Source organism: Carassius gibelio, chromosome A5, assembly GCF_023724105.1.
Source record: "Carassius gibelio isolate Cgi1373 ecotype wild population from Czech Republic chromosome A5, carGib1.2-hapl.c, whole genome shotgun sequence".
Lineage (NCBI taxonomy): Eukaryota > Metazoa > Chordata > Actinopteri > Cypriniformes > Cyprinidae > Carassius > Carassius gibelio.
The window spans coordinates 27,053,765-27,197,943 of record NC_068375.1 but is presented as its reverse complement, the minus strand read 5'-3'; the positions used below and the strand labels follow the sequence as shown (position 1 = coordinate 27,197,943).

Sequence of the window (144,179 nt, the reverse complement as noted above, 5' to 3'; positions counted from 1 at the left end):
CATGACGCACATAAAACGTGCACACGATTACTATTTCATTTCGTCGATTTGCTAAACTGTGCGCACAATTTACTAATTAGTTCTATTGAATGATAAATTGTGTACACGATGTAGCAAATCGAGGGAACAAATAAGTAAATCGTGCGGACCATTTATAAATCGAGGTAATGAAATAGTAAATCATGCACACAATTTAGCCTATGTTTTTTTTTTTTCTGCAAGCCATATGTGGGGCTCTGTAAAAAAATGCATTGAAAGTGTATTATTTATCAGTCTGTGCTTTCCTAGGGAACTGAACCCATGCCCTTTGCTAGCTGTTGTCTTTTACCATATTCACTATGTCTAACATGGCATAATGTCATTTACATACAATTCTACTGCACAAAGTAGGGATCCTCCTGACATTTCGCTCTATAAAATGTGTTCAACTGAAAAAGTAAATTGATTAGCATATTTAAAAGAGAGGGAGTGAAGATATAATAGGAGGAGGCAGATCAACACAGGGAAATGAAATACAATTGCATTTGTGGCAAGTGTTTGCATTTATCTGAGGTGAAGTGGCTGTGTGGGAAAATAACAACGATTGTGTTTAAGGTTGTTTGTGTGTGTGTGTGTGTGTGTGTGTGTGTACCTGCTTTAAACATTTTTAAGGGACAAATTTGTACCCAAAAGTGAGCTAAACCTGACAAAATCTCCAAAAACATGTATGTCCTTATTTGTAAAACTGGTATAAAAATAAAGTAAACCAAGTTCTTTTTTATTTGTAAAAATGCAGGTTTAGGTTACCTGTACAGTTGGTGTAGGGCAATAAAATATACAGAATGTACAGTAATAAAACCATTACACCTTTGGAATGTCCTCATTTAGGTAGCTGGGTAAACGTGTGTGTGTGTGTGTGCGTGCGCACTAGCGTGTGCGTGCAGACTATGAAAATCTTCCTTCACGACAAATCCCATTTATTGCAAATAACATGGAAACTACTGTATATAAACCTGTTACAAGCTAAATCCATTTGAATTAAATCCGTTTTGTTTACAATGTCTGCAAAGTGAAAGACAAACATTATTTACTTAAAGCTACAAAAAAATATTCTATTCTGTTATGTTTATTTGCAAGTTTAAATACAGCTAATTTCTTTCAAAAAACATTAAATCACGTTCCCAAACCTTTAGACGGTAGTGTATATATATATTTGTATTATAAGTTTGTACCTCAAAAAAAAAAAAGAAAAAGAAAAAGAAAATAGTTATATGTAAGATTCATGTGCACTGGAGCATGTGTTTGTGTCTTTATTATACAGTATGTAATAAAGTAACTATAAGGGAAGTCATTATTATTTTTTTTAATAATTGCATCTGTTAGCAATTATTTACATCTAATGGAATGTCTAACAACTTGATAAGCTTCAAAAGACAATCAGTATTATGAACGCTAACTTACTGTAAACTTTCAAAAAAGATGATTCTAAAAAGGGCAGAGCAATGAGTCCAATATGGACAATTTCAGTTTGGTTACTGTCCGTAAGGTCTCCCTCTCTCTGGCCCCTTTGTGCAAGCTTTTCATTCTCTTCATATTCACTTTTGTTTGACTTTTTTCTTTCTCATATGCCTTAAATCTTTTTTTTTTTTTTTTCACATCTGACTGAACAGCTTTCTAATTTCCCCAAATCATTCATTTTTACATTGTCCTCTACTGTGCTAATGTGCATGAGGCTGCTTCTTCCCTATTGTGTGTCCTTTCCCTCTTTTCTCTTTTTTACTTTCTTTCCCTATTGTTTTCTTTCTTTATTGTATTTCCCATATTTATCATTTCATTCTGTCTTGTAACTGTGTGCGCACATAAATAACCATGTCTAAATTAATTTTGGCGGCACAAATCCTTTTTTTTTTTTCTTTGATAATTGAAATGTGAAATATTTGACTTTGAAGAGCTTTACATTTTAAACAAAACAGAAAATACAAAACTAATAGACGAGTGCACCTGTGCAGTCCAACTCTGCCTTTGGGGCCCTGGCAAAGTCTTGGCGGGTTGCCATAGTAACCCTGACCACCAACAAAATGCCAGGTGTCTGAAGACATACTGCTGGCGCCGCTGGGTCTCCAGCCCCTCCCTGCATGGGCTGTCTCACTCTACACTCTTCCCATGATGCCTCCTTGTCTCTGAGAGGACAGATAAGCAGGGGACTGAGGGAATTTTTAACTTACTGAACTTTAATATAAAGGGAATTATTCCAAGTATATTGCAATGAGAAAAATGCTTTTGATAAATCAACATGAGATGTCAAAGGTTGTTGTGTTCGATTTGTGTTCTAGTATTCACTTTTTGGCATTAGTTCGCACTCTTGCCAGGAGCTTATTAGCAAATTCCCCATGCCATCTTCCTGTGGCTAGCTTGAGGTCATCATTAAGCAGCTGACAAATTAGGCTGACACCTCCCGTCCAGGGCGAGTGTGGGCTGTCTGCAGCATCTTTACTTCATGACTGTCACTTTCACTCTCTCTCTATGATTTGGTCCCTTGCTTTCTCTGTTTCGCTCTCTTCTCTTCCCGCTCTCGCTTTCTGAGATCTCCTACAGTCCGACCTGGCCAAAGGCGTTTAGTTGGCGGCTCTCCACGTGGCACAAAAGCAGCGCTGCATTCCTTCTGTCTGTGGTTAATCTGTAGTGTCAGTTCGCTTTGGCTGGGCCGCACTGAAGCACAGGGAATATTAAAAAGCCCAGCGGCAGAATTCCTATGGAGCAGAGATGAGGAGGGAGAAAGAGCTGGAAGGAGGGAGAGAGTGAGGTCAATTAAGGTTGGGTGGTACGGCCAACAGCAAAGTGTGTAGTTTCAATCGCCAGCTTAAAACGAGGAGCAGAAAGATGACCATAATAGGTGCAATTGAACTTCTTAGGTTTACCCTTTTTTGGAATACTAAATCCATAGTCAGAAGTATTCATTATATTTTTAAAAAACTATTTTTAGTTTGTTAAACTATGTTTAACACCTTTTCCACCAGTTTACTTAAATCTTCCAGTGAGGCTAATTCATTTTCTAAAATTCCACGCATTATTAGCATTAGAAAAATTATTTTAGACTGGTGGGATACTGCAGTGAAATTGCAGGACGTTTGACAATATTAAGCTGTTTTCACCTATTGATAACAGCTAACGTCCACACAAAAAAGTTTACAATTTGGCTTTCGGATGCATACTGTGCTGAAGATGTCTCTTTCCCTTTCTAATATGTGCACTGTTAAAAATATTCCGTAAAATATACGGTAAAAAAACGGCAGCTGTGGTTGCCAGAATTATACCGTAAAAAATACGGTAACACAAATTTTGGTTTAACGGTTTTATACCGTAAAAAATACAGTTACACTGTTGTAGGGGTTGCACTTGGGGTAGGGTTAGGTTTAGGGGTAGGTTCAGGGTTAGTACCTAGTTATTACTTAGTTGTAATTACTATAATAAGTAAATAGTATGTACATGAGAAACAGGACTGTAAAATAAAGTGCTACCATTTTAGGTTTAATGGTTTTACCTTATATTTACAGTTTAATACCATAATTTAACTGAATATACCATCATGGTGAGACTCATTAAACTGAAATATGCAATAAACAGTAATTTAACAACATTTTATGTAACATACAAACCTAATAAACATAACAGATAAGAAAAAATTAAGAAGAAACATGGTTATTTCAAAGAAAAAACATCAAATTCAAACAAAATTTGAAATGAAACGCAGAGAATTCTGGGAACGTAAGTTTATGGTTTTTCCCTGTAAAGTTTACATGAAATTACAGTTAACCAGTAAACAAGTTTGTACTGTAGCATTTTCACAGTTCTTTACCGTTAAAATCACAGTCATTTTTTTACAGTGTGGGAGGTATCATACTGCAGGAATGAATTAATTGAAATGGAATTGATACCACCTAAGTGTATTAATTTGACTCCCAAAATCTGAATTGTCTTCATCCATCCGTTGTGGTCTATGTTAAGCAACATTATCGTCAATCCCCAGAAAAAGCTAGTTTAAAAAGGGCTTTTGTGACTAAGTGGTATTCAGTATTTTTTCATTTTAGGTTGCTGTAAATTAATCTTATTTAGACATTGACAGTATTTAAAAACAAAAAACAATTATTCAATGACCACACCACAAGACAATTTCCACAAGTAACGCATATATTTTTACATGTTATAGAAAAATTGTGTTTTCAAATCAAATAATAAACATGTAAGAAAAAGTAATAATGGAGTTTTTTTTTTAAAGTCAAGAGGCATATGTTAACAGGAAGAAAGACAATTATTTAGTCTCAAATGTAAGAGGCTTATAGTTTTGGCACAATTATCATTTTTGAGAGCAGATTAAATGTCATGTTTTCATTTAGGTTAAGTTGGCCGCTCTTAACCAATGTTCTATAAGAGTCTTCAAGAAGAAAGGTGTATTTCTGTAGAAGGTAGTTGTTACTTCATCAGTTTAAAAATTATAAATGACCCCCAAGAGTGTAATCACTTAACTACTGCATTATACCTTTTGTGATCAGATTCATAGATGTTAAATTACAGAATTGGTATCATCTACTGTAAATGAGCAGATTCTTTTAAAGTTGAAACATATACTTAAAACATTCACCTTAATTGGAAAAAATATATATATCTCAATTGACTGTGAAAGTGACTAACATACTGTCACATGTATGTTCCTGTTTGTCCTTATTTGGTCCTTCCTTTTCCCATTATTAGTAATCACAGTTCCTTGTTATTAGATATCTTCATCACCTGTCTGCCTCTTGTTATCTGCCCTATTTGAGTTCTAGCCCGTTCTGTTCTCTCTTGTTTGGAATTGTTCATGTCAGCCTTGCTATGTGTGTTTTCCTGTTCTCTTTTGATTATTAAAATTAATGAAGTTCTCCTTGCTCCTTTGCTCCATGCTCCTACACAGCAGCAGTACCGTGACACATGTACACAGTATTTGTATTTTTTTAAGTACTTTTTATGTTTGTTTTCTGTTTTCAAATGACATTTTATATTTGTTCACCTTTGAAATTTAAAAGTGAACTCAGTCAGTCATCATTTGTTTCCTGTTTTTTTTCTGATGTTTTAAAATTGATTGCATTGACATTCATACTTTTCCCGTTTCCCACTGCTTATTTGCACTGCTGTAAGTCTGATTTATTTTTTGTGTTCAGTTACAGGCAGTGTGCCGTTTTGTGTAAGGTAAGTGTGTGTGTGAGAGTTTAGCGGGATGTTTGCTCCACAGCGGCTGCCTGTGCGGAACCTCTCCCAGGGTCAGCGAGTGCGTGCTGTTACCCAGAATCCCTCAGCACAGTCCTTCAGTGAAACGAAAAACATGCTGTTCCTTTAAGAGCATGAAACAGGAGCCGCTGTGTGCCCCTACCAGAGACACACAGTCAGCCGAGAGAGAGGGAGAGGTGGGGGCGGGGTGGAGGAAGAGTTGAGGAGAGATACAGCAAGAGTGAGACGAAGGTAATGTAGGAAAAAAACCAGGAGAAGGAGTGTGAGAGAAAGAAGCCAAAGATGAGGAAGGGAAAAACAAGGGGATGATGGAGAATGAGCGGGAATCAGAAAAGAACCAGCGGGGGTTGAAATGCAGAGCGGAATGGCAGAAAAGAAAGAAATTCTCCTTCATAAAGCTGCGCAGTTCCCATTATTCGTATTGTAATATGGGTGTTCGTTTGTCGTGCTGAAAGGAAACAGTCGCTGTTGTTGCTAGGAGAAAAAGGTGCAGTCCTCTCTTATTGGTTACGAGAAGTGGCTCCATTATCCAATCAGAGCACTCTGGTATCAGCCACACTAGAAGACCTGATTAATATGTTAGCCATGTTTTATGGGTTAAAATAAGTCTGAGAGTAAAATGTATTGCTAAAACAATGGTAAGGATAGAGTCAATGTTGCTGTTTGTGTCTTGATATCAGTCTTATTTTATTTTCCTGAGATTTCATTTGTCCTTTCAAGGTGTGTTGGTATCAACCACGCATGCCATTTGCAGTTTCTAGTTTTAGATGGTTTTAGCATGCTTGACTTTGGTGTGTTAAAAGCATGTTTGTTTACAGAACTGTCCTTCATCATATATTAAGTCACACATCTAGGTCTAATGGGTTTTTGAAGTTGTGTCCACAGTAGAGTGCTGTAGTCTTGTTGTCTTCTGTAGTTGTTATGGTAAACATATGATTAAGCGTCAATGTTTCGTTCAAATGACCTGCAGGACTGATGTTGTGTATTGTTTACTAAATGTTGTTTTGTGGGGAATTTTTTTTTAGATTCATTAACCGACTGATACCTCAGGCTTGGTGTGGCATTAGACTTCATATTGCATGTGCTTTGCTTTACACTATATTGGTGGACGAAAGTTAATTTTTGTAGTTTGTATAGTTTGCAAAAACATTTAGGTGGCAAATGCTTAACTATACTGGGAAAATCATTTAATTGTCGTGTTTTTATGAATTGTGTATATATATATATATATATATATATATATATATATATATATATATATATATATTTTTTTTTTTTTTTTTTTTTTTTTTTACGACACAATATCATATACAATTCAAACACAATTAACAGAAATATATCAAATGTGAATGTCTCAAATCATTTTCAATATTTTCTGTATGCACGCTGAACATCAGTTTTCTGCTTTCTGCATTACATTACTGTTTCCTCACTCCAATCCATCCAGTTGCAACCATATTATTATACACAATTAAATGTGTTCATGTTTGCCATTAGTGTAAATATGATAAGTGACCAAGTCGTATTTGTTAACCAAGTGTCCACTGTATCAACTCCAAGTTTGAGCTTGGAACTTGTCAACAAAATGGACAGAACACATACACTTTCTTTGGATACAAAGCAGCAAAAACTCTAGCTGGCTGTCATCATGTTTCATACCATAATATTAGACACAGGACACTGAGCAGAGACATTGTTCTCTCATCTTCAGTCTTCAACATCGGGGACCTTTTTCTAGCCAAGGACCCCTTTGTGGATATGAGAGATGATGCAGAGACCCCCTGCTACACATAGTATAAAACTGGCCTATAAAAACATGTACTAAATTAATAACTAAATCTGGTAACACTTTAGAACAGGAAACACATATTCACTATTAAGAAAGAGTTTTCCCTCAATAAACTGCTAATTTGCTGCTTATGTTTGTAAGGTAGTGGTTTAGTTTAGGTTTGGGGTGGATTAAGGGACCTAAAATATTTTCTTCCAGAATAAGGCATTAATATGTGCTTTAAAAAAGTTCTACTATACAGCCAGTATGCTAGTAATATGCATACTAATAAGCGACTAGTGAGAATTAGCCCTTAAAATAAAGTTTTAAAGTAAAACTTCATAATAACAATAATAAATTTTTCTTGAGAAGCAAATTAGAAATGCATTTTTGAAGGATTGTGTTACACTGAAGACTGGAGTAATGACTGCTTTGACATGTCACAGCAATAAATTACATTTTAAAACATATCAAACTAATTATTTTGCATTTGTTGAAAAATACAGTAAATCCAATCTAAAAGTTGATTGATGAAGCAATATTGACATTTTTATTGGGGAGCATGAAAGCCTTCTTTTAAGAAAAACTTAAATATTATGTATTTAGTACATTTTTTAATTTTCACAAAATGTTTGTTTGAGATTAAACAATTTTCCTATATATAAGAAACTTATATATGTGAATTAGAAGTGTATTTTGTACATACAAACATACAAAAAAAAATATTAGAGATTTCTCTCGATGGTTAATTTTTGGCTCATATTCATACATACAATAAATCATATTATTTTGTATTGCATTCTCTCTGCAGTATTGCATTTCACATTGTATTCTCAAAACAATGAATACACAGTTATTTTACAGTCTTCAGAAACTGTAGCTTCATTCCAGGTATCTACAGAACCACTGATGGGGTCATACACATCTGCTGTTTTGGACTGTGATGTCTAGTCAGATGGAGGTCAAATTCAGCCTTTTAGATTCATTCTCATGCTCCGTAATGATTTGTTGTTTTTATTTCACATTCTGTTAGCCATCAAAGCTATAAGTAAAGACATTTTAGAAATATAGACATAAAAACTTCCTTTTGAAAATCAAAACTGTGTTGTATGATCAGAATAGGTTGTGTTAAGAAAATGATAACAGAAATCCTATTCTCTACTTCCTTTCTGAGTCTTTAGTTCCCTTGTCTGTAGATATTTGTTTCCGCCCGATGTGTCAGTGCTGTTTGAAGTGGAGGTTCGGCAGTGGGAAGCTCTGAGTGCAGGTGTCTGAGTGGGATTTGCAAGGCACACACACACACAGATGTCTTTGTAGTGGACACCACCTGGTTAGTGTATTGGTTTACGTCCCGCCACTGCTTTCCATCAGTCAGTCAGTCAGTCAGTCATTCCCTCAGTTAATCAGTCAGTCAGTTTAGTCATTCACTCCCACTCTAATTTTTTGTTATTTGTGTATTTCGGTTAAATGCATTCATCTAGAAAGAAAGAAAAAATACTGAAGTGTGGATGTGTAGCATCCATGTCCACGCCAAGGGCCACTGTCTGCTTACTAGCAGTCAGAACAATGTTTAAACCCAAAAAGTTAGGGATTGAAGGTTTGTGGGGTCAAAAAACCTATGCTGTGATTCAACCACAAACACACATAGATACAGGGACAATAACTGCACTGTGTAAGCGGAAAGAAGATCCGGCAGGTGGAGATAGCACAGGAGAGCAGTGCCTCTGTTTGATGTGCAGGGATTAGAGGAAATCTGAGAGCTCCCAATTTAGCGAGCCGCAGAGATATTCATATGCAAGAACACATTTACAGTACTCTCACTTTAGAATACTGTTAACTACACAGGAAAGAATGAGTAATGCACTATTAGCCCTCAAGTAACTACTATTAACTAACAAGAAACTCTGATTAAGGGATTTGTAAGTAACTGTGGTTAGTTGAATATGGAAGTTCACTATTTACTAATCAGTAACTCCCTAATGACAGAAGTCTTTTGAGAGAGAAACAGAAAACTTTAGAGGTTTTTGTAAGGTTCTGGATAATAACACCTTCCATTGGATTTGGTAATACTTGAGTCATTTCTAGTGGGTTACCGTGATCTTCTCTTTAGAATACTGATCCAAATAATGAATAATTCCTTTAGAAGGATGTAATAACACTAGAGTCATTTATAAATCCCTCAAAAGCTTGCAATGATTTCAGTCATCATTACTAGAGAGTTATCATGTTATTTACTTTAGAATACTGATCCAAATAATTAGTTAAACTTTCTGAAGGATTTTGTAATACTTGGGTCATTACTAGTGGGTTAGCACAATCTTCACTTTAGAATTAATTGTACATTTTGCATTAATCACAATAATTATGACCCTGTATACAATGGTTCTTAGTAGGAGATATGAAAGCATAGTCGTTATAGATTAGCTAATAGTGAACTACTACATTTAACTTAAATTTAATTCATTAATCAGTTTCTTGTTAGTTAATAGTAGTTAATAGAATGTTAATAGTGCATTAGTAGTTTGTTCCTGTGTAATTAATCATTAATGATGGAACAGTGTTAACACACATTGTGAATCTGACTGAATGCACAGATGGTTAATGAATATATATAAATAGGCCTGTATAGTTTGTCGTTGAGAATGAATGCATTTGTTTGTTTTACTTTGCGTTTACAAACTTATATTTACTATGAGTGTCTGCTGCCCCCTAGTGGACAGGAGAAGTATTACTATCTCTTTCTCTAGTCTACAGGATGCTCATGATGTCAATCAAGATTTCCTAATCAAACTTATATTAGAATGTGAAATGATCTGGAAAATACTGGACACTGGACATATTTTTCTTTTAAACATTGTCTATAAAAGTGGAGCGTATGAATTAAACCATGCAGCAGAGAGCATACAAGTATCGTGTGTACAAATATTTATCACAGTCATTGTGATCATCAAGTTACAATAACAACAATGCATAAGGAAACAAAAGTAGAACTGTTATATAAAGTTGAAAAGTAAAAGGCATAATGCAAAAGAGAAGCAGCTCTCAACAGGTTATTATTTCACTGAGGTAGAAAAATGAATATGATATGACACATATTCTGTAGAGAGATAATTTTTGGTTATTTAACCAAAAAAATCTTCTATCAGTATTTGTTATTGTTATTATTCACTTTTGGGTTTTACCTTTATTTGTTTAAACGTTCAATGCAATGAACTTTTTTTCTCATTTAAGGAAGAAGATCTGAAAACCCTAATGAATCATATAAACCATGTTCACATTCACATCTAGTGGTATGTTCACATGTGTTTTAGAGTAAAAGAAACAAACTTTATACTGTATGAAACAATGCATTGTTTAACGGATACAATACTGAGCAAATAAAATAAATCACAAATGTTTCATATTGTGGTGCAGTATAAGTTCACAGTCCACAATTGAAAATATATAAAACAAAAGAAAAGAAAATATTGGAGACAGACTATTTATAGATAAATATTTTATGCATCAATATGAGGTGTGCTTTCAACACTATTTTAAAGAGATTATAATTTTTTTTTATGATCATAAAAGTGTTTCCCGCCTGTGGTTCACCACAATGTTTAGCACCAAAACCCATAATTCAGTGTTACATTATGATTTCCATCCTCTTTCTGACCCACAGAATTCAAGCTGTTTTTCTTCCCATAAATGAAAGCCTCTTTGCAAAGCCTACATTACATTACATGTGGGAGCCAGAAACAACACGTTTCCAGATCTCACAATCTTACTATTCTTATTGTTAAATACAGACAATAGAATTTTCTGCTGCTGTGAAAATCATAGTATCCATTCTACTTCCTCCTCATTATATCAATTTGACTGGGTGGGTCGAGTTACTGAACACCGAATAAACATAAGTAATGTGCAAATGTGTTGAAAGTTTGAGTACATTAAACATTTCATTTAAAAAATATGTAGAAAAATTGTTAAGCTGTTAATTAATTCTAAATAAAGAACTAGAAATATGACTCTAATGTCTAATTAATTAGTAATTAACTGTAAATATAAAGTATTTATTTTTCTTTTTTTAAAATATGAGGCTGATATGTGGAGGATCTCTTTGGACTGATTTCATAGAAATATTGTTATGTTGGTCTCTTGCTTGTAATGGTAGCAGGTGACTGGTGTGGTAACTTGTCATATTTTGGAGGGATCTGAAAAGCTTCATGCACTGGAGTTGAAGACTCCGTGGAATCCATAAGGAATGTTGACAGGCACTTCGGCTCTTCCCAGCTCTTCAAATGTTTTGGCATCTAGCACTAAAAGAAAAGTACTCTTGTCCTACAGAGAGAAGAGAATGAAGGGGTTAAGACAGAAGATGCATTGATAAATGTCATTCAATGTAACAATATCTCAAATGACTTTTGTCAACATGTTTACATTTCTTATAAAGCAGGTAGATGATAGAGCTTATGTTTCTTTGTAAAGGTTACATATATTCGGGCTGTTTTGTACTGTACCTTAACTGGTGTGATGATCACCGACAGGATGACTCCATCATCCTCTTCTGCAGCATTGGGTGAAAGAATGAAGACAGGCTCTGATGGGTAGAGATCAGGCTGGCGCCATACCTGTAAAACACATTTATTTAGCAAACACGCACTCTTAACTTTCTGTGCCAAGTGGACAGGAAAATGTTGGGATATTTTGTTGGTAGTTATTGTCAATACTTACGTAGGTGTCAGTCATGATCCAGTTAATTTGATCTTACCTTGAACGTTTTGCTCTCCAGATCCATCTTAATTAAAGAGTCACCCACTAGGTGACGGAAGCCACAGCCATAGTAGTATCTATAAGGTCTGGTGTTATATCTGGCGTAGTTAATATGTGGAAACTCCAAACCACCGTAGTCTTTCAGGTCTTCGCCATGGAGATCTTCAAATGTGCAAAACACCTAAAAAAAACCGAAACATTTAGCAGTCCTAAAAGAGATGAAGGCTCTCCAATAAACCAGTACACTTTTGTGTCATGTATGAGTCACTGTTATAAAGAGCAAATAAATAAAAAGATTTTGACTTAATACACAAAGTTCTGTATAATTACATTACTGTTCAAAAGATTTTTTATGTTTTTGAAATATGACCCTTATGCTCATCAAGGCTGCACTTATTTGATCAAAAATACAGTACTACTGTGAAATATTATTCAAATTTAAAATAACTGTTTTCTATTTTAATACATGGTCAAATTCTGTATTCCTGTGATTTTAGAAGCCATTACTCCAGGCTTCAGTGTCACATGATCCTTCAGAATAAAAATATTTGAAAAATAAAATCTTGCTGACCCCAGTAGTGTTGGAAGCAGCATTAAGACAACACCTGATTTTTGTTACGGCAGACAGCAGTAGCGGTGCTCTCAGGCCGTGTGTTGAGATTCTGTCCCAGTGGGGTTTCACTGGTGATGTTGAGAGGCAGCACAAAACGACGGGGAAATGGCCGGCTCATGGTGTTATACATCTGAGAGAAACAGAGAGCCACAGAACAAACGAGAATGTGATTTACAGGATGCAAAATTATATAAATCTGTGCTTTAGAAATGTGTTGCTGTTGCCGAGGTTATCATTATTAAGATTATTAGTAAGACAAAGACAAAGAGAGTTTAAGGAAGAACCTCATCCAATGTTTCTCCTGATTGACGCAGGTTCTGGATGAGGAAGTTGTTTATGGACTGGCCATCGTCAGAGCAGCACATGTCTAGCATGAGGAATCCATCCTGCTCAAAAGCATTGATCTGATGAAAGGTGGACAAGGCTTTGGTGTAGTACTTCACTGGCATCTCCTGCAGAGAGATGCAGATTAGTTGGTTAAAGTGGAAAAGTCGCCTGAAGAATGATTATCTTTATGCTCTCAGCCAACTTTCATTGAACCAGGAGACTCAGCAAACAAATATATTAATACATTCATATGGAGACCACGAGAAGTCCATCTGCTCCTCATTGTTCTCAGTGCCTCTGTGAGACTATTGTCATGGTTGCTGTCTCACCTTTCCGGTTTGTTTGTCAATAAGGTGGAATATGGTTTCCTGGTTGGGGTCCCAGTAAACCCCCTCATTTAGTGATTTCCCCCTTAGTCTGCCAGTCACTATCTTAAACAGATCCATCTTAATGGGCTGCTCGATGAACACTACATAGTTCTCTGACATGCCTGAAAGGTACAGGAAAATAAAACAGGCTTTTCAGTGCTGCATGATTATACCATTCAGAGTGACTAGCAATAAAATTACACATGACTCTATTACAGTAGCTGTGCAATAAAATCACACATGATAGTCATTCTAGATTTTCTTCTTCACTCACCAAAGCTGTGGTAATAGGAGGGTTTGGATTTGTCACGAGGGGCAATAGAGCATAATATTTTGGCTCCCTCTAGAGTATCTTCTGGGCCGTCTCTTTCTGGTGGCACCCTGATGATGTTATAGAAAGCCCCTGTAAAACACATTACAGCCTAACATCAAGCCTCTTATTCCTGAAGATTGGTCAGCACATAAGGATGAGACTGGAATATAACCTTTGTTTCTGTATGAGTTGCCCATGTTGTAAGCTGTGCCGTCTGGATCAAAGTGTGGATGAGCAGTAGCACCGTTCACAGCAATGAACTTGCTCCAGTCCACCTACAAACAATCATCCTTCATAGACATGACAGGCTGGTCAAAGCTGGTGACTATATATAGGCAGGTTATTCTTCATACCTTCTGTTTGGACTCCAGAGTGTCTGGATCCACTCTGTGCATGTAGTTTGTTTCTGTGCTGACGTAGTAGTCACCCTTGTATTTAACGAAGTTGACACTGGCATTATCTGTTGGCTCTGGAATCGGAGCGATGGGAATTAGTGTCAGAAATATATTTTTCTTCTTTTTTTTCAGGCAGAGATTGATTAAAACATTTTATTTGACTACTTTCTTTGATGTTTAACAAATTTCAAAGGTACTTCTGTAAATTTTACACACAGTAGTTTCTTGTTATCAGATTTTTTGGTAGCACTTTATTTTACAGTCCTGTTCCTTATGTACAATGTACTGTAATTACAGTAACTATGTACAGTAATGAAGCACTAACCCTGAACCTACCCCTAAACCTAACCCTACCCCATATAGTTACCTTATATTACCAGAACTTTCTTAGATAAATACACTGTAAGTACACTATAAGTACATATAAGTACATGCACTGTAAAATAAAGTGCAACCGATTTTTTTTATTAACATAAACCAGGATCAACCAGGATGATTTTTCCATCTGACCACTCCTGTTCTGCTCTTGAGCAAGGCCCTCCAGAGACATGCCTTATTACTCTTTCAGAAAACAGAATGAGCTTTTTGTAACATTTTTAAAACCGTCAGCTATTCGTGATGTTTGAATTTTCTAAACCTATAAGATCCATTTCACCATGGCAGTCAGCAAAACAAGTTAATTTTCTTACTGTCACACATGTATTTCACAATTTCTACATACTTGGCATCTCAAATCTGGACAGGAAGCGCTGAAAAAAGTTCTTGCAGGGATCAGGTAAAGCCAAAGTGCCAAACTCTGAAACTATGATGCGGTTCCTCTCGCTGTTCTGCGTATACGAGTCGCTAGACAAAAAACGGCTTCTGTATGTCACCTGACCGTCCTCAATCTGAAAGCGATGCATCAAGGCCATGCCGTCAAACCAGTGGTTATAGCTGAGGAAACATTTACATCTGCAAGTGTCAGCCTGAATGTTCATGTGAGAGTGTGAATTACATATAATAATTTTGATCAAATGGATCACAAATCAAAATTTAGAATAACGGTCTTCTGTAAAAGGTTGTCATGGTTGTGCCTACTTTACCTACTACTTCTACCACTGCAAAAAAATGATTAATTATACCAGTTTACATGGGTCATTAGCTTTATGGTAATTACTTATTGCAAGAAACAGAGATTATAAAATGTGTTTATATTGTATTATTCCTCACATTACAGTGATTATGATAAGAAAAAATATCACCATATGGTCATACTCACTGCTGATTCCCAAACTCAAACTTTCCTGGACCATTCCGCAGCAGACTCCCATGGATCCAGGATGGGATGGTGCCTTTAACTGCAGTTGGGATGGGCTCAGGTGTCTCCTGTACCGAACTTACCAAGGGTGTGATGTCTGGCAGCCCATGCACTTTTGTGAAGTATGTTTTCTGAGCAGCAGCTGTAAAATTCCAGATGACAAATCGTAATTGACATAATATACAAAATCTGATTGCTTTACAAGCTGAAAGATCAGAATCTGTTCATGAAAAAAAAAGATTAAAAGAAAAAAGATGTACTTGTAAATACAAATGTTCTGAAATTTTGATAATGGTAATAAAATACCATTTTGAATGTTGTCACTTTTGGTAACACTTTACAATAATTTTAGTTAACGTCAGCTAACAATGAACAAAACTTTTACAGTATGTTTCAACTTCAAATGTTCTAATATATTGTTAAATTAAAAGTCATATTTGTTAACATTAGTTAATGCACTGTGAACTAAGAAAAAAAAAATGAATTAGACTTTTTTTTATGTAATTCTGCATATGTTTACTGTTAATATAGTAAATCAACAAAAATGATTTTTTTTTTACTGACATCAGTAAAAACAAATAGATTCTTTAAAATATACATTGCTCATTGTTAGTTCAGTTTAGCTAATCCATTTACTTATGTTAAAAAATGGGACTCTATAAGCGTTACTGACACTTATAGAGGTCCTCAACAATCTTAACTGCAAGGTTAGATAACCCAGAGTTATATTAAAGAGGTCATGTGATGTGATTTCAATTTTTTCTTTCTCTTTGGAGTGTAACAACTCTTGGTGCATAAAGAAGATCTGTAAAGTTGCAAAGACTAAAGTCTCAAATCCAAAGAGATGTTCTTTATCAAATTTAAGACTCTGCCACGACTCCCTAAAACATCTCATTCAAATACGCCCCCACATGTCTATGTCACTATGTGGAATAAAAGGCATTTGAGAGATGCGGGGTATAGAGGACCTACAATAATGTACAGTATTTTAAAAATAATGTGTTTTTTTAACATTAAAGCGTCAAAATATTATATTACACCAAATACATCTAACAATTATCTTTTTTTTAAAAAAAGCATCATTTGACCCCTTTAAATGATATAGCCATAGAAAGTCACAGATTTGCAGAAATACTAATCCGCTCCATCATTTATGTCAGGTGAAACAACAAAGTAAAGGATTAAAATCAACAAATGACAGAGCTGAAATGGCGGAGAGTCAGCGATTTTACAATAGAGAAGCATTACCTCTAGACAAACAAGTCCCTTTCTACTCTACACGCTCTCATGTACTCTGATACACTAATGCATAAATAATGAAGCAACGACATAGACATACAGAGACATCTTTTTCAGAAAAGTCAATGTTGTGATGTACAAATCAAAAGTAGTTAAATTCAGTTATTCATAATTAAGCTGCTAAATTTAAACCTAACACTCAAAAGCCATGGGACTTGAAGTACATCCCGTCCTCTCTCATATGAACACAGCAGCTGCTTTGAAACACAGGAATGTGCTTTAATACACTGTGTTGCTTCACACAAACACATTTATGAATAATCTCAAAGCCTGTGCAGTAACATACAACACATGTGCATCAGTGCAGAAAAGCTCTCAGATTCTTACCAATTGTTTGAGGCTTTTTGCTGGACATCCTGTAGAGAGAAATGAGGCTGCACCCTTGATCAGATGAAGAAGATGTACTGTAAACTGTAAAGAGCTATGTGGACGCAGATGGAATGAGACAAGCTCCTTTTATGTAAGTCTGATCGTATGCCAACCCTGTTACATCACACAGGATTATATCACACAGCAGTGGAGGGGAGGGCAGTGTGGTGCGGTGCGGTGCTGGCTGGGATGTGATGTGAAATAACAAGTACTCTTTTTTTTTTAATTTAGGCTATATATATATATATATTTTTTTTTTTTTGTTTTTTATTTTAATTTTTTTTAAATACTGTGTCTTGATGTTTGTTTGTCTGTGTTTCAGTTTGAGGTAATTTGCCAATGCATGGTAAATGTCACAGCTCTTTGTACGGCCGTAAAGTTAGTTTGACATTTGATATTATTAGACTTTTTTTTTTTGCCAATTAAACTCATTTAATTGGCAAAATTGATCAATTTAGGTGTAAGCCTACTCTTTCTCAATAAATTGTACTATACAGACAAAATTATGTGGCCTGAATTTGAACGCAACACGCAAAGTTTCACGTTAAGCATTTTCCTCCCATAAAATGATGACGAATGAATCCCAGTGATTCAGTGAGCCATTCATGAAGACAGTCATTTGCTTAATTCTTGAATGACTGAATGACTCAAGACAGTCGCTGACACCTTAGGCGGTTTAGTTTCATATGCAAAAGTATCATTGTATCAACTAAAAGTATAATTTTTTTACCAACATTTCACATTAATCTCATAAGATTATTTATGCTGTAATTTTGCAATGTAAAGGCATTCATGTTACCTCTGAGCTTCATTAAACAGTTATGCATCTAAATGCCACCTCAGATTATTTTTAATTAAATTTATTTATTTTTAAATTTCATACAGTCTACTTTATTAAATATGACATCTTGTTGCAATTTTGTGACTTTGGCACTTAGAGGGAGATTTTAGTGCTTATCTGCCATTTGTTTGTTAGTCTTTATGGTTCAATATTAAACTCTCAGTTGCTGGTGCCAAGTAAAAAAATGTTGAACAAATATAAACCTGCAATAATTTAAATTTTTTGATCACATCATGTGATTGCATACACTTCCAAATATTTGCTGATTCCCACTAACAGAGTATAAGACAGTTCAATGGTTTTACAGCATAATTAATTTTCATGGTTTTACAGCATGATTTATTTTCAATTGTGGTTAGTAAACTATAAATATTAATTCTATATAAATATAAGCATAAAGCTATTTGAAAATAAAACAAAATATATTAAATCTCAGCAGTTTATACACAGTACAAAAACCAGATTGTGTATTTCCTCTATAGCATCTTAATATCAATAAGAAGATTACATCATCATGCTTAAAATAAAACAAAATGAGCAAGTGTGTTCAAGGAAATGTGCTGGTTTTAAAAATATTGTAAGCACAGATGCGACCTCCACAGACACTGTGAATATGATCATGCATTCCCAATAAAACCGAGAAGCACTGACCTCTGCTGGACATTAACAATAACTGCTGAAATTATAAAAACTAACACAGTCACTAGAATCTTTCATAAAGAGACGTCCTGTTTTCTCACAGAAGAGCTAATTATTAACAACCGTTGTGCTCATCTGAAATGCTCAGTAAATACAGATCATGAACAGAGCATTGTTAGCTTAATGAAGAGCAATGTGAAAAGAAAAGGATATTTCACATTGCTCCTCATTTAGCCAACAATTCCAATGTTTTTTGTGAAATATCACTAAATTGTATACAAACATGTAACATTTTAAGAGACAGAATGTCTCCTGTTAAACTGAAGGTATTTACTATTTACCTTTTCAAAAGACTTGGACAAGTACCTAAAATGGTGATAAATCTTTCAAGTGAGTTTAATTCTGACCATCATATTTGCCAGAGCAAGGCAACTGCCTTGCAGAGACCAACATCATGGTCATTGAAATAGCAGAGACCAAAGAACGTGGCTGTGGACAGCAACAAGACGCCAGCTTTAGCCAGCTTGACCTTATCATCACCATAGACATAGTCTGTTAGGACTTGACCAATCCCCCTGCAGAAGGACAAAAACACAGAAATAAAGGAATGAACTAAATATAGAATACAAACAGTGTTTGTCATTAAGACATTTCCTTAATTCAAAGATTAAAGATACAATTAACATAGCAGTGAAGCATTACTTCAGTGATGACTGAGGTGCCTCAGTAATATCCAACTTCAATAAAAAACCGAAGAAGCATAAAGCAAGGTTCTTCAGATACACAGGAGTGAGAGATACACACACGCTCTTACCAGTGTCCTTGCAGTGTGAGAGCTTCAGCAATAGAGTAATCCACTAGTGGACCAGGACACAGGTATGCGGCTGGAGCCATACCTAACAGAACGATCCTCAACACCCATTCACCGTCCAGTGCTTTGAGGCTGCCCTTGAACTTGAGACAGCTGTAAAAACAAACAGTAATTTGAATTTTGCTAACATCCTTTGTAATAAAAGAGTTTAAGAAACAGTATATTTTTTACTGAAGTAAAATAATTAGTATAATAATTAGCCTCCTAGTATTTTGCACAAAAGGAAATTTGATCTTCATTTTTATAATACAAACATACTGCATTTTTCATTATTCAAATAGTAACACTGAGCATTACATGGCAATGTCTTCATTTCAGTCTTAATTTGACAAAATATTAAAAGAGAATTTGGTCCAATGTAAATGCATTAAAACCATGTAAAATATTTTTTACTGAATGTGCAATGTTCAAACAACAGATCATGGTTTATTGTATTGTTCACCATATTTGTGTTTATTGTAGAATTACTGTTGTAGCATTACATATGGAGAAGAGAATAATCATGGAAAAACATGTAAATACATTTTTAACAATGATTAGATATGGCTCACTGGAGTGTGATGAAGCTGCGTGAATCCTCCCTTCTGTCAGTCAGAATGGATCAACATCTCGATTCTTCTGATATGCAATAAACCAATGAGACAGGTGTGTGTGTGTTGCAGAGAGGCATAAAAAAGTATATAAATCTGTGTTAACATGTCTGTGCCATATTCACTCGGTCATCTTTGGCAGAAAGTGCTTAAACGAATCAAGCTGTTACTGTTAAGGTCAGATCAGATTCATATTTTTGTGATAAGGTTTCTGTAACAGTAAGTCATTCTCTCACGAGTCCGTTGTTTCACAATAACTATTTGATAACTATAATCTATCGCTCTGGGGGAGAGTAGGTGGCTACCAGAGTTAAAGTGCACGTCTTTAATCTTTTAGGGGGGTCCTATTATGCTTTTTCACTTTTTCACTTTAGTTAGTCTGTAATGTTGCTGTTTGAGCACAAAAGAAATCTGCAAAGTTACAAAGCTCAAAGTCCACTTCAAAAGGAGATATTTTGAATTAACAGGAAAACACTTTTCAAAAACTACAATGAACAACTCGTTTGGACTACAACGCATATTTTCTGGGATTTGTGATATCACAATGATTTGACTGGGAGAGAGGTGTTGTAATAATCTAAATTATGTGAACCAATAATGTGTTTTTCGAAAAAACCTGAGAGCATGTTCTAGTACACACCCAAAATAAAATCAAGACTTTTTAAAAGAGCATAATAGGACCCCTTTAACAGAAATAGCTTCATAGCAGTAGTTAATAATAATATTAATAATAATACATAATAATAATAATAATATAAATGATAATAAATAATTTATTTACAAGCATAAAGACAATAAACAAAACATTCTAAGAGGGTTACAATGCATTAAATGCATATTACCTTGAATGTTAGTAAGGAACAGTAATAAAATAATTTTGAATATTACAAAACTTAATATGGTAAAAGACTCTTTTTTTAAAGATTAACCAAAATTGGCTAAAACGGAAGATAAATTTGTCAACTGAACACTTTGAAACACAGAAATCATTGGATAATAACGATTCAAAGTGATGACAAAATGAAAATTTGGGCGACATTTTCATTAAACTTATAATTAATTTCATTAATGTCGAAAAAGCAGAAGTTTTTTTTGTGCATGACAAGATAAAGAAATGGACACAGTAACCCCATTAGATTCCCCGGAGACAAGTGAAGTCAATTAAAAGTAAGCACTTCCTGGGGGTCAGGCGTATTGCGCAGACTCAAACTGAGCTTGATGACGTAGATGTCACGTGAGCAACCTGTAAGTCTTCTAATCGCTGTGCCAAGAGAAATCTGAATCACCCACCGAATCTTGCAGAGACGGCAAGCGTGAACAGGAGAATATTTTGGTAAGTATTCTGAATTATTTTGTCATTTTGCATGGTATTTATTTATTTTAAAGTTTAACGCCAGTACGCCATATTAAGTTGAGCTTCTCCTCCTTTCCATACGGTAATTTCTCTACTGTACGACACAGAGACGCAGGTTATGACGGAATCGTTAGCCTCTTTTTACAAAAACTGCTTCTACGGGGCCATAACGTAAGATACAAGGTAATGGAGCCTTTTATACATATTTGTGTTTCTTTAGAAATAAGTAATGGACAAATGGAGTCTTTAAATGCCTCTCATGTAAAGTTATTTGCTTTCAAAGTGACACCAAAATGAATGGGAGTCAATTGAATGCTAACAGCATGTAGGGGTCCGCTAATCAATGGCGTCACCCGGGGAAGCTTCAATAAAATATGAAACCCTGCCCCCCTGGACAAGAACAAAAATGAGCCTTGTCATGACATCATATTTTTGCGGTGGAAGTAGTAGTGATGTCATCAAGTCTATCAAACATTCAAATATATAAAGTCAGTAATCATAACTTTAGTCAGTTAAAAACCTCACAATCATGAAAAGTTTACAATTAAGTTTTGCAATAACGCACCCAAATATAGTAACAGCAATAATGTGCATACGAGGATTTAAGTCTTGAAGATATAAAGTAAATAAATAAGGTGTCGTCAGCGCAGAATCCATGATCCACTTACAATACATAATTAAAGTGACAAGTGTCATACTTCCTTGTTCTAGTAAGAACTCTTGCTGCTGCATTTTGGTCAAGCTGTAGTTTGTTTACTAAGCGTGCAGAAGAATCACCCAATAAAGCGTTACAATAATCTAACCTTGAGGTCATAAATGCATGGATTAACATTTCTGCATTTGACATTGAGAGGATAGGCCATAATTTAGATATATTTTTGAGATGGAAAAATACAGTTTTACAATGCTAGAAACGTGGCTTTCTAAGGAAAGATTGCTATCAAATAGCACACCTAGGTTCCTAACCGATGACGAAGAATTGACAGAGCAGCCATCAAGTCTTAGAATGTGTTCTATGTTAATACATGCAGAGTTTTTAGGTCCTATAATTAACACCTCTGTTTTTTTTTCAGACTTTAGCAGTAAGAAATTACTCGTCATCCAGTTTTTTATATCGATTTTGCATTCCATTAGTTTTTCAAATCGGTGTGTTTCACCGGGCTGCAAAAAGAAATATAGAGCAACTTGGGCTCTTATAACACCTGAGCAGTGCCACGGACTGATCGAATCCATGCCACGCTGCATTGCTGCAGTAATTCAGGCAAAAGGGAGCCCCAACTAAATATTGAGTGCTGTACACGCTTATACTTTTCATGTTCATACTTTTCAGTTGGCCAAGATTTCTAAAAATCCATTTTATTTTTTTCATTGGTCTTAAGTAATTAACATTTTCTGAGATATTGATTTTGGGATTTTCCTTAGCTGTCAGTTATAATCATCAAAATTAAAAGAAATAAACATTTGAAATATATCAGTATGTGTGTAATGGATGAATATAATTTACAAGTTTCACTTTTTGAATGGAATTTGGGAAATAAATCAATATTTTGATGATATTCTAATTATATGACCAGCACCTGTAGGTAACTGGCAGTTTCCAGTACTGACTGTCCACATCTGTAAACCTGACTGGTTTAATTATGACGTCAAATAAATCAGAAAGAAACGTGAATGATATTCTGTTTTTCAAAAGAACACAACATTTGTGAGCTGTTATTTGTATTAAAAAGGTGTTTTTGTGTGTGTGTGTGTGTGTGTACTGTATTTTGACCTTGTTTATCTTTTATCCTATTTGACATTAATCGTGATATACATCAAGAAGGAACAAAACTGTTTTGTTCAGCAAATTTATCACTTAAGGAAAAAAGTTTGCCAAATACAAATACTGTCTTTATGATTTTCTCCAGTGGTCTATACTATTTACTACTAGACAATAGCATGAGATAGCTCTTCATTAGCTCTTAAACTCTTAAAAACTCTTACAAAGTTAAAATCTATTTGATTTTGAATACTGTAAAAGCCCAAATCTGGTTTGCCTTCTAATCCCAAAAAAAAAAAAACGATATTGTAAGAGGACTCCAAATGACAGGATTAATCTTAAGGCAGCAGAGGTCTGATACTTTGCTTTGAGGCTATGCCCTTCTTTGTTGTTTAGTGTGCTCAGTACAAAGTGTCCTTTGATAAAGCTGTGTGTGTAAATCTTGCAGGCATGGCTGCTTCGAGCCATTCTAATTAAAGTCAGGAAGCAGATAGGTTAGCTTCATGCTCTTACTTGATTATCAGAGCATACAGGAAGCCGACAGGGTCCTCTCAAGCAAAAGCCTTTGATGCGTTGAAGCAAAACGGACTGGACACTACCAAACACTGTCTGTGTACACTCTTAATATTATCAAATATTGAACAGCAAAAATATATCTCAAGTCCTTACATTTTGTGGGATTAGATGTAGCTTTATACTGTTTGTCAAAACATGGTAAGACATTAGAGTTGTTAATGGTGGAGAGAGACCATTGTGATTAAACAATCTACATAACCAGGAAAACAAATAACATGCAAAACAACAAAAAGGGCTTTGCTGAGATTTAATCTTCTTAAAGAAGTACCTGAATGCTCAGAATTTATAGCGTTTTTCGGTAGTATTCAGGTTATTTATTAAAGACATCAATTCAATTATTATTTGTAATGATAAGCCAGAGACGTTCGGATCCATATGCAGAAATTTTATTATGAGAAAGGTCAGACAGGCAATAATCAGTAACGGTGTCAGGGATATCCAGAATCAATAACAGAAACAAGCAGATGTCGGGGCAGGCAGCAGAGAATCAGAGTCTGTATAAACAATCCAAAGGTCAGGTACAGAAGGAACAAACACAAGGAAAAATGCTCAGAAATGTCAGACAGGCTAAGCAAGACTTCGTGCATGTGTGAGAGCAGCTTATATGTGTTTGGAAATGAGGTGTAGGCAGGGCCGGATTAACCATACGGGCAACTGGGCAATTGCCCAGGGGCCCAAGACCTCTAAAGGGCCCAGGGCAGCTAGGGCATGAGCAAAATACTGTATCTGGTAATCTCCCGCTTTATATTAAACAAACTGTCAACACGGGCTTTTGCGCGCTGCACAGAAGAGACGCTGCGCTGCCTATGACTTTGAACGTGAGTTGAGAGCGGTTGAGAGTCACTCTCATGCGGACTGACCAATGAAGAGAGGGCCCCAAGTTAAGACCCTCTCCTCATTGATCAGTCCGCATGAGGTGGGTCAAATGTTACGCCGAGCGGGTTACGTCAGGCGTTGCTACAACAGAAAAAAATCTGACATGGAGAAGCTAAGTGGGAGAGCGAAGCGGAAATTAAAAAAGGAAAGGACATCAGAAACGCAGAAAACTTCAAGTATATACCTAAAATAGGTCATTTCTTCACTCCTGTTAATGTTGCCGACAGTTCTGTTAAGTCAGCTTCCGTCAACGACGAGGACAACTCAGCTAGCCAGGACTTTTCTACACCGCCAGCTTACGTTTACAGCCGGAGAGCGAAGAGCATTTCAAATTCAAACATGCACTTCGTCATTATTTAGGACTAAAATTGTGTGTTTTGCCAGATTATGTAGCATTTATTTCTGTCTTGTCTTCTTCAGAGAAATTGACAGATTTCTAAATGTTTATGTAGCACTAAAATGTTTAACTGGTTAATTGTGCTGTGATAGGTTGTTGTTCTATTTTAAAACAAGTTAAAATGAGTTTAGGATAAAAATGTTTATGAGCAGATAATAGTGATACTGCATTTTATTTATTTATTTTCTGTTTGAGGTGCCAGCTTCATTAAAATGCTGTAAATTGTTGTGGAGGGATAACTGGCAGATTTCAAATTGTTTGTGTTGGACTAATAACTTGTTACAACAGGGTCACCCTGTCAGGGTGATTTCTGCTTAAAATGAGCTGAGGACCTTGATGTTTCTTGATGTGTTGTCTGTGGTCTTCTGTTATAGCTCTATCAATTCAATACATTTCTATTGGGAATAAATGTTGTTAAATAAACAATGGTTTGAAAGTGGTTGCTCATTTATTCATTTTTGTGAAAATGGAGAATATTTCTTTCCCTCTCAATGTAGTGGTCAATTTTACCAGATTATACAGATGCTGATGTGTTTTGTTTTCATTGCATCATATGTGAGTGAATGTCTTTGATAGGGGACATAGTAGTGCATTTGTAGTTCTATGAGCATTTAAATATTTGTAAATCAAAATACACCTGATTACAGTTAGAATTTGAAGTACTGAGTATATTTACTGTATATTACAGTAATATATTCTGTATATGACCATATTATGGTGATCCTGGGGTCGTGATGATGGGGCCCTTGAATCTTGTTGCCCAGGGTACAACAAAGTGTTAATCTGGCCCTGGGTGTAGGTGTGAGTGCAATCAGTCCCAGGTATGAGGCCTTGTGGGAAATGGAGTGAGTGAGTCCTGAGTGGAATAACCTATACTGAAGTTCATGGGCACTCCAGCTGATGATCGTGACATTATTACTAATGTGTATATTTTTTACAATATTTTCCATTATTATGGCACTATCTTTTTAGTAAGTACTGTTTTTTTTTATTATTATTATTAAACTAGTTTGTAATTATTCACAACATACATATCGACTGTGCAAAAGATCAATCTTTTTGTTTACTAATTAATTTGAACCTAAGAATAAAGGCCATCTCTTCGGTGTGAAATCACCACTAGATGAGTTTGTTTGCTTTGATGGCTTAATCTTCAGATGTTCTAGTTAAGTTGTGATGAAAGATTTGATTGTGTACTTGGAACACTAGCTTGTGATGTAGAATTCAGTCTCAGTCTTATCAAGGTTGCATGCGCACTAATATGCCTCAGTTCTCTCTTCAAACACTTTCTTCAAAAGAGAGCCCTTTGAAAGAAAAATACCAGAGACGTTGTAGCAAGATATGCAGAAGAATTATCAAAGGGTATTTTCAGAATGGTTGACTCATAATAAAATAAAATAAAAATATTTATCCACTGTTCCATTTTTCTGACTCTACATATGATAAGTTTCATGTATTATCCTTTTGTGATAATGAATCTGGATTAAAAACACCCGGATATAATAGGGTAAATTCCTCATATCTTTTTTTTTTGTATTATTATTTAATTACGTGCAGAAAATAAATCCCTGTCTTTAACATTCATAAAGACCCAACGTATGTACTTATGCCTGTCTGAAGCTTCATGATCAACAACTTCTTAATTAAAACTTGTGTATAGTAGGATTTAAATCTGGTGTGATCTGAGTCAAAAGATCTGGCCTGTCTGTGCCGTCTCTCTTCCTGTGTCAGTCTGACAGAGTCTGAGAGAGCCCTAGTGTCTGAAGCTTCACTACACACGTTGAGCCCACCTCAGGGACAGTGGGACCTGTGTTTGCTTTGGACAGCAAAGGGGCCGTCTGGGAAATCCATCCTGGTTTGGCCCCTCTCCATTCTCTGTCAGAGCACTGCTGTCAGTGATACGTTCATTATTTCCTCCAAAATCTGTAGTATTTAAGACATTAGGAACCACGTGTCAATGAGGTCAAGTGTTTCACACAGTTAACACAATGGCATGTTAAAATAAAAATAAAAATATTGTTATTAGGGTTTCAACACTTACTGGTGAAAGCTTAATTCTCATTGGTTTAAACAAAAGTTATGTTTTCTTTAATGTAAATTAAATGACTTAAATTGTCTTGTTCATATGTATCGTCATGTAAAAGTAACAGAATTTAAATTACATCCAAGTTATAAGCAACAAAGCACATTAGTGTGAATCATGTGATGTTCACTATTAATCTTAAATGAGCATGATGCTGTTGACTGCATCTGAAATCCCACACTTCCCTACCATAAAACAAAATGTGAAAAAAGTATGTCTGAATTCACATTAAAAAATCAGTAGGATACAGTGGATATATTACTACTTCCGGTGAAATTCTAAAACAGGATGGACACCTTGGGCATGTCCCGATATCCGCACTTGTGGACTTGAACACTTGAGAGTGTGTACACAGCAGGAAGTAAGAGTGCAAAGCTGTTCCAGGTGTGAAAAATGGCAAAGCTCAGTGCCATTACTGTACAGTCTGAGCATATATCCCATCATTCATCACATTCAGTAACTCAAATTAAATTGTGAGATGCCGAGGAAAACTTTGTTAAATATCATAAATAATTTGTTTAATACGTAAAGTATACATATGTTATTGGTACAGAGATGGGTATGTTTTTTTTTTTAAGTTTGTAACTGCTCCTAACTACTGAACAGAAATTTAGAATTAATTTTAAAGTGCAAAGTATAAGTTAAAGTATCTGTATGTGTGTAGGGTAAACTTTTAAATTTGGACAACTTATGGCGAATCTAGGCTGAAACTCCCTTAATAACCCCACTGCTTAAAGGGTTAAATGTACGAAATATGTAAATAAAGCCAAGCAAAAGAAAGAAAAAAAATTCTTGCACTTTTACAACACTATGGCCATTATTCAAAAGTTACACGCACTTTTTGCAGTCTTCACTATAGATATGTACTGTATATGGTTTTCACAGTCTATAGTTTGAACATAACAAACATGCCCGGCACTGACTGAGTTGAGCCTGGTTCAAACCGCTAAAACACCTCACCATTGAGTTTGTATAGTCTCACGTAGCCAGACCTTCAGACTGATGGCTGAAGGTCTGAAATTCATGGAAGCTTTCCACTGATCTATATATGTTCTCTATTATAGATCAGTGCAGCTTTCATTGGCCAAGGCCCGCCCATGAGGCCGTTTGACCGAAATATCAAACAACCAATCACAGTTCGCTTCGTTCAGCTGCACGTTTCAGGGCGTGAAAATGTCGCCACAATAACAGACAGTGTAAAACTCTAAGATGTATTTTAAGGATTCTGTGCCACAAACTTAAAATTTGACATACTGTTGAGAATCCAGTGTTTAGTTGATCCTAATAAGCACTTATTGTCACAGTTTTAAACATGACGGCCTTCTTCTTTCCTGAGTGGGTTTGGCGACACGGTATCTTTGTTTCCAGGTGGAACTAAAGAAAGGGACACACACGTCTCCCGGGAATCCTGTATAATTCAACCAATCCGATGACGACTTCGAAACTCATAAAGTGTTCCCACTTTTGTGTGCAGTGTCCATCAGACATTCAGCCAATGGTCCGTGGGCGTGACGTCTGAAGCTGAGACTATCGAGTTTGTGTCTTTTTTGACTGAATCCTTAAAAAGAACCGGTACATAAGAATCATTTGTTCATGAATCGGACACTGCTGCTCTCGCAGTGTTCTCCACTGCACATTAGCTGGAACTTCAAATAGATGACTTGACGAAAAAATGTACGCACACAAAACTTTCTTGACTAAGTTTTAAACTCTTGTCACATTTCCGAATGTTATAATTGCAGTCTGGAGCTTGTATTATTGTATGTCAAAAACAACAGGAAAGGCAACGATTTCCTTTCTACACAGTCAATAAAGAAGCTGACGTGATCCAAGATTTACGCTGCCGTCAATGCAACATTCATCACCTCATGTGCTTTTTGACAGCAGATGACAGACAGATTCCCATGATATATGGCAACATTTACTGAAAAGACAGCGTGTATCCTGAAGGCATTTTTCATCTCGGCATGATCTTAAATACAGTCGACAAACCAAAGCAATGACGCTCAGACCATGGCTTGTGTTTATCTAGGGCAGATGCTCATATCCTTGACTCCTTTCATTGATCTGTTTTTGCTGTAGGTGTCTTTGTTATGGGTGACCTCACCTGAGTACATGAAGAGGATGAAGTCATTATTAAAGCCATTAGTTGCTGCAGGGCTTCTCCACCCAGCAGGTGAGCAGATTATGTTTGACTTTGTTATGTGTTTCTATGTGTTGTAATGCCTCTCAGCAGTATGAATGTCTTGAAGGTACTGACTCAGGACTTCTGTTCTCCAGGCAGGGAAGTGTATTCATTGTAATACCTCAGAATATGTGCAACGCATATGTAATTGTCAATGTCACCACTAGAAGTCACTGTTCCTGCAACTGTCTGTGTCCTGCTTCGATGTAAAAACCTTCTTCTGACAGTTGTGTCGACAATATAATCCACTTAAGTTATGGATATATGGACTACTGACAATGTTCAAATGGGACAGCCATGTGGACTATAAGGAGCAGCCTGACTATAATCATAACTTAAGCATTAATCCTAAAAGTGTTTGTTTTTTTCTCACTTCTTTCTGCATATGGTTCTGGTTTATTTCATTGGTTGATTTTCATTCAAATAGTTTAGCATAACAGTATAGAAAGGATTGATGGCTTATCCCTGCTGGCTAATATAATGTGTTTTGCTTTTTAAAAACAAGCATTAAAAAATTTATGACATGGTGCTTTATGATGCCGTTATCTTGGCCAACCAAGGACTTACAGTTTAGAGTTTAACAACATTCCTTTCATTCCTCAGAGCAGATATAAACTTATATGACATGTAGAATGCTTGATGATTTTGCTATCTTTACTTGCCAACAAGTTGCAACCTCTAAATGGTCAATTCTAGAGGACAAGGTGCCTGAAAACAGATGTTTATGATTATTTCAAGTCGTTATTTACCATAATATGTAAGAACATACAGTGGGCACACCCTTGGGGAAAAAAGGAAGTGTGGGCAAAGATGTGTACCATACTGCAAAATACAGCAAACTTCGTTCATGGACATGGCGCTAGATTTCAGAAGACAAGGAAAAATTAGAACTTGCTGCCTTGTGTTATAAAGTGACTTAAGCGTTTGTTTAAATCCTCTTTTAACCGTCATCATGTCATTTCTTTCTCATAAAGAGGATTTATGCTTTGCAAGTCATAAACAACAATCCTTTCTTTGCTCTCCTCTCGTTCTTCCTCTCACACTGTTTTTCCCCTCTGTGACTCTGTTTTATTCCTTTTAATCTATTTTATTGTCATAAGCAGAGGCACAGAGGCTCCCATGATGAGAAACAAAGATCCATGGCAGTTTACTTGTGTGTGAGAGAGGGATGACATTTTGGCTGAAGGAGGCCATCTGAACTCACTGTTCTCTTTGTACGGATCGCTCCACTCCGCTGTGTTTGCAGAGCGTGGCCTTGTGGGTGATTGAGGATTGGTGTCCAGATGTGAACAGTGTAATAGAACATTGTCCAGCATGCATAAACCTGTCTGTGCGTATTAAATCCAGTAGCACATTCCTCATCTCTTCAACCTTTATGCAACCTTAAGAAATTTTACCCGTAAGTATCTCTTTTCATCTGTTTATGTGTCTGTGTTCAGGCATTGCAAAAGAACAGCTTGTGAATATCTTTCCCTACCGTTTAATCTTCAGGCAACCAAGCACTGATTTTGATCATGTATTGTTATATTTTTTATAGACGTTTATACAGATTTTGTTTTGGGTCAAGTTCAGTACTGGAAAAATTGCAATGCTGGGCTTTAAAGGTTGCCGATTTTTTTTTTACGAGTGTTATAATTAGCTATTCAGAGTACATAAGCTTCTCAAAAATGTCAAAGCATTTCCAGCAACCATTTTCCTGGAATATTCCTAGACCTTAATGACCTGCCTGTAAAATACCTGAAAATGCATATCTAGGGGTCTGAAGTACAGTTGTGCTGACCTCTATAAAACCCTTTCTGGTATGCTAGAAAGCTGAATCTTTAGTATGTTTTTAAGTAAGCTCAGGGGGAATTTCATCAGACCATACTAAAATCATTTGGAATATTTAGTTACAGTTTGCTAAATGGGCTCCGTTGTATGAATAACGTTAAAAGTTGGTGGTTTAAACAGTCCACTGTTTCATTTCTGCCGTGTTTAAAATACAGTATTATATATTTTTTTATTATTAATTTACACAAAATAGGCAGCAAATGGTTGTCATGAAACATTTCAGAGTATGAGCTGCTGTTGAATGTATTGTATTCCCAGCTCATGTTTAATGTGAAGCACAGGTCGTATTAAATTGCTAAATACAGTATAAAGAAATGTTGCAGTTGTGCCACACTTGGTCTTAGAAAGTTAAAACACTTGTTTTATCAATCAGACCTTCAGAGGACCTTCAAACTCTGTGGAGTTTTCCTTCATCTGGAAGTCACATAATAAGCAATGTGTGTATTTAGGGAAACTTTTTAGGTGGAAATGGGAGATTCCCATTGCTGATGCTGGTCATTGACTCCTTTCTTTCATTTTACACATACAGTTGTATTTAGCATCTATTCTACTCCATTGTTCTGTATCCTGAAACGTTCCCTCTTGTGCTTGTGAGTGTAAAACAGAGGGTTCCTCCCACATCTGAGCTTTTATAAAGGTCAGATGGTTGGTGGACTATGCCTGGGCTCTGCTGTCTGTGAAAACAATCACAATGCCTTTAGGCAACTGGGGAGGAAGTGAACACATGCTAGTGTCATTAGTCATTGCTTCTGATGGCTTTAGTGAGGCCTTTCTTGCTCCTAAAATGTTTTTCTTATTTATGATGGGAAGGACCACACTTGGCTGGACACTGTTTCTGCATCTTGAGGGGCAGGCTGATTCACTTCCTAGCGTGACGTTGTTGGTTTTGATCCAGAAACTTTGGGCCAATAATGGTTATCACAGGACAATAGTGGAAAGCCAGGACTGAGACTGTTTGCAAAGTCAGTAGTTGTTTTTGAGAGGATCATTTGCTAGTGAAAAACAATCATATTTTTTTCCTATAGAACTCGAGGTTTTACCACAAAACTGTCTGAATTGTGACGCCACGTCTTCAGAATATCAACCATATGACTTAGTATACTTAGCATTTTTCTGTCTGGTAGGACTCATTTCTCATTGGTGAAAGATGAAGGTCGAAGAGGTCGATGCGCAGCAGTGGACTGTCAGCTGTCCTGAACTTCTTTATATGCCTCATCCATTCGATTGCGATTGCCAGGGGGCTCCTCCTCAGCTATGGGACCCTATAATCGTCGCCACATTTCACCCCACTAGCGATGGCCCTGACTACACAGAATAGAATAGTGAATTTTTTCACCACCATTTCCCCCCCGTGTGTGCTACTGTCACATGGACGTTGAACTTATCTTTTCTCCCCATCTACTACACTCCCAATTTAATGACATTCTACCATTCTGGAAAATATCACTTATCATGGTAGATTTTGTTGAGTTTTCCATCTGCTTTCCAACATGCAATGGAAAACTGACAAAATACTGAATGCATTCTCGTGAAATAATGGAACACCAACACACAAAAAAAGGGACTTTAAGGTGACGTGTAATTTCTGTGCTATTTGTGGCACCAAATGGAATTGCAGTCTGAGCAACATAATAATATTTAATCAACCAATGGTGTGAGTTTACTTGTTTGTCCAAGCAGTGGAAGACGATTGCTGATCTGGTTGGTGCTACATGTGAAAAGAAATGACACCCATTAATTGTATAACACTTAACTTAATAAATACATTTTGCACTACTATTATATATTGGTACAAAGTAAGAAGGATAACAGTAAAAGTAAGTTATCAAATAGAGAAATTCCAGAAGGAAAATGTTGTTTCTACTAACCTTTCGGCTTGTTCCTAAATGACATCTCTAAAAACTTGAGCTGCAGTGTGTCTAAAAGCAAGGTTTGAACTTGTATATCAGTTTGAGTTTGGCTCGTCTATGTAGGATTAGCTCAGTATATCTGAATGATGACAGAATCAGACCACCATTTGTGACGGTTAGTGCTCTTCATCATTTCATCGGTGAGCTGTTACTTCAGTGACATAAATGAGATGAACTCCTGCTTCCAGACGCTTTCCACTCGCTCCAAAGCAGAGCTGCGTGGACCGTTTCCTAGGCTACAGCTCCAAACATCAGATGACAGTATGTCTGAGTGTATATTACAGTTCAGTAACATGCCAAGAAGCGGTTCTGTTGAGGCAAAAACGTACTTGTGCTCAGAATGAAAAATGAGTCAGAGTGAACGTTATCTCTGTACGCCAGATACTTGGAATGTTGTTTTCATACAAAAAGGGAAAAAAGAAAATCAAACATTTCTCTGTCACTTGATGGGTGCATTATTAGCTGCCATTGTTATTATGGGTCATCCGGTATAGATGTGTTAATCATTAAAAGAAAAGGGATTTATCTTAAAAATCGAGACGTATTTGGAGAGAAATAGCTAAAAAGTGCTCCGTGTGCTCTTTTATGACGTACCTTTCATTACACAATCTGTTGGAATAACACCCCATTCATAATTGCACCTAAGGAGTTATGTCAGCTTCTTGGCTTCTTGAAATGCTGCGGCCTGCCTGGTCTTGATGTTTGATTTGTTGTAAATGGCAATGATCTCAATAACATAGTATTATTTTCCCTGAAAGTGTGGCTTTACCTTTACAGCCACAAACAGATTCTATGGCTTTTTCAATATTTTTAAGTACCATACTTGATTGTGTTCATGCTAGATTTACTTTCCCTCAAGTACATTTCAATAAGTAAAACTAATACAACATGTTTGAACTTGTACACTGATGAACAACGGCATTGTGCAGTGGAATATCCTTTTCCTCCTTGATTTGGGCTGTAACAATGACAGCAGTATCGTCTGAGTGCTGATGTCAAGAGCAACTGCAACCAGGAACGTTTAACACAATAGAACAATATCAAACATGAGCCCCAACTACTGATTAAATCACATAAGTGAGTTTACATATGGGGCAAATTAAAAAATGAAAATGGCAATTGCTATATAAAAGGGAAAATAAATTAAACTAAATTTTAGATGTCAAATCATCAATTGCATTTAACAGGGTTGTTGCATTGTCAGTGCATGTGAAACATAATTTTTTTATATATATTTTGTGAACCCTTCAATAATGAAATGCGTAGTGTGGTGTTTATTTTCGCCATTTAATAAATGTATAAAAAATTGTCTGAATCTACCTTCCATGAGTAACAGAAGTCAGCTATGAAATTAATTCACATCAGTTGTAATTATATAATCTGTTGATGGTGTTGTATTTTGCTTTTTGAACATAATCTATCATTTGCAAAGTCAATTTTCCTCCATTCATTCTTCCATTTATTTTTTTCTTTCTCTCCGACTAGAAGTTGTTTAACAAATACAAAGGTTTTCATTGCATCGGATTCGATGTGTTACAAAAAGTGGCCTAACTTGATCTTAGTTTCTTTCCATTTTCAGTTATGCAAGTAGTAGCAGGCAAATTTCGGTGTGTCTAACTAAAGTCACACACAAAATTATATTTCTGAATATTTGATGAAGTTTCAGGGGGACATCTGTTTTATGACCCTTTGAACCAAAACTCATGATTTGTGGCTTTCTTGTTGTTTTGGACAACAGGTGGACACTGGCAAAATCACCTTCAGATAGAGACATGGTCATAGACTGAATGTGGCAGAGAGAGAAAAATAGGAGCGTACAGTGTTACAATGTTCATCTTGGGTTAAGCTCAGTCAATAATGGCCTACTTGTTCAATAACTGGCTATGTTCCCAAGAGACACATTATATTTGCAGTAAATAAAACAGCCTCCAGAATCTCAAAGGAAATCTTGTCTGGCTGGTGGTGAATCAAAGTTGCTGAGGCATTGCAATTCTAAATATGAAGTGCTGTCCACATCTAAAAGACTAATGGTACTTGCTAGTGGTTTTTGAGAAATCTGCTGCATAAATCAAATCAGTTCAATATCAAAATGGAGTATCTTCAGCAGAAGAGAAATTAGTAATGCTATTTGGACTCATGTTTATACTGTACATTATGTGATAAATGTTATGAAGAGCAAGCACTCTGCATCTCAGATGCTGTTATATCATATTTAAACAAACTCTATATCTGGAGAACATTTTGCTTATATCTTTTTTTTTCTTCTGGTTCTGTCTGATAAATATGATTTCACCACTGCTGGATCTTTTCGACTTGACTAAGAGGCTTTGGCAGACAAGAGAAGTGAACTGATCAAGGTGTTTAAAAAAAAAAAAGGCATTATTTGAAATAGCAGTCACTGGAACAAGAACCATGCTGAAACACTTTACAATTATTCTCTTCGGATTGGTCATTACATAACTGATGACGGTGGAGCTCTCCATTAGAAGACTGATCAGCGTGGAACAAATTCTTTTCAGGCCTCTTTACTCAAAACACATTTGAAATGTCATTAGCAATGAAGACATAAATGTGCTGTAAGCTGTTTTTTTGGAATACCACACGTAAAAAGTCCCTACCTGGCAGGCGATCATCTTGAGAAATTCTAAGACAATCCCAGGCTCAGCAAAAAAATAAAAGTCATCAGAGCAGCCTGCGCTCTTTCAGTGCAGGAACAGTCCCTTGCATATTTAGCATTTTGGAAGTTTTGTTGAAATGACCAAAGTTGCAGAAATGAGTAAATTGTCTTAAAATCACAACTAGAAAACAACTTATAATAATTTAAACTTAAATACTTAAAATAAATCATAATAAACATGACCATGAAAAAGGTTTTTTATTTATTTATATATATCAACCAACAGCGCTTAGGTCCATTAGGTAAACCAATCTGAAAAGTAGCTGCCATGTATAACACAAGAATGGGTTTATACAGAAAGGCCATGTGTAACTCAACAGTAAGAATACAGGAAAAATATTTGAAGTCATTAGAATGTAAGGACAATTTGTAGTGAAAGAAAGTATATGTTATGCTCTTGTTCAGAACTTGAATGATGTTTAGACAGAAGTATGCTATGCTGATGACACTCAACTCTACCTCTCATTCCAACCAGATGACCCGACGGTAGTTGCTCGCATTTCAGCCTGTCTGAGTGACATTTCTAGCTGGATGAATGACCATCACCTTCAGTTTAACCTTGCTAAGACATAACTACTGGTGGTTCCAGCTAACCCATCGTTTCATCACAACTTCTCTATAAAGCTGGGCTCGTCAACCATAAACCCTTCCAGGACAGCCAGAAACCTAGGAGTTGTGATGGATCATCAGTTAAGCTTCACAGACCATACTGCTACAACGACCCGGTCTTGCAGATTTGCCCTATACAATATTAGGAAGATTAGACCCTTCCTGTCGGAGCAAGCCATCCAACTTCTTGTCCAAGCTCTGGTTCTCTCCAGACTGGACTATTGTAATGCTCTCCTGGCGGGCCTTCCTGCATGTACTGTCAAGCCTCTGCAACTGATCCAGAATGCAGCAGCGAGGGTTGTCTTCAATGAGCCAAAAACAGCTCACGTGACACCTCTCCTCATCAGGTTACACTGGCCGCTCGCATCAAATTCAAGGTACTGATGCTTGCCTACAAGACGACCACTGGCACGGCACCAACATACCTAAACTCACTAGTTCAATCTTATGTGCCCTCCAGAAGTTTGCGCTCTACAAGTGAACGACGCCTTGTGGTGCCATCCCAAAGAGTCTTTACTCATTTTCAAGAAACATCTAAAGACTCATCTTTTTTGCAAGCACTTAACCAACTAATATTAGCACTTACTGTTTCTTTTCTTGTCTATCATATTCTTATATAAACAAATAAAAATAAAAAAAGTTTTGGCACAAGACATGCCCTTAGATGTATGCTCGGTAGAACCATCAATGTCTTTCACAGTAAATGAAAGTGATGCTAGTTCATGAGCATGTTGCCTGAAGTACTGATGTGGCCAACAGTAGTTGGAAACGAAAAACTGGTCAATGTCTGTGTCACGGACATCATTATAAAATAGATTCTGGACCAGGTTTTGACATTTTAAAGGCACAATATGTAAGTTGTCACCACTAGGGGATGCATTTTCAAAACAATAACACTATATGATGAAGCTTGATGACTTATGAAATAGAGTGAAATGATGGGCGATGTTGTTTTCACCATCCAGAGATGTATGGAATCCACAAATCATGTTCACAGATGATGTAATGAATTCATTTTTATTATGTGTATGTTTGAGGTTCACACTTTTTAATGTCATCCTAATAAATTAGCTGCAAGGAATTATGTATTTAATGCTACATTAGTCTGATACTGAAATGCGACTATTTGTCCAATAATTTGGTGGGTTAATGCTGCACATTTTTACACTGCCTTGATTTTTGGATATTTTATCACAAAAATGGTACATATTGTCCCTCAGTCATGATGAATAATTACCCTTCATTTTTTGAACGTTATCTGACTTGACCCATTTTTAGGGCTTTCCATAACCACCCCTCCAGGGTTGATGTGGGTCATGCATCCGGAGGACGCCAAATCACAAGCAGGTGCTTGGACTCTGCAAATACTGTGCTATGTCATAACAACTTCATCTAGAATGCCAAGGCAAAATTAAAAGCCTTTCATTGTTTCTTTTAGCATGTGTTTGTGTACGTGGTTGCCAAGAATTTCCTTATTATCGTCCTTACACACACCAGTTTTTTTTTTTTTTGAGATTGAAACCCTTGGTATAATGTCAAGTGGGATGTTAATTACAGTGCAAAAACTTTTTCAGCAGTTAATAAACATGGTCATTCTCATACACATGTATATATAGGAACCTAGGGACTCATTTATAAAATGTTGCAGAGAAATAAAAATAAAATCATTATTGTACATGTGTGCTGGAATATTGTATGGGAAGTGCACAAGCCCGAATGAGTATTTAGCTACAGTATAAGAATGGAAGCAATGAATTTACGCAAACTTGGGAGTGTTAGGCTGTAACCATTTACTGTAAAACTTGATGTACGTAATGTTTTTACAAAACATCATTCAATAAATCTGAATTGGCACAGAAACGGATGATAAAAACCACTGAAGAGATACAAAACGACTAATACATTTGTCTTTAAGAAAATAAACACAAACATACAGTTTAAACCATGTGTTGAATAGCACTTCAAAAATATTTTTAGTTTCAAGCTACATTTGAAGTCTACCAGCATTCTGTCTACAAAACATTATGAATTCATATCAATGCATGTTTCTGCCAATTAAAATACAATACAGATCCAATATCCAAAAGGCACAAGATACGACTAAAACTATAGGATTTAAAAAAAGAATATAGAGTATATATCAATAAGACATGGTCACAAAAGCAAACACCAAGAGGCTCAAGTCAAAAAACTACTAACGCTCACATTGTTATTACAAATGTACAAATTGACACTTTTTAAGGTAACGGTCATCGATACAGAATCTGAAAAAAAAAAAGCATTATGACTACTGAAATATCTTTCTTTCTTTCTGCTCAAACAACTGAACACCAAAGATTGAATACTATACAAAATGGTAGTTTCACATATCTGAAACAACATCCAACAAACGAATCAACCCATGCTATATTCTTTTTTTTTTACCCATATTTCATTTTGCACAGAAAACATGCAGGTGGCACAAAGAGCAATCTGGGACAGACATCCAATATTGTCTTCTGGATAAATGCGTCACTACAAGCTCTCAGACCATGAAGTAATTGAGTTTGAGCTACAGCCGGCGGTCACAAAAATGGAGAGAGTGAGATAAGCGGGAGACTGTCTCGAGGGAAATGACATCAGCGAACGATATTGCAATCTAGTTTATGTAACAAAATGCGATTTCTTTTGCTGTTTGAACATTAACAATTCATATGAACATTTTATCAAAGAGAACATACTTTAGGGTATTCCCTCGACTAGCCCCCTTCCTCTATTTCATTACCTTCAGTCATTCAGCTCATTGTCCACTGCAGTATAAAACGTTTATACTTTGGACCGCGTGAATCATCTAAAACAATATTGCACAACACTAATTAAAACTTTTTGTTCCTTACAAAATCATATTGGAATGGAGCAGCTTGGAGACTGACTGATTGCCAGGTGCAATATCACACGAAGGAAACGAAGATATGTGATCATTACAACCACCAAACGAAACAAATGCTACATATTCCAAAGTTTCAATCAAGGCTCATGCCATAGTCACAAGGCGTTCATAAACTTTGTTTGGGAGACTATTAGGCACATACAACTATGGCATCAAGTAATGGAGAAAATTCCATAGTATAATTCCAACAGCAATAAAATGGGAAAGGTTATGGAAATATTACCTTCCTTCCACTCTATTAAAATGTGACCCATGTGACATTTCTTCCATATGTCACGATCAAAAAAAGAATGTTAAACTTAAAGAATACACATACAGATCTTTAGATCAAATTGACTAGTGGTTCGGAGAGCTGGGCAAGAGGCACAGTTTACAAAAATTTAGCAGCATTACACATACAGCAGAAATGAGGGCTAGGAAAACCGTGCTACTCTTCACATATACACATATTCAAAACAACACGCTAAAGCACATCAGATTAGTCAGTCACAAGGGTTTCATGGTTGTTTTGTGCCACTCGGATTCAGTGTGTTTTGTTTCTGCTCTGAACACACATGGAAGTAGTAACACAGTCTTTCACATTTTAGGAATGGTCCTCAGAGGATTGAAGCTTCCAAGTCTTGTTTGAAATAGGAGAAAAGGAAGTCGCATAATAAATGGAGACCATCATTCATGATTGAACAAAAAAAACATTATACAATTTCATTATTTTCAACAAACTCCCACAAAGTGGCTAAAAAACAACAATTATGTAATAAAAATAATAATAAAAAAACATTAGTCACAGATATTAATGGGTTACTAATAAAAAGAAAAAGTTTTAATTTTCTTTTTTTAAATTTAGAACTATGATCATCTTGTAGAGAGATTTGTATGTAAATCCAAATCAAATGTGACACTACAACAATTTGAAAGTAACCCCCACAAATTAAAAGACATTACATTTTTTCATAATGAAACACCAAGTTTTTAAGCTGTTAAATCATACACTCTCAGAAAAAAGAAAAATCTTGAAGTTGTCACTGGGGTGTTGCCTTTTCAAAAGGTACTAAAATGACTCGTTTGGGTGCCAATTAGAGATGCACCGATTTCAATTTACTTGGCCGATTCCATTTTTTTGTAAGTGTGACCTGCCGATTCTGGTTTTCTTTCAAATAACTATAATTGGCATCGTATAAAAACTAAAATCAATACAAATGTATAATAAAAAATAATTAAACATTAAAGTTTGCCCCAATCTTGACTAAGTTACAGATGTTCTCTCACTTAAACAACTATGAAGATACTGTGATCTCTGACTGGAAAAGAGGTAGAAATTAGTTGCTGTATATCAGTGGTTCCCAACCACATAAAAAAAAAAAAAAAAAAAAAGATATATGTAAATTATGTAGTGGGAACCACTGCTGTATATAACAAAACATATGTAATTTCCCACTGTTTAGAAATGGGTATTTTTTCCCTAACCTTATTAAATGTATGTCTCATATTTCACATCAAATTCTTAAATTGTGTCAATAGGGTATATGTTGAACGTCACTGGACCAAACCCAGAAAACAGTTCTCAATGTTTCCACTTGTCAGAGAACGTGTTAACAACTGTAATAAATAATAACAATAACTATGGACTTTTAAGATATTCCGGTAAAGTAGTCAGCTGTTTTTTATTGTTGACTTATGTCAGACTATATATATATGTATTTTATATAAATGTTAGTGAAAATAATAAAAATAATAAACTTTTAGATATAATTCCGCATATGTGATGGAGATTGGCTATGATAATCTTTGGTATCTACTTTGAAGGCATCTTTAGTAAAACCGCTTCATATTTAACGAAGCATATGCAAAATGCTTGAACCGGAAGCCGCGACACCAGGTTAACAGAATACAGAATTCTGTTGCGCATAACCCCTATTTATTCAGTTAGAATAATAAGGAACTGTAGAACTGTTACCATTCAAATGAAATCAGTGCCAACAAACTCTATCCTTCCACTGCAGAAGAAACAGAAGCTGCATCTGAAGTGGCATTAGATGTTTTATAAGGCTGAGGTGCTATACATGCATTTACACCGCAAAATTACAAATGCATAACTAATGTCATGAGATTAACGTTTAAAAAAATTTTTTTTTGAACATACAAATACGAAATGTTGGGGAAAAAAGCAAGGATACTTTTAAATATGAAGCCAAACCACCAGTAGTTAGCAGCAAAAGCCTGTTTTAATGAGTGGGTCATTTAATCATTCATTCAACCTATTTGTTCAAATGGCTGATTCATTCATAAACGAGGCAACTGACTGCATTTAAAAATGGGTTACTGAATCTTTGACTCACTCTATTCATTAAAAAATGGATTCATTTGGTAATGAAATACTGCTGAGTTGCTTTGGAGACACAACAGCTCTGACGTGGCTTTGATTGGAATTATTTTAAGCAGAGAAATTGAGCAAAACCATTAAGACAATAATGTGACTAAAAAGTCACTTAATTTTAACTTGTTAATTGGACTTCTATGGTATAAAATCAGTGTCACATTGCAATCTTTTTGATATTTGAGGGAACATCTTGGTCGTGTAATGTTGCTTATCTTCTACAGCAGTATGCTTCTCTATTGTTCTTTGAGTTACTGTTGCACTCTCTCTCTCTCTCTCTCTCTCACTCAGACAGGCTGTGCAAGCCTCATCTATCAAGTCATCAATACATTATCAGTCTCCATTTACACTGAATGCAATAAAATCACAATCATTCTTGTGTGAACATTTTTGATGGCCAAGTTTCCCTGGTTATTTTTGTTATTTACGTTTTAATCAGGCTTCTTGTCCATTCAGACAAATTGATCTGGAGCCATCACCCCAAAGATCCAGCTTTTATCGGGTTTAACTCCAGAGCATCGTATTGCGGTGGGACAGGGCAGAGGAGAGCTACATTAAACATGTTTAAAAGCATATTTATTTATACAGCATATTTTATAACTTTATATTTCACATGTGCTTACATTTTTTGTAAGATTAATTCAACTTTATGAAAGAAATGCTGTTTTTAGTAAAGATATTTACTAACTCTTGCATGTGGAGATCCCGCACAGTTTTGGAGTTCAAGCACCATTTTGGAGGTCTATCTACTTGGCTTGTCCCAGACAAGCGTATTAAGACCTGTGGTTACCCCCCAGTTTACTGACCAGCCAGCCACCGGTCCAGACTGAATACGGAAAATGGGCTAATTCCAATCCCGGGCCCGTTAATCAGTGCTTTTTAGGTATCAATACTTTCAAGATATTAATCTTTACAGGTAAATAAAGTACAAAGGTGTACCTTTTTCAAAGGTACTGCCCCAATGGCAGCTTTTGTACCCTTTTTTTTCTGAGAGTATAATAGGCTATCAACAACAGAAGTATTCTGTGTGCAACAGGACATTGACTGTTATTATACATGTTTACAGGTATGGAACGTTTTCACTCAATTGTAATTGACACTAGACTTTTCTTCTTTTTTCCTCCACCTCTTTCCTTCTCTCCCTCGTCTTCCTCTGGGTCTTGCAGAGAGGTCACAGCAGCAGTGGACTTCGGATGATCCACTTGTGAGGCCTCTCCTCCGAGCCCTGACCTGGGGTTCGGGGTTTGGGAAGGAGGTGCAGAAGTGTGGCTGTCATAGTTCATGGTAGAGGAAACTTGAGAGATAACTGGTGTTTGGACTGAGGAAGAGGAGGAAGAAGCTTCAAAGGTCTGCTCACTCATCTCGAAGTGTCCCAGCCCCTCTTCCTCTTGCATGTGACTCAGGTAGTCTGGGAGGAGGAACTCACTAGGGCAACAAAGGGAGAGATGGGCCAATGTTCAGAAAATCATATCTGCCACCAATGCTAACTCAACATAAGGTAAAACTGACCAGTTATAGAAACTTAATTTATTTCTAAGCACCATAATCTCAAACATTTTCATGAAAAATACTTGCTTAATGGGCCTAAAACACAAAAGTAATCGCTTTCAGTCTCCTCTGTGAAGCCACAATCTGAGGATGTCAAACCACTCAGACACAAGTTCAAAAAGTTTTTTTTTTTTTTTTTTTATGATTCATCAAAGACTGTGTTCAAAGTTTGGTATATAAGTCTAAGAATCTTTGGATCAACATTCTTTCTTTCTTTTTTTTTGTTTTTACGGACAGCCAGTCCTAGCATGTTCAAGTCTAACAATAAATTTTGGCAAAATGTCCTCTGGCAAAACAGCCCTACTATCTAAACGAAAGTCAAAATTGAAGCTTCGAAACTAGATTGAGGATTGTGGCTTGGCAGAAAAAGTGATATAGCAAGCAATCATAATTCAAACACTGATAGCTTAATCCATGAATAGGATTTAGATACTAATGACATCATTTCCTATTTTTTCATAGCAAGATGTTGCACTCTTGATGCTGATTTCCAAATAAAAAGTTCTTAGCAGAAATTTTAAAGCAATTTTTTTTATATGTGAGACATCTAAATAACCAAGTCATTTCCTGTCTTAAAATTACACTTAAAAATGAAGTTCCTGAAGGTAAAGACCTTCAAATGGCTGTAATGCTGGCTGTTTCTTGCAATTATAACATATGAAACTTTATCAGCGTACACTACACGACCACTCCCTTTCTTAATAAGCACATACCAGAGCCAAACTATTGCCTCAGCAATGGAACCTGCATAGACGCTTTTTATTTGTGCCTGACAAAGATGAATGGAACATAGATCCTAAGAGAGAGGGCTTAAATCAAATAAACGGTTGGATGAAATAAGGGAGTCTACGTGAAGCAGGAGCTCAATGAATAAAAGCACCTGACTCCCTTCCCTCTGCTTTAATGAAGGGCTACCGTCATGAAGATTACCTCAGAAGAATGTCTCTTAGAGTCTCCTCAGAACCATAGACAAATGATTCCACTGAGCTTTTTTAAGAACTTCACATCAAAAAACCTATTCAGCAGAAATTAGCTGATGTAGGATTGATTTCCCTGCTCACTCCAAATGTTTACATCTCAGGGTTTCTTTTCCTAGTACACCATCCAACTCTCACTACTTCCAGAATGGAATCAAAGCCATGATTATTCCATTTCGAAAATACTTGTTTTCAAACAGGAACGTTGCTTAGTTGGTTTTCTCTGGAGAACACATCTAGGTGGAATACACGTGCCATTTTGAGAATAGAATAAAAGGAAACCTGAAGGGTGTGTGCCCATGTGTTAAAGCTAGTCAGAAACAGATAAACATTGTACTTGTCACAATACTAATCAGGAGAGTCAATAGAGGAGATGCTTTGATTTCCTGAAAGCTCTATTCATCCAATAACGCTCTGCCAAATGCAGCACAATGCAACTGGGTGTTACCCTGGACTGCGGTAAACCTCTTAAAACTAAGCAGGAAAGACATTTCATCTGAGGCATGCATTTTGTCAATCACACCTCAACGAGGAAAACCGGTCATCTTCAGCTGTCTTTGAAAATACACAATGTTTAGCCAGGAACACTTTACAAAAAGGTTCAATCAGTTGACATTAATGCATTAGGTATCAATTGATTAATCCAGGTTAACTACTGGTACACTCCCGTTCAAACGATTGAGGCCAGTAAGATTTTATTAAAGAAAATAATACTTATATGCGGCAAGGGTGCATTAAATTGATCAAAAGTCACAGGAAAGACTTTTTGTGTCGTTAAAAACTATTCATCAAAGAATCCTGAAAAAAATGCACGATTTTCACAAAAATAGTAAGCAGCACTTCTTCATCTTCTTCTTTTTTCAACTTTGACAATAATAAATCTGACCTGAGCAGCAAATCAGAATAACGGAATGATTTCTGAAGGATCATGTGACACTGACAACTAACTCAGCTTAGCCCTGGCAGGAATATATTCATTTAAAAATATAAATAGATCTTTTAAATGATAGTAATATTTCAAGATATTACTGTTTTTACTGTGTTTTTGATCGAATAAATGCAGCCTTTATATGGGATTTAAATCCTGCCATGATTCAAAACTGAAAATACAGTTCTGAAAGGTTGAAACTAAGTGTTCGAAAACTCAAAATCTTACAAAAAAAAGTTTTGCAAGTTCGAAAAATAAGATTTGAAAAACAAAAAAAAGCCTGGAGGGAGGGCCTTCTGCTCTTGGCCAATGCTTTGCTGTCTGCTGACGTACAGTCCAATCACAAGTCGTATTTACCTGAAAGGTGGGATTGACCGACTGCTCCGCCAATGACAAAAGCGCACAGGATACGCAAACAGAGGATGCGATTTCTGGCCACAAGACGGTCCCGGATGGCTTGCGGTCTGGTTCTAAAATAAGGTTACCAACTTGTCGCTGGAATTCACCATACAATTGCCAGCAGCCACTGAGTTTACCACTGATAGTCCGGCGGTGCATCAGTATACACACTTTCCTCACCTGGCGACTCACTTTCCTCACGCATTCCTCATGCATCCAAAATAATATTTAGATATTATATTTAAATATTCAGAAAGGTGTACAGTGTATGTTTTACTTTTATTAAAATATTTCAGTAAAATTATAAATAATTGCCTATTACAAATTTATGAATGCATGGTTAACTTTTCTGTAATCACTATAGGCTATATGTATTGAGACATTTTAAAATCTATATTTTGTAAAAATAATAAAAAAGAAACCTGAATTATAATCTGTATTTTCATATATTATATAAGTAGTATATATATATATATATATATATATATATATATATATATATATATATATATATATTAGTGCTGTCAAAATTAGCGCGTTAACGCATTCGATTAATTTGAAATATTTAACGCGTTAAAAAAAAATAACGCAATTAACGCGGTTGCAGTTTTTTTTATTTCCAGTTGTGGCCTATGTGTGTTCAACGTGCTAAGAAATATGGATAAGACCAAGGAAGGACTTTTAGACGGAAAGTTTCAGTATAAAACTCTGCCGGATTACTCTTCAGTCTGCCACAAGAAACATTACTCTTCATTTAGTCTGCCACAAGAAACAGCAACATTAAAATCATGAACTCAAATGTCATTGTTTAAATAAAAATAAAAAAAAAACAATGACTGTAACAGTGTGTAAATCAGACCTCTCTGTAACGCTAACGTTAATAAGCTTAAACAAAAATAACGAAATGATTGTGTAGCGGAGTATTTTTTGAACACATTGCCGCGAACTGTCAATCACTCCTGTGCGCGTGCATCACTGTCCTCCTCGCAGCTGCAGCAACTTGCGCTCTCTCTCTTCATCAAGCTTTAAAACAAAAAGGGGACAAAAAGATCATATTGTCTTTGTGCCTAGGCTATAGATTAATTAGATAAATGAATATCTAAATTTGTGCCTTGCCGTCTACGGTATTTTTTTAGAACTTAGAAAAAACATGCTGCAGCCAATGAACAGCCGGCGGGGGCTGCAGGACGACTCAACCTCCGCAGACAGTTTTTAATGTTTATCAGACAATAAATACTCAAGATTTTGCTTTAGTATAACTCACAACAAGTTTCACACACCTTCTCCGGCCACGTTGAGTTGTTGACACTTAACAGTGGGAAAAGCGACACATGCGCTATTCACTTGTATAACTTAAGGGTGAATGGATAATGTAGTTTCTGCTCTGGGTGGGATGAATTAGGAAGCTTGCATTGTGAAGGGCGCTCTGAAAATCGGCAGTGCAGGTAAAAGATTAAAACCTCTATTAAAACAGATGTCCAAATGAGCATACCGGTACGCTACAAGCACGTTCTGGGCGCACGGAGAGGTGGCGGTACGCTCAAGAGCTATATTTGGAAGTGGCGGTACTGAGTACCGGTGCGTACTGGCCCACTTAAAGCACTGGCAATGACTATACTTTGGAATTTTTTTGCAGTCCACTTAGAATTCAACATGGAAATCATTTTTGTTTTTTATTGGCATTGATTGTTTTGAAATTCAAATGGTACTTACATGCCTGTGTTTTTATTTCTGTAATAAATATGGCTTTCAAGCCAACAGTTAATTTGGAGGATATTGATGGTTTATTGCAGGTATGTTGTTTACATGAGAAAATCTGTGTTACAAGTTAAACAAAAATTCCAATAAACAATCATATTTTGAATTTAAATAGTTTCTTTGTCTTGAGTTTACATCAATTATTTACATTTTACATTTAAATATCCAAAAAGTTTCAGTCTTTTAATTGCGATTAAAAAATTGTGCGATTAATTAGTTAATTTTTTTTAATCGATTGACAGCACTAATATATATATATATATATATATATATATATATATATATATATATATATATATATTAGGGGTGTAACGATACGCGTATTCGTATTGAACCGTTCGGTACGACGCTTTCGGTTCGGTACGCGGTACGCATTACGTATACCGAACGGTTCGTTGGAGTAATTAATTATATTTGAAAAAAAAAAAAAAAAGAGAGAGAGAGAGAGAGAGAAATATAATGATATGCGTTCAACAAGGTAGCCCAATAACCCAAACAACGTAACAGGCAAAGCCCCTGACACTCCCGAAGAAGAAAAAAACACCATCTTATATGTTTATGTTAGGCTACTCATCAGGCGCTCGCTCACTCAGTACGCGCTGCAGGCTCGTTGCAAAATAGCCAATGCGTTGAACAGACTAGAAATGAGAAGATCCTCCAATAACCAACAGGTCTGGTTCACATATCGTGCCTAAAAACGCATGGAAAACGCTAAGCGCGTCTTTCTCCTTCTTTCCAAAGCGCTCGGGCAGAAGCGCTCATGAGGCGTCTGTCTTTGCTAAGCAACAATGACGTGCTCTCTCCATGAGACACGGAAATTTCAGCGAAGGATAAATGGATTTGCAGCTCTAAAAATCGCTTGCAGTAGCTCTGCTACTAAATTTATTTCAAAATTGCAATCCATATACAACTATGATCAGCTGTTCCTTCATCTTGGCTGAGCTCTCAACGTTGTTACGGGAAAGGATGAAGCTGATTGGTTGGTTCTTGTCACATGACCCGCGGTGCGCTTGCGGCATTCTGAAAAGTTGAGATGTTTTTGCATTTTGCTGTATCTAAAACGTATCGAACCGAACCGAACCGAACCGTGACATCAGTGTATCGTATCGAACCGAACCGTGAAATTTGTGAACCGTTACACCCCTAATATATATATATATATATATATATATATATATATATTGTAGGCGTGTCCCGGGAACCGATCAGCGTCACCCTGGCAACAGAGGAGATCCACCTGCACACAATCACCCAGCTGAAACCGCTCAGAGGACGACTACAAAAGCTGCACCCGAGAAGACACGGGTGAGAAAGCTCTCCAGCAGAAAGCCAGCTAATGGTGTGTCTCTTATCTCTCCAGAAAGCGAGTGACCGACCAGCCCGCCACCTGAGCACCGGACACCGATTCCCCTTGCACTCAGCCGGCCGGCGAACAGGATCACGCAGCAACGAGGACGAGCACCGGACACCCCTGGCACCTTTACAAACACAACCACCAATAAATACACCCTCCGGGGCTTTAAACTTTCACCACAGCCTGCCGTATGATTCTTCAGCCCGCGACTATATATATATACAGCTTAAAACAGATCTTTTCCAAATGTATTTGACCCTCTAACTCTAACACTCACTGTTCTTAAAAAAAGAAAGAATAATATTAAGCTTTCTAATCTTTTGTATTCTATTGGTTTTCTTTTATTATTAACAAAGGCAAAAAAAGACCTCTAACACTAGCTTGCTCTGTAATTTTTATATTATATCTGTTATCTGTATTTCTTTATTATATTATTTAAAAGCTTTTGTTACGTGTAAGCTAACTGAGACTTGTTATAGAACTTGTATATTTGTTGTTTTTTATTGCTTCCATTGTCCTCATACACTGTTTGTGACGGATTGAGAGAGTATGCTTACATTTTGAGTCACCGACAAAAACACGTCCTAAGAGTCCAAAAGCATTCACTTCGCAATGAAGCTTGCAGAATTAATAAATACATTTAGAATGTCCTTATAATTTAAGCCATGAAAAAAAAATGTTTTACATTTTTATATTCATTGAACATTAATCAAGTGAGCCAGTGATTCAACAGTCCATTCAAATGGACTCTTTTGTTTCCTTTCTAATAGAATCAGCCGTTTTGAACGAAAAGTTTGATTTGATCGATTCAATAAATACTTAAACCATGATTTTGCTGTCACCTACTGGCGGTTTTATTGTCATCATTATTTTTCAATGACAGACCTAAACCATACAAGGTGCCAGTACTACCAGCATCCCCCCCCACCACCCCGAAAAAGAAACTGAGTTGAGGAAAGTGTGTAGGCCTATACTGATGCACCGCCGGACTATCAGTGGTAAACTCAGTGGCTGCTGGTAATTGTATGGTGAATTCCAGCGACAAGTCGGTAACCTTTTTTTAAATTTTAGGACCGTTTATTTTGCGTATCCTGCGCGCTTTTGTCATTGGCGGAGCAGTCGGTCAATCCCACCTTTCAGGTAAATACGACTTGTGATTGGACTGTACGTCAGCAGACAGCAAAGCATTGGCCAAGAGCAGAAGGCCCTCCCTCCAGGCTTTTTTTTTTTTAGTTACGAGGTTGCGAAGCTTCAATTTCGCTCAGTCTGAGTTTCAGAGTTTCAGAGCAGAGCTGCGTGACAACACTGCCACAAATCACGTGAGTCGCAAACTCACAACTGTGTGAGCGTATCTCCGCAAAGTTGGTGTTGTGAACTCGGCTCTGAAAAAATAGTCTGCATAGGAGTGCAAATGTAATGTAATGTAATAAGTTTCGCCCTTTCGAACCTCTGTTTTCAGAGTTTCAAAACTTTTTTTCACCTATTTGCACACCAGTTTTCAGATCAGTATTTACAGAGTTTCAAATCTTGAAAACAAACTATACACTGGGAGAACAGTGACAAATTCGAAACCCTGAAAAAATTATTGCACAACACCATTAAAAAGAGTGATGCACTTCTGAAGAAGGAAAACTCAAAAACAAAATTATGTTTGAAGAGATATAATTTTTTTTACCACTTTGCAAGCCTGCAAAGCTCTGTTTTCAGAGTTTCAATTTTTTTTTTCACACATTCGCACACCAGTTTTCAGATCACCATTTACAAGGTTTCAAACCTGGAAAACAATCTAATACAGTGGGAGAACACTGACAAATTTGAAACTCTGAAAAATTCTTTGCGCAACATCGTAAAAAAATGTTGCAGTTCTGAAGAAGGAAATCTCAAAAACAACATAATGTTTGCAGAGATATATATTATTTTTTTTTACATTTTGCAAGCTTGCAAATCTTATTTTTCGAACTTGCGAAACTTTTTTTTGTAAGATTTTGAGTTTTTGAACACTTAGTTTCAACCTTTCAGAACTGTATTTTCAGTTTTGAATCATGGCAGGATTTAAATCCCATACCTTTATGAGCATGAGAGATATAAAATCTTCGACCTTACTTTTGAACGCAAGTTTATTTGTGAAATTAACATTAATCAATATTAATACATGCCACAAAAGTATTGTTTATTGTAAGGTCATGACACCTAATGCATTAACTAATGTTAGTGAATTAAACCTTATTGTAATTTTACTTAATTCACATCTTTTTCAATAGTTAGATCAAATCTACCCCCAAATCAAAAAACGCTTCTGCTACCTCAACATGGGATGAACGGCCGACCGAACAAAACTAAATTTGTACTTCTACATATTTTCTGAGAATGTTCAGCTCCTCCTCACCTGGTCTGGAAGTAGTTTGCTAGTTCTGATGCCTCATGGTTGAGACTCCTCAGGTGTACGATTAAATTGCCGGAGTTGGTAAACATGGCGCCGCACGTTTTGCACTCGTAAATCCGAGGCTTGCGGATGATGTGGCGAGACACCCTCATGTGATGCTTATATTCACCGAAGGAAGTGAAAGTGGCGCTACAGATCTGGCACCGGAAACAGCGTTTACCTTCGTGCTTCAGCCGGTGCATCTTCAGGGAGTAAGCCCGCGTAAACTTTTTCCCGCAGCGGTCACACTGGAATGGCTTAATACCTGTAGAAGAAAGATGCCGAAGATTACAGTCTACTGTTTCGTAAAAATAATGGGTAAATCATAATGAAGTTGAGTGAGACTGAAAGGATGGAACAAAAATGTGTCTTTGTTTTAGTAGGTTGTGCTAACTGAAATACACACACAAAAAGAAATGACAAAATAACTAAACACATCATTCGACGCATACAAATAAGCCAGGATGTTTTATTATGAAGGTTCAATCTAGCAGTATATGTCATGTTATTCACATAAGCCACAACTAAACCAACTGCATGCATTCACTTTCACCAGTCCATAACTAATCGCTGTAAAGAGGAGTTCTGTTTGGACATTCAACAGCAAACAAAACGGCACTTCTGTATAAACTAACAAGTAGATTAGGGTGAATCATGACGCACTCTTCTTCAAACAAAAAGTTTGTGTAATACGGGGCCGGATACTGAGCGTTTTCATGTTCTTGTGTAAAAGCTTAAGTCAGCTGTCCTAAAAGATTTTAATAATAAAGATTCAGTAGTTGAAGTATTAGCTATATGCTCATAGATATAATTAATCCACAGAGGTCTGCAAACACTACATGACCTAACAAGATTATAGTGACTATAATATAGTGCTTTTATTGTTAAGTAGGCAGGGCAGTGTGACCAAAAATATATACGATTTCACTTTGAGAAGTACTTTTTCATAAACTGTACAATAGTAATTTCTTCAAGTTAAATGTAACTTTTATTTTGATGGGTTGTTGTGAAGATTAAGTTTCAGTGTGTAGTTGACAGTGGATTTTCTCAAATTAAATGATGAAAACTAAGCTTGTGAAGTGACTCAGAACAACTCTGATGGAGATGAAGTTCATGTGATCATGTCTTTATATATTAAGACGGCAGATGCTGAAATTAGTGATATTAGTGGCATGCACTGATTTGCTGTTGTGTTTATTTCTGCTGTATGACAGATTAATCTATAGACTAAAAATGTCCAGAGCTTATTATAATCGAGGTCAATTTTATAGTAGGCTAATCTCAATATGATACTGTTTATTGCCCAGCCCTACTTGAATCCCCTTAAAAAAAAAAAAAAAGGTAAAAAAAGTTCTAGATTTATCCACATGCAATGCCTCTGTCAATGTCGAGTCCTGTAAAAGCAGAGATTCTCTCACCAGAGTGGATGAGCATGTGCTGCTTGAGATTCTGTATTCGAGTGAAGCGGACGCCACATGTAGGGCACTGGAAGGGCCGTTCAGGACTGTTGAGTCCTGGGCGAGTGGAGGGGCTAATGTACAGGTGGTATGGGTACTGGATATTCTCCAGTCTGGAGACACAGCGACAGGAAAAGAGGAAAAGTGACTAATTAGATGAGCCAACTGCACACAGAGTCGCAGTACTCATTAATGAGGAGAAATATAGTGCTTTTCAACAAAATTAAATAAAAGTTAACCAAAAAAAAAAAAAAAAAGAAAGTTATATTATCTACACAAAAGGAAAATAGGACAAAAAGAGAATAGGACAAAAAGAGAATAATAGGCAACCAGGGCAAGCGTGCCTCTGGAAAAGTAATCTTAAAGTGTAATACTTTTACACAATAAACGGTTTTACTGTATTTTTGATATGCTGAGAATAATTAAAAGTCTGTACAATGAGAAAAACAAAAGCATTTTTGTTCAATAGCTCAGACACGTCGTTAAATATAAACTCCAGCAATGCATTTCTAATAGTTTGATCTTTTGGAACGGTGTCCACAGTTTTTGAAGATTGGAACCATTATTCTACATCTAGGTCCCATCAGGCAACAGTATTGCTCTGGTGACTGATGAACAGACCTGTTTGTTTAGCATGTTAAGGAGTGTGTAGAGGAAAACTGTGACGTCACGAATGGGATGAAAATTGAAATACATTTTTATTGTAAAGTAACAGTAACATCCTACATAGGTAGCAAAATATATCTAACATACAGTATAGCGCATCTAGGATTTTTTTTTATTTTATATTTCATGACCACTTTAAATTAATATAGGTACATTTGGGTGGGGATATGTCAAATGGTTAAGTAAACTAGTCTTCAAATTGCCTACTGAGTATTTAACTTGTATTCATGCTACGAATACTTTTCCTTTGTCTACAAAGCTTTAAGGCTAACATACAGCAAATTTAGTCAGGCAAATCAAGTTGTCATATAAAAGCAGACTTCACTGCTCAGACGGAAAGCAGTGTCTTTTTTATCCCATTTGTTTTGCATCATACCATTTCCCTTCTCTTCCAGTATTAAAAAAGGCACATTCAGGTCCAAGAAGTTTCCAGAAGGTCTGCCAACTAACTTCTCTGGCCTCTTGGCAAGAAATCCTCATCTTAATAGCCACTGCAATATCCCAGAAGCCTTTACTGCTTATAAACAAGTATGTACTTGAGGACAGACAATGATGAGAAGACTAAAAAATTATGTCCCTCCTCAGAGGGGCCCTTTAGTTCAATCATAAAAGTGAGACGATGCAAAAGGATATGTGTAAAAATAACACAGACACCCAAAGGGCCCTTACCTCTCATCCTCCTCCATGTGACCAGTAGTGTTCGGAGTGCCCTGCATGGATTGGAGACCTTCTGTCACCCCCTCATCCAGGGAGCCTGAAAAAAGAGCAGAACATTTTTTTTAACCCCTTTTCCAATTAAACAGTGTCAGTGTGATACATATGATGTAAATATGTTAAGTCAACATAAGACTGATCCAGTAAAAGGGTAACAGCAATAATGTCTGATAATCTACTGACTCACTTAAGACAAAGACACTTGGGTCAATGACATTTATTTACAATAAAAGAAGTGTAACATGCGTTTTAAACTTGATTTCTAAAACACTTTTCCCAGTTCTTGTAAATGTACGCCTTGTATTCTGGTTGATTTCATATGGTTTGGAAGAACTTTTAGACCATTTTCAGGAAAGTTTCAGTTTAATGACTTAAATGTAATGTGCAAAATTCAAGAGAAAATAAAACTCATATGTATGTGTACACATCATAATTGCAAAAGGGTTTTGAAATAAACACTTCTATGCAAAATTTTAGGGCTAAATTTTAGATTTTTCTTTGTTTTGAAAGAAGATTCTTGCTCACAAAGGCTGCATTCATATGAAAAAAAAAAACAAATAAAAAAACGTAAACCGATTATTGTTAAACAATTTCACACTAATTACAATAACTGTTTCCTGTTTTGTTATTTATTACGGTGATGGCAAAGCTGAATTTTCAGAATCCCTTCATAAAATATTCTAATATGCTGATTTGGAGAAAGAAATCTCTCTTATCAGTTATTTTTATCAAAGTTGAAAACAGCTGCTGATATTTTAGTTTTATTCAATGAACAGAAAGTTCAAAAGATCAACATTTATTTGAAAAAGAAAACTTTTGTAACATAATAAATGTCATTACTGTCACTTTTTTTTATTTAATGAATTTTATTTGCTAAATTACTTGTTTTAATTTTGTAATTACTGACTTTGTATTTTGTTGATTTCATTTTATTTTTTATTTTATTTCTATGAATTATTAATTCATAAATGCCATTCCGTTTTTGGGAGTCACACCTCATGATATTTTACCAAATAACCAAAATATCTAAATACATTTTGGGTCTCACTATTAGGTAAGTGTGCAAGACTAAAGAGTCTTACCAATGGATGAGGACTGAGGGCTGATGAGTAGATCCTCTTGGGTGTGTTCATTGCCAGGAACTGTCTGCTGGTCACTCAGAGAACTGTGTGGAGCACTGACTGGTTGAGAAGCTTCTTCATGCACTTCTTCATCACTCAGCCTCTCCACCTTCACCTGCACATCCTCTTCTTCCTCCTCCTCCACCCCAGTCACGCCCAGGCCGCGTGGGCCCTCGCAGGCCAGATACTCCACCAAAGCCCGTCCACTAGAGTCCTGCACAGACGCTCCGGATGGTTCCAGGAGACTTTCGGGTAGTTTTGACTTATCTGGTGCAAACCGCCGGTCCACACCAAAGGGGTATGTCCAGGAGAAGGTCAGAGATGGTTCCAGAGCCTGCGCTGAACTCTCTGGGAAGGAGGAAGAGGATGGAGAGGGGTTGGGGACTTGTGGAGAGGTTGAGGATGCTGGTTGCGGGCTCGCAAAGCCTTTACGCTTGCGTCTAGACTCACGGCACACAGGGATGGGCCGCTCTGGTACACTGCACTCAGATGAGACCGGAGATGGTGAGAGGGCATCTACAGGAGCGAGGGTGCAGCTCGCATGGCCTTCAGGGGTCTCTTGGGGCCTGTGTAAAACTGGAGGCTGGGTGCTACCAGGACCTCCTGCTCCCCACAGGATACTGGACTTCATGAACTCAGAGCAAGTGTTGGCCACCGCAAACATCTGCATGTAGCTAGCTGCTGCTAGTACGTCAATGATATTCTCCGTACTAATGGACAGGGTGGATGTGTAAGCGTATTCCAGAAGAGGAGCGAAACCAGCGACCGTCACATGTTGGAGATCCAGCACATGTTTGTTATCTTCGCCTACAATTACAGTGTCTTCTTCAGCCAGCTTCCCAGACAGCTTTGCTCGAAGGAAGTCACTACAGCAGGCTAGCACTACCTTGTGGGCCGAGAACATCTGGCCCTGTACTCGGATAGTGACGTCACAGAAGTGGCCCTCACTGCGTAGGGTGTTGAGCTTGTCCAAAAGCTCCTGGCTGTGACTGGGGGAGTTGTGAGTGAAGGTTTTTACACCCATCCTTCACAGTGGGACGAGGAATCTGGTCTGCCTGGAAAGAATAACAAGATACATAAGTCCAACAAAATGGCTAATAAAAAGCAAGATTGCAGAAATATTCATAATCAACTAACACTAAAATGAAAGGGATCGTTCACCCATAAACTTAAAATTCTGTCAACGTTTACTCAACATAATGTCATAAAGTTTCAAACCTGTATGATTTCCTTTCTTCTATGGCACATGAAAGTAGATATGAGAGCGAGTAAACAGTGACAAAAAAAAAAAATCATTTTAACCATCCCTTTAACAATCAATTAATAGGTTAACCCTTAAACATTTGTATTGCACAAACATGAGAGCTCATGTTTCTTGCAAAAAAAAATTCTAATTTCTTGCACAAATTGCCTGCTAGTGTTGTCCAAATTACTAGGACTTGGGCGGCTGCTTTAAAATGCTCCCGTATTTGTGTGAGTGTCTGTGAAGAGCGTCAAAGCTTTCAATTTACAATGTGTTTTTGCAGCGACTACTGAAATGTAGGTACAATGACAACACTACGCTGAACTGTTTCATTTTATTTATTATTTGAAGGCCAAGTGCCACTAATGTTAAAGGGTTAAAATAAAGGTGTTCATGTTAAAGTATTGTTGTTCTTTTATTACTGTAGTATCAATTTGGGTAGAGAGTATCGTGTACTTTTGGTGGTATCTAGGGCTGCCTAGAGGTATCAGTACCGACTAAAAGATATTTGGTACTGTGACATCATAATTGCCTTCTTTAAAACTGTAATTTTGTAACACTCCCAAGCCCAAATAAACTCCCTAAAATAACATAAGGCAAAAATTGGTGTTTTAGTGCTTAGATCCAGCTGATAGCTAACAGAGGTACAGCAGATATGTCTAAATTATACGGAAGTCCAAATGAGTCCAGCTGGATTTAAAGAGAAACAGATCATCTTTGGTCCCTGACTCACTGTTTAACATTTACAACTGCTGTCCCTAATGAAAAAGGAGATTAAGTAATCTAAGAAAAAGCTAAAAAAAAAAAAAAAAGGTAAATAAATAAAAAACATTTACAAAAAATGTTTGAAAGATACATCAGAATCAGTTCTTAGAACAGTAAGCTGCATTCCACAGTCACAGAGACTTTACAACAATTTTGGTAGCAATTAAAGAGCTATAAAATAGCCATTAAAGCCTCTTTGCCACTGCAGATTTGTGATGTATTGCTCCAGCAGCAACCTCTACGACATGGCTGAAATATTGATAAAAGCACTAGCAACAGTTTGTCAATGCTCTAAGTCAAGGCTAGTAATTTTTTTTTTTTTTTTTTTTTTTTTTTGAGGATATGTTTATAAAATGTACCTTTTAAGGATATTAAAGTTAACACACTGACTTATTAACAGTAATTAAATTTAATTTGTTTAATTTTAAGGTATATCCCACATCTGACGTTATTCAAAAAATTTACAAATATATATATATAATTTCAGTCAACAAAGAAAGTTATAGAACCCCATTTCTGCCACATTAATAATAATAACAAAATTATGACATTGGTATATCAACTACAATAAGATAATTTTATTTGTATTTTCTTGAGTTAACTAATATGAAAATGGCAGGTTCAAAATATATAATGATTTAATATTTATCCGTGAATTACGCATCTAAAATATCTTAGAAAGAAAACTTCATAGGAAGCGCATCAAAAATACCATACCATCAAATATAAATAAATAAATAAATAATCCATACATACATAACTACAGGAGGGGATAATGACATTGTATTGATGGCTGTCAAATTCATCCTCAGAGGAAGTTAGAGGGGCGTGGCTTTACACACGAGTTGCTTTTGTTTATGTTTATGTATGAGTAACGATAGTCGTAGCCGTAACATTGTAACGTTAATTCTCAATAGTTTTTATCCAGCTCACATATCAAAAGTTTAGATTCATGCTTTTTTTTAATACACACCTGAATTTCTCATCACCAAAAACTGCGTATTTGTACAGGTTGGATGTGGCCTGCTATTGTAAACTAGACGACGATGTATAAAACAGAGAGTTAATTATTAAATAGAGAGTTAACGATTAATACATGAAAACCCGGTGATATCACAAGGTGATATTACCAGAAACTTGTGCATAAAATATACTCAAGAATATTAACATGCATTACTGTTTTCAGAGTCCAAAAACAAGGTCCAGCTAACATGCAAGCATTCATTCATTGGCTAACACGCTAATCTCTGACGATGACTAAAACAGTGTCAACACAGTGCACCAAACATTACTTTTGTTGGATACATATATATATATATATATATATCTGTGCAGCTCACCGGTAACAAAGAATGAACGAATCCGTCGTAATGTAAGACAACTACAAGCGCATGAATGTGATCCAGCAGCGAGCTAACTGGATGCTAGCATTCTGACACTTGCACAGAAGTACTGTCGCTTCTTGACAGCATAGTCACATCCCGATAAATCACGAAGTCGAGTGCCCCCGTTTGTATTAAAAGGCAAAATCATAAATAAATAAAATCAAGTGTGTTCAAATTCGCATTCTGTATATCGCGTCTTACAGGTTTGAGGTTGATGTTTACATATTGTATCCCAGAATGCTTTTCACGGGGCTTGTGCGACTGACCTTTCATTTTTGCTTAACACTTCAAAAGCGCTCTTATGACGCAATAACACAAAATAAAAGCATGATTTTCATTTTTGTAGACCATTTATAGGGTATCAAAGAGTTTTGTGTCAGACTGCAGGTTACTGGTTCTAGAAAGCTCTTTTGTCAAGTGTCGTCTTTGCCTTTTCTGAGATGATAAAATTACGCAGAATCAGCCCTTACTGTTGTATTTGTTTTACTTGTGAGAGGATAGATACTATTTTATGGTTTAGTTGAGAGTAGGAAACTAACCTTCCTCCTCACAAAATCTGTCAGAAAAAAGCTCTAACAGACTCCTTATTTAACAACATTTGCATCTTCTCTGTGTTTTTATTAGCACTCTGTTTTACCTTAGCATTTTCTTGGTCTGGACGTACAAGATTTCATGACTATGTTCTGTTTGCACAGTTTTTCATTGATAAAATGTTTGAAAAGTTAATTTGTATAATTAAGTAGGTAACACTGTATATACTGTAGGTTAACAAAGTTTTGACATGGAGACCATACAAATTAATCAAGAACAAATTTTATTGTAGACACATATTAAATTGATTTAAATTCATACACCAATGATTTATAAGACAGACATCAGCATCAAGAAAAAAAAAAACAGTTGTTAAAGGTAGAAAAAATAAATAGCTTGTATAAGGAAGCTATAAAAATAGCATTGCGCAGACCTTCATTGAAGGGATAGAATGCTTTAGTTTCAAATATGCACCATTTTAGAACTTGCATGATTTTGACTCAAATGGAATGCAAATCTTTTCTCTCATATTTTCAAATTTTTATACAGGGTCTACTCAATTACATTACAGGCTAAGACAGTTTGCAGGTTTAAAATTAAATTTAATTCTGCAATATGTGAAATAGCTTCTGTGACTAATGTCTTTGCTCTTCTGGCTAAAGGGAAATTTTCAGAAATATCAGCCATGTCTGCTCAGAACTGCTGTGTGTAAACAAACTGTTACCTATAATTGTTTCATTAAATAAAAGAACATTTATTAACACATTCAGATTTTTTTTCCTCTTCATTCATATAATGTGTGTGTGGGTGATAGATTTTTAAATGCATTTATACAGTGTCAACTAAAGCTAATGATAAGTAAAAACAAATGCAATGCAATCTCAATGTGTCTTTCACAGGAAATGTCTTTTCTCTTTTTTGTGCCCTAGTAATCATTGCAATTATCTTGAGGGCACGTGTGTCCAATAATATTCAGCAATTATCCACTTCTAAATGAACATTTAGCAAATAAATTATTTTCTCCTGTAAACTCACATATGGCAGTATCGGTTATATTAAATGATCCCATTTAATTAATGTCAGCCAGTGGATGCCAATAGAAAAAATTATTCATTTAAGGCACACTTTGCAGTCTTTACACTGTTGCTCTCAGACTGGCATAGCTTGTTGCCTACTGGCTGAATATATGTACAGAGAAACCAACAGTGTGAGGGAAATGCAATTACACATTGATTCTTCATTACAAACTAAAATAATTCATCCAAATCAACAGTCATAACCAGGCAACATTTTAAAGGTAAAATCAGCATATTTGTATCTATTCCAACAGCTCTTATCTGTGTACGTTGTTCACATACACCTATTGTATAACCAGTAATGGACTGTACTTCCAAATATTGTTTACTCCAGTGTTGTAATTTGAAAAATCTGAAAGAGATACCAGTATTAAAAGTAATAGATATAATATGAAACAGACTCAATGCTACAAAACTGGCAATTCAAATAAATGTGAGAAATTAATTAGTCTATCATGTATAAAAATACTAAATGCAGTCCGTTGTGGACAATTCTAGAAAGGTGGATTCTCTGACTTGAATAATTTATTTTGAACAGAATTTCAGCAGGTTTGTGCAATTTTTTTCCAACACGACTATGAACAATATGAAGCTTGTATTGACTGAGGTAGATCTCCGTGGGAGGTTACCTTTGTGGTTAGTAGACAGAGAATTAGATTAAACCATATTATAATATTATTTCATATCAAATGTCCTAGTTATGCTTGATAGGTCATCTCCAATCTAATGCTCAATCCCCCGAGAGCTTCTTTGCTTGTTTCTCAGTCACTAGAGACACAACGGATCCCACCACCTTCTCATTCTCTACTACTCCACATAATGTCAGCTTTAGCAGTCCTGGTAAAAACATTCCCCTACAGCTACCTCTGGCCTCTTGTCTGGGTTGCACTTCTCATGCCCTAGAACCTTGCCCGTGTAGTCCACACAGACTACGGTGCGGTGGCGCTGTCCGACACCACAAGTCTGTGAGCATGTTGACCATGGCCCCATTTGCCACATAGGACAGGGCAAATCCCCACAGGGCCTTATGTCTGCCGGTCGCAGGTCGGCATCGCAGAGGTAAGACAAGGATCCCTCCCCATCTCTACACTCCACGCTTCTCCTGGACCATCCAGCACCACAGCTCTTGGAGCACTCAGACCATTCACCCAGGACCCACTCAGCTCCCCCAAAAGGCAAGATGACATGTGGCGAAATTCTACTCTCTGTGCCAGGCTTGCTAAATGGCACATCCCTCGGCAAAAAGAAAGTATACTTGATCCTAGGGGGAGAGGTCTCCCCAGCGGTGGACAGCAGCTGGATGGTGATGGGCTCCAGAAGTCTGTGAAAGCTGAGGAGTCGCTCCAAGGTGGTGGAAGAGCCGCTGTAGCGAAGCACAGCGCCAGGCACTGGGATGTCCTGCTCTGCCATAGACACTGAGAAATTCCCATTCAGGATGTAGGTTCCATCTTCCGTCTTTATCGCCAAGTAGTTACCATCATGAGCGATGCCTCGATGACTGCGTTGTTTTATGTCAATATTAGTCGCCCCAGCCGGGATGGTAACTATATCAATGTAGCCAATGCTGTGGAGATATTATAAGTAAATAGTATATCATAAAATTGGGTGATATGAATATCGACATCAATGGAATATTTGCATTGCACAAAAGGTTCCTTGTAGTGTTAAAAGGTTCTTTAGATTATTAAAATGGTTCTCATTCAGTGGTGTCACATTTGCAAATCTGCAAAATTGTGTGTAGGAAATGCAGTCGTTTTGGATGCAGGTTTTGCTCAAGTTGGTCACATGAATTCTCTGCTTTGAATAATAAAAACCTGCTTGTTTAGAAAGTGAATTGCATGTGAGAGGTGCTTTTTCCATCTCTACACTAGTGACAATAGAGGACATTTCATTGATGTCACTTTAATGATGGGATATTCCCACTCAGACAAACAACATGACAAAATGTCTGGCGCTAGTAGAGGAAACTGTGGAATCAGGAGTAAAACAAATTAACTGCTTAAATTAAAGGCAATTGGACCCAAAGAACCAGCAGTCCATGGATCTGTTTGACAGCAACATAGCTGGATCTACATACAGATGATCATCATTATTGTCATGTCACCCAGCCCTAAAATATGTTAAAGGCAGAAATGAAATGTCTTTCCGTAAAGCTGCTTTGAAACGATGTGTATTGTGAAGTGCTGTATAGCGCATTGAGGTGAAATCAAAGTGGCAAAAACACTGATGGATATTCTGGTTGTTTCAATATATTTTGTAGAAACTTAATTTAGTTTTCACTGCATTCAAGCATTCATTAATGCTGCCACTCATCCGGGCACAACCACACACACCTACTGTGACATCATGTAAATACCCTCTTTAATGGACCTTTTTTGTTAGCAAATTTGTGCTGCAATTTCACTACTGTGACCATACATTTAGTCAAAAACGGTTCTTTTAAGAACTGTTCACTGAAAAATGGTTCTTCTATGGTATCACTGTAAAAGCCTCCTTCTGGAGCTTGGAATTTTGAATTTGACGATATTATATTGGATACTTAATTTGAACATGATAATTTATCCTATTTTTGCAATTATACTGCCTAAGCTGTCTTTTAAAGCTCAATTAAAGTAAATCTATAAAAAACAGAATAATTTAATAACACGGTTTAGTTTTATTAAGTATATCAGTAGCTCATTCCTTTCCCAGTTTTTAATGTTCCATCATTTTAAATGGTATAAGTAATGCTTATATATACAATATTTACTTACGTAGCTTTGTTTAGTGAGCCACTTATCTTCCTACAGGTGGTACCATCACCTCCGCAGATACCGCACTTATCCAGCTTTTCACCGGAGCCTATCACCTGGTCACAACCGGCTTTGATGCACTGGCCCTTAACACAGATAGATGTGGTGTCTGGCCCACAGGTGGTGCCATCCACAACCTGCACAGCACATATGAAGCATCAGCATTAGAATAGACAGAAACAAATGTTTAAGGAAATAGTGTGCAGCCTAAGTGCTCCAGTGTATTCTAACATAATGGCTATTCCATACAAAGCAGAAAAGCAAAAACTCTGGGCTGATGATGTAAAAACTGAAATATCAGTTACAGAGGTGCATTCAGGAGCTTAAGCTAGTAGTTGGACTGTAGGGCTCGGGTGCTCAGGTTTCACATTTTACAACAGGGAAAATATTTCATACATGAGAGTTTAGTGGGAGTTTAAAGATATCAATGGGCCTGTGGCAAGAGGGAAGTCCTAAGAAAGAGACCACTGGCATCTCAGTAAAGCTTGAGAGCAGGCAGATAAATAGAAGAGACTAAAATAAATTACACATATTGTCCTTATTGCTGATCAGATTCGATGAAAAGGAAAACGTTTTCAATGGATGTGTACCTTGGCTTCAAAAACTTTGAATTCATTGCTCCCTTTGGCTCGGCAGACGAGTTTGCAGCGGTCTCGTGGAGAGATGCCGGCATATTTGGGGATCCACTGCTTCATGTTTCCTTGAGTGTCCATGTAACGGTGACTGTTATACTTTTCACACTGCTCCTCTCTGAAGCTTTTTCCTGTGGATTAAAAATATGGTTCCTGGTGCACCACTAATAAAAATGTGATTATAAACAATGCATGGTCTTTAGACCTCATTCACTCCCCTCACTCATTCTCTAGCCCACAACAATGTGACCTATGCCACCCAATGGAGGTTTATTTATAAAATGTTACCATGTTCCTCTGGGCATGTCTGAGTATTGCAGGACTGGTATTTGACCCTCTGTCCCACACAGTACGATCCCCCATTCTGCGGCGCTGGAGCAGTGCACTCACGGTGAGAAAACTCCACACCCCCACCGCATGAACGTGAGCACGGCCCCCAAGGGCCCCACTCTCCCCATCCACCATTGACTGGCACCTGGAACACAAATAGAGACTGTTAGATATACATTTTAATGTAACATTTAGCACTTAGAATACAAAACAATACAGTAAAAATACATATTTATAAATATTATTACAATTTAAGATAACTGTTATCTATTTCAGTATACTTGAAAATGTCATTTATTCCTGTGATGGTAAAGCAGAATTTACTAGCAGCCATTACTCCATATGCTCAACAAGCATTTCTAATATTTAAACAGCTAATATTTTAGTGGAAACGATGATGCTTTTTTTCAAGATTCTTTGATAAATAGAAGGTTCAACAGAACAGCCTTAATTTGAAAGATAAATATTTAGTGACATTATAAATGTCTTTACTGTCACTTTTGCCTTGCAAAGTGCTCCTAAACATCACTTCCAGTAAGCATAGTGCTGACGGAATGTGAGCATACCACACAGCAGTTTTGTCGGTTTTTTATGAGTTGGCTGAGGGATGCCTTCTAACAGCCAGGCCGTCTAGGATCACAGGCTGGAAGTTTTAATACACTACACCAAATATAATCACACTTTTTTTAAGAGGCTAATATATTGCAACTGCATCTTACATGGAAAGCTCAAAAAGAATTGCTCTCTATATAAACTCTCTCTCTCTGTCTCTCTCTCCCTCTGGCATTTAAAAACTGAATTTAAAGTAAATTGATTATTTTAAGCTGCTCAAAGATGAGGCCTGGTTGGGATCAAGAAGAGTAGAAAAGAGTTTTATTTTTTTAAAGGTGAAAAAAAGAGAGAACAGACTGACTCTAAGCACTCTGAGACCTTTTCAAACATGTAAACACTGTGGTGAAAAGAATGTGTCATCTTTAATGTCGAAGGAAGGGAAATACGTAAAAGTTTTAAATAAGCTGAGAAGAGATCCTTTTAGAAGATCCTTTTAGAAGAGATCATTTACGCAGGATGACAACTACAGTGTCAGATATTTGTTAATAGTGGAGCCTGTAAATCTGAACACGGGTGTTTTACATGCATATGTGCTGACAGGTAAAGTTTGATAAAACTAGATGACCCACATACACACATCCTCCTGGCCATGCATACCTTCTTGTATCCTGCCTCCTCCAGTGCACTCGACAGGCACAGACCCTCACGGCATCTCCTGTCCTCTCCACATGAAGTACCGTCAGCCCAGGGGAGGCTTCCATTCCTGGTCGTGCACTGTATCTTTCCTTCTTCTCGACACCACAGCTGTGCACACATCTGATCTTCAGGGGCATTGGGACAGTAAGTGTATTCGTCCCCGAATGTCTGCTGGCATTGCCGGTCCAGACCAAACGTATGGCCGGGGAGGTCAGTGGGTAAAGGGATGTTCCTCTCGGGTGGATCCAGCAAACAGTCACCTGAGGAATGCACAAGCAGGGTCTTATTTAGCTGTGTTTGTAGAGAATGCTTCAAATTCAATTGAAAGATTGTCTTCCTGTAGCTCAAAGAGTAGAACATGGTGCTAGCAACACCATGGTTATGAGTTTGATTCCCAGAAAAAGCAATTACTGAAAAAAAATCTACCTTGAATACAATATAAGTTGCTTTGGATAAAAGCACCTCCCAAATACACAGGTATGAAAGTAAATTATATTATACTTATAAGATGATTTGCAGTGTTTTCTTTAAGCCCGTTGCTATTGACTGAGTGTTTACTTCAGCTAAAACAATCTCTTACATACAGCAAGTTTAAAACAGGTGTGCATGTTAGCTTGAGGGGACTACTTTCATTGCAGAAAGACCTCACTGTGCCTCCTCTCACCCAAATGCACGTAAGACATAATAGTCTCCCATCTGGAGATTTCCATTATGTAACCTATCATTTAGCAGCCTCAGTTAGCTCGCTCAAGAACAAAAAAAATTATTCTGTATAAAAGTTTCTGTAAATTTACTGTAAGGAATGTCTACTCTGAGTTCTTTCAAAACATTGTTTTGTCCATATGGATACAAATATGGAGACAGTATAATGCCTTGAAACAATTACACAGACTTCTTGACTCCCTTTCCGTTTTTCCAAGGTTGACACTGTGAAATCTAATTAGGCTTAAAGAATCGAGGACCCCTTAAGAATTTGGAAAGGTTAAATTAATGTTATGAATGCTTAGTAATGAAAGGCTTTTGTTGAAACGGATACAGGCCTAACAACAATGGAAAATAACAGCCTTGAAGTCGTATCAGTTCATAGTCTACCTGTGGCAACAGTGCAGCCGGTAAAGACGGCATGTGCTTGGCAATGCATACTGGCTCTGTGAGGGAAAACAGTTGTTAAACCTGGAATGTGTGAGTCACTGAAGGTGAGCTAGTGGAAGAGCGGGAACGAGAGTGTGTAGACTGAGATATCGACTGAGATCAATCAACAACTGGGGAAAAAATGTCTACCATATTTCCTGAGCTGTCACTTTTTCTTATTTGAGTTCAACTTTATTGTGAAATCACAGTTAATTTTAGGCTTCATTAATTGACAGTTGACGGATCCACCTTCTGTAGTCTTTTTCATGTCATTTTTAGGATATCTTTCACTTAATGAGTTTATAGCACAACTTCACAGCTTCACAGGGAGGAACATTTTAAACATATCACAATAGAAAACAGTTCTTTTAAACTGTAATAGTATTTTACAATATTACTGTTTTTACTACATTCTTGATGCAGCCTTGGTGAGCATAAGAGACATTAGCAATCAGGGGTCTTTCTCATCCCAAACATTTGAACGGTAGTGTACAGTATTCATACATTACATGAGTAGATAAAGTGACTGAGAGCGAGCTTACTCTGTAAAGACTGAGAGTTTTGACACTCTCAGCAGAATTACTGAGTGTGGTCCCATCAGCCCATTATTAGTGGTTAGAGAGTAAGTTAAGACAGAAGTGGCATTTACTGTAAACAAGAAACTAAATTCAGAAAACACAGGCATATACATTATAGAGATTTTTAGAGACATTAAGATCAAAACTATACAGAAGATTCTTTTGAATGACATATTAGCAAATTAAGCCAAATGTCTTAAATCTTCACTGAAGGCTATTAAGTTTATTTTTCCCCTAGGTCTCTAGATAATATGCACCATTATGTTCTAAGCCCAAAACCAAACTAAAACTGACAACCAATTGTTAACCGAGAGAAAACCAGCTGTTAATAAAAAATACATTTAGAAAGACAGGAGCAAAACAAATCTTACTGCATTTCACTGAGTGCTTTTTCACTGACATATAACTTTTAAAAAAGGGAAATGATTAAAAAAAGCATCCTGACAGTCATCATACCGTGGCCACTGTCGAAGAACTCTGTGATGAAGAGTGCACTACATGGAGACCAGGGAAGTGTTTTGTTGAGGTGGATAAAGAAAGGAGCCATCATATGATGTCCATTGAGATGCCCGAACAACTTCTCACAGGTTTTAGAATCATCATGTGGCATGCTGAGTACATGGCCTGAAAAACAGGAGAGGAGAGCAGAAAGATGTACTGTATCTGTACAGTGTAATACCTTTTCCACATTGCTGTACTCCTGCATGTGACAGAGAGAGCTATATATCTTTCACACTGATTTTTTTCACTGCTGCTCACTGTGCTTTTTGCCTTTCCAGAGGATGTCGCTTACAACCAAACATTCGAATAGGCTTTTTTTTAACTCACTGAAGAGAATGTGATTATTTGAAAATATATGAAATACAAGATATTGTCCTGTATACCTTGCACAGACAGACAGCTCAATGATATTGCATTTTTAATACGTTGACTTCTAAAGCCACTCTACAGAATGTAAGTCTATTTGATCATTTACCGGTTTTTGAATTATCTTCTTTATCAAATTTGACACGTGGTTCAACATTTTACAATCAAATACTGAAGTTATTAAATGTGATTAAAATGACAATTTGAATAGTTGTAATCAATGAACGGCCCTAGTAGTAACACCAATCTCTGTGTATTTTAGCTGCTGCAAACAGCTGGTTTACATTAATTAATAACTCAGTCTGGAACACATGCCCTTGTCCAGACAGTGAGTAAGGCTGAGTATGTTGCTGAGATGTCTGGTTATGTGTGTGAACATACCGAGTTCATGTGACACAGTAAATGCTGCCTGGAGGCCGTTGTCCTCTATAACTGAGCAGCTTCTTTTGGGGTCACACATAGTGCCAATATCAGCTACACCCAGAGTGTCACAATCCTTATATCCACAAATATCCTGAGGTCAAAGAGAGAGAGAGAGAGAGAGAAAGAGAGAGAGAGATAGAGAGACAAATGGGCATATGAAACAGAGATGTGATATGTAAAAAAAAAGAAGCGAGAGGAGAGGGGGACACATCTGAGACACTGATACCCAGACATCGCTCCATTATTTCCAGACAGCCCTTTTTTCCCCTAGCAGGCTCTTGCCAGCAAAACATATTTGTCAGTGTTTCCATCATTAAATGAAGCAAATACATGGCAGACTGCATGCTCGAAAAAAAAGAATAATTCTAATTAACTGTGAGATAGCTGGACCACACAGACATAGGGCCTGTCCACACTTCAGGGATAACCTTGACTATGGAAAACATCTCAATGTTAGCCATGCGAGTCGAAAAGACACCCAAAACACCTCCGCTAAATAAAAACCACCTGCTTCTCCATCCAACCACAGCAAGACTGAGACCTCTGTCCGTTCTATTGTGTTGCTCTCAGCTGGAAGGCCAGCCAATTTTGCATTTTTCCTACATCTATTTTATCCATTGCTAGCCCTTTGGTTTTTGGCAGAGCTACAATCTCATGCTTGCTGTCTCTAAGATTGAACAAGGGGTTTCCGGCTGACCATTGTGATCATGACCCTGTCATTGACTCAATGAAATTATGTCTTGTTTTGGAAAAGTGGTGGCCAAGTGAGTTAATCAAAAGCTGAAGGTAACTGCATCTGTAAAATACGTGTGGACTGGAAATACTGGGGAGAAATATTTGCCATCTTTCCTGATGGAAAAATGAATTAAATTAGCTACATATTTCTAATGCTAAAAGTAAATCTGCTATGAAAAGTCCAGTTGTGCCATCATTTTAAGCCCAAAACATGTTTTAATTGATGGAACACAGGTTACTTACATAGTGCATGAGATGAAATTCTTTCTACAGGATGTCAATTAATGTTGGCGGTTTTTCATTTAAATTGTGTTCTGTTATTGTGCCTGCTTTGTGTTTCTCACCTCTCTAGTGAACAAGATGGCAGTGTCATAGTGTTCAGGATGTCTGTGGCTGCCTGGGTTGAAAATTTGTTGCCACCTGCAGAAGTTGCGCAGGGCAACACCACCATTGCTTGAAAGCTCAGGTCCCACCTCCTCATCCTCCACAAACACCATCTTCACTACCACCAGACTAACGGCATTTTTCAGGCTAGGATGCACATAGATCTGTGCTGCCATGGACATCACTGTCAGAAGGTAGTGCTGTAGAAAGAAAGAAAGAGAGAGAGTAGAAATTTAGTAATCCAACCAAAATGTTCCACAAACAAATTTCAAAAATACTAAATATACAGCCTTAATATACAGTACCAAAAACTTGATGTGTTTTTGTCATCAAAGCTAGATGATTAGAGCAGAGTTTTTCAGTTTCATACATTAGGAGATTATGACTTGACAACATTTTAGAAAAAGGCATTATTTTCCATGTTAAATATATTCATTAGCTTTATCTCAGTCATCTGAAATAATGCAGTTGCAGCAAATATCACAGTAAACTCTTAAAAATAAAGGTGTTTAAAAGGTGTTTCTTCACAGGGATGCCATAGAAGAACCATTTTTGGCTCCAAAAAGAACCATCTCTTTCTTATCCTTTTATATTCTGAAGAACCTTCTTTTGCCACGAAAAAACCTTTGTGAAATTTCATCAGATGTTAAAGTTTCTTTAAGGAACCTTTTAGACAAAAAGGTTCTTCTATATGGCATCATGAAGCACTTTTATTTTTAAGAGTGTAGGACCAGTACAGACAGCTGTTAAGCAAGTATTTTCTTCATTAAACTTGACACTACATTTTTGGAGGGAGAGAATAGAATGGGGGCCCAAATCTGAAGCCCTGTGGCATCGAAACATTTAAACATTTGTTTGTTTTTGTCTATCAATTAAATGAGTCACAAACAACTCCCGGGTGTTCTCCTTTTCCAGATGTTCTCCTTTTTTCCCATCTATATTTCGTTTTCTCCCACACTGATTCGCAGACATGTTTCATATTTTGTTGCTCTGTATAACCAAAACCATAGTCACCCTCAAACCAGAAGTCTTAGTGGTTTGGGGATTTATGTTACTTTTTATATACAATCCATACACCAATCATTAAGAGCTAAATCGTTTTAGCCTTTATTAAAAACCTTTCTATAATACTTCCATTGACTTGTGGATACAGCTGCACTTTTACATGAGAATAAAGACTGACTGGAATGAAAATGTGTCCCTGAATGACAGTTTTGTCCTGAGATCCTTGATAATGTGAAACAGCACAAATGACAGCTGTTTTGAGTGCAATCATATATAGCTTACAGCACATTAGTTAAATGGGTAAACATATACAGTGTACTGTACTTTCAATGTTTACTTCAAAACATATCTTAAGAGTTAACAATTTTAACATGTTTTTTCATACATGATTTCTTGAATATTGCAGTTTTAGACAATCCCCCAAAAGCTGGTTGTCCACAAAAGACAAATGCACAAGAAGACAGCATAATGCAGAGACTCTCATTATGGAATAGGTTCAACACTGCAGCTGGAATTGCTGAACAGGGTAAGGATCTGCTGGCACATTTAAGAAAAGTCAGACTGACAGCACATTCTGCAGTGACCAAGATTCTCATCAGTAGAAATAATCAAAAGGCTAGACTCTCTTGAAGCTAAGAACATTGATATAATGAAATGGTTGGGCCATTGATCTAAACCCAACTGAAGATCTCTGGAATATCCTTGGCAACAAAGTTATAGCTAAGAAACCAATTATACCAAACTATGGAAGAATAAGACCAAGATCAAACTAAAATTATAGTTGTAATCTTCTTTCGTGCTACAGTGGTTACTGTTCTCTAATTTTGATTACTGTGTTTTCCACAAAATAAAGATTTTTGCTGAAATGCCTTGGATATTTAATCAAACATGTTCAAATTTGAGAGATGAAGATTAACAATATTTCAGAAAAAAATATGCAATGGGCGGCTTTGAATGCATTGTCCTAATGCTCAGTTTAAGGGTTAATTTATAAACAAACACACGATTGGTACTGTAAAGAGTACACACATTTTAGATTTTGTTAGAGCAGTAGGCTATATATACTGTCCCATATAAATCTTTAGATGCCAATTAAAAAATAGTACTGTAAAATGTAAAAAAAAAAAAAAAAGATCAAAACATCCTTTATTAAACCACTTGTCGGACTTATTGTATCATTGCAGTTTCTTCATTAAGTTCTAACAGCACTTATTTCAAGCAGCGCTAGCCCATAGGATATATGGACAACACGTCTCGTTATATAAAGGCGCTTCAATAAATGACAAATGAATACAAAGCTGGACTCATACTCCACTGCTCAAACAAAATCAGAAATTAAAGCTCAATCAATCCACTCAGCCATATTGGTTTTCAATCTATTTCATAGCGAGCTTTCCTCTGCCACCACAGAAGATGCGGTAGAGTGGACATAAGGCTGTGATATTATAAGTATACTAGACCATTGAATTTGGCTTTATTGACCCGTATTTTTTATTTACATTTTTTTTTTTGCACAGGTCAATCTAAATCCACCTGAGATTTCCATCTCCATGAGAGAGAGAAAACGTGCCAAAAACTTTCAAAAAGCCAGTTTTGCTCCAGGATCAGTACTCCCTACAACACTGCAGTATATTGACCTAAAATGCACCCTGAAGGCTGTTGGAAAAGTTCAGTTTTATGTGTTAACACAGTGGCTCCCAACCACATTCCTGGAGGCCCCCCAACACTGCATGTTTTCCATGTCACATTTATCAAACACACCTGATTCAGACCATCAGCTCATTGTTAGATACTCCAAGACATAAACTGGGTGTGTCAGACAAAGGAGAGATGCAAAATGTGCAGTGTTGGGACGGGGGCCTCCAGGAAAGTGCTTGGGAACCACTGTGTTAATGCACACTTTCTTTGCCTGTGCTCAGAGTTGTAAGATTGAATGTCACCTTGAAAACTTATTAAGAAGACTTGATGGGTCTCTGAGAAACGAATATTATATAGGTACCTTATTAAATGTGGATGTAGCAAATAAGCTACAGTTAAAACGTTTGTAAAAATGTCTACAAATATTCCATAGGCTACATATTGCAGTCACAGTTAAGGACAGCAACTGGGGCATGACTGAAATATAATAGCTTGTAAAATAAATTAATAAATAAAAAAAGTTATATATACATTTATTGCTATTCATATAAAGTGGTTTCACCAGGTGGTCTGTTTGAAGCCCCTCGCATGAGTGGTGAAACGTCTTTAGTGAATGAATAGCAAGGTCGGTCTAAATTGTACATTATGTTTCAGAGCAAATCTAAAATTAACAATTGCCCACGCCATTCAGAATAAAAAGACTAGAAAATGTGTGACTTCTCTAAAGGCAGCTTGACTCACCTTTATCTCATCTCCATAGAAGCGTGTCAAAGAAGCGTCAGCGACTACCAGGGTCTCAATGTATCTCGCAGCTGACACGAATCTTTTTGCGCGTTTCACTTTGCTTTCTTCGTATTTACTAGAGTTAAGGTTGCTCTTTTTCACAAAACTGTCAACTTTCTGTTGATCAAAGAGCATATTCGACGCTCTTCGATTTTTGGAGAAGGCTCGCCTCTTAACCACGTGCACCTGCAGAAAAGATTCCCCGGCAGTCTTGGCACTTGCTTTAGGCTGAATGAAGTACTCGTCCCCTTGCGTTATGAAGGTACCCTGGATGCCGTGACATAAGCTGACTGCAACTACCGATTCCTTTTCAGAGTTGACCGTTCCTTTGTAGAAACAGTCTCTGAGGTCCGCGCCGCTGTCTCCGTACAGGGTGACATCACTGAAAACAGCTCCGCTCCTGGAGGCGTCCAGAACGGCTGGAAGGTGTTTAGCCTTTACGCGCTGGACGTTTAATGATGGAGACACGAACTTGCTATCCGGCGTCAGGTCAAGCAGGAAAAGTTGACCAAATGCATTGATCTTAAAAAGCCGTCTCTCTTCATTTCTCCAAAAAACACCTTTTCTGAATGCAAGGTTTACTGGCACGATCTCTTCTTCCTCGTGTAGCTCACCCAGTGTTAACTGAGACATTAGATTTGCTAAGAAAAACATATAACAAGCAATTGTGGATACCATTTTAATAGTGAATTCAAAAAAAATATTCAAACCTTTATGTTGAAACATAAGAAAACGGCGCTGGAATCACAGATAATTCTAGTTTAAAACAAAAATACAGACGAAAATAATCCTCTAAAAATTAAAAGGGGAAAAAAAAATAATATTAGTATTGTCTTATAAGAGTTCAAATTGAGTCTCGAGAGTTCACAGAAAAAGTCTTGTAAGAAAATACACATCATCCGGCTCAGTGTATAAGCGAAGAATGTTCTTGCGCTGGTATTTATACAGTCTTGGACTTCTCCAGCGTACGCGGTTTATTTTTGATATTCATTCTCTCTCCTCCCCCTCGTGCGCCAAAGCAAGAAAAAAAAAACGGATTTGATCCAATAGGGCTACCGGCACGGCCCCTTTTCACTGCTGCGGGTCTTGCTTACAGCTATTATTACCGTATAACAACCCGGCTGGAATGCTGTAGGACACTTGAGCTACGTGTTGAGTGTCAACCAGATGCTAGAGAGCGTGTTAGACCCGTGGAAATCTAGGAAGAAACGCAATGTACTCACGAGCAATTGGTGTCTTCCTAGATAGCAGCGGACTGTGAAGGTGACATCTGAATAGATCCTGGCTGGAGGTAAACCATAAATCAAAAAAAAAAAAAAATCAAAAAAAAAGTTTTCTCAAATGGCCTACGTGCAAATCACGTAGTGCACATTAAATTGTGTTAATGTTAATAATGTTATTTATTAAATAATGTTATTTCAAATAATTGACGCACAAGCCTAAGCTCTTCGCTATCTTTATAGCATTGATTTAGATTGAGTTAAAGCTTGAACACTTTAAACTAATAAAACTCCTTTTGAAACTTGCAATTTAAGAATTGACAGAGGAACATATTTACATTTACAATACACACAATAAGATATTCGAAGGAGGTGTTGATTATCTTAGCGCAGTATATGCGTATCAGGTTGATTTGAAAATCACCGCTAAGGGGCAGCATTGTCTCATTTGGAAACCAAACATTTTCCTGCCAATAAAACAATTTAACAAGATCATATTGGATCCTTCTGTATAAAAACGCTGTCCAATACTATATATATATATATATATATATTTTTTTTTTTTTTTTTTTTTTTTTTCTCCTTCTCCTTCTCCGGAAAGAGGTTATTTTGTTATCGGTCGTAGTTTTAATATTTGTATGGCTCTTGATATGTAGCAAGCTGCATTTAAATGTTTTCATCACAAGATGTCGCTCTTATACCTGTGCATAACTGAATGTGGTCAGTTGAGGAAGGATATCAAATTGACCATTTTTTGAGTCAGAAGTCCTTACATAATCATAAAGAAGAAACTGATGGTCAGCGGGATGACACCCCCAAAGGTACACCTTAGCTATAGCCCTAACTGTTAGCTGCAATGTACTGTAAGCATCCTAGGGACAGGTGTATCTATCAGGGCACTGGCAATCGTTTCCCTAAAATAACAATTGTTAGGGGATTTTTTTTTTCCTGGAAACTAATCAAATCAAATCAAGTCATCTCACCTATACCACTATATAGCGCTTTTATACAATAATCAGTGTCAACAAAACTATGTTTGGAAAATGACAAGCAGCATGGATGCTCTTCACTGAATAATTCAATAATTATGTCCCTCACTTGTGTAGAAGTCATTGCGGCTACACATTCACTTCCTACCACTACAAGTGGTAGTACTAGTCTATGCAGGTTTCAGAAAAGAGAAGAAATATAAATAAAATCATACACAGGCCTCAAAACTCAGAGGTAAACATTAAGATCACTTAAATATAATATGTATTGAACTTTGCAAGCTATAATATATGCCTTATTCATGTGCTGTCCTCTCCTAAGTCATTGTTTGGGTGCTGTAAATGTAGTGGGAGCAAAACCCGGCTCTTGGAGCGCTGCGCGCTCATGATGCGAAAGCTCAGAGCCACAAGTAGTTCCTGGTTTAACCTTAAAACTAAAGCCTACCCAATGAGCGCACTCGAGCACCTCCCCAAAATCTTCTGATTACAAGGCTGGATGTTTACAAATGACGCGCGCGCATAAAGGCGATCGATGAGCAGAGCTGCTTCAGTATACAGGTACAAGAAAGGGATGGATCACAGACCGGCGGATTTCACTCTTTGTGGACGCGCAAAGTCAAACTTTTAGTGCAATCGCATCCTGGAATATTGTTGTATTTACATCTCACTGAACTTTCTCATTTCTCAAAATCAAAGTTTTTTAGCGCACAAACATGTTTTTGTTGCTAAGGTCAGTTCTTCTTGTTAACGTGTTTTATGCTCAATTGGACATTGTTTATTCTATGCAGAGTCAGTTGTGCGTGCCCGTCAGACTGGATCATGTCAAGAACAATTTGGTCAGTAATGAAGTCTACACGTTGCCGCAAACGGTTGCGTTCAAAATAAGTGCATTTGAACAAGATTTTATACTGGAATTACAGTCGGACTCCAGCTTCATCTCGCCTGCTTTCTCGACGCACACCGACGCAACTGCTCACAATTCCGCGCATAGTGAAGATATGAGCCGGTGTTTTTATGCCGGTGAAGTGAATTCTGATCCTTATTCATATGCAGCGCTCAGCTTGTGCAAGGGACTGCAGGGCGCATTCGGTTACGGTGGCTGGGAATATTTCATCAAGCCGGCTTTAAACGACACCGACTGGGACAGTATGCATGCGCATGTCATCAGCCGCAGATCTAACGCCAAACTGAGTGGCAACTCCACGTCAAGATGCGGCGTGGACAGCGGTGTGACCCAAACCGTTGCACAGTCCTTGGCGAAGTTCAAGCACCTGAAGGAACAACACATGAATAACGTCACTATGTCAGTTCTGAAAAACCGCTCGAAGAGATTTGTCTCCATTCCGCGTTATGTAGAGACATTAGTGGTGGCCGACGAATCCATGGCCAAATTCCACGGTGACGACCTCAAGCATTACGTGCTGACCTTAATGTCAGTGGCAGCTAAGCTTTACAAACACCCCACTATTTTTAACTCTATCAACATCGTGGTTGTCAAGTTTATGGTGATTAACGAGGAAGAGAAAGGACCCAAGGTTTCCGGGAACGCGGCGATGACCCTGCGTAATTTCTGTACCTGGCAGAAGAAGATGAACAAAAACAGCGACAAGCATGCGGAGTATTGGGATACGGCCATCCTTTTTACAAAGCAGGTAAGGTGTAATGCGTCTTTGGTCAATAGGGTGCAGTATGAGACTCAACGAATCCTGGAATGATCCTGCTCGTGTATCTTGTGGTAATTGATGGCAGGCAACAAGAAACAAAACTGAACACCACACAGTTTGCTGCAATTTACTTACCCAATAATAATCAAACCAATTTTGACATGCTTTATGATGACATTGTAATCACAGCTTTTTAGGTGCACTGCAATAAGCAGGTGTTTTAATTGTTGTTTGTAAAAAAAAAATGCTTTTACTCTAACTTAAATGTTTTTATCTTAGCACTGGTACTTAAAGCTTGGTTAAATTCTGAACTATGTTTTGTATCTCACAGAGTAATGGGCAGGCTGCAACATGAGTGGCCTCTCCAGTTAACCTGCAGTTCCCATCGTGCTTATAAGAGTTGTTAAGGTCATTGGTCACTTCTGCCTTTGAGCTATTGCCCTGTATCGGCACTGCGAGTAGAAATGCATGCTCTAAATCAGCAAAGATACAATTCACGTACGCAGAATACTTAGCAGAGGGCTAAAATTGATCAAGGCTCATTGTCTCCTACAATTTCGCAAATCTTCAATAAAACACCTACATATAATTCAACCCAACCTTTATTCCTTTTTTATACATTATGATTATTGGGACAAATTATCAATTAATAACATGGTTCCTTGCGCAATACTATGTTATAACCTCAAAACACCTTTACCATGGATCATGACTTGCAAACTAATACATTCTGACACATTTGCAGCACATGACCAGGTCCATATGACATATAGGTTAAATTTATGGGCCTTTTGTTTTTGCAAATACAGTGGAGAGATGACAGGAAAGTATTGGGGTGGAGAGAGGAGAGCAGGATCAGCAAAGGACCTCAAGGCAGGATTTGAACTCGGGTCTCTGTGAGTGCAGCTGCACTATATGCCGACGCATTAAGCACGAGGCTATCGTGCTGACCCATATGATTTTTTCTGACATAGTAAATATGTTTATGTTCATCTTTTTTTAGAGTAAAACTGAACACCCTCTTAGCAGCACTCACTGGACTTTGAAACACTTTGAAAGTGTTGCAAAACATGTAAGAAACAATTTAATATTTTGCAGAAATATCACAGGCACTGTTTTCCGGTAAGCCTGGAATCTGAACTATTGTTTAAATTAAACTAAATGCAGTATTTTGAAAAGACTTACTGGCTTTACTGGTTACCAACTTGTATATAATTCAGTAGCATCAGCTTCCTACAACTTCACGTTTTCCTGCCCTTATTTAACCCAACCCATTTCAGTACTGTTATCAGCTGTTTATCAATGACATTGACCAGGGCAAAATTAAGGAATGGCTGGACAAAGCTTAGCATTCAGTCCTCAGTGTTATGCACACATAAACCCCTGCTTTGTAAAGACTCACCCATGAACTAATTTTATGCTGTCAGCTGTTTTTTAGGAATGCTTGTATGTGTGAAAACATTTCCAATTCCAAACACATCAGATGAGCACAACCATTGTATCCTCTGGCGATCTGCTGCATTTACACATGACCCGAGCTGGACATCCAGTCCAGTCATGTCTGCCTAGTCTAGATGACAGCTGTAGTGAATCATTCTGAGGAGAGTAAATATTTTATTGCTTTTTCTCTAAAGGGAACTTATGAAGCATTTTAGCAAGAGAGCAGAGTTACTCCTTACATTCTTCCACTCATTATGTTTATCACTCCCTGTGGCCAGAGAGAGATTTTCAGGTTCCTCCGTGGTCTTGGATGACTCAAGATGAGTTGGAGAGGGGCTTGACTTGTAGCTACATCTGCTAACCTATATTAAAGTTTCCAAACTGAGTATGGTGTGATTATCCAATTCTGCATACATAATACAGAGAGAAAATGAATGACATTACAAATGTAAATTGATGAGCAAATTAATGGATGGATGAGAAGGATAATGGTTGATTAGATGAATTAATGGATGGATAAGTGAACATTACAGAAGGTATATATTGAATGTACAGGCATACTACATATAAAACTACTATAAAACTGTAGCTTGTGCAGATAATTAAATGAAGATGATCTCATTATTTAGTTAATGCATTGCAACCTACATATATCATATTAAATAGCTAAAGTAGGAATATTAGTTGCTGTTTTCCATTCAGTTAATAAATTGGGACTAGTGCTTCAAACAAATCTTAAAAAAAAAGGGCCAGAAAAGAATCATAAAAGCAGCTCATATGATGCATGCATTATTCCAAGTCTTCTAAAGTCACTAGGTTTTTATAATGTGATCCAGATTGATCCAGTTCTTGACTTTGACTTGTTGAAGTTTTAAAGTGCCTTGTACTTGAATGGAAAAGTATTACAAGTAAATCTCTAGATTTTTCTTCTTTTGTGTTCAACTGAAGAAAGTCGAATGGGTTTGGAACAGTGTGAGGGTGAATAATGACAGAACTATTTCTTTAATTTATTTATGTCAGCAAGGCCAATGTATACAAAAGAGGTAAAGGGAGTTTCATACAGGACTATGGGAGATACACTAACAGGAAGTGTCCACTTTTGTGGGGAGCTTCCACTATCCTTAGTCCCAACTGCACACGATCTGACTCTTTACCCCTCTTTCTCCTCCTACCTCCTTTCAGTCTGTTTCCCATTACAAGTATTTAATGAGGGAGAGGCTGAGGGTGGTGAAGAAAGAGAAAAGCAGGAAAGACAGAGAGAGAAAACCCATGTGTCCGCTGTGTCCAGGCCCACCTGCTGCAGAGCTCCAATCCCAGCTGCAGCCTGAGAATAAAACCATATCTTTCCATTCAGGTTGTTCTGTCATGACCTCATTTTCTGTCAAATGATGTAGTGGCATCAAAACCAGCAGTGGATTATTGTAGGTATTTTAATCACCAATTAAATATTATGGCAGCAAATATGATTTTTAATAAGTACATTTGTTGCAAGAAACAAGAAAAGTCCCAGAATGAGTCACTACTGGCCTGTCATGCACAAATGCAACGGTTCCTGATTAATAAAAACCAGAGCAAAAGTTGTAACTAGGCCACTGTTGCAAGAGAGACTGAGAGTCTTGAGAGATATGGCAACATGTAATATAACTATTACAAAACTATAACATTTACAAAGCTCTACATGCCACTGCAGCACAGTAACTAAAGTTTACAGTGTACATGTGTAATAGCATTAAGTTCACAGCATCACATTTATGAACCTGTTTCAAATAATCAAATTAACTATCATCATTAACTGCCCAGTAAATACTACTTTCTTCAACACTGAATAAGCTAAATTAATCTAATTTGTATGGTAAAGTTTGCTTTTTGTGTACATTCGATATGGAGATTGCACATTCTGTTGAGGTCTTATTTTTGGTTGTAAATATATCTGTATACTCATATACTTGAAGTTTAATGTAGAACATTACTGGTATTTTATAATAGTTCCTTGTGTTATGTAATTTAGATAATTGGGAACAGCAAGCCAGCTTAAAAGTTTGACTCAGCTTTTCATCACAGGGACAAAAAGGCCCATCTGAAGTTTATTTGGATTCTCTAAATACAGCCCTTATCAATGGCAAAGTGGAGGAAAAGTGAAGGATTTGCATTGATAGCATTAGTCTTTAAGAGTCAAGCATTTAAGCATTTTTTAACATAAATATAGGACCCACAACCACATCTAACTCAATTTTTTTTATTACTGGTAAAAATTTACCAGTATCAAACTTGTGCAGCATCTGCCTTCTCAATATGTTCCTCAGCTAGCTGGCAAAAGTAACCAACAGCCTTGGGCTATAGGCCAATCTCCTATTTTTATATAACTACATATTTGGTTTGAAAATGATCACTAGCTCAGAGTTTGTTGACTGCCATGTGAGCATGTTTTTTGCAGTTCCTGTGGTTCTTAAGTTTGTCACACGGGATGATTTTAAATAAACCTTTTCATTGCGCTTGTTGGGTAATGGAAATTCAGAACCAAATAAAATAAGACGGCAAAAACGAAATGCCTCAAATATTGTTGCAATCATTATTACAAGAAACATCTCATTTTTGTAATGTTTAAGAACTACAGTGTAAATTGCTATGTGGCCTGTATTTAATTATGTGCTTGTTTGCATAGACACTCTGTTGGAAGTGTACATCTACCCGGGTGGCTAACCATATAACCACTACCGCCCCGCAGGGGTAGTGTAGGATAGTTTATCAGAGAAAGTACAACAGCGATATAGATAAAAAGTGCGAAGGAAGGCAAGAGAGGGAAAAAGTGAGAGAAATGCACATATGGAACAGTTTTGATTTTATAAAGGCATAATGAAAGTCGTATGTGTGCAGTGCTGGATGCCAATTGGGTCAGATCTGCTTGTGGAGAGTATGGGCAAGTTTTCCCCCTGTTTTGCAAAGGATAAAGAGATTTCTTGCCAAACATAGAGGTTGGATAAAAAATAAAAATGGATAAATAAGTTAATTGAAATGACATGGGAGTCTGCTCTCATTGCTTATCTAACATTGTCAGTGCACAGGACCATTAGCTAAACCGGAGCCTAAAATGGTCTGGTTCTGTTTTCTGCACCTGGCACAGGCAGATGGCTAGAATTCAAAAGGCTCATACCATATTTTATTTCCAAAGCATGTCATCATGCACTTGGAGTCTGAACTCTGGAGGAGGCGGATGAAGAAGTGGGGAAGATTGTATGATGAATTCACTGGATACAATGGAATAATAAATTGATCAGATAGCATCTTAAATGGATGCTGATAAATATATCATAGAAAAAATAAAACATTGATCACATCTTATAATTTTCTTCACATTTCATTTAACAGTGCATCATGTTTTAAAACTAGGTCACACAAGTGCAAGTTTGTCAGGACAGGGTTCTGGTCTACAGTGTTTCTCATTTCTAATCAGATGTTTTATATGTGTTATTTCATGATAATATTTTTATTCTAATAATAAATTCAACTATTATTCTCATAGCTGAACTGCAGGTGATATATGAATAAGATGCAAGGTTTGGACCGAAGAAGCGCAACTGTTCATGAAATTGTCCATCAATGTTTCTCCAACCTCGGTCCTGGAGGGTCTGTGTCCTGCAGAGTTTAGCTCCAACTTGCTTCAACACACCTTCCTGGAAGTTTCTAGTTTGCCTAGTAAGACCTTGATTAACTGGCTCAGGTGTGTTTGATTAAGGTTGGAGCTAATCTCTGCAGAACAGCGGCCCTCCAGGACCGAGTTTGGAAACTTCTGTTCTAGAAGTTTCTGAACTACATATGATCAAAGTAACAACCTAAACACCAAACTGTGAACGACCACAATTGTTCACGTTCTTTAGTAATCCAATCAGCAAACCATCTGTATTTAGATTTGTTTGTGTATGTTTGTAACTAGAGCAGAATGACTCATTTAAGCACTAATGTAAAGTCAAAATTCCTTGTGCATAAAGCAACTGGTGTTGAGGCAGTGTTGGCTGGAGTGATTTAGAAAGACAGGTCACACCTTTCCTGTTATATGCATTTGTGGGACGAGGTCATGTTGCCTTCATTTAATAATAGGCTACATTTTTTGAAAAATTGGCAACATTGCCGTATTTTCATCCTGTGAGTGTAGTCAGGTCCCAGAGTGAGTCACATTTTGTCAAACTAAACTAAACTGAATTTTCTGGTGGATGCCTTTTTTTACAGACTAGTGTTTGTTTCATGTACAATTAATTTTGTCTTGAATAAAGATTTATTACTGCATTTGTTATCTGTCTCAGATCAGTTGTCGCACAAAATTATGTTTTAATACACTCCCAACCAATATATTTATGGCAGATGTCTGACTACAGAGAAGCATTTGGACATGGTTAATGTTTGAACAAGATATCCGTCGTCTTAAAAGACCAGGGAGACTTCATGATTAGTCCCATGATGATTCTTGGGAGTTAGCAGCTGGATTCACATACATCAAGAAATTGAGAGATTGTGAGAACCAGGTCAAATTAAAGGGGCCATGAACCACCGCTTTTTATTATTTTGTACAGTTCTCTGAGGTCCACTTATAATGTTATCAAGATTTTTACATAAAAAAATATAATTTAGAAGTAATAGGCTATTTTCTGTTTGGTTTTGACCCCCTCATTCGGAAAGTGAATAGGAGGGGTGGATTGTAGACTTGGAAGTAAATGGCCAGCATTGTCTTTTTGTTTTATGCTTTTTGAGAATACTACGTCAAATTGTGCTCTCTTTGTAAACAAATCTGCTGTAAAATGAAGCGAACAAAGGACAGAGACACTTTCTTTGAAGCCCATATTTATAAGGGTATTCTTAAGGTATTATAATGAATACATAATGCTAATTTATGTTTTAATGTTATGTATTAAAACTTATAAGATGTTGTACCATCTCATAAATAATCATAACAACAAGTATAATACATTGTTATACTTATGTATTTGTGGTTATAACTTTTAAGAGCATGATTATTTATAACACGCAATTAATACCATATTAAATCCACTTAATTTATAATGGATTATCTCAGTATCTAATCTGCACAGTATCTTACTACATCTTGTAAATGCTCAGGAGTGGTTGAGTGTTTATGAGTGTTTCCTGTGAGGTCAATGTTAATTGTGCTGTGAGCTAGTTTAAGATCAGTTATAATACTTTCAAAAAGTTTTTTATTTTTTTTTATTTTTTTTTTTAAAATTACATTTTATTTTGATGGTCCCCTTAGTCTATTTACTATAAGCACCTTTGCAACTACTGTACATGCCAACTAACTTTCATTTAAAGTATTAGTAGACTGGTTAAGGTTAAGGTTGGTAGAATAAGTTGACGTACTTGCAAAGTTGCTTATAGTCAGTATAATGTCTGCTGGGGAACCTTCAAGCAGATATTTAGCAGACGTACACGTACTACCAGTACTACTACAATGACTGCTAGTTGACAGGTAGTTGTGCAAAGTTAATTATCAATATTTGTCTAAATGCATCAAAATAACCATACTGATATTAAAATAAAAAATTGTTTAAAGGAAATTCATCTGATCTGATTTAATTTTGTTTGAGAAATAAATAATAATTATTATTATTTATAAGTGGTCTTTGTTTTCTTTAAGTAAAATAAAGTTACTTTACTTACAGTAAACAAAGAACACATAAATAATAAGACCGCATTATTAAACCTTTTGGGTGTTTTCAAGAAGACTTTGTATTTGTCATTTTTCAGTAAAAACACTGATAAGATGTACTTCCACTATGTAAGTTATTGTGCAGAGCAGATCTTAAATAATGGCAAGATATGAGACTTATAATACATTATAACTATGGGAAATATAATTAATTGCAACAAACACTTTTTGCAATTAAGTTCATATTTTTGTGCTAAAATTTGCCCCTAATTATAGCTATAATTTCAGTGTTTAATTTAGTCCAATTGCATGCAGGACCTCTTTTAATAGTGTGTATATTTTATAAATAATCAATAAATAACATGCTGATTAATAAAATATTTAAATTTGTGTATTTTCAGTGTCATCAAATACACTTAAAATACACGTATGTCATAGTATAATACATCAAAACTGTTCTTATGCTTATTTATGAGATGATACAACATATTATAAGTTATATATTATCCATTATCCATTCATTATAATGCCTTAAGAATACCCAAATTATAAATCTGGGCTTCATAGAAAGTTTTACCCTGAGGTCTTACTGATGCAGTCTGAATCTAAAAAATAAAGTTAATCCACTCTTTTCTAACATATGGACCTCCAATATGTCAATAGATCAAGAGAGAGAGAGAGATGTAAAATCTAAGAAGACCAGAAGAAACGCTTCGTCTTTGTAGACTTCAATGTTTACTAAAAAACTTTTTGATTGTTATGTATAAACGTGAGTAACATGTCACACTGATTTGGAACTTCGTCCTAGACAGTGCAATTTAATATGTGGTCAAAGATGTCAGAGCCTTTTGGGCTTCTTAGAGCAAAATGAGTTTTTGAGGGTTAAATGAGTTATGCTGTTGAATAACAGGAGTTGAACTGTTTCACCAGAGTGTTGTGAAACTTCTGTTCCCTTTAAGTGTGTTGTGGCCAGAGAGAAACTCTACTTTTAATTCTAAGGTTACGACCACAGTCAATGCTAGTCCTTTTTTGGGAGTTGGTATACTGTAGGGTGTTGCACCATGGGATAAGGGTGACCAGCAAACCTGCTATTATGATGTTGAGTCTGTAGGGCTCAGATATTTTGAGCAAATCCATTTTAAACCTTGGAAACACAATATAGGTCAGTCGGAAATTTGGACTGAGATACTGCATTTTTGGCCAATAAAAATTAAAGATATTTTGAGCATGTGAAATATTTCCATGTCAATTAAAAGCACATTCTTCTAGCTACCTATTTCCTATTTTTCACTCACTTTTTTTCACTCAGTGTTAGTGTGATTCTTCAGTTAAATTTACTTGAATATCTGTTACCATTTTTTTTATTACTATTAGTATTAATATATAACTTAACACCAGGATTTATGTGCCAATGATTGAAATTATATGCCATTGGTTGATTTACCCAGCAGCATCACCAATTTATATATTTGCTAAATATTCAGCTTTAAATTTAATCTAAATAATTTGGTTTTAGATATGTATTTAAGACTAAAAGTATATAAAAATAACTTTTTATGTGTTAAATACGCTCAATATAATTTGTACTCACATTGACTTGACAAATCCTCATTTAGAATGTAAAAAATAAGAATGATGACCACAATGTATGTTCTACTGATCTAGGACCTGTGTGGAGCCTCAACATGCGACACACTGGGTATGGCAGATGTCGGCACCATGTGTGATCCCAAGAGAAGTTGTTCTGTGATTGAAGATGATGGGTTGCCATCTGCCTTCACTACTGCCCATGAGCTTGGTAAGTGTAAACAGTTCTGGCAGTAAAAATCCTGTTTCTTTTCTCCATTGAGAACCTTTTAAGAGAGACCTATACTGTACAGTACCATGAGCTACAAGATTGTTAAACAATGATGTATGCTTCTGTAGAAACAATGAGTCAACATGACTGACTTCAATTTAAAACTTAAAAGCAGTTAATAGTAAATATGTCTGTTAAAAAACTGCATTAAACTTTAAATAAACTTTAAATATTGATTTAATACATTGCAGACATAATATCACTGACTATGACTTAAACTAACCACAGTTTCTATACTTGCATTAATTTAATCACTTCTGGCAGAAGCATGATGCTCCAATAACAAGCCTTTTTCATGATCATTTATCATATTTGGAGGTGCCAAAATCTCTGAACTGAATGCTTGCCAATCCTACTCAATATGTGGGTCTAGAACCAGTGATTTAAGCATTCTAAATCGTTTGGATGATCTCCACAACATCGTCCCAGAGATGATGTTCATTCAGTTCAGATGATCTCAGTGGAGCAGCTGAGGAAAGATAAGCTCTATTAAAGTGGCTTATTTCCCTGTAGGAAACCTCATAGGCGGTTTTGCAAAAGTTTCCTCTCAAGGCCAGGAAGGAAATGTGGGGAGATGTTGGAGGTATTGTAGAAGTGACTCAGCATAGTTGTGGTGCGACTGCTGACAGGAAAATTGTATTGGAATGATTGGTGTTTTAAAAGGCAAAAATCTAAATTTATGTTTAGATAATTTCTAGAGATGGTTCATTTACATCTGTGTAAAGTGTTGACACACATCGCATTTGGTTTTTGTCTTTTTTTCCCTCTTGTGTCCTCACTTCTTTCTCCTCTCCTTTTCTCCTGCAATGTTACAGGACATGTCTTCAATATGCCACATGATAATGTTAAGGCATGTGAGGAGGTGTTTGGCAAGCTGCAGGACAATCACATGATGTCTCCCACTCTGATCCGAATCAACCGCACCAGTCCCTGGTCTCCATGCAGTGCTGCTATTATCACTGACTACCTGGACAGTGGACACGGTAAATAAATGAAAGCAATACTGTGAATTTTGGCAATATGTGAAAGCTAAAAATTACCTTTAATGTGAACCAAACCCCCTCAAAGTAAACCCACTGTAGGTGGCCTGAATATGGTTCGCTTAATATCAATTCTAAATGCAACTACATTTCCACTTTTGCATAATGTCAAATATGTTTGGCCTTTATACAGTAGGTTACCATACAAGGGTAATGCCATATGAAAGTGAAGAACAACAACACAGCAGTACTGAGATACTGTATAACACTATTTTTGACACTATTAATCTATCAAAAATGTAATATGCTGAAATTTGTCTTTAAATGTGTATATATCAAATGTTTATATCTAAGTGCATGTGTTCAGTTTAAAAATGATTTTTTCAATTTTAAGCTCTTTTTTTTACACAAAGTTTTACATAAATGTATAAAATTCTAATAAATTTTCTTTTGCACTTTCTATTATTTAAAGAATTCTGAAAAAATTGGATCACAGTTACTGAGGTTTTTTTTTTTTTACTGTATTTTGGTCAAATAAATGCAGCCTTGGTGTGCATAAGAGACTTCTTTCAAAAACACTTTCAAAAACAAAAGCGTTTAAAAAAATCTTACTAAGACCTTTTGAATAGTTGTGTATATGAGCGTGCCCATGGCTAATAGTGATGAGTGAGTCTGGGTTTGACATCTCAGTGTGGGTGATTTCTGAAAAGCTGTCTTCAAAGAAATAAACATCTCAAGGTCAGCTTACTTTACAGCTTGCAGATTTAAATGTTTGTGTTTCAGTGAAGGTTTACAGTGGGGTCATTGGGGGATTCAGAACTCCTCTCAGGGCTGATATTTGGCTTAAAATACTGGAAGAAAAACATAAATATTGGATTTGGGTAGGGGTTAATACGAATGTATTTCATATATATTCTTTGAGAAGTGACTGTCTTCAGAAAAGTTTCAAATTTTTTTTCATTTTACCTCAATAAAAAACACATTATAGGAGTGTTTGTATATGCTATAGTTGTGTTAGGGTGAGCTGAGCAAGTCTTGCATATGTATTTCCTGATTTGATTGACTTTTAATAAAGATTTACAGGTAAAATGACTGTAAACAAAAGTCTCTGAAGTGTTGTAAATACAATTTCATACAACTGTGTGTAACATTCTCTTATTATTTGACATCTTTGCAGGCGATTGTCTGCTGGATCAACCTCAGAAACCGTTAGCTCTTCCAGATGTGCTCCCAGGTGCATCCTATGGTCTAGAGCGGCAGTGTGAGCTTGCCTTCGGTGCCGGTTCAAAGCCTTGCCCATTCATGCAGGCACCATGTCAGCGCTTGTGGTGTACAGGGAAGACCCGCGGGCAACTTGTGTGCCAAACAAGACACTTTCCATGGGCAGACGGAACCAGCTGCGGGGACAGACAGCTCTGCATGAGGGGCACATGCATGGACAAACAGGAGATCGGCAAAACTAAGGTAGCTTCACAAATCTTATACATTATCTCAAATACTTGTATGGATTGATGAACACTAAATATACAAACTGTCACTGCGGTTTTAATCATGCTCATTTGCAGAGTTCAGAATTTTAGAAAAGAGTATTTATTTACACTTTTGTTGTATGGACACATTTAATGCATTTTAAAGGAACTCTCACTGCAGTGTGAAAGATGTCATGTGACCACAACAGCGATTGAACATACCGATGTCAGCCCGTTAAACATACTTCACTTGACCTGTTCTTTGGTATATTTGCCCTGTTGCTTAGCGATCTTGAACATGACCCGTAAAAAGGTTCTTAGTGGCCAATTCATTTGGTGTTTAGAAGTAAAATAGAGTCTGTTGTTCAATGTTAAAGGTAGTGTAGTAAAATAGAGTAGTGACTAACCCCTCCTCCTGTTTCTTCTGTATCAGGTGGATGGCAGATGGGGTAAATGGGGGCCGTTTGGTACCTGCTCCAGAACTTGTGGAGGTGGAGTGCAGCTGTCAAAGAGAGAGTGTGACAACCCTGTCCCAGTCAACGGGGGAAAATACTGCCAGGGAGTAAGGGTCAAATACCGCTCCTGCAGCCTCTTCCCATGCCCTGACACAGGTTTGAAACCCTTTCCTAATGTTTTCTCTCTATACACAAAACCAGCATCAGTGTAAACAAAAGTAAACAAGGATAATTGTATTATTTGGAATCATTTATGCTTTTTCTGCATTGCATATGGAATAAAATAAGCATTTCAAGAACGTGCTCCACTTACATTGCCTCATTGTCATTTTAGGCAAGAGCTATCGTGAGGAGCAGTGTGAAGCTTACAATGGGTTTAGTCTGAATACTAACCGGCTTACCCCCTCTGTGGTGTGGGTGCCCAAATATTCTGGTGTTTCGGCTAAAGACACATGCAAGCTGATCTGCAGGGCAAATGGAACAGGCTACTTCCACATTCTTGCACCAAAGGTGGGCAATTAAAGTGTTAACAACCATCTATCATGTTTAGAAATTATTTAAAAAAAAACAATATTAAAAAGAAGTTTGGGTTTAAGGTATGAAAAATATATATTAGTTTCCTCAAGTCATGCAATGGAAAATATTAGTTAATCTAATAATGGGGCCTATATATTTTAACTAGGATTTTATCATTTAATATATTAGCTAAAATATATATATATAAACTAAGAATCTCATGAATAAGGGCTTCTCTCACTGGAGATTATTGAATTTATGCATTGAATTATGGAGGATGCAGGGAATATAATCTGTCAGTGAGTCTGGAAGACTATAACATGAAGTGAATTTAACACACCTTAACACCACAAAATATATTTGCAATAGTTTGGAAAATTAAAGGCTACACATGCAATCTCAGAACAGTTTTGAGTTATTAAACATTCACCTAATAATTTATTGAAAGGAAAAGAATCATTAAATTAAAACCGTATATTACTATAGGCATGTAAGAGGAGAAAGGTTGTGGTGAGCATACCTGCTGTTTGCTGGCTGCTTTACACTTGCGTCAGATTTCACTACAGACAGACAGACAGAACTGATGAAAGTGAAAAGAAAAGATAAAGATAAAGAAGGTGAAAGGGCCTATCCTTGCAAAATACTGTTGTGCAGAGTGAAACTGTACAGATGCAACAGACATTCTGTTTTAACAGGGATTTGACATCGAAGAAACCATGCAGAGCCTGTATTATGAAAGAGACGGCAATGAACTTTAATCTGCTAAAGACATGTTTTGCCAGAGGCAAAAAATAAAAAGAAAGAAAGAAGCAATACCAAAGGCTAGACTGCATTTTAATTCAGTAAGCCCCGATGCTAATTTGAAGTGTAACTCATCCATAACAAATGGTTAACAGAATAGGGACAGAAATAGCTTAATAGTAGACATGCTAGACTCATTTGTTTCAATGCACCCCCCCACACAGTAAATGCTTATAGTTAGAAATCAGCCTGTTTTACAAAGCTGCTCTAAAACTGAGCAACGGGAACCATTAAAAAGATTTATCTAATGTACATATACTGTATATGTAGCAAACATCTTCCTTTTAATCTACATTTTCAATTACAAAAAAAAACACACATTTATTTTAATCATCAATACAAAATAAATGGTTGTACAAGAATTGCCTTACATTTTTGTCACCATAACATTATATGTATCCACAAGATAGTTGGCATGCAAATAATTTTTTCCCTGCTTTTTATAGGTTGTTGATGGTACACCATGTTCTCCTGACTCCTCATCGGTCTGTGTCCAAGGCAAATGCATCAAGGCAGGATGTGATGGAAAACTGGGATCCAACAAGAAGTTTGACAAGTGTGGTGTCTGTGGAGGAGATAATAAGAACTGCAAGAAGGTCTCAGGCCTTTTCACAAAGCCCATGTGAGTGAAGTTGGGTCACAAATAATCTGAAAATAATTAAGGCATTGATTATAAACCTAATGTTTTTGCTAAGCCTGGGTATCAATACAGATTTCCTTATTTGATTTTGATTAGACTGATTATTTACGGTATTTTTGTTGATGTCCTTTTTACGTACAAATCTAAATTATACTGGACAGTGTTTGAGAATGATTTTGTTTCATTAAAAAGAACTTGTTCATAAGAATCGTTTTTGTAAATCAGACATGTATTGCCATTATTTTTAGATATGCTGTCACAATCCAGTGCAGACTTCAAACGCGCATTCTTAATATTTCTTTTTGAATTGGCCAAGTGATGTACTAAGAAAGAAAATAATATTCCAAAATTATTCTAATCCTTCTTCTGACCTTTCTCTTTTCAGGCATGGTTACAATTTTGTGGTCATGCTTCCTATGGGAGCGTCTAACGTCGACATCAGGCAGCGTGGCTATAAGGGCATTGTGAGCGACGACAACTATCTTGCCGTCAAGAACAGCCAGGGCAAGTACCTACTGAATGGAAACTATGTGGTTTCAGCCATGGAGAAGGATATTCTGGTGAAAGGGAGTCTGCTCCGCTACAGTGGAACAGTTTTCTCCTCAGAAACTCTTCAGGCTGTGAAGCCTCTGGGTGAAGCCCTGGTAATTGAAGTGCTCTGTGTGGGCCAGATGACACCTCCACGTATACGCTATTCTTTCTACTTGCCACGAGAGAGCAAGGATACCAAGGTGCAAAAGAAAGAAGAAAAGGTACGTGCCGAAAACAGTGTTCTTAGAGAAGAGGGGAGAATCAATAAAGGTGGAAAAGAGGCAGATCTTCTTAAGGACAAAATCTCACCTTCATATGTCAACGATATTGCGCCTAAACCAGGGAAGTGGGTGGTGGCGGGGTGGGGTGTGTGCTCGGTTACTTGCGGTAATGGACTCCAGAGGAGGATGGTGCAGTGTCTTGGGGGAGATGGTGGGCCTGGAATAGACTGCGAGCCTGCACAAAAGCCCAGTGCTATTCGGGCATGTGGAGACCCTTGCCCCATGTGGGACGTGGGCGACTGGTCCCCCTGCTCCAAGACCTGTGGGAAGGGCTTCAAACGGCGCCTGATTCACTGCGTTACAAATGTGGGAAAGTTTCTTCCCAGGGAGAAATGTGCAGACAAAAAGAAGCCACAGGAGCTGGACTTCTGTTCATTAGCCACGTGTAAATAATCCCTCCCTTCCTTTATATTTCTACATGGACCTTCTATTTTGTCAAAATGCATATTCAACAGAGAAAGGAACAAAGAAAAAAGACTATATGTTCTGGTTTAAAGTTTAGAATTTGTCATCTGCCTGACAATGGGGGAAAAATTAACAGCTGTGGAAAAGAAAAAAAAAACTGTCACAAAATAGACAACTGAGATTGTGAGATAAACAGGCTTGAACACAAATGCAAATAGTACTCTACCTCTAATTCTAACCAAATTCTATATTACAACATCTCTAAATCATCAAGATGAGACTAAATTCATTATCATGCCTGTTGTCATTAATATTCAAAGGTATTTATAAGTAATGTTTACACATAATTTTTTTGTGTGTGTTTGAATATGTGCGATAAAGACATATTGACAGCATCTCAGTATTTAAGTTTGTTCTGCATCTAAAAAAAAAACAATCAAAAAAATGTTAATTAATTCTTCATATTATTTTTTTTTTAATTTTAGGAATACATTTGTATAGTTACATTTCACTATTATAACCTAATCCCACGTCTACACTAAAGCTAACCACTTCTCATCGATACAAAGCACAACAGGCAGATAATTGTAGTGACAGTTATTTTTACTACATTATACCATTTTGTAAACTTGTTTCATTAATTATACTGTAATGTTAAATTAGTTGAAAAGGCATGACAGAGACCTAAAGCTTACTTTTATTGATTAAATGCAGTAAAATCAATGTATTCTATCAGTTCAATATTCTATAAACCTAAAAGGATTTTAAACATTTTTATGCATATCAATCATTAATTGGAAAAACATTTACATTTTCGATGCTGTTAATATGTCAATAATGTAGGCCTACACGTCTATGTAAGCATATGGAAATTGATGAACCACACTATACAAATATTTGTGATTAGGAAGGACATTGCAATCCAAGTCCAAAACATCAGTATAATTATTTATCATAAACTGCAAAAATCCATTGCTTTTAACTGAATGGATGACTCCCCCCTGCAGACATCAGTGTAAACATATCTATTTGTGTGAGCAATTGATGTTTGAAATGGTCATTAATGATTGTGTGCAGAGGACGCCAAACTAAATGTATTTCATCTGGGTTAACAGAAACATTCCACGGGGTGTATAACATACTAGCCCACAAAAACCCTTGAACTGCATGGAACTGGCTGCAGTCTGCCCCTTTGATACCCTCTGTTCTTCAAAACTCATGAGATGTGGAAAAATTAGTGGGGAGCAATTCATTATTAACTAAAAATTAAGATCAACATCCAAAAATGAGACTGGAGTATTTGTAACAGAGTTTAGTATTTGCCTAAAAAAATGGTTTACTAGTATTTCCATGTTTTTATTTACATTGCTTAAGGACTGAGAGGAAGCATAGCACATCAGCACATTCTTCATGTCAGCAAACAGGACTAAATATTAGCATTTTTTCACAAATAGAGCAAAGGAAGCCGGTTATCCCAATGCTTTACGTCATGCAAATAAATTGTCATCTGTGTACTATTATAACTGTAAGTCTTCTAGCTACTTTCCACATGGCCTTTCGTGAAACCTAGTGATCCACCTTTACTGCTGTAATATGACATGCAGTAACTCAGAGGAGCCATTTTGACAAAGTACAGATCATGGAAATGTTTAAGTCTTTGCCAATGTATTAGCCCCCTAAAACAGAAACAGCAAGGAGAAAGCCTTATGTACACAAAGCCTGTGTTTTATCAGTACGTGTGTGTTAGCATGTTAGCCGTCATGTCAATTCATCTCCTTGAAGTCACTGTTATTTAGCTCAGAAGACCTTTTTTTTCTGGCCAGCATATTTCCTGCTGTCAGCCATGTTCTGTACTGCCAAACACACTCCCTCCTCATCCAGCTTTCAACCAGATCCCTTTTTTGTAATGCTGTTTATCTCCTCTACTCTACCTACCACTTGAGCCAGAGTTGCAGCTGCTATAATCATGCCCTGTCTGGTACAGTTGCCATTTTAATTAAGTTATTAGCACTATTACAATTAATTTTAAGAACTAGTGGCACAAGGTTTTACAGTGTGGTACCCTATGCTTTAGTGGCAAGTTGTTCTTTGGACACAGTAAGTGAGAATCCCTGTAATCCGCTAAACATGTTACGTTCATGATCAAGGTTCGTCATAGTGAACATATCGTCCATCTAAAAGATGGTTTCTGTATTACTTAAATGCATATTTTTCTTTTGTGCTTTTGTACAGCAAAAGATTTCAATGTCCTGCATGGGCTTGTATACCATGTATACATCCATCTGGCTGTGCAGTCATGTAAATACCTATTATGTCTTGTTATACAATAATTTTTTTTCTTTTTTTTTTTTTTTGTCATGCTTCAAGGTATTTATTCCTAATAAAACATTTAGAAATAATTTGCAGTCTGTGTAATTTTTCCTATTGTATTTTTTTATACTTATAATTGTATCTTAACTCTTGTTTGACCCAGTTGCAAACTTAGCTGGGTGTCTACATGCAGGAATTAAAAAAAAAGAAAAAAAAGAAAGAAAGAAATATTTTCAAACTCCCGAGACAATGAAAGGAGAGAAAGATGGAAAAAAGAAGTAATATTTCAAGCTGTTGAATGTAACAGCTGCACGCTCATCATCTAGGGTGTTAGACCTCGATCAGATGATTATATAACTTGGAGAGTGATATCAGGGCTGTGCATTGTGGGTAGTGTGACAGACTAGTGCAATTACATCAAGCAGAAAGCATTGTTCTGTCAGGGGCCAAAAACAATCTGATTTCATCTGACCTACATAAGGACCAGCATGGACTACAAAATAAGATTGGACAGCAATGAAAGACAATTTACTTTCTTCTTCCTTGCTCTAAGTTTTATCTTCTTTTACCTTTTTTTTATCCTGATATGAAACACTGTTTGAAGTCATCTTGATCCTTGAAGAAATATGCTGGTATCTCTTTGAACGCTTCGCTCATCTTTTAACACCATTTTTTCACACTTTTGTAGAAGGGCCTTTTTTTTCCATCACTGTTTGTCAATATTCCACCATAATCACCCTCTATAACTCCCTGATGTTGCATATCATTAACATACAAGAAAAGAAAATATAGCCTTCACAGTATAACGCTGTCTTGATATCCTGTCTGAAACCACTGACCCACAATCCCTTGTCCATAAAATATTCTTTGGAGAGCAGAAAAATAGTTGAGGAAAGTTCTCTGTAGAAGCTATGTAAGAAATTCATATTTCTATTGGATTGGAGGAACTGGTGTTTTCCTAATGATGGCCATAAAAAAAAAAAACACAACCAAAATGAACTGGCAAGGACACTTGTACTCAAGAATTTCTGTGCTAGAATCACCAAATCAATCAAAATCAAGTCAAATCACTTTTATTGTCACATCACCACAGCACATGGTGAGTGAAGTTCTTGGGAGCGTGCTCCAGACAGTGCAGAAACAATTTACATATAGACATACAGACTTTATACAGATGACAATGTGCAAATGTGCAATGTGCAGAATGTACATATACTGTAGTCCATTATTGAACTGTGTTGGAGATAAAGTGCATTGTGTGGCATACCGTATTAATAATATTAGCAGAACCCCAATACAGAGTTTCCATAAAAGAGTAGACCATAAAGAACCAGAGAAGTGTGGAAAAGAAAGAAAGGAGGTGCTAAAGGAAGTGTAGTTTATAGTGCTCTTGTTTATGGTTATTGAAGTATTTTGTTCATGGAAAAGAGGTGTCTTCAGCTATTTCTTAAAGGTTGTGATGGTCTGAGAAGATCAGCTTTCACTTGTTATTTTGCAAAGACAAGTAAAAAACGTCTTCTGTTAATGTGTCCCGATACATTTTGTTTATAAAGCTCTGATATCAATTTTTTGTCCAGTTACAACAAGCTAAATGCCAAATGTTTACTCAGCCAGGTCCCATATGGTGAGTCATACTGTTACATGAGGTTAGAGTATTGAAGTATTGAAGGAACCCATTTCACTGTCATGGAGAGCCAGCTGCTTGCTAAATGTTTGCACCAAATTCAATGTACAAACTATATGTTGTTCCTTCTCTTAGTCTATAGGACAGATACAACAATAAATGTGACTAACTACCAGCTGGTATTAATTCAGTAGTCTTATCATCATTTTTCCTAAAGCAAGAACATTTTGCATAACTCTCAATAAAGTGGAGAGAAAAAACAAAACAAAACAAAATAGAGCTTCAGGTTTACAGCATCAATCACTGTATAGAATCCAAGTGTTTGTGGGTCTCATTATGTTGCAAATGGGCTGCCATAGAACATCAGATCTATTAGATCCATGATTTAAACGTCTAATATTGTGTCTAATATTGAGGGATGACATCATACTTTGGTATTTAATACAGACATTTTATTTGTTTGAGGTAATTTGGCCAAAGCTGAGAAAAGTTTAGTTTGTGGTGTAGTAGCAGTGTATTTCGTCTCAATATTAGCTTTCCACTGACTCATCAACTTCAGTCATGTAACAAATAGATGGTTTACAGCAAAATGTTTTTGAAGCCAAGTGGTGCTCTTTTTATTAAAGGTGAGAAAATTCAAATATATCCAACCCCCAAGAGCAAGGGAAATTAGAAAAAAGAAATACCTGAAAACAGACCTCAATATGGAAACCATCTAAAAAGTTTACACTGGACAAAGAATTGGAATAAACACATAGCTATATATAACATGCTAATCAGGTTAAACAAGACACAGGTGCTAATAATTACAATAATGAAACACAGGAACCAGGAAGACCAGGCAGAGGAAACATAATAACTCTTCAAAATAGGATTCCCCCTAAAAAAAAAACAGACACATTGACCCGTATTGGTCACAAGAACAATACATAAAAATACCTACAAGCAATTACTACATGTGGTAGGTAAAAATATGATGTCACATGTACAATTACATGTCTAATGAAAATGAATCTACACTAAACCTAAACTGTAGCTATAAATTGCCTATATTGCCTGAATTCAGTCAGATTTGCTGAACAGAAAGTGTCTGTTACTGCATGTGGATCTTAATCAAGCCCAAAAAATGGAGATGTTTGAGAGAAAAGTAGGTCCTGCGCATTAAGTTCTAGAGCAAAACCACTTTATTTAACTCTCCTTAAATGCATTACAGCTTAAAGTGAACCTTTTGAAAATGTAAAGTATGTGTGTGACCAAACTATTTATGTTAGGAAAACGGTGACCAAAGCTTGAGATATAATTGCCCATTGCTGCTCTAGAATAGAGATCAATGTAATAAAACAAAGAGAAGAAAAGAAAAAGCCAAGGATCAGATTGTAGATAAAGATTCATAAAGATCTGGGAATCAGGTAAATAATGAGAAGTATAAGAATAGACTTGATTCTAGTTGGCTCTCACCTGCTACATGTGAAAAATAGACCTAAACATTCATATTATCCCACCTCAAGAGAGATCCGAATCAGATCAGATCTGAACAGAAATATGATGAAGTAATCCAAACAATTAAATAACACTATCCTTACATTTGTTACATTTTCAGTTTACTGACTCTCTGAAAGAAATGTGAACTGATACTATACTGTCAACTATGTTCATTTGTGCACTGGGTTGCGCCTCATAACTTGGCTTTCTTTAGCTTGTGGTCTGAGAGCAGCTGGGCTCTGGCCATGTCAATTTGCCTTCCAGACCTTGAAGACATCTTAAGAGATGCATACAGCGAAATGAAAGAGAGAGGGATGAAGTCATACCTCTTGTGCTATAAATCCCTGCAAGTAGAGCACTCTGCAGCAAAGTTCATTACAACCTTACACAGTTAGGGGGATTCCTTTCTCAATGTCTCTCAGATGGAAAACTGGACTTTAAACACAAACATGCAGTTTTAAGCGGAACAAACAACTAGCTTGACTTAATAAATCTGGGCCCGGGGGGCTGCACTAATAAAGATAATGATTTTAAGACTACATGTTGACTGATAAAACTCCAAAAGCTCTAGAACTTTAACATAATTAGATGCTAAAACATGGAAAATAAAAGAAAGAGAGTTTCAATGAAAGGTGCAAACACTAATGATAATATACAAAAATAGTGAATAAACACATGGTTATTAAGGAGAAAGTAACAGTATGCAAAATGTGCTATAAAGGCAATTTATTCAACAACTCTCCGGAATACTTGAATCTGATTGGTCAATCACCACATTCAGTGGTCAGTTATTGGCTCATTTTGGCTCTGTCCATGGCAATGCTGTATATCAGTCTGTTCATTCAGATAACTGAAACTGATGTTACTTTCATGTCTCTTGTATTACACCGACCACATACACCATTGTTTCAGCATCTTCATTGTGTTTTGTACATTGTAACAGAATCTTTAAGGAACTATAGAGGTAAAATGAAAACTCAAAATAATGTTTCATAACCACATATTTATTTAATTGGTGGGTAGCTATGTAATAACCTGGATAATGTACAGCCAGCCAGTCATTATTGCAAAATGAACCCCTTCAGGGTGATACAATACTCCTCAGTTTAAATGTATTTTTTTCATACGGTTTGATAGGAGACTTTTTGAGGGGTTAAAGAAACCATATTTTCCAAAACGTCCATGATCAAACAAATCTAAAGATTTTATGCCTCAACTGCACAGTGACTTTAAACAAATGATGTTATACATCTGGTTTAATAAACTGAGAGAGGTAAAAGTCTAATTTGAATAAGTCTTGCTAGGAAAGGGGTGGATTTCATATTTAATTGCGGTTCTGTTTATGAAAAACCATCAGGAAATCCCCCATTTTAAGATGAGATAAAAGGCAAAGAAGCAGGATATGTACAGTCATTAATTAAGTACAGGGACGCTGACACAGACGATCAGGGAGGTCTCAGTCAATGAACCCACTGTGCCTCATCAGTGTTTACACAGAGTTTCTTGGCTCAAAAGTTTATTTGTTCCAGACATACATGCAAATAAGCCACTTGGCTACTCTTGGATATAATAGTGTGGCTTATGCAAGATCAACCAAAAACCAAATGTAAACAACATCAATAAACTCATGCCTCGTCACACAAGAGGTTGGCACTGTGGTGTGAGCGAATTCATTTCTCTCAAACTGAAGAGCGTTCTCACATCAGCTCTTATGGAGAGGTAAACTGTGACCAGAGTCAAATAAACAAATGATAAAGAGATCCATGTGAGTCAACTTTGTCTCCATAACTTAGGCCACTATAACAATGCATTAGTTTTTTCTTATTGAATAACACTGACACATTAAAGCGTCTCAGCTAAGGCAGCCAGAATGAAACTCATTTCAAACAGTACTAGACTGTCACAGTGTTATAGAACCTGACTCAGTCTTAACTACGTTCTAAGCCATGTTCTATTTCTGAAAAATGTTTATAACTCCTTTGAGCTCTTTGGATAAATGTGTTGATTTTAAGCATGGATTGCTATGCTATTTAGAAACACTTCTATTTTTAACAGCATTATATAAGGAAAGCTTCAGACAGAAGCATATCAGTTTAACCTATAAATTAAACCAAATATATAATCAACCATTTCGATTTATGAATTCTATTGTAAAATAATTTTATTTCTACAAGCATATGATGTCTACAGTGACTACATTATTAAATTGTATAGGCTACATAAGTTTTTTAAGTAACATCCCAATGAAAGAATGTTTCAAATTTGAACTAGGTGCCCTTTTTTGGTATTCTATTATATGAAAAAATAGGCATCACCCAACCAAAACCACTGCACCTGCTCCAACCAATTTCATATGATCTCACCATTTGCTCAACTGACAAGACCTTGGCCGATCTACAGTATGTTGATGATGTGGTCTGGAGGTGAAGAAAAGTAAAAGGAATTTCCTGATGTTTTTTTCAGTTTCAAGTTGTTTTCCTAAATCCAACCATACGGCAATGTGCATGTAGGGCCAATGTTAACATTATTTCCTCTTGAGTTTGAGTTTTAAAATGATGGCAAGCATTACATTTGTGCTGTATAAACCAAGACATGAACTAACACTGGATCCATTTCAGAAGGCAAAATTGATTTTAAGCAGGCTATTCTGACAGATTTCGGGTTTTTAAATCAAACTGATTAACTAAAATGCTACAATTTAACTTAAATAAAAGAACCTCCAACAAAAGCTGGGAGAGAACAAATCAAATTAAGAACAAGGCCCCATCCCGCTGTATAACCTTAAGGAACCTCCCTTCTCTCCCAGCATCTGCAGCTAAACAAATTTAAACCCAAATGACCTTTTTCAGGCCGTCCCACCCTTGACTGTAACCATTAAAAGATTTAAGTTTTATAGCTTCCCCCTAAGCAAAATCTTACTCCAAAATACTACCAGACAGACGCATATAGCAGGCCCACGCCATCCCAGTGCACACTGTTGTAAGCATAAATATTACTACGAATCTAAAGTGGTACAGTATGTACTGTAGGCAGCCTTTGAGTTCAGTTTTGAGTTTCAATTCTTTAAATTTCAATTTCTGCCTTGTCACAAGGCAGACCTGAGTGATAAGCCTCTATTCCTGCCAATTTTAAAATCATTGCCTGCAACAAAGACTTTAACTGGTAAAACCCTAAATTTAACCTCTCAATGGTACAAAAACGTTAACTTTTAGATGGGGTCTGTAAGTTGCATTTGGTGGTCAGTTTATGTGTACTTTTTGCACTGACTTCTAGTGAGAAATCAGTATTATAGTAATTCAGTATTAGTTTATTAATCACCAAAATTAGTTATATTTTGTTGAAGATCATTAAACCATAACACTGCCTCAGAAGCCTGTCCAAAATCAGTTTCATGAGATGCCTTCATGCAAAAACGCTGCCTGTAAAATCATTGCCTCATACGGCAACGAGGGAGCAAGTCAACTGCCTAGGCTTTCGGACGCAGAATTGAACATCACTGGTAGGTTTGTTTGATTAGGGTTGGAGTTAAACTCTGCTGGAAAATGGAACTCATGAGCCAGATTTGAGGATCACTGGAGTAGAGCATATAGAAACATATAGGCTAATTTTGTTTTATAAACATGAGGTGAGTAAGTAGCAAGATTTAGCACAGGCTGAAGCATTCAAAGAGAGACTGAAGCAAGGAAGCTGAGGACGTATTAATCAGCTAAAAAATATACTTCTAACCACTGCTTCTTGAAGGAGACATATATCACGTAAGGGTCATTGTAAACCTCATTTATTTTGTGCGAAACATGGGTAATATGAAACTTAACAAAGAGACTTTTTGGAATTATCTAGTAATATGCAGAAAAACAATAAAAAGTAACTGAATGCCAAATTATTGGAAACTCATGAGCCTTGCCCTGCAAAAATAAATGAATATTATACCCTGTTTATGTTATGGGCTGATATATTTTACTAGCCATGCTTACCTTGCTATAGTACTTGACTGATTGCTTCATCCAGTGTTACACGCTCCTTGTCTTCTGCTTTAGAAACAAATTATAGAGCATTGTGAGTTCTCAATGCTCAGAAAATAAGGAAGCTAAGCAGAGATCTAAAGTATCATATTAATCCACACAATAAATACAGATGAGAGAATGGGCCTGTTTATTTTTGCATGGTCCATCAGACTATTTTAAACATTCTTGCATACAAAAAAGGGGGAAAACACCTATTTATTGCAATTGGTGGTTTTAATTTAAATTAAATATTTAACTAGAGGCCCACCCATTTGTCTAGAGACTGACCCAAACACAAACCTACGCCTCTGCTAACAGTCCTTTTATGTCCAGTATCTGACATTACATTTAATAAAATGGCACTTGGGAAATGGTTAAAACAAATTAAAAAAAGAAGACAACCTGCTTTTGCAGAGTAATGTTTACTTTTCTAATTCAATAAACAAATTTACTCGTATCTAGATTACCAGGCCTACTGTGATTTTCACTCTCTGCCCTACTCAAAGAGAGAAGGATTGTAGAGAACTCCGGGAAAATGAATTCACTAAATTATAATAATCATTATCATCAACCATTCAAATTTTAGGCTAGTATGTGAAAAAAAGCTAGAAGGCCCCTTGCGGACTCGGGGTTTGGCGAAATGAAATATAGTCCAAACTGATTTAAGTTTTATTAGAAACATCTGAGCCCAATGAAAGTGCTCATAAAATCATCTTCTCCCTGATTGTAACCTCTGATTACTGTCTGCCATTAGTAAATTATTGCTTTTGTGAACTACAGCACCCTCTTGGGTATATTATGGGTTCAGATATTTTACTAACCATACTCTTACATGACTATTTGATGAATTTTGTATTACAAGTTACAGACTATGCAGTTAGAATAACTGAATCCATGAAGATCTTTGAGCATTAATAGCTGCTCTCAGACAGCAGTATCCTGTTTTATAAACAAATTATAGAGCATTTTTATTTCAATGATCTTTCTCAGCTGAGACATTTGTCAGGGTGTATATTATCTTAAACACTGCTTGGGTATTGCGGGAGGATAGTATGTGGGATGTCTACTTAAAAAAAAAAAAAAACCTGAGCCTACTGTACAGTTTACGATGACTATAAGAAGGCCAAAACAGCATATAACATATTTATTCATTATTTACCTAGTCAAGTCTCCTTTATTTATATAGCGCATTATACAATACAGATTGTTTCGAAGCAGCTTACAATGTTAAACAAGAAAATAGTGTGTCGATAATGCAAGAGGGCAATAATAAACAGTCAGTTTTTCAAATAGATAGACCCAGACAAGTGTCCTTCCAGCAACAGCTGTCATACAAAACACACATTGGAACATTAGTAAAAGGCAAACTGGCCTTTTAGGTGTGTTGAACAAGAAGTCCTGCTTATCTGGACTTGTGTGCTGGTTTACCTTCCAGAGAAATCACTCAGTGTAGTTTCTTTCTTTTCAACCCTACATGTTTTGAAGGCCAGATTTATGATTGATCACCAAGTTTAAATTAGGGACAAGTCTCCAGGGTCAATATCACAACCCCTCAATAAAGCATAGAGGAAAGCTTAAATTCCAATATTCAGCATTTTTATTAGACTTTGCCATCGTGACAAGCTGTAGCCAACAAATCTAATTCATAATGCAAATGCAGTTTAAATGATTTCACAGATGTGTATGTACTGGCAGACACTATTCAGATATGTTGCATTAAGAGTGTCAAAGAGAGAAAGAAAAAAAGGAACCGCAATACAAAGTTACAAACACATCATAACAGCAATTCAATCATTACACAAATACAAAGACTGAGAAAAGGATACCAAAAATGGATTTACATCTGGAATACTGGGTTCAAATGACAAGTGAGATAAAAATGCATTAAAAGACAAGTTGGACAATTTTCAACAAGCTTTATATTGCTAGAATGTCAGTCGTAGATGTACAGTAAATGAACAATGTGTACTCCTTCTTCATGTTACCTGAACCAAGGCCTCCATTGTTTATTTGTCAGCCAAATTAAACTAATGCCAGCTTTAGGGATTTTTTGGATACCACCAGTGCAGCTTTTTTTCTCCATGTACAGTAGCACCATTTTTCTTAAATGCCTTTCTACTGCATAGACAACCTTCTTGCCAATTTTGAATTACTCCTTTTACATTCCATATTCAAATCAATCAATTCAAGAATCTATCTGTTGGTGGAGTCCAACTAATGTTTGACAGCATCAATCAACAGTTCTACATACAAACTACACAGTCTGAGTCATGTACATTTTAACCTCATGGTATAAAGGCTTTCTTCCAAAGAAAATGTAAACTTGAATCTGCTCCTCCCACAAATCTATCATATGGCTTAACATCTGGAATATAATGAGATTTAAGTTTCACATGTAGATATATAAGCAACTTACTATAACCAATATACCGGTAGTTAATAATGTATATAGGGACACATCTTGGTACAACAGGCAACCAGATTATATAAAAGGTCTGTAGGACAGCATGGCTATCTCCATCCCAACAGCACTAACATAAGGTTGATGGGCCTCTGATGAAGATGTTTCTTTATCAAAACTAACGCTGTAGCCCCCCAGGCTCTTTCAGTACTTACCCAACTCAGGAACAGCGTGGTTAAAAAAGGTGTTCACAGTGAGCATAACCGATGACGAAAACTTGTTTGTGCTGAGAGAATAAACCAGTGTCCGAGCACACTGCACATTTAGGCTAGTGAGGCTAGTCCATGCAGAGTATCAGCTGTATACCGTTATTAGTTTGATTGGTTAAACAAGAAAGCAAATCAAGAAGTTGTTTAAAGGTGCCATCTGTAATATTTGGCAAAAAAATCAAGTCGTACTCCACATTCCATACCAGATGGGGGCAGTATGCCTCAATAAAGTGAATTGGTCTACTCTAGAGTAACAAACGAGAAACGGCATAGTCTCTATGCTCCGCCCCTACCTTCACAACAACACTGCAGCCATAGCCGAAGCCTAACTGTGCGTTCACACCGCTGGCGTCTAGAGCGTCAAAAATCGCTCTTGCCACTCTGCTCACGATGCTGCAGAAAGATTTGTGAGCGCTCAGTTATAAGTTATAAGTTAACCTCATTAAATATTGTTTTATGTCCCTGCACGCAAACAGGGACACATCATAGATTAATACAAACGCTAAACAGCAATAATCAACATGTCCTTTATTCTGCTTGGGAAATAATGTGCCAACTCTCAAGCATTCACCGTGAGACACACGCAATTGACTCTTTTCACATGCTTTCACGCCACACATCATTTTTTTCCTGCACAGAAAAACTACGAAGCAAAGAGGACACAGAGACCAACAGACTAGACAGAGCAGGTTAGTTATGATATAATAATAGGGCTGTGCAAAAAATCGAATGCTATTTTCATGCACCTCTCATCAGTAAAGACGCTCCTGTAATTAGAAGTATATCTCCAGCACGTGCGTTCAGATCAGGGTCGCCAGGTTATCACAACAAATCCTGCCCAGTTGCTCCTTAAAACTAGTCCAAAACTAGCCCAATCACGTTTCCGGGAGGTTCCCCGATAAAAATTGCTTCCCGGGGTTAAAATATAAATTTTTGGGAAGGGTTTCCCTGGTAAAATTAGCATTTTAGGGGCTAAATATCACGTTATTGGGATTGCTTCAAACCGCGGACATGAAAAATAACCGTAGACTTGGCAACACTGGTTCAGGTGGAGCGGCAGTTACTACACAGAGCCGTAGTCTACCGACAACTAACACAAATTGGCTTTCAAATTCGACAAAGAATTGCCTGCGATTTTAACATTGATTTTGTGTAGATTGTCAGTGAATTATGGCTCTGTGTAGTAAATGCCAACCAGTGTTGCCAAGTCTGTGGTGGTTGTTTTTCATGTCCGCGGGTCACAGCGACCCCAATACAAATAACGTGATATTTAGCCCCTAAAATGCGAATTATACCAAGGCAACCCTGCTGAAAAAACGTATATTTTAACCCCGGGAAGCAATGTTTTATCGGGGAACCTTCTGGAAGCGAGATTGGGCTAGTTTTGAGAAGCAACTGGGCCGGATTTGTTGTGAAAACCTGGCAATCCTGATCTGAACACACGTGCTGGAGATATACTTCTAATTACAGGAGGGTCTTTACTGATGAGATGTACATGAGTAAAGACATGCACAGCCCTATATAATAAAATGGGAAAAAACGTTAAGTTATAGCTAGCTAATTATCAAACACAGCTACGGTTAGCCATCGCTAACATTAGCACGTTTATCGAATAGCCTTCGATACATTTCTATGTTATAACTTCCCGAAAACAAATACACAAACATATAAAACAAACTTCTAGTGAAATACTAACAGCATCTAACTTACCAATCCAAAAGAAATGTTGCAAGTTCGGAGTCGAACCTCATTTCTTTCAGGTCCATCAGTTGTCTCCAGCGGCTGGTTCGGCTCCTTTTCTTATCGGATTTGATTTGTGATTCAGAGAGCGGTTGTTTCCCTTTAGCAAGGGCTTGAGACATCCTTTCTCTCTCTTCCCTGAACTGAAATGAAGTACTGGGCTGTACTTTCCACATGATTGACATCAGGTTCAGGCACGCCCACAAGCCGTGCCAGTTATTCGTGTATTGCAGGTTGGCTGGTGGTTATGTTGCCCGCATATCGCCTCCCATGGCCGAAACTGGTATTACGACACCTGTCGGGCCGGGGCTAGTAATGCTAATGCTAATTAAGGTTGATATCTCTGCAGCACTATAACTTGACATTTTTTTAGTGACATTATCACCCTTATTTCTTCTCATTCTTTTGATGCGTTTAAGTCATGTTATGGATATTTTTACCTCAATTTTTGCATATGGCACCTTTAATGCTACACGTTTTTTTTTTTTTTTTTTTTTTTACCAAACCGTCATTATAATAAAGATGTTTCATCATTTTGCTAGACTTTTCTGTAACATAAATTCAGCAAACCCATTATTTCAGCTAACAGGAATGCTAACAGCATGATTTCAGACAAGCACTGCCAGTTCTGGTATCCAGAGCCTGAGGTAGTTTGTTGCCAGGCGATTGAGAAGATATTCTGACTTAGAAAGAAACAAAGAAACCCGTTTACACACACTTTTAAAACAATGAGAGAAATTTTTTTTCAGTAGAGCAATGCATTTTAATATTCTACCACAAATAATGTTGTTTTTGGCAAATGCACTTGGATGTGCACACCAACTTCCCTCCTTTATTTAGTTTGGATTAATAAAGACAAAGAAACATTGTTGAGGAAACAAATGAGAAACATGCCAATCTCCTGCCCACAAGAAATGTGTAAGTTTCAGTGATTTACAACATTTTAATGGAAAGTAGGTAAATTTTACATGTATACCTGACACCTCGAAGTAATGTTTCGTATTTAAGAGAATTTAGCAATTTTTCCCAAATTAATAAATCTGCCATCTTATAGAGAGAGCAAGGACTGCCAAGCTCAAAGCACCATAAAACTGCCCATATGATTGTGGATTAAATTGTAATTTTTCCAAAGCCATTTGATATCTTTGTGTTAGAAACAGAGCAAAATTTCAACCTACATTTTAGTCTGTTTCTTACACAAAGGTATTGTGTAAGAATATACTGTAAGAATATAGTGCAGAAATCAATTGGACCTTTTGCATTGTTTTAAGGTGCTCTTTGGAGCTTTACAGCCTCTGATCATTGTAAGTTTTCATTGTGTACTTTATGCCCAGCAGACTTTAAACTATTCAATTGCACAAAAACACATTTGTTTGGACACCCAGCAGGGCTTTTGGTAACTGTCCAGATGTGTGTGTGTGTGTGTGTGTGTGTGTATGTGTAAGAACAGAAAGAATGAAAGGAACAATGTTAACAACATGACAAGTATACAAAATGTTCCTATTTCTGTACTCAAATCAACTATAAGTTAATAATCTATTTTTTAAGAAACTCCACTGGATAACAAAGGTTCTACACGGTTTTCAAGTTAATTGAAGAGCTGGCTAATATATTTTTGATGGTATATGTTGAGTATGTGGTTATGAGTGTATGTTTGATCAGATGAGAAGAGGACTATGACCTGATGATCTCCAAGGCGTATTCTATTCTATTCTATTCTATTCTATTCTACTCTAATAATGAATGGTTTTTGAAATAGCTGAGAGCCCAAATGCTGCCACAGATGTTTCTACTTGTGCTGAAGATGCAGAATAAGATTAAATTAAACTCTATATATGGGGGATCTGTTTGTTGTGTAAAAATCACTCATAAGGACAGGCATTAAATATTAAATCACATGATTTGCATCCCAAAATGATTATATTTAGCACTTGATCCGATTTTCTTTCTGGACACATTCAAAATATTCAAAGGAAGGAAGATAATCCACTCCAAAAGAGTCTAGGACCAATTAAAGGAGGTTTGATGACGCTTCTAAAGAGATCCTCTACCTCAGTTTCTCTCCTTCTCTGACTTACTGGAGCATGAACTGCCTTGTCTCTCCTGCAAAAGTCATTAATGACCTGGAGATTAGTTCCACATGTAAAAAATGTCAGGTCCCATAAAAGCAGAACGCTGGACAAGAATCCGTGTGAGAAAGTGATGTAATATTTAAAGGCTTTGGGTTACAATGCATTTGAAAGCACTAAGGTTATGACCCATTTTAAAAAATAAAACATAGGATGACAAGAAAAATTTCACAGATGGCCACAAGCAAGTGTTTATGTGAATGTGTACGTTTATACGCAAGAAATGAATGGTTGCTTTAAATTCATTTTGGCTCCAAGTGGTTTATAAAGACCTACCCAAGAATAAATAATTTGCACCAGTGCATCAGCTATAGCATTATGGGCTGGACCCTGAATAGTTGCATATGCACTTGATTGTCATGGTTGGATGGTGAGTTCAACTATGCATGCTCATGCAGGCCCCCTCTGTGCGCGCACACACACACGGGACCAGCTCCAGCGATATGAGTCATAGCGTGGTGTGAGTACTGAGAACTTAGACTATGGGCTGAAACCACAGCCACCCCAAAGTCCTTTGGATCATCCCCTAATCACTTCTAAAATATGACACTCATTATGTTTGAAGAGTGGCCTCAAATCCACTAATCTAGTGTTTCCACTTCTGTCACTGTTCCACTGGTAAACACTATGAGAGAGATCTCTTAATGGCATTGCATTACTTCTTTAAATAATCTTAAATGTGTGTTTGTTTGTTTGTAAATGCATGTATATTGCATGTTGAATAACAAAGGTACAGTACTTTCTTAGTATAAAAGGTGACTTGTTCATCAAACAGAATAATGGAGTTCTCATACATGCTGACATATATTTCAGACAAATGACTTTGGAGAGCTGATTCAGACCTTCTCTAGTAGGCCAACATCCAATCAACTACATGAAACCACTAGATGTTTATCCTTTTGATTTATTTATTTAGCCTATTATTTTTTAATGTTGGATCAGACCAGATCGACACTATAGTACTGATGTCCTTAGTTAACACCACAGAAATAACATCACTGGCATTAACTCACAGTGACTTTACAATAAGAAATATTTAATATTGTTTTAGGCATTAAAGAGCCACACAGATGGGAAATCAAAAATGACCTGTATTACAGTGTATGATGTAGCTGTCCATCAGTGTAAACAGTGTGCAAAGTAATTAAACCAAAAAGTACACGATTTATAAAGTTTTTGGCTTCTAAGGTAAGGAGTCGACTCTGAATCGCTGAAACGAGTCGTTATAGATTTAAAATCTTTTGCCCATCTCTATGTACGTCACTAGGAACACTTTGCATAATAATCTCCGCCTACCGTCTTGGGAGAAACGGAACTCTGACCTGCCCCACCCCCCACGCACAGACGCTCTGGTTGGTGTGAGAGCATCATGTCGAGAAGACAGTGTGTTTTTAATTGTAAAGGCAAGTTTGTTTTATTTTCACTGCCAAAGAATGAAAATCAGAAGAACCAATGGCTAAAATTCATTTTTAACACAATACCAGAGCAGTACAACAAATACCTTTTATTTAGCACTATATGTTAACCCTCTGGAGTCGATTAATGCAGATACGCATTATGAGTCATTTTCCTATGATAACCCCGAAAACAACTTAAATTACACTTTCAGTTTTAATCGTACAGATAAGAGCAATACATCAATCAAATCTGTAAAGGGTCTACTCTGTAACTCCGTGAATACTCAACGAAGATACATGAGAGAGATATCTACAGAAAGCTTGACATGTCTACTTTAAAACTAAACAAGTGCTGCCAAAAACAGATATTCTGTGATAAAGTAATCCATATGAAAACAACGCGATGTTCGTAATGTGACCACGCCCCCGTGCTGAGCGTGCTATTCAGATTCAAACTGAAGCGCGCGGCTTGAATAGGCCCACACAGAAGAAAAAGCAGCGAGACTGTTCAAGTTTTTTTATTTTACTGTTTGTTTCGTGATGAGAGGAATAAGACATAATTCACCCCAAAAAGATGCTAACGCATTGTTTACCGTGAAGTTGTGTGCGCAACAACCAATCAAAACTGAGTATGTCTGTCAGCTGACCCTTCAGAACACAGTATGCTACCGAAAAGTGGGGTTTCAGGAAACTGAATCTTTTGAACAGCTTCACGTGAACTGTTTGGGGATTTCTGAGAATTGAGATAATTTTAAAATGATATTTTGACAAAATGACAATGTTTTTTAACCTTGGGTTAATTGATTTAAACCTGTTGTACAGGACTTATAAACAGTGATAGGAAGCTTAGAATTTTCATCTTACTGGCTCTTTAAGTATCACGATCAATGATAACACTTTTACAGCAATTTATTATTATACGGTAAGTTTAATTTATAAATAAACTATATACTGTTAATTTATACAACTTGAAATGGTAATTCGTGAGAACAAATGCATTAACTATTAACAAATTGAACCTTATTCTACATTGTTATCTAAAGAGTTATACTGGTACTCTGCTCAAATTCTCAACTTGACTCTATCAGTGGTATTTCTGATTGGTTTGAAAATGTGGTCTCTACTTGTTCAAAAACAGATATGTACAAACACTCCCTTAGCCTGCAGAAGTAATTGGCAAGAGGCAGGCACATTATCTCAACATAATCAATAGATATTTTCCTTGAGACGGATCTTACTGAGATTGTGTGTACAGTACAGATTAAGGGGTCTACCACATCACTACAGGGGGTCCGACAATAAGGTTTGATGTAAAACAATTGTAGAAAAAAAAAAAAGTAGTGTAAAAAAAAGTCTGATTGATTACTTTAATGGCTTTGAAATGCACACAATGCAATTCAAAAGTTTGGGGCAAGTAAGAATTTTGTAAAAGATATTAATGCATTTATTCAGCAAGGATGAATTCAAGTGATCAAAAGTGACAGTTTTGACTTTAAAAGTGTTTTTACAAAAGATTTCTATTTCAAATAAATGCCGGTATTTTGAATGTTTTAGATCTAAAAAAATAACCTTGCAATCACAGGCATAAATGATATTTTAAAATAACAGAAAAGTTATTTATAAATTATATTAATATTGTAGAGGTTCTCGAGTAGCATGACGTGAGGGTTTTGAATGCTTTTCTGTTAATTTGACAGAGGAAATAGAACCCCACCCATACAGTGTTTTATAGAGAGCCAAACTGGCTTTTACTGGAATAAAATTCTTGGCTGCAACCATCTCAGCAAAATCAGACTCTCCCTTTCCAAGCAGCGAAAACCCACTAACCCAAAGAAAAGAAAAGAAACCTTACACTTAATCATAGTATGGGACAAATTATGCTTCATCCTGATGTATACCAAAAGATAAGCACAGTGTATTTTGAGATAATCTGCAAAACAATTAAAGGCCAAGGTACAGAGGCTTCTATTAAGCATTGTGAACTTGCTGATGCATGGGATTTCAAATATTGTACTGTGTTACATTACATTTCTATTTCGGCTTTAGCTTTAAAGTCAGCTGATAATATCAAGAAAACTGGTCCGTCCAAATCTATCTCCTGTTATTCTGTGTACAATGAAAACCAAACAGCAAAAAATACAGTCCATAATACCCTAAAAGTGAGCACACATGATCAAGGAACGTGACACATTAAGAAAGCAGTGTGGTCTGTTGGTGATACATGTCACTGTGTTGACTGCCAGGGTCTGTCAATCTAATGGCATGATTAGATCTCTATAGTCTAGTCAGCTGTATTCTGCCAAGGGCCAGGTTATGGGCACGGGAACAAAACTAATCAAATTTATGGCTGTAGAAGCTCTAAAATCAAAAATATGAGATACCGCAATTCATCTAGTCTATTGGTTACAGTGATGTGTTATCAAAACAAGAGACTTAAAGCAAAAAATATAAAGCCATTCAAATCATTCAGACATTTATCAGAATATGCTTAAGTGTGCATATTGTAAATGTCAAAACAGTCCCATAACAGCTTTTGAGATCTATTTAATATGCAGACCTCACAAGATATGTTTTTTTTTTTTGGAGAGCTTCTTGAGCCTGTGTCTTGTCTGGACAGCATCAAAGCAGTCACTGGCTCTCTCTAACTAGCAAGAATTCACAGTCATCTTAAGACTTGCTGCAGGGTCTCATTCTGCAGTTTGATTGTAAGCTATAACAAACAAAAGATGATAACACTTGTGTTATATGAACAGAATACGAAGCATAATTTTTGGACTAAAGTAAATAAGCCACATTAGCTTTACTGTAGCTGAAATACAGCTGAACAGTTTGGTTTAAGTAAGATTTTTGAGAGTAATGAGTGTCCTGTCACTTTTGTTTAAATTTTTTTTTTAAATAAATAAATATAGTCACCGATCACACTTTAAAAGTTCCCACATTAACATTAGTACAGAATCTACAAGAATCATGGAGATAACTTGCAGAAGAATAGTGAGGCACAAAGTATGTCCTACCTTTGTAATGTTTAAATGAATCTATATTATTATATTGTGAGGTTTCTTGAGATAACATTTGCAAAAAAGCTGCATTTAAAACAGCATATGAATTGGACAACCATTAAAGGAACATTTGCACACACATTTTAAAGCACAAGAGGAGCAATATAAGTGTATTTATCACGGAGACGGTGTATCATGTGCTCAAATGTTTATTACAACCGGCTCACCAGGTGCTTTCCATGACCAGTCCATCCATCTACCACTGTTGTTTTAAATAAGATCTTTTTGTTACTCTTGGGAACCACAGTCTTAACTGCAGTGGTTGCACAAAAACAAACACAAAATGTAGGTTTAAAGGGTGTTACTTAAAAAAAAAAAAACATACAGTAAATATTTAAACTCATATAATTGCGTAATAATATGAATAACTCATATTCATATAAAAGATTTTACGAACTAGAATGTAAACCAACACACAGACAAACAAAAGAGAATAGGCCTCCTGAAAATAAAGGAAAGGTATGTAATTCCTAAGGAGAATAGTGTCTCACTGTTATGGAATTTAAATCCATCCATGATCCAAATCAAATGTTCTGTTGTCAGTTCAGAGAGAATAACAGTGCTGAAGATCTACAGCCCTCTAGAGATGGCACTGAATGCTATAACCTGTGCAAAGAGATAGATTATACTTAAATATTCATAGTGTCTTCTTATAAATGCACTTACCTGCAGTTTTCACATTTAAATGTGCAAATTCGGTATCAATTAGTGTGTATGGCTTTTCCTATGAACACAATAGAATTTTGCAACAAGTATGCAACATAAATTGTGTGCACCTCACAAACACCTTGAGCCAAGTGTACGTACACTTCAAGTAGAGTATGATTAGGCAACTCCAGTGGCCACACTCAAAATCATTAGGAATCCTGAAATTGTCTTGACATTGTCACTCAATCTGTGATGCACACTTGACTCTGACTAATGGATTCGCGTATGTACTTCTATGATAACTGGGATGTATAAAGTGAACTATATTTGAATATAGTTCATATTTTTTTCGAATATTTGAAACTTTATATGCGCACAAGGTGCGTTCATGCCATGTCGGACTTACAGTAATTATGAGATGACTTTAAAAAAGCATTCATGTCGAGAGCTCCAACCATGTGGTTCAACATGGTGAGGAGACACTCAAAATGGTGACTTCGGGAGTAAAATGCAATCAAATAAAGTTATTTATTTATTGTCTGTTTTAATGCAAGAATAAAAAGAAAATGAATGACTCTGGTGGTCTCACATTTGTCTCCTCCAAAGTATCAAAGAAGACCTCAACAGTGTCACACACTGTGCTCAAATATTTATCCTAGTCTGAAGACTCTGGTGGTCTCATATTTGTCTCCTTTGAAGCTTTAAACGAGATCTCAACATCAAACACTGTGCTCAGATATTTTTCCTTAGCTAAAGATTCTGGTGGTCTCACAGTTGTCTCCTTCAAAGTATCAAACAATATCTCAGAAGCATCACATACCCTGCTCATATATTTCTTTTTAGCTTGAGACTCTGGATCTCCCATTATCTCCAGTAATGCTTTAGAAGAGATCTCAACAACTTTACAAAGTGTGCATCAAGTAAAGTACTCGTAAGGCACTAAATAAAAGTAGTTGGGGGGGGGGGGGTGTCATAAATTCAGAGTTAATGGCTATATTGAGAGAGAAATTATGCAAAAATAAGGATAATGTTACTTTTTTATAGGAAAATGTTTTTGTACTAAGGCACATAATTTGCTGTTGGAAATAGTAATGTACCGGATTCCTTAATCAAAAGAAAATGTAACCCTGGAGCTTTATTTGCTTAAAGGCACATAAATTGGCTTATGACTCAGTCTTGATTATTAATTGACTAATTTGATTATTAATACATTTTATATTGAAGAAATTTTTTTGCTCATATTGAGGCAATTGGCTTTATGAACACTTTGTAAAATGATTGAGATCACTTCTAAAAATCTAGAAAATAAAAAAGGTATTGCTCTTACACCACACATCTTGCACATGTAAATCCTTTCTAGTGTGTTTGGAAAATGTGGTGTATACAGTGCTGGACATTGATGATAAATGTAAACATTTAAACTGGTAACCCTTGACATTCTGAAATGTTTAATGCTATTTAAATTACAGCTTTAGTATTTACAATATTAGTAAAAGTTTAAAGTTTCTCCTAAAATAAAACTGAAGACTTCTTAAGACAAAGATAATATCTCAGCGAGCCATAAGAGAATCAGCCCTTAGTATCCTGTGTGTAGAGTCACCTCTGTCAGAGCCATAGCCTTGTGGGCAGCACATTGACATGAAGGCACAATTGGAAATCAGACAGCATGGGTTTGAATCCTAGCTAAAGGTGCTTTCCTGCTCCTGTTCAATTTTCACCTGTCCAATTGCTTCCTGTCTCTACTCCTACTGTTCTGACCATTAAAGGTTAAAAAACCCATTGCAACATAAAAAGCAATAGCAACCTCTGAGCAGTAAAACATTTTTATAATGGAGTCTTATTATTTTATTGCAGCAGACATTCTCCAATGTTTCTCACACATTTATCTCTCATTCTGGATTCCTCTCTTTCAGAACTTTCTCATGTCTCAGTTGTGTCTATTTTTATTTATCCTAAGGATTTTTAGTAGAAACATCTGAGACACTGTTGAGACTAAAATGAGAAATGCATGAGAATCACAGCTAAGTCACCTGAGGTTAGAAAGAGCAACCGCTGAGCAATAAAATATTCTTAATGAGGTCTTGATAGAGATTGATGTAAGACAATAAAGAGATATTCTACTGTATGTTTCTTCCACCACATTCTCTGTTTTGACACTTTTCTCAAATATTACTCATGTCTCATTTGTGTCTACTTCCATTTCTCCTAAGGAATTTTAGGAGAAACATCTGAAAAGCTGTTGATACTAAAATCAGTCTACGAAGCATAGGAAAAGCGACCAAGGAGCAATACATTTTTCCTATGGGATGGCCTTTTATGACTATCTAAATCTTTAATTAAAAAAGACCACCCAAAACTGCTATTCTTCCCAAAGTCTATTATTCATTGTGCGTTTATGTGCACTTTAATATATTTGAATGTAACATCTTCTAATATAAAATAAAACTAAGAAAAGTACAAGTGTCTTATCATTTATTATACTACATAGCATAATACAGTACATCACTAGTTGTCCGTGACAATGTTGATCTTCCATGGTGTAACTTAATGTGGAGATTGAAAGAATGCCATCTTCTCCTGTTCATAGCGGTTTGCATGTGTACTGCACATCGACATGGACAACGACACAGAAGTATAAATGAAAATTGACGCCTAATAAATCAGCCTTTAGTGTGAGGTAGCTAAAGTGATGGCTGAAAGACCCACTGGAGCGGCAGTGCACTTTGAAGCAAGTTTGGTTTTCTCTGTTGCCATTAAATGTCAAGAACTGCATGCGGTGATGTGGTGAGTCTGGCCTATGACGTGTTTGAAGGGCTGACCAGCTGGAAATGGGTATGCAAGACACAAAGACAAACACACAACCCATATACATCCTAACCACACACCTCAGTGCCTGACCTTTTCATGGCAGAGAATAGGCTTTGAAAGGGTATTGAATGTCACTGAGAATTTAACAAAAGCAAAAGGGAGGGTGCAAGAATGATGCAACAGAAGACTCAAAACAATCCAGTTCACAATGCATGAGTCTCAGAGTTCCTCTTCAAAGTGCCACACGTGCAAAGACTGCTTTAAAGTTTCCGTGAAGTACAAAAGGTGCCAGGGCAAAAAAACCCAGGAGGATTTCCTTGTTTGAAGTCAGCACACAATCTCAGCTCATTGTAATATTAATGGGCTTCAGCTTTCTTTTTTTTCAGAGCAGGAGGTTCAGGCTGCAGATATGGTTAAGCAGGTGAGGTTTGATGTTATACTATAGTAGCCCTAAAATGCCATAGATTAAACATAATTTTCTCATGGTTTTGACAAACGTTAAAAAAGGCCCTTGTTCTTGTTGTTTTAATATAATTTTCCTATTATCTTGAGATTATTTTGAGACATGCAAGTTATAATTACATAATTTACATGTCATTTGTATTCGTAAATGTACTTTAAATTGATGACTTTTATAGCATTGTCTAGCTGAGGTACATTTCAAGTCTCCAATACATCGATTTCAAGGTTGCTGGTAGTTTTGAACTGTAGTCCAGGACTAACATTTGTGTCTTAAGGACTATATTTGCATTGTAATTTTGCAGACGATTTTATCCAAAGTGATTTACAATTGGGGGATACATAAATCAATTCTTCTTGAACTGACAAACAGACACAGGAAGTGCTTGTAATACCAATTTTTAGACATTGTTCAAATAAGTACAAGTTAGATTTTTTTTTTTTTTTTTTTACGATGAAGCCAAGTTTTTTTGAAAGAGACGAGTTTTCAGCTGTCGCTGTCAGGGATTCAACATTCCAGACAGAGGTGGGAAGATCATTCCACCAGCCAGGAATGGTGAACGAGAATGTTCTGGAAAGTGATTTTGAGCCTCTCTGTGATCGAACCATGCACCATCGCTCACTAGTGGATCTCAGATTTCAGGAGGGAATGTATATTCGGAATAATGAGTGGACTTAGACAGATGCTGAGCCTGTGGCTGTTTGACTGTATATGCAATGTCTTGAACTAATGTCTTGAACTTGATGCAAGTCGCAATCGGTAGCCAGTGCAAGGAGATAAAGAGAGGTGTAACATGGGCTTTCTTGGGTTCGTTGAAGACCAGTCATGCCACTGCATTCTGAATCATTTGTAGAGGTTTGATTGTGCTTGATGGAAGTCCAGCCAAAAGAGCATTGCAGTAGTCCAGCCTAGAAATCACAAAGGCCCGGAAAAGAACTTGTACAGCATGCTCCCTTAGAAAGGCCCTGATCTTTCTGATGTTGTGCAATACAAACCTGCAAGATCGAGCAGTCTTTGCAATGTGGTCTTTGAAGGTCAGCTGGTCATCAAAGGTTACACCACAATTTCTGACCGAAGTTAATTGGGAAATTGTAGAAGAGCCTAGCTGCATGGAGAAATCATAATGTAGAGTTGGAGTGGCAGGGAAGACAAGAAGCTCAGTCTTGCCAGATTGAGCTGTAAGTGATATTCTTTCATCCATGCTGAGATGTCTGAGATGCCTGAGATCCGTACAGCTACTGTTGGGTCATCTGGTTGAAATGAAAGATAGAGCTGTGTGTCATCATCATTTGAGAACAACTTAATTAAAAACAACTTAGTAATTAATTACTTTTGTAATATTGTTTGGTTTATTATCTATGTGGGCATGCATGTATTGTGTAAGGGGGTGTTGATGGGTAGCCTACAGAAAGCCAAATCATGCACCACTCATGCAAACAGTTCATGCAGCAACACACAAGGCCACAACAGCTGCCAAAAGGCACATGGTGTTTTGAGAACATTTGGTTCATTTTTCCACTCTTTTTCTTCTGTCATGTGACCTTCAGGCAGCTCTTGTCGACTTCCTCATTGTCAAGCACATGGTCACAGGCACACACGCTCACTCTCCCCCTCTCTATCTTTATCTCTCTCTTGCGCCACCTCAACTCCGACCTTTCTGATGATGTCATCTTCTCAATCACTACCAGATTGTTCTTTGGCTGGGCCAGAGCAGACCCTCAAAGGAAGAGGGCTTTCACATGGGATTGGCTGTTATTTTCTTCTTGTCAACTTACTTTTGAAGAGTCCAGGGATTCACAACACCTATATCCATGACCTTTGACACTAAATACAGCTGTCATGCTGTTTTGTGTTTATTTTATTATTCAAGATTTATTTAAATGTTTGCCGGTTCCCGCCTCCTTCTTCCCGTGACAACGAACGTTTACATTTGTTACAGTTATCAATGTTGAAGTGTCTTGATTTCATTTCTTGATGAAAAGACAGTTCCAAAGAACAGAATTTATTTGAAATATAACTTTTTCTAACATTATAAATGCCTTAACTGTCACTTTTCAAGTCTTACAATATCAAAAGATAATGAAAAAAATAAAGGATAATGAAATTATTCTTATTCCGTTAGAAAATTGTTTTGTTTTAAGCAAAGATCTAACAAAACACAGATGTTTGTGCTTGAAACGTAAAAAAAAAAAAAAAAGATTTGCCAATGAAATAAAATAAAGATTTTTTGCATTTCTCCACTAAATGCTCAAGTGTTTTTACTAAAAAACTGAATAAAAAACGGGAATTAATAAAGAACACGTTTTTAATATATTTTCACCAACAAACAATATTCCCATAATAACTTCATGTAGCTTAACTGTGCAGTTTGTTGGTGCAACATCTGAGCTAAATCGACTCAAATATTCCCCAAAGCCATCACCCAGTATTCAACATGTCCAACATGGTCTCCATCAAAACCACAATACACCCTTCTGATCATACCCATATGCCTGTCCAATGCCTAAGGGCACCAAGAAGCTTCTTCAGATCCACGACACTGTGCATGTGTGCCTTGGTATTGCTTTATTTTCTCTTTATGTTCTCTTTCAGTACATTCAGTTTAATTTGAGATCAGTCACACTCCCTTTCTCTCTTTCTCTTTCTCCCACCCTTTCCCTTCTCACATCCATCCACCACATGCCATACTCTGTAAAGCTATGAGAGAGACATGGGAAGGAAAAGCATCTGGATCTTCTCAAGTATTCCTTCAGCGTCCTCTCACTAATCAAAGCTATTAAAACAAAGACTCTGTGGCTTAAATGAAGCAGAGAATTTGGGGTACTGGGGTTTGTTTGAATCAATAGTAATATATGTGTACAGAATGGAGTAATGCGCTATGGCAATTTATTAGCCACATGTTACATGACCAAAGAGGGAATTGGAGCCAGGACAACTGCATTAGGAGGATGGAGCAAATTTCTCACAAACAGTGTACATCTGTTGCCATTTTATACACTACATGTAAAGATTTAAAGGGATCGTTCACTCAAAAATAGTAAATCCTGTCATCAACCCCCACATCTGAAAAATAATAACTAATAACATTCAGATTACAATTTTTTCTATTCATTCCTATAATGAGTGTGTGGGTGGTAGACTTTGAAATGCATTTATTCAGTGTCAACTAAAGCTAAAGATAAGTAAGGACAACAAATGAACAGAATATAGATGAAAAGATTCATGCAATCTCACTGTGTCTTTCACAGAAAATGTATTTTCTCTTTGAACACAAAAATAATTTTAAATGTGTTATATGGATTTGGAAAAACATGGAGAGTAAGTAAATGGTGACATGGATTTCTGGGTGAACTATCACTTTAAGTGTGTTTAGGTATTGTCTAACTTCTCTGTTGCTCAAATGTAACCTAAACTCTTTGGCATGAATAACTGCAGCTGTCCATGTGAGAAACAATATTTTTTCCCAGTCAAAATGGAATCAGAGACTCTCTCAGCAGCTGTCAGAAATCCCCGATAAATAGATTCTGGCCTACTGACAAGTTAATTTGTGACAAAAACTTGAACTTGCACATTAAGTACAAAATAACCATGAACATTCAAACAACTCACTTGTCAACTGGCAAATGAGCTTAAAGGAACAGAAAATTCTGTTCTCTTTGTCATTACAAAGGTGCTGGCCTTTTTTGTTTTCAGTACCCCCCTCTCAGCTGAGTAGAATACAGAAGAGGGTGAAATTTAAGCCAAAAGAGTCACTGACAACTTTCTAACTTTAGTCTCAGTATCTGGAAATACTCAAAGTTGATAATGTCAGCAGTGCCTAGTTTCCAGATTTTGAGCTTGACTCACATCTCTCAACAGTACTGTTTGGGCCACCAATTTCTGTTTGATTAGTAAATGATCAATTCAATTAATTCTATTTCAATTTACTTTTCATGTGGTCATTTCTTAGACTTAAAGGGATAGTTCACCCAAAAAGGAAAACAATGTCATTAATTACTCACCCTCATGTCGTTCCAAACACGTGAGACCTCCGTTCATCTTCGGAAACCGTTCGCAAACCGGATATCATACAATGCAGTGAACGCACTCACAACAGACCCCGAAGTGAAGACAATACAGAATAAAGTTGTAGTTTTTTCGCTTTTTTTGGACCAAAATGTATTTTCAATGCTTAAAAAATTCTAACTGACCCTCTGATGTCACATTGACTACTTTGATGATGTTTTTCTTACCTTTCTGGCCATGGACAGTATACCGTACACACAGTTTCAATGGAGAGACTGAGAGCTCTCGGACCAAATCTAAAATATCTTAAACTGTGTTCAGAAGATGAACGGAGGTCTCACGGGTTTGGAACGACATGAGGGTGAGTCATAAATGACATAATTTTCCTTTTTGGGTGAACTAACCCTTTAATGAACTGTTACTTCTTCTACTTCTATCACTGCCTACAAGTGCAAGTGTTCATCATAGAAACAGATTTATTTAGTCGCTTGACATTTTGGAAAAGGCACGGCAGGGTGAGGACAATCGGGAAAGCTTCCAACTGTCTGTGGAGGATAGGTCTGCAGATAGGCCTGGGGACTTCTTGTTTAAGACAAAAACCCTCAGTCCTCCATCACTGCTCTCAGTTCAGAACGTAATCAGCTTCTATCAGAGTTTGCTGATGAATCTACAATGTGGTTGTGTTTTTGCTCAGACCCCATTGCCAAGAATGTACATATATTTTCCAGATTATAATAGGTTGAAAGAGACTGCTGCAACACAGTGCTATTTGTCAAAAGGCAAAGACCTGCTTTGTTTGCTTCATTGGAAACACAGAACAGACTATCTGGCTCTAACATATAGCTGGGTTTAATAAAAAAAATAAAAATAAAAAAAGGAAAGAAGAAAAATATTGGAAAATCTCAGAAATTTCACAATCACCATTTTATTTCATAGGACAACCAGTGAGTTATTTCCTCAAAACAGGCCTGATGTTCTGATGAAATCTTGCAAAAAAAAGGGGGGGGGGGGGGGGGGGGATGTGGATGTATCTGGTGTATGAAAACATGAGTTTGTTGTCCATGCCAGCAAATCTTGACACATCCATTCCATCCCATCCAGCTGCCCACCCCCACGTCCTCAGTTGCTAAGCGTTCTTCACAGCAGCTGTTTTTCTTAACAATGCTGTTGACCTAAATGTGAAGAGAGAAAATTATCTAGAAGAATGCGACAGAGGACCCTGGGATTTTTCAACAAGTATAACTCAGACAAAGAATTGTTGAGAGCGTCATGCACCTCTTTCAGTAGTTCATCCAGTGCATGGAGTCCTACTACTGTGATTTATTAAAGGCATAGTTCAATGAGAAAAGAACATTTTGTCATCAATTACTCACCCTCACACTATTCCAAACTTGTATGACTTACTTTATTCTGTGAAGTAGAAAACAAAAAAGTCTGAAGAATGTACCAACCATACTTTTTTTAATGTAATGAAAGTAATAGGTGAGGAAAGGCTCCAAAAAAGCCATACTATACAATAAATCTCATTTTAACTCACCTTTTGTGCTCAGTAAAATAATCGTTTGAGTTTAGAACTGCATGTGAGTAAATGCTGACAGAATTTCCATTTTTGGGCAAAAAGACTCAACACAAACACCCATCATCATGCAAGCTTCAAGCATTTCTCACTTCTTAGCTAAAGAGAATGTGCAGATCCCACATGCATGCAAGAAAAAGAACTTTATGATATTGGCATCAGGACAATTTTGGAATCATGCTCAAGTTGTGAATTTTTCAGGCCAGAACTGAATGTTTCAGACTTGATTATGGTCTAACTTGGCTAAGTGATGGAGCACTTCTCGCTTTACCCATAATAAGATACATACACCATCTCTAAGTCACATACTTTACTGTACACACTTGTCTCAAAAGGTTATCTGTACTTAAACAGCTCAGCTTGGATCCATAAATTCTTAATATAAACAACCGTTCCGAAACAGTCTAGTGGTACAATCTGTTCTCATCCGTTGTTTTTCTCTCACTCCCTCTTCCTCATTAGGAGGACAAAAGCACTCGCAGAGTTCACAGAATTACATAAACCATAAATCCACAGCTGAGGATTCAAAATCATGTACCCAAATAAAATACTTGCAATGCCACAAATCATATTGCATACGGACAAACAAAACACTTGCAAGAAACTGAGACTTTAATAAGAAACAGTCCCTTCAATTTTCAAATGTTAAAAGTCCCTTGTTGGCCTGCTCCCTGGCACTTGTACTTACGTTGACTCCGCACAGACATACCATGTTCAGTCAGATGTAATTTCTGTTTGTTAGTGTGGATAGCAACTGGATATCAAGCAAACAATGCAAAGAGAGCTGAAAAAATGATTGCAAAAAGCAAGCAAGTCTGTGTATGTTTATGAGCTTACCTACTAAAGCTCTTTTACACCGCTCCGTTAGTGAATGCTTAATTTCAAGCTGGATTGAATTGGCAGCAGAAAAAGCATGGCCTGCAAGTTAAAAAGTATTCCTGGAAAAAGCTGCCTGTTTAAACAGATCTGAGTTGATTTCTCCTATCCAGATGAAATTATTGCTAATCAACAGAAAACAAGCACAAGAGGTCGAGGCCAATGTCAGCTTCTAAAAATACAATAACTTAAAAGGAAAAACATTCAAAGATGGCACAAAATGTGATTAAGTTTAACATGAATATCTAAGTTTTCATATTTTCATATATAAATGAACCTTTCTGAAGTAAGCAAATGATAAACATGGACTGTTGATTTAAGTGATGTTTTTAAAATAAATAAAATAATTGTTCATGCCAAATAATAGTACTTTGTTTAAATGCAACTTTAAAAACTACATTTTCCAGTTGCTTTTCTCAAAAAAAAATCTAATTTTTCATTTTGCCAATAATTTGAAAACACCAATGAACTGTTCACTTATTAATTTTGGACTGTACACATGTAACTGAATAAGACATGGCTCATTGAAATGATTTATTTTTTGTTTTAATTTAATTTAACTATATTAAATGGAAATATTTAACAATGTCTTTTTAAGATACTTTGGTTACAGTTTTATTTTTTAGTTAATATATTTCTCATCAGGGCCAGCCCTGACCAATTTGCTGCCCTAGGCAAGATTATACCTGGCGCCCCATGCATCACAGCCCATTTCACCCTGTCATTATGTTCATGATTTAGCATATATATATATGTATATATATATATATATATATATATATATATATATATATATATATATATATATATATATATACATACACACACACACACACACACACACATTACAGCAGAACTGTTTCCAACACTCATAATAAATCATCATATTAGAATGATTTCTAAAGGATCATGTGATAGACTGGATGTCACATGTGACACTGAAGAATGGAGTAATGATGCTGAAAATTCAGCTTTGCATCACAGAAATAAATGATAATTTAAAGTATAATAAATTGAAAACAAATTATTTTAAATTGTAATAATATATCACAATATTAATTTTTTTCAGCATTTTTGATCAAATAAATGCAGGCTTGATGAGCAGAAGAAACTTCTTTCAAAAACATTAAAAATAGTAATGTTTCCAAACTTTTGGCCTGTACTGTATACCCCCAAAACTGCACAACTGTAGAGGAAAAGATTAATAAAAAAGTGATAGCCTAATAAAAAATGCGTCTTAAAACTGACATGATGGTACAAAATCACAGTCTGGGGACTCAGAACTCAGAACAACTGCTAACATTAAGTTTAAGGTAAAAATAACTGCCATGAAATTATAGTATCTTACTCCTATGCAATAAATTGTTCTTTCAATACATCTCTTTACCTCTGTCTTTATCCTCTTTTCTTCTTTTTAGCACTGTATCTATCGCAGACTTTGCCCATTTATAATGTGTCATGTAAATTCGGCCTTCCGTCACAATCAGGAAACTTTCACCATGTCTAGAACTGGCGCGAGCTGCCAGGCCGGTTTCTACGAGCTGTGTGTTAACAAAAGCAGTGCTGTCTACATTGGATGCGGCGTCGGGCACGCTACACAACAAATTACCAACAACTGATCGTGCGCGCGCTCTGTTTCTGACGCACTTCAAGCACTCGATGGGCGGGGGAAAATTGAAGAGCCGGACTTTTTTTTTTTTTTTTTGCTTTATTTGGTAGTATTTCGAATTAATGGTTTTTAAATAGTAGCCTATTATAAAAAAAAATAAAAAATAAAAATAAAAAAATTCACTCGTTCACTCATTCTGGCGCCACTATGGATGAGTGGCGCCCTTAGCATTTGCCTATACCGCCTATGCCGTGGGCTGGCCCTGTTTCTCATTGATTCCTGCATTTTATTTTTAATTGGCATTCTCGACACTCCATGGCTTGCCAACTTGATCAAAAATCTTTATTTTGAGAATTCACAGGGCAAAACTGAATGATATAAATGATTAGCAGCCTTAATTTGGGGTGTTTTATACAGATAAAGATGGAATAATGAGCAACAAACATAAATATTCAACAGCTCAACCTCCTATAGTGATCAGTACTAGGACTAGTGCCTACCAAAGCACCAAAGATAAGATCAGAAAGCTCAGACCTCAGAGGCCTTGCTCAGACTACTTCATCTATTCATGTGACAGAAAATCACAGTTGGGTCTGGCCAAGAATTGCACTGAAAGTTAATTTAATTTTGCATCTGTGCTTGTTAAATAACAACATTAAAGAATCCTTATATACTACAATATTGTTGTTCTCTAAATATATCAAATGTTTGAGGGGATGGCAAAAAATATATATATATATATATTAAAGCATACAGGTACGTAACCATCAGTACACATTTCTATAGGTTCTGTTAATCAGTCAGAAGATTTGTTTTTAGATTTGATAATGGTGAAAACTGCCGTGGTGGGGAAATATACTATTAAATAAAGATTAACTAAAAAGGTCCTCTGGCTGCTTTTACAGATTTGTAAGAGAGATTGCTGTTAAGCTAATGTATCTCCATGGCCATTTATGTCCTTCAGGACTAAAATAGTTTCTTGGCAGACTGATTAAAACTATGCTGTTTGTGTGCCAGGATCTTACAGTATGTATAGCCCACCAACATTAGATTGGACAAGAATTTATTTGTGCCAAGAACATAATGAAAATTAAGTTTCATTCATCCAAAAGACTGGCCATAACACACAATAACAAATGTGCAGTGTATTCTTAAGCATGGTTCAAAAACATGACTACAGTGTATCTAACAATGCTGCTTTTCAAATGATGTTTTCCGCTTCTAGTGTACAAATAAAAATAGTGTATAAATAAAAACATTCAATAGCACATTTCTAAATATTGTTCATACATTTCTTCATATTGTGTCTGAGAACAAACTCCAAGTACTGTAATACTTCAGAATGATAAATGACCACTGTATATCACTGTGAACCTAAGACAAGTTATATAAGACGCAAATTTAATTACCCAGCCTAATGTTTAATTAGACACCAGACAATAAACAACTCCATGTCACAGAGCCTTTGACAGTCCATCCAAGACAAGTATTAGAGGTCTCTTAATAAAACCAGACATCCAGACTCTGTTTATTGCTTTTGTCTAATTAGAAGTTAAATGGCTAGAAGGAGAAACTTTACATTTCTTTACAATTGTTGAACTTTTTCCTTTACCATTCTCTCAGGGGTGAACATGACGAGACCATCCTATTTGTGCAGATGAGAATAATTTACTTTTAAAGCTGTGATCTCATTGGATTGACCTTGGGAGAGCAACTCACACACTGACTCAGCCAAAATAATCTATTGAAGAAAAAAAAAAAGGAGCAGACAGAAGACAGCACCTCATACCATAGAAATTGCTCTTGAAACATAGTCCAACAATGCCCTTACATTCGCCTTTCTGAAGACATGCTAAAGGAAACAAATGGCAAATTAAATTATGTATCAAACTTGCCATACGAATTCAGACAGTGATCTTCTCAGTGAATATTGGACGCTTAAACAGATAACATATTAAAACCCTGTGTAATGTCTCGGTTACGTATGTAACCCTCGTTCCCTGAAGGAGGGAACGGAGTTGTTCATCAGTGACTGACCAAATTGGGGATCTTGCTAGAGAGACGAATCACCTTCAAGTGTTAACAAAACAAGCCAATGAATATTGGTATGCGAGATTTGGATTGTGCACCCCGCCCCGCAGCGTGGGTATAAAAGGAGATCAAGTGCAGTTTTTCGCTGAGGAGCCGAGACGTTATGCCGTACAGCGGTGGTACAGCAATGGCGACGTAACGTCTCCGTTCCCTCCTTCAGGAAACGAGGTTTACATACTTAACTGAGATATTCCCTTTCAGTCGGTCACGTTCAACTTTAAGTCAGTGACTGACGAAATTGGGGTCTGTAAGGAAAATGGCACTATTGCTGAACCCCTCCAGTGCCCTGCGAAAGCCGGCAAGTCCCCCCACACCAGTTGGAGTGGAAGATAGGACAGGGCATAGGCAGAGGAACCCACACTGCTGTTCCGTACAGTGAGAATTGGATAACACTGGGAAAGTTTACCCAATTTCGTCAGTCACTGACGTAACGTTGAATGTGACCGACTGAAAGGGAATGTTATTTACAGTAATACACTTCATTACGATGATGATACTAAGAAAGCAACATTTGTCTCCATGAATATTTCAACATGTAGGATGTGGGATGTTGTAAGTGCATGCAAAATTAAAACCAAAGCAGTGCAGCTGCTGCCAGTTCCTATGATCTTCATCACATTCAGCCCCCATGAGGCACCATGGTACTGATCTGAGTTCAGCCTGGCTTATTGTTTTCCATAATCTAGTTACCACAACTAATGGATCAGAGCAAGTGCTGACATGCCTGCTGAGAAAGACTACTGCATGCTAAAAAATTGTACCACAGAATAGCCATGAACCATGTGGATGTCGTATGGATGTCGACACTCCGCAGGACTCTTGAAAAACAAAAAGCAACACAATAAGTAAAAGAAAATGCTAAGCAACAAAACCAAAATAAATAGAAACACATTTTCAAATGTCCTCAGTTTTATTGGGAATACAAATTGGATTTCTGGCCGATATTGATTACAACATAGCTATTGTTGACTTATTGAAGATAAACAATAAATTACCAATGTCAAAATTACATTCTATTGCATGCAAAGTGTAAAAGTAACTGCACCAAAAAAATTGTTTGAACTACTACAAATAAAGGCTTTACAACATTATAAATAAAAGCATGAAAGTTAGATATTTTGAGATCTGTCTGAGATTTGATTAACCATGCATAAAATTCTGTACAGTTATGTATGTCGACCATTACAGAAAACCTTGATAAACTTGGTACCACTATATTGTGCATCACTAAATAACATTACTTAATAATACTATTAATAATAAACTAGTAGTCATTTTTATAATTATTCTTTGGGACTGCCTGTACAACCTCTTGTCAGATTATCTGTTGACGTATGGAGAAGATCTATTCCTTTATTATACGTTGTGTCCAAACCAATGAAACTTAATCTAATGTTCTTGTGTGGTAATTGATTCACTATTCAAGGAACAGATGTGAGTTTTGTGAAATTATGAAAAGTAAGTGTATGACATGTGCATAAGTTGCAGACCACACTGTCGAGAGTCATCATTATGCTAAGAAATGCCTTGCCAGTTTTTTTTTCTCTCTCTTTTCAGTTGACCTAAAGAACCATTCTAATGCACCGCAGGATCTTTTACCTTTCTTTTAATTCCCGTCGTCTCATCATTTCAAATTAAAGAGTTTGTGTTTGAATCAACATGTGGTTCATATTAAACTCATAACACAGACGACTCGATTTAGCCAAAACTATTCAAAGCCCAAAACCACAACGATGAACACTCCAGGGATCACAAAGATAAGGGAATGAAATCAGTCATGAACACACAAGGAAACATGCACGTAAGCACATATAAAAATCACACACATGAGCTGTTTTGCTCCTTGTAGAGGCTTTTAGACACTGCCAACTCAGCATATTATGGCTGAGCAAATGTAGAGCACAAAATGTGTCATGCACCCTGACTGATGTTTTTTAAAAAGCAAAACTCCAAGGTCGAACGGTCACATGATAAAAGGGACAAAAAAGGAGAGAGAGAAACAGACAGAGACCCAAAATGCTGCACTTCATTATCTCCAGCAGTTCAGTTTATTATTTTTCACAATAAATGTGTCAAGTGACGCACATCCAGTAATGTGTTATTCATCACGTTTCCTCAAACCCAAAGCACACCCAAACACATGGATACGATGAACCGCTCTCTCTCTTTTGCTTTCTCCCTGACAACTGTATTGTTTAAATGTAGTATTTTGACTTCATCAACTTTAGCTCACCAGAGGGGATCCTTTGAGCTGACGCACCGTCCTCCATTGAGTTGTTGGTTTGACCGTTCGTGAACTCCACAGTACACTTTAAAAGGACTTGTTTGCACAGCATCCGTGGTTTAAATGGTCCATGCATCTGTGTCAGCTCTTAGGAACAGAGACACATTTTGAGCCAATGTTGAGAAGTCTTTTCCACTGAATGCTATTAAATTGGTTACTCTAAAACAGCTCACGCATTTAAACAGAGGATATACAAAATTATATAGCAAAGCAAACAATTCTTTAAGCCTTCCTTTCCTTCCTTTCTCATTTGCACCCCATAGCGAAAGGCACCAACTGCAACCATATTACCTATTAAAATCGTTCAATGTTGTAACAGCCTGGCTTCTGTATGTTTTAAAGTTAATTGGTTAACTTTCATGAGTTGCCATTAATCCATGGCTAATAATGGATTCAGTTCCTCTAGTGATTTGTTTTACTCCCCATCAGAAGGAATACTCGCACATCTCCTTAAACTAACAAGCCTCTGTGTTGTCTCAATCAGAGACGATCACAAAGCGCTAACGTAGGGAGCAGGAAAAATACTTCAGCATATTTTTCTGTGCTCAGCTGTCTTCCATGTAGTGGAAACCAGATGCTCGGGCTGTAGCTTTAAATTTGTTTATTCTGTATATTTGGCTAATCAATGCAAGCAGACAGCATTGTAAGAACACAGATGCAAACGTGTGCAAAAATCCTTACCGTCTTTTTCAAAATGGAAAGACTGTAAATATTGTGTTTTTTTAAGCTAGATGATGGGGTACCTTTTTTGTAAGAAATAAATGCTAAAATAATAATAATAATAATACATTTGAACTTCCTATTTATTAAAAAATCCTGAAAAAAGTATCACAGTTTCCACAAAAATATTAAGGCTAGGCAGTTTCTGCGCTACTTTAGCCAACAACCTTTCGCACAACGTGCTTAAACAAAGCTGTTGTATGTTTACAAAAGTGAAGGCATGTCTCAACAGGTAAAAGTGCACTACTTTTAATGGCAGGTCCAACATATTATGAATACTTTCAATTTGAAGTTTAGCTAAACTTTCGAGAAGAAATCTTCAATTTTGGTGTACAGACTGAAACCCCCAAATTCTTCCAAAAACACTGCCAATGTTTATTCTTAATTTGCCCTGTTGTTTTTCTCTGTGTGTTTTGGAAATGAAATTATTTGAATTCTGTAAATCATTTACTTCTTTAATGGAGTCTGAACTTCGTCTTCAATGCTGGCTCTTTGGCTCATCCTGCCACAGTAACCATGCCCCAAACTCTCGCTTTTGGCTGTGCGGAGGCATGCAAGTTCATAAGCTGACAGGCAGATATGGACATCCTATCATTGCATTCGGACCTAAACTGGACTTTAAACAGCACAACAATTATAAAACTTTGTGATAAAAAAAAACACCTTAACACCTAATCAGCATATCAGAATGATTTCTAAAGGATCGTGACATTGAAGACTGAAGTAATGGCTGCTGAAAATTCAGCTTTGCCATCACAGGAATAAATTGTGTTTATTACTGTGTTTTTTTTTAATTATATTTCCCCCAAATAAATGCAGTCTTGTTAAGGTTTCTTCTTCCTTCTCATACAAGCCCTAAACTTTTGAACAGTAGTGTGTAATATTTTGATATAAATGGCTTTGTGAACTTTGTTACAGTCTTTATTTTTTATATTTACTTGCAAAACAATCAAGAATAAATCAGTAGCTTTATACAGTGTTGTGAGAATGCTTAGGGAAGAGGATAATTATTATTTTTTTATTTTACTCCGTGCCAAATGTGGATATGGGTGAACACATACACACATATACTGTAAAAATAACAGACATGTTTGTCATGATTCGTTTAGAGAATATGGTATATAGTCACAATCTGTCCTTTTGTCCAAGTGGAGAATATCAAACATGCACATCATGTATAACCATTGAGCATTTCTAACTGTGGTGCCTGGATATTATCAGAACTACATTTATAAACTGAATTCTTTACTTTTTCTGTCATGTTTTCTTTGCTGTGGCTTCATGTGCTCTTAATCAAATATATTTGGCCAGAAAGTCTCTTACTGGGATGCAGTCATCCACACAAAATTCACCCCTAATTGACACAGTGTGCTTGTGCCTGAACGACTATGCAACTGTGGTGATGAAGACAACCACGTTTAATCATTATATTGTTATTATCATTCATAGTTATTATCCATGTTTCAAACATGCAATTTGTATCTGTTTATTTTTCACAAAGTCCTGTTCGCACAGAAAGTTATTTTATTGCTGGAGGTCATCAGGTTGCTGCACTGTTGGACAAGGGTTGCCCAAATGTTATTGTTGGGCTCTGTAAATGGCCATAGATTTTAAACACCTGATCACGTACAGTAAATATACTAGTAAAAATGAGATGTCATTTAATTTTGTAAAGGAATCAGTTTTCTTGCTGTTAACAAATTAACATTTTGAACACTGCAACTCATGACATCAGAAAATTGGCAATAATGACAGAATCAGCAATATCAATAATCAATCAGTCGCCAAACACAACACCGTCACATTCCAGACAGACTGTATTTGTTGTTGGCATATTTCATTCCATATCTCTCATCCAATCATTGACTAGATTCCTCTTACTCTTGAAGACCACTGATGAACTTCAGAGGTAAATATATATAAACTAATCTATAGAATTTACCCAATAAATGTGAGGTAACAATTTGCATCGACTTTGGGGTAGATTTAATCCCATATATTGAGTATATACTATCTGAAGTAAAAAGCTATTAAATGCTTGCATAAATTGGGTAACAATAACTCACATTTATGTATATATTCAACAGCTACTTATTAAAATTAGGTAAAAATTATCTCAGCAAAAATGAAATTTAGTTATTAAAAAGTTAAAAAGACAGTTCAGCTCATAATTTGTATTGGCTACAACATGCTTTTTTGATGGTCACCGTTGTTGTGATGCTCACACTGATTCTTGATGTCTGTGTTTCTAAACATAATAATTCTTTCTTTATGTAGAACTAACTTTTAAAAACATGTCATATTATGCCAAAAAAATGCTGGATTCCCACCCCCCCACCACTTAATTTATGTATACATTAAAGAAACCTGAACTGATGCATTCAGGTCACTACATGACAATTAGTTCAAACAACAATCATGATTGTCTTTGCGCTGGTCTGTATGTTATCATTCTGTTAACACAGCCACACAAAGTCTAAAGCAAACATCTGAAGGTTCAAGAACCCAACTAAAGAAAACACTGACCACTATAATGGTAACACACAAATTGTGATTTTCTAGTTTGGTGAGTCTGCTTGTTAACATCAGATGTCTTCAATAATGGTCAATCATGACGCAATTAATTTCTTAATTATCTCATTAACTTCAACTCTGCTTCAGTGTTACTTTTAGCACTGCTTCAGTGTTTATATGAGTCCACACTCACTCAAAAACGCGGGCTGATGCATGCGCAATTTAAAGCAAAAAAACTCACGGTTTGGGGGTTTATTTTACTGCATTTTTCTATGTGATGGTTCTTACTGTTGATGAATGGGTAGCATATGTAGAATTTAACCATTACTTTAGAATTCGTTGGCTGGCTGCAATAATCATGTACATTTTATATGGTTTCCACAGATTATATTTACAACTCTCCAAAATCACTTTTTTCAGTTCATATATATATATCTGTTTTGCATTAAGAGAAGACTATCTGTGTGCTTTTCAGTGCATTAAAGGAATAGTTGAACATTCTGTCATCATTTACTCACCCGATGTGGTTCCAAACCTCCAACTCTTTTGTATGTGGAACACCACAAATGAAATTTTGAAGAAGCATCAGAAGACTTTGCACATAAGTCATATATATGGACCAGTTTTATGAGCTTCCCAGAACCCATTCAACATTCATTATGTTCTATAAACCTTCACCTTTTGTAATCTACAGAACACAAAACAGGTTTGAACTGACATCAGGGTAACTAAATGATGATAGCATCTTCATTGCTTGTGTAAGAATTATTATTTTTTGTCCTCCAGACAGCAACATCTGATACCATAAAATATGTGTTCATCTTTTCCATGGCCAACAGCAATGTTTCTCATCATTTATTCTCACGAGTTGAGGCCATCACTTAATGAATGACTAAGAACAAACAAAATTTCCCGCTGACATTTTAGCATAAAAATCCTCCACCATTTTAACGACACATGGGCACATTTTATTTCATTTCAGTCTTTAACTTAAATCACAAAACCTCAGCAGTCTACATGTGAAAAACTGTCAGAACCTCAGACAACCCATTAAAACCCAAGATACAAACAAAATATCTAACCTCACAAATAAACAAAAAACACGCTCAAGTAAGTTGACCACATCCTGCCCGACCAACCAACACCTCTCTTAACACAATAAATTGAACAAATACAGATACCAAACATGAGCTAAACATCTTACAAAACCACATAATAACACAAGAGCATCACCACAGATGCCATATCAATTCTTTATCCGTTTATAGGTTAGTGTGTAGGGGGAAAAAAACAGAACTGAAAACGGATATTTCACAGCTGTTGAACTAATTAAAAAGACTCATAGACAACAGTTTATAAATACATTCATACACAAACCAGCTGCGTGTTACTTGATGTGTTTTTCTGGTCTGACTTGAATCTGGGCATTGAAAACCAAAAATGGTGAAATCATGCCCTATTAAAAAAATTAAAATGTTTTCAAATTATAAGAGTAAATGTTCCATACAACACAGTGTTTACCATCTACAAATGATTTCGTTATTGTTCTAAACTGCTGCATGAAGACTGATTCTCTTGAAGGCTGAAACTTGTAAAAGAAAATTTGTTTTCAACTGTTTACAAGAACCCTAAACCACACAACTGATGCCAGCCCAATAAAACCTTAGCTCGGGCAACTTTCTTGACATTGTTTTCCCCCAAAACTTTAATAACCTTAAACAGACCTGAATGATGAATAGCCTATAACATTTTGTGTACAGCAAGAGCCATTACAAATGGTTAGGGATTTTGATAAAGGGCAGGGTGTGTCTTATGCTTATGAACATGATGGGATTAGTTCATTTTTAACAATTACAAAGCTTCAGGGAGAGATTATTGATATAAAGAATACTACATATTTTGTGCATGGCACAGAGCCATTGTCATTGAAAAGATAAAGGGAGCCTGTGTAGTCACTCACATTTCCAAAGATTGCTCAACAGAGTATTACATGAGGAACAAACCCCTCCATTCCTTCAGGCAGTGCAGAGGTGGACAGTAAGTACATATACTTAAGTAATGTACTTAATAAGGTCACAAACTGCCTTTTTTATTATTTTGTACTGTTCTCTGAGGTCCACTTATAATGGTATCAAGATTTTTAAGTCAAAAAAATATCATAATTTAGAAGTAATCTTAATAGTTTATTTTCTGTTCTGTTTTGACACCCTCATCGCAAAGCTTGTAAGTAAATACCCAGTGCTATGATTTCCTAACAATTGTGTTTGTTGCACGGCCAACATCCTTCATAGATGGATGCTGTTGTGAGTTAGGATAAAAACACATAAATACTCCATATCAAACAGTTAAAAAAAACATTCTAAAAGTTATTTATTCCATAGATACTACAAGCTAGTCAGAGTATTCAGGATAGGTGTAATGTATTGTAAGTTGCTTCAGAGAGCCATAAGGTATTGCAAGTTTTACACAGATGTGTTGACATAAAAAAGGAACATCTATTTGATACTTAAGTACTTTTAAAAGCAAGTTCTGTAATTTTACTTACAGTAAGTAAAAAGTCTCTCTACAACTTTCACTTGTAATGAAGTAATATTTGACCAGCAGTATCTGTACTTTCACTCAAGTAATGGAGATGTGTACTTTGTTCACCTCTGCACAATCAACAATCATATGGTCTCATACTATGTTGTTAATAAAGCCAAAGTAAAAGCTTTTCTAAAGCCATTTATTAATCTTCCAATATCAACTGGTATGTGCATTTGTCAACAACACTGACTTTGGACATTGCAGGGAAATGTACTCCATTCCTGTTTGTTTACAGCTTGTAAAATGAAGCAAATGACACATGGAACTATTTGAACCCAAATTGTTGCAGCAATAAAAATAACATTAAAGTTCCTTATAAGGACACACACAAAACTTGTTTCTTCCATTTTTATACATCGAAGTCATGTTGTTTTATAAGAAGCATCAATCTTATGACATCTCTCCAATACAGTTGCTATTAGAGTGAGATTTGGGAAAATGTGATGTGGAAAAGATTTTTCTAGCCTTCTCCACCTTTTCTTTAGCAGCAATGTGTGTAACTAGCTCTGGCATTGTGCTGGTGAAAAAGGGATAGGCCCTTTCTGAGCAATCGTAAACCCAGATCACAGTGATGATTTTGAGAGTTAAAATCATAGAACTTTTACCAGGATATTACTACTACATCTTTCCCCGCTGCACTCTCTCACGTTCCTCTTGCCTGGCAATGAAACCGTAAAAAACCACAGGCAATCTCAGGGATCAAGCCTTGCCGAAACCGCAGGACTAGACTGGGAGCCTGCCTGTTCTGCCCTACAGAGGGGAGCCCAAGGGGAACCTCCAGGTTTGATTGACAGCATAGAGTCATCACTCCATTATCCTCCACACATATATGAGATGCATCACATCTGACCAGACACATTTAATCTAGGAACTGGATACCTAAAATTCAGCCCACCGATAATTAATGCACATATTTATCATCAATAATTTTTTTAAAGAAAATACTTTCCACTGTTGACCCCTTAACCAACCCTTAAACCTACCCATACCTCCAAACCTGTACCTAACCGTACCGAATCACGCCTCAATAGTCCATTAACTCAAGCTTTAATCATTTTATAACATCTGTTAAAATCATTTGTACATTTTCAATAACTGTTGATCATATGGAATTGAAAGTTTAATGACATTTTTTAGCATTTTAATTTGACATAATAATTTGTTTAAACATTATCTAATGTCTAATTAAGCATTATATAAGGTTTGTTAATGATTAATGGAAGTTATTATAAAGTCTTAGCAAAGTTTCATTACAATGTGATGTCATTGTGATGTCACTGGGACATTGCAGTCAATAAAATCAGACTTGATAGATAACAGACATAATGAGAGTGAGAAATAGATGTGAACTGAGTCTGCAATGTTTTCCAGTTATCAGGTTTCACCGAAATTCTTCACAAGATCATATCCTTTGTCAGAAACATTTCAAAATAATGTGTGCTGAAGAACATGAACAGGAAATGTTGACTATTAAATTCAGCCCCATAGCTTTTTCCAAAGAGCTGAGGGCCTGGGAACAGCTGTTAAGGTTAGAAAGAGAGAGAGAGATGGATTGTGCGTGAAAGAGAGGGACAGAACTTTTTGGAAATGCATGTTGTTCTCATCTTATGATTAGTTTCTCACACAAACCTCAAGGGAGTGACATTGAAATGTAGCCCAAATAGTAAAGAATAAGAAACTATCAGTCATTTGATGGGGCAAATCGAAATTTGAAACCACATAAGCAATTTTGGAATCAAAAATTGTTAACAACTTCATCATCTTTATAAACAACACAATATAGAATTAAGTGAATGTCGAGCACTATTGCTTCCAGACTTGTGTAGTGAGTGTCCTAACATATTATGGGTGAGCAACACAATGGGCAAAACACTCATGATTGTAAACAGACCCTCATATTACTTATAGGCAAGGCATGGTGTCAGTTAAAAAAAAAAAAAAAGAGGAAGAATTTCTTGAATGACTGGCTCTCATGTCTTTTGGACCACATGAAAGTTAAATAATGTCAAAAACAGCTGTGCTGATATAAAAATATGGAATGGTATTTAACAAACAAAATTAATTTACACTCTTCCTGTAAAGATGTTAGTTGTCACTCTTTACATCATGCTATATGCTAATATGTATTGTACACAGTTGTTTGTCTCATTTCTCAATAAACCTCCAACATAGAAAAAGAAAAGGTATACTTTTACAATTCTGCTGGGTACTTGATTAAAACCAACTGTGTGTTTATTTGTTATGCCTATCATGTACATTCAAACAATCACATTTTTATTCCATTACAGTCAAAACAAGTTGCAGTAAAACTCTGTTATAACCGTTCATTACGTCTACGATGACTTCACTTTTGGGCGCTTCTTTCAGTTGAAGACTATAGCTTTAAGCCCGTGCCCCCTGAGGAGCATGGATGTTTGTTTACAACAGCCCGCTGTGTGATCTCCAATGGATGGTATAATCACAAACAGTCACTGTTTACAGCCTCCACACACATGCAGAATTTAATTCTACATGGCAACGTTTGCTATAACTGCAACAGTCCGATCTCAAGGAATGACATTTAAAAAGATTCTCTTCACACATGGAACAGTTAAGAATTACAGCCCCAGTATTTCAATTAAATGAGAAACTGCCTGAAGAAAAAGCTTATGGGATGACTGTAAACTGGTCTTATGTGCCTGACCACATCAATTCCTGGACTGAGATTTTTATAGATTGTTAACCATGTGCATAAGGGAATCTTCAAGTGTGAGAGGCTAAAGCCAAAAACTAAATTAATACAATAAGACACAATGTCTATTTAATAATTGGTATTTCATAGGTAGTGGGTGCCATAATAGTAGGAAACTTCCATTGGTTCCAGATAACCCTGACTTATTTTTATGACAGTGACTAAATATTTAGTACAGTGTCCGTATTGCATCAACAGCCACCAATTAGTCTGATTTTGTTTAGCTGGCTGGGGGATGCATAGCTGGTCCTGATGGCTGCTGGAACAAACGTGTGCCTGTTTTTCTCTTTCAGGCCGTGTGTAAAATTCAGTCGGCTGCTGAAGAGGTTCTTTTGTCTGAGCAGTGTATCATGCAGGGTTTGGGATTAATTTCCATGATTGCATGCAGTTTGGAAAGCATTCACCACAATCATCTTTAGCTGACTCCAATAACCTGGATTGCCAGAACAAGTAGGCAATGGTAGCCTTGGTAGCTTTCAAACTACAGGTGCAATTATGAGTCCTTGGTAGGAGTTCTCAGTAGTAAGTGGCAAGATAAGCTGAAAACCACATTTTATTCAAATTAAAAACAACTGTAAACAAAATCAGACTATGGAACAAACCACCGGACAGGGAAAAACGCAAGGATATACCATTAAGAAATGACGATTTTTTAAAAAACCTTTTAAAATACTTTTGAATGCTAAGACTCTGACTAAGGCTGCCTTTTTTTCTTCTTTTCTTCTTTTTTGATCAAAAACACAGCAAAATCAGTGATATTGTGAAATATTATTTTGATTTAAATATGTATTTAAATATAATATGCTGTTGCTTGCTTCAGCAACATTTCTAATCATCATCAATGTTGTCCTGATATTTTTGTAGAAGCTATGACGATACAGATTTTTTTCAGGATTCTTTGATCCACAGAAAGTTCAAAAGATCACCACTTATATCAAATCATTTAATACATCCTTGCATCTGCCATTTATGATGTCAAAAACAGTGGTTCAGGCTGTGAGATTGCTGAAGGACTAAAGAAACGTTATCAGCACGATGGTATAAAACTGTACATTTCTAGTCTATTACCACCCACTGCCACTTTGACAGAAATAAGCACAGTTAGAATAGCTAAATATTTGGGAGAGCGTTGCTATTAAGTGACTATATTGTATTGTATGGTAAAACATAAACAGTTAATTGTACCAAGCATGTGTGTAAAATATTACCTAAAAGCGAAAGAGAGTGGGGGAGATAGAGAGAGGGAGAAAAAATAGGGACCGAGGGCAGAGCCCCAAGAAAAGAGAGCTCCAGCAAAGAAAAGAGTCAGTAAAGAGAAAGCCAGCAGAGAGAAAGAGCGAGAGCAAGAGTTACAGTTTTCTTTTATCCCTTCCTTGACCATGTGACTAAAAACCAAATGTGAGACATTCAAACTGACCAATCAGCAGATTACAACTTCACCCACTTGAACGATATCAGCACTTCTGTGCCTTCAGGAATGCCAAATGGCCCTTTTGTTACTCAAGATAGGTTTGGGACAGGGAAATAGAAGTCTTTGATCATTTTTAACCCTATAGTAGCTCAAGGGAAAATTTTATGAAATAGAATCTGCAATACTATTTTTGATCTATTGCAATATATAAAGATAAAAATAGAAATTTGATTAAACATATGTGGCAACCAACACTGTGAACTGTAATTTTTTGGAATGCATTTAGATGATCATTTTTGCTGTTAATTTACGTGTCTAAAGTTTAATTAGTTGTGAATGTTATTAGTTCATTATATATACTGTATTTTCTCTGATATTACCTCGTATGACAACTGCAAGGATGGAGCTTGGACTGTTCTGAAAGATAACAAGCTCTGTAGACAAGAAAAAAGACAAGTAAAATGTAAATGTCAGATGAAATCTGAGGGTCTCCACGTATGTAGAAGCCCAATATGTCTAATATTCTCTCAACTTAAAGCACAGCATTAACTCATTTTCAAATAGCTCCCTTGATGCACAACATATCAGCTATCATTTGATGTCATCACTATAGGCTCTAAGGATCAGACATTCATGTGATTATTCTAAACTATTTCAGTATTTCACCACACTTTCTCTTCTTTCAGCTAACCTCCCTGTCTACTCTCCATCTTTCCCATTCCATATGTATTTCTTTCTCCACAAAATGTGTTCTTGTTGTTATTTTATGAGTGAAAACCTGCCGGGAAAATGTCTCTGAACACCTGTGCAGTAAATCAAAAAAGAACCTGTGCTGTTACATAAGTCTGGAGCAGAGCCTGGAAGACCTCTTAGCAAAACACAGGAGGAACACAGATAAAAGACAGCAAAAGCATAAAGGAAATTAAATAGCAGTGAAGAAGGAAAGCAGTGGTCATCAATTTTAGAAGAGAAAAAGAGTTGGAAAAATATGGGCAAATGAGGTGCAAAGACAGGTGGGATGAAAAGAAGGGCCCTTGAGATGAACTTTTAGGCCTTAAAATAGGAAAACAGAATAATTCAATGTGAAACCCAGACAGTGAGATTTAAGATGAGTTGGCCTATGATAGTGAACTCTCCTTAAAGTCTTAGAAAAATTTTGTAAAGCACAGACACTCTGATGGTGTGTGAATAAATTTGGTAGATGTGTGGTGATCAAAATGTCTTCTGGGTGTTTTCAAAATTACATTGTATCTTAGAACTTACAATTGAGCTCTGGAGAAAGAGGCCTTAAATATTAGGGCAAGTGTTAGTAGGGGAGACCAGGGGCAATTGTAACAATTAGGGCTGTGCAAAAAATCAAATGCGATTTTCATGCACATCTCATCAGTAAAGACGCTCCTGTAATTAGAAGTATATCTCCAGGATGTGCGTTCGGATCAGGGTTGCCAGGTTTTCACAACAAATCCTGCCCAGTTGCCTCTCAAAACTAGTCCAAAACTAGCCCAATCGTGCTTCCAGGAGGTTCCTCGAATAAAAAATTGCTTCCCGGGGTTAAAATATATGTTTTTTAGCAGGGTTGTCTTGGTAAAAATGTTCGCATTTTAGGGGCTAAATATCACGTTATTTGTATTGGGGTCACTTCGACCCGCGGACATGAAAAACAACCACAGACTTGGCAACCCTGGTTGGCATTTACTACACCGAGCCATAATTCACTGACAATCTACACAAAATCGATGTTAAAAATCACAGGCGATTCTTTGTCGATTTAAAATGTATATCTTAACCTAAATAGTACAATCGATATCTTTCCCAAATAAAGACAAGACTATAATATTAAATTAAATTCAAGGAGTCAGAGTGTTACTTGTAACAGTGTTTGGGGACAATTGTAACACTGAAAAAATAAGATACATTAATCCACTGTATCTCAAATAAACTATACTGCTGTAGTGTCTTATAATGATAGACAACTCAATGAGCTAAACGGATACTTAAACTCAACAAAATGCATTGCTAATGGATAATATTTCTACATCTTATTGTAGTCCGATGTACTGCTATGTGTGTTTAAAGTTCTCTGTTTGTTTTTCCTACAAGGACATGTTATCAAGTAAACAACTGCTTTTGTTTTACAAGAAAATTATTCCATTAATAGGAATTGAATTATCAGTGTGCGGGTGTTTAAATGATATTCAACAGCACGTACAACTACACTGATTACATTCATTAATTTGCTAGTTCCAGGTGGAGGGGGCTAATCTGATTTCACTTTAAGGGGACATATGATGTGATTAAAATTTTTCCTTTCTCTTTGTAGTGTTACAAGCTCTTGGTGCATGAAGAAGATCTGTAAAGTTGCAAAGACAAAGGTCTCAAATCCAAAGAGATGTTCTCTATTAATGTTAAGACTCTGCCACGACTCCCTAAAACGACGCATTCAAACACGCCCCCCCCCCCATGTCTACGTCACTATGTTGAAATATTTGCGTAATGCCGCCCAAATGTTCACGCAAAGAAAGAAGGCGTGGTTTCAGTAACCACAGATAGTGTTGAAGCAGTCATGTCAGGGAGATGCTGTGTGTATCTAGGTGAAAGCAAAAGCACGTTATTTGGTCTTCCAAAAGTACTGTAATCTTTAAGATTACTTACAACAGAACAGCAACGCATTTTATGGACTACCGTTTCGTGAAACCATGAAGAGGAGGTAATTCTGACTTTGCTACGACAATCTTGCATCATGTCTATGTGTTTGTGAGAGAGAGAGAGAGAGAGAGAGAGAGAGAGAGGGTCACACAGTGGAGTCAGCTTGTGTACTGCAAACACATACAAGCTTCATCACTGCGTCTGTCATGTGACTCTGTTCCCCTTTCTGCCTTGAACTGATGCTAAAACTAAGGATATTATTAACTGTCTTAATATTTATTTTGAAAGATGAAGCTCTCGATTATGGAAAGGGGCGATACATTTCGGACAAGTGCTTTCGGTGTTCGGCCAATCACAATGCATTGGGCCAGTTGGCCAATCAGAGCAGACTGCACCTGTTGAAAGGAGGGACTTTGTAGAAAATGACACATTTGAGAGAGGCGTGGCCTAGAGGACCTACTATAATAAACAGTACTTGAAAAAGTTTTTTTTTTTTTTTTTTACATTAAAGCATGTCAGCATTTTCTGTTACTCCAAATACACAAAATAATGATCTTTAAAAAAGCATCATATGACCCCTTTTAATAGCCTCTATAGTTAAGTCCATGCCTAAACACCGTGAGAGGGGGATCATAAAGATGCTCAAATTTTTGATCAGATTGAAAAATAGTGTTGATTGTTTCATTGAAAATAATTTGATCTACTACATATTCTTTGTAATCTGCACAATTGTTTTGCAAGAAAGACTGTTCTTTACTGGTCAGTAATTCTTTAGTTCTTTAGTAGTTCTTTAATTTAAGAGTCTTAAACTGCCTTCTCTTTGTGAAACTGTCATCCTTGAGGATGGTGGGAGGTTTTCTATGGGGAAAAAGCATCAATTTGGTCCAAAAAGAATGACCACAATATTCAGTGTGTTCAGTGTTTATCAGTTATCTTGGCAACCTTCAAAGGATATGATATGATTTGTGATTTCCAAAACCACAGCTGTGAAACCTTCCAACAATGATTTTTCCCCAAACCTCAAGGCATTAAATTAGCCTCGAGTGTAGTCACAGAAAAATGTGGTTAATCCTCAAACCTAATGCTAGGCTTTTAGTGTTCGTGTAAATGAGGAAAACTGCACTTATGTGCTCAGGCTGGATCAGAACCTTACTGAATAAGGTAATTCAGGTTATTCAAATTTCTTTCCCACTTTGTTCCCATTCGCTGACCTTTGCCCTTTCCTGGTTTCTCATACAGTTTTAGAGTAAAACAAGCTATGAAACCTGATACTAAAACATGTCTGATTACACAAATGATCATGTTTAATCACAAGTGGCTAGATGAGACCAATGTTGATCGGTCTAAACACAAACTGCCATATGAAGTGTTTGGTTATAAGATATTGTTTTCAGAGTCTATTCTACTGGATCTGATTACATGTTTCACAGTGCTAAAATGAACATGATGACAACTTGGAGGCATAATATTTGTCTCTGATAAACAAACTGTTTCTATCACAACCAGTATGGTACAGTGTCCCTTATGTAAAGACAGATTCAATGAAAACCACATACATCTTGTATGAACACTGTAAAAAAATCTTGTTTGCCCTCAGTAAATGTGTCTCATTAAAATAAATAGATTTTACTTAAAATTAATAAGTTTTGCACTTTACTTAATTTTAAGATACATCTGTTACATAACATATTGAGTTCATGGTTTACTTTAATTAATAAAGAAACAAGTCATTTTTAGTAAAATCAACAAACGAACTAAATCTTTAGTATGCTTTACTAGATATCAAATGAACATTTAAACATAGCCGTGCTTTTGTGAGACCAAAATACACATTGTACGGTTACTTTTATGAGATGAATGTTTAATAATGGTGAGTGGCAGATTGTTTGGTCTGTCCAAAAACAGGATGGTCCGCAGTAACGTTAAATGTTAGTTATATTTCACCATCTGACACACACCAAATGCATGAAATTACGGTGCAGTTAGAATAAATAAAAATAAATAAAATTCTGCACAGTCTGCTTTGTAATCGTGCTACAGTTGACATTGTAACGTTACTAGTAGCAGTTAAACATACTGCATGATGCGACATACACATCATATGTTGGCATTGTAACAGTGGTTCTGGGCATATATATCGGTAGACAGGAGTTTTAAAGTCACTCCAGTTATAACCAAATTATTTTACTCCTGACATAAGTGTTTATGAGCGCGCACGCACAAAGTCACAGAGCACGAACAGAGAACCAAGATCTTCACGGCTAACTGCTCTTAAACTGTCAAATTCACTCAAGGTTTACATAAACAGTCATTTATGTAAACAGAAAACTGGACGTAAGTACATTAAATGAATGCAATTTCATTAACGTTAATCAACACAAAAAAAAATCACTTACTGCCCTTGACTGATTAACTTTACATTTAACATTTAATAACATTTACATTAAATCATTCAGCATACGCTTTTATCCAAAGTGTCTTACAAATGAACTTTAACTTTGATTAGAAATCGTGTGTCTGTATCTGCACCCCTTTATTCATGTCATATACTGTACCAGACATTTGGTGCTTTTCCACTGCGTGGTACGACTCTGCTCAGCATGACTTGGTACGGCATGACATGGCTCGGCTCTGCATGGTTTGCATTTCCACTGCAGTTTAATATCACTTTAGAGTGGGTGGGAATATTCACGTCGTCATAGTTACAGTTGTGCCGACTCTACTGCCACGACTCCAAAAAAAAAAAAAAAAAAACTTTTGGATTCCGCGTCGCCTCATCAAGAGGCTATCAGTGAGAGGAACATCTGTACTTCCTCAACAGACAACAACATTTTTTGGTTGTTAAAGAAAAGGTACACTCATTCAAAACAGTGTGTTCAATCTTTTGCTGGCTGTGCTGTTCTAAATATAGCGGTTTTTAGGTAACCCTGCTTAAGATTCAATGTGAAATTTCCTTGAAGATATAGTGCGTAAGTTTCGCATCCCTCTTCTTAAGTAAATCTAGCATATTCTTTTTTTCAGTGAAGTTATCTGAAGCCAAGACTGTAATGTGTATTACACGATGTGATGTTTGATGTTAATATCCTCTGACAGGCCTGGGGTAAATCTACCCCTTGGAGACTCACAAGTTTACAATACAGGTAACTAGCAGGGTTTGGAATCAGTGTACGGTATAATGTTCCAGAGCAAGGTCTCTGTGGACCTGTTGTATCCCACCACACACCCCACCTCAACACGGCACACACCTGATCCTGTTTTCAATCATGCTATTTACGCGAGACAAATGGAAATTCAATGAGCTTGGAAAACAGAAATGATTACAGTGATGATTCAAATCAGTTCCTGTCTAGTTTAGCGAAGTTCGTGCTTAAGTAAATTTCACATAAAATGTCTGGATTCATATTTGTTAGTTTAAAGGATCCTGAAATGTATAGTTCACCCAACGAATCATTTACTTATTGCAAAACAAAAAAAAGTTGAAATTTTCACCTTCTTTATAAATTACTGTTAGAGGCAAACAGATTTCATAGCTTAGTCATGCATATGATAGCAATAAAGTTCAATATAGATTGTGCATTTGAAATGTTTACTTTTCACAGTTATTAGTTTTTTTGTTAGTGCATAAAGATAAACATTTTAGTTGTTTGAAAGATTAACAAATTTCAAAACATTCTATTTTGAGTTGTCTCAGCCTTTCATTTTTGTACAAATGGAAACAAATTCCCAAATTATTTTAGGTCAAGTACAGTCAAATCTAACTGT

General features: G+C 36.5%; 4 protein-coding genes across 6 annotated transcripts; 1 reads left to right on the top strand and 3 right to left on the bottom strand.

The window, feature by feature from the left end:
- Positions 1-9,919: 9,919 nt before the first annotated feature.
- Positions 9,920-16,856, bottom strand: LOC128008517 (carotenoid-cleaving dioxygenase, mitochondrial-like). 2 transcript variants are annotated; one of them, XM_052592884.1, is made up of 12 exons: positions 16,701-16,856; positions 15,036-15,216; positions 14,499-14,710; positions 13,736-13,851; positions 13,555-13,657; positions 13,344-13,472; positions 13,031-13,191; positions 12,659-12,826; positions 12,367-12,504; positions 11,760-11,942; positions 11,509-11,619; positions 9,920-11,329 (listed from the first exon to the last, which is right to left on the bottom strand). In XM_052592884.1, exons 1-12 carry the CDS (start codon positions 16,726-16,728, stop codon positions 11,213-11,215), a joined length of 1,647 nt encoding a protein of 548 aa, XP_052448844.1. In that variant the 5' UTR covers positions 16,729-16,856; the 3' UTR covers positions 9,920-11,212. The 2 variants fall into 2 exon arrangements, with proteins under 2 accessions (XP_052448844.1, XP_052448845.1); XM_052592885.1 differs by lacking the exons at positions 14,499-14,710; positions 16,701-16,856 and having other exon boundaries at positions 15,036-15,180.
- Positions 16,857-37,712: 20,856 nt separating this feature from the next.
- LOC128008490 (zinc finger and BTB domain-containing protein 44-like) lies at positions 37,713-58,252 on the bottom strand. 2 transcript variants are annotated; one of them, XM_052592882.1, is made up of 6 exons: positions 57,935-58,251; positions 54,548-55,641; positions 53,421-53,505; positions 52,047-52,198; positions 50,593-50,893; positions 37,713-42,667 (listed from the first exon to the last, which is right to left on the bottom strand). In XM_052592882.1, exons 2-6 carry the CDS (start codon positions 55,608-55,610, stop codon positions 42,322-42,324), a joined length of 1,947 nt encoding a protein of 648 aa, XP_052448842.1. In that variant the 5' UTR covers positions 55,611-55,641; positions 57,935-58,251; the 3' UTR covers positions 37,713-42,321. The 2 variants fall into 2 exon arrangements, with proteins under 2 accessions (XP_052448842.1, XP_052448843.1); XM_052592883.1 differs by having other exon boundaries at positions 42,490-42,667; positions 50,810-50,893; positions 57,935-58,252.
- Positions 58,253-58,781: 529 nt separating this feature from the next.
- On the bottom strand, positions 58,782-73,047 carry LOC128008474 (A disintegrin and metalloproteinase with thrombospondin motifs 8-like). Its single transcript, XM_052592881.1, has 9 exons — positions 72,091-73,047; positions 68,667-68,906; positions 67,546-67,678; positions 66,754-66,921; positions 64,550-64,848; positions 63,299-63,485; positions 62,969-63,141; positions 62,340-62,515; positions 58,782-61,150 (listed from the first exon to the last, which is right to left on the bottom strand). Exons 1-9 carry the CDS (start codon positions 72,856-72,858, stop codon positions 60,415-60,417), a joined length of 2,880 nt encoding a protein of 959 aa, XP_052448841.1. The 5' UTR covers positions 72,859-73,047; the 3' UTR covers positions 58,782-60,414.
- Positions 73,048-74,841: 1,794 nt separating this feature from the next.
- On the top strand, positions 74,842-93,436 carry LOC128008458 (A disintegrin and metalloproteinase with thrombospondin motifs 15). The gene is made up of 8 exons (XM_052592880.1): positions 74,842-75,993; positions 84,767-84,899; positions 85,775-85,942; positions 87,117-87,403; positions 87,842-88,019; positions 88,198-88,373; positions 89,627-89,802; positions 90,206-93,436. The coding sequence occupies exons 1-8, from the start codon at positions 75,055-75,057 to the stop codon at positions 91,023-91,025; spliced, it is 2,877 nt and encodes a 958-aa protein (XP_052448840.1). The 5' UTR covers positions 74,842-75,054; the 3' UTR covers positions 91,026-93,436.
- Positions 93,437-144,179: the final 50,743 nt, after the last annotated feature.

What these genes read in the sequence shown, in the direction of transcription:
- LOC128008517 (XM_052592884.1), bottom strand. Translation starts at nt 16,728, where the DNA reads ATGTCCAGCAAAAAGCCTCAAACAATTG. An exon ending in TTGACAAACAAACCGGAAAG is followed by an intron (nt 12,827 to 13,030) that starts GTGAGACAGCAA and finishes ATCTCTCTGCAG; the next exon opens with GAGATGCCAGTGAAGTACTA. An exon ending in TGGAGAGCAAAACGTTCAAG is followed by an intron (nt 11,620 to 11,759) that starts GTAAGATCAAAT and finishes TGTGTTTTACAG; the next exon opens with GTATGGCGCCAGCCTGATCT.
- LOC128008458 (XM_052592880.1), top strand. Translation starts at nt 75,055, where the DNA reads ATGTTTTTGTTGCTAAGGTCAGTTCTTCTTGTTAACGTGTTTTATGCT. An exon ending in CCATCCTTTTTACAAAGCAG is followed by an intron (nt 75,994 to 84,766) that starts GTAAGGTGTAAT and finishes CTACTGATCTAG; the next exon opens with GACCTGTGTGGAGCCTCAAC. An exon ending in CTTCCCATGCCCTGACACAG is followed by an intron (nt 88,020 to 88,197) that starts GTTTGAAACCCT and finishes TTGTCATTTTAG; the next exon opens with GCAAGAGCTATCGTGAGGAG.
- LOC128008490 (XM_052592882.1), bottom strand. Translation starts at nt 55,610, where the DNA reads ATGGGTGTAAAAACCTTCACTCACAACTCCCCCAGTCACAGCCAGGAG. An exon ending in CACATGGAGGAGGATGAGAG is followed by an intron (nt 52,199 to 53,420) that starts GTAAGGGCCCTT and finishes CTGTGTCTCCAG; the next exon opens with ACTGGAGAATATCCAGTACC. An exon ending in GCACATGCTCATCCACTCTG is followed by an intron (nt 50,894 to 52,046) that starts GTGAGAGAATCT and finishes TTTCTTCTACAG; the next exon opens with GTATTAAGCCATTCCAGTGT.
- LOC128008474 (XM_052592881.1), bottom strand. Translation starts at nt 72,858, where the DNA reads ATGTTTCAACATAAAGGTTTGAATATTTTTTTTGAATTCACTATTAAA. An exon ending in CCATCTTGTTCACTAGAGAG is followed by an intron (nt 67,679 to 68,666) that starts GTGAGAAACACA and finishes CTTTGACCTCAG; the next exon opens with GATATTTGTGGATATAAGGA. An exon ending in TACTGTGTCACATGAACTCG is followed by an intron (nt 66,922 to 67,545) that starts GTATGTTCACAC and finishes CCTGTTTTTCAG; the next exon opens with GCCATGTACTCAGCATGCCA.